Raw genomic sequence first — 121297 nt, forward strand, 5'->3', positions numbered from 1 at the left:
GCATTTCTTCGAGGCCGCGTACCCCCGCGGCCTTGCCATTGTTGCCCTCCACGATGGCCTCGGCGGCATCCACGGTGGCCTCCGCGGAAGCCTCCACGATTACCTCCGCGAATCCTTCTTCCTGAGCGGACCATCCGAAGCAGTTCTTTAGAAACAAATTAAGGCTGCTTCGACTAAGCTTGCTTCATGCTGCTCATCAAACGGCAGGGCTAGCACGCATCCACGCGCAACAATCGTCTTCGTCGTCTTTGTCACCAAGCTTGGCGTGTTTCAAGCGATACATGAGCTGAGGTGCTTTATTAATTGCACTGAAAAATTACACCATCTTCCCGTAGGGGAACCCTGAGTAGTATGCGAAGCAGCCATGGGGTCGACTCAAGGTAGTTTTATCAGCTGTATAAACTTGAACATGCAGCAGCACCAGCAACGCGCAGAACTGTTGTCGACGCCGCCGGCGTTTTGCCCGCGTTCGCGCCGAACGCGCGCGGCGTTGGTGACTGTTGCCGGAGCCTCTGGGGCGCCTACCGTCGCGCCTCTAACCTAAGCTGCTTCGCATTATCACGCGCGGAGCCGCAGGTGTTGCCATTCGTTGCGCAATCCAGAGAGGAGAGGAGCGTCGGAGAGGAGAGGAGGAATGCCGAGAGGAGAGGAGATGAGGTGAATGAGAGGACGAAGTGAATGATGATGAGTGGGCGAAGCACCGGGGGATCATTCGGGCCAAACGCTGGAAGCGTTCTCCGATAAGCCGGAAGCTGGATTCCGGAACCGGAAGCCGGCTTCCGGTTCCGGCTTCCGGAAGTGGACGCCGCACTTCGGAGCGAGGGAGGGACATAGCCCCGACCATAAGCTGCTTCGCATCTAAAACATTCCTTCACAGATTTTTTTTTTTTTAATGCGAAGCATTTCTTGGTGAACATTTGCCACTTTGACAGTATCTAGCCGCCTACGTCTTGGTCCTCTCATGGTCGTTTTGTTAACTTGGTATGTACCAAAATTGGCATAGTATGAGAAGAGTGTATGACGAACATAAATGATAGGTCATGGCATGAATGTCATGGCATGCGTGTCATGTAGTTCATGAAACAGCCGCATACGTCTGGGTGCTGTCATGGTCGTTTCGTTAACTTGATGTGTACCAAAATCAGCATTTTCCGCGTAACAGAACGATGTTTTCCCGTATATTCAAATTACAATCCGACGCTATCATGCCTGTAGATTGTGGTTAAGTCAGACTTTAAGATTTTTTCCTTGCGCATTTTACTTTGAGAAATTCAGTTAGTTCACCAGCGCCTCTGCGCCACGCGGAGGGCCTGCGTGGTTCGGCATGATTTTCCTGGCCGCGGACGCCGCACGCCGGCACCGACGCCGGATTTTCTGCGACACGAGGCACCTTGAACACTATCGCGTTAAAAACTATACAAGTGTTTTCTTTCTCTGTTTTGATTGGTTAAACTGATAATTCGAATGCGCTCAGCATAGCAGCGACAAGCGCGCTGTTCGCTAAAGTTGCCTAAACGAAATGCATTTGATGATGAAATTTCCATTGCGGTTATGAAGGGGTTATAGCGAGAGTCACTTAGGTCCTTCGGAAACGTGGATTTGTAGCACTCGGTGTACTGGTCGCACTCTTCGCGGTCACAATGGTCATCCTGTATTATTTTTACTGGTAGTCCGTGCTGACCAAGGCGCCATATACTTTGGTGATGGTTGAATGTGTTGCAGCGATTACTTTCGTTCAACTGGCAGAGCTATCAAAATAGTGTCGCTGCGCACGGCTTAAGCAAAAAAACAATGGCCGTTTATGAACTAGGGGTCCAGGTATTTAAAACAAATTCGACTAGTGTGGTTTCGAATCGAGGCATTCGTATTGTGAATTTGAATATTTGATTATGGTGACTGCTGGCAATTATTTGATCCCGTCTGCTCCTTTGATAAGAGCCCTATCATACCAGGTCATGATCGTGTTCAAGTGCCTGTTGAAAAGGAAGCAGTAACTACGGTGACGCTGCATTCTATTTACTCAGATCAAATTGCAGAAGTTTTTCTGTGTGTTGAGTCAAATATAATTATTTTCTACCGTCCTCTCTCTGTGCTTTTTCTTTCCTACATGAATAATATTGTACTGCGCATCCTTATAGTTGTTGCTCAGTTGAGATCAAATACCTGCAAAAACTTGCCGGCGACGCGGTTCTATTCATTCCCCGCGAGGCTTTATGAACGGGAGCAATGGCAGCCATGAATCGCCGCCGTTGAGGGGAGGGGGATTTCTGGTTCTCTCTTTCTTTTGTCATCTCGGTGTTTTGTCACACTCGATCAAGTTTACGTGGGTAAACGAGGAAGTTGATCATGGCGTATCCATGTTTTGTTCGGTTTGTCAGCAGTGGAGTACGCGGGTTAAAGGCATATCGCTTAGGTTCCAAATCCCACTGGCCACTTCTCTTTGCCGCTTCTTCACAGTGTTGCTCCAACTATAGGGTACAGAACATTACGAGTGCATCGTGTTCTATGTTAAAGCTGCTGAGGCTTGCAAGGACTGATATTGTTGGTTTTATACAGCCCGGTAAATTCATCGCACCACTTATCACGAGTTTCATGTGCCCAGAGTTACTAGAGAAAATATTTATGACGTGGTTAATTTTAAGCAACTTGTAGCCTTGTTGGATTCATGTAGCTATGGCCTGCGTCTTCTCTGGACCCCAATAAATTTATTTCACTCACTCACCACTTATCACGCAGTTCGTGTTTTTGGATCTATTTTATGCGCAGATTCACGCATGCTGAACTGCTAGTTGCTTCACGCAGAACTGCTGTCGATTTGTTTAAGCACGAGGTATTCGCTTCGCCTCGTTTGTGAGGGGCTCCACATTTTTATCGGAGTAATTACAGTCAAGTGCTTCTCGGCGGCGTGGTTAGCAGCACGCGCCCGCCATTGCCGCTTGCCATTATTCAAAATTAAATTGCTTCAAAATTAAATCTGTCCGTCACGCAAGACAATGAATGGCTCATAACCCCGTAAACGCGCCCTCCCCATTACGACGACAGAAGTGACATTCTACGCTGGGATGATGAGCGGCAACGGAGCCAGCTGTGGAAGACGACGACGCTCGAGCCAATGCTGATAGTTTTCTGTGGACAGGCGACTAACAGATGCTTTTTCGTTTCGCCTAGTCATATAAAGCTTCGCTTTAAAAATTTGTCGTTTTTGTGAAGTCGTTACACCGTAATGCTTTCTGAGCAGATCTACCACGCACAGTGGTTTGTTAGCTTCACGGCTGAGTGGCTTTTTGCGAATACATTTTCTACTCAATCGAAGTTTCTATCTTTGCGGAGTAGGAGTACAATGCCTACGCCACAAAGGACAAAGCTCGGCCTTGCAGCAAGCGCGCAAGACCGGGTTTCATGTGCCCATAAGTTATTAGAGACAATATATTGTTTATGATGTGGTTAATCTTATGCAGCTTGTAGCCTTGTTGTTGGATTCATGTAGCTATGGCCTCGCTCCCAGACCGCCCGCGATTTACAGATAAGGTCCGACTATATCATAACTTTATTAGCAGCAATTAATAACTCCTATATTCCTGGTCAAAGTATGCAAGAGGCGTCATTGCTTGCTCAGTAAAATAAGGAAACTTTCTTGTCGTTTGCGGTTTCGCTACGAAACAAGAAAGAAACATATTTAGGCGCTGAATTTTTATTGAACGATTTTTTTAAACGGTAAAAAAATATGGTCACGTTGTCCGGGCGCAAAAAGCGCGGCAACGTCTATGTACATGGAAGCAGGGCAGTGAAGGCTGCGGAAGACCCGTCACACTGTGCTGCGACTTCGATGACTTGCGCAGTTCCAAGCGTCTCGACTGAACACGAATTGCGTTTCTTCTCGTGCCTGGTCGCACGCCGGCACTGCACTTTGAAGCCGAACACGCTTCTCGAAGACAGCACATTCACGCGACGTACGAAACTGCCGATTCATTTCGCGGACGGAGCGTCACGTGGTCTTGCGCGCTGCGTTGAGCCACGCCACTCTCGCTCCGCGGAATGATTCAGCGATGTTGCACGTCGTGCGAGTCCACCTTTAACCAACGTCACTCTGCGAGGAACGGTGCGGCTGCACGCGCTAGGGGTAGTTCTTCGTGGTCGTTTCCGAGCATCGAATGCCTTCGTTCTTGAGTCGCTGGATCATCGGCCCGTAGATCTCCTGTGCGAACGGAAGCACCATGCCCTTGGCTTGGATCTCGCCTGCGAAGGAGTGTCACGTGATGTGGTCAGCGCCGTGCGCAGGAACGTTATGGTCAGGTAAGCATGTTACTACTCCCTGTGCTGTGCCTCCAGAGCAGGACGGAAAACATGCATGCAGTACAGTGCCTATCTATGGTCAGGGTGTACTTTGGAGCCATGAGATTAGGGCACACAATTTGAACGGACACCCGAGCGATAGTTTTCCTCATTCGGTTCACGAGTTCAGAGAGTATGGTAACTAGCTACATATCTCTTGGAACACGTGCTTTGGCATATGTTCAGCAGCAATGGGAACTGTCGTTGTAAAGCGGTGTCGCAGTGTGCGTAAACTGGTCTACGCCGACATTCGCGAAGGAGCACGAACGGCAAGACGGAGGAACAGACGACGCGGGTGCATAGCACCTGTTCAACCAACGCCTCCTTGATAGCAGGCCTGTATATTCTGCTTTATGACGTCATGCAAATTTCCATTGCCAAAGCTCGGCGTGACGAAAGCGGTGACGTCAAAATCTCCGCGGCTTACTCGGGAGCATCCCCATTCGATTCTATGGCAGTCAGGCAAGGTAGCATGACGAGCATGACGTCATGGATCGAAGTGCACCGGCCTTGTGCTATCTAGGAGGCGTTGGTTCAGCGCACCTGTCGTCTGCCTTCTCGTTTTCGGTATGAAGGAGCAGAACAGTCGGCAATACATTACTGTGGAACGTATGGCTACAGAAGCAGCCCCCAGATTTTGGTCTGTCTGGCTGTTGCCCATTTCTGCCTTCACTGCAGTTCGTTAAAGCGCGGCGTGCAACAAAGTGCAGCGTACAGCAAGTGGGCAGTCAGCGTACCAACGACATGACTTGAAGTCTCGTTAAGTGAGGAGATGATACGGAAGAATGCAAGCGAGAAATTTCAACGCCACTTATGTACGCTGTGCCACCAAGCTAGAATCGTAGAAGAGTCTGTTGCTGGGCCTGTCGGTGCATACTTGTAGAAACGATGGAACCCAGCCTTCAGGACACAAACACCAGGTGTCCGTCTACTTCTCTCCTGGTGTTTGTGCCCTGAAGGCTGGGTTCGATCGTTTCTACAAGCTAGAATCGCCAGGGCAGTCAGTAGTGGGACCGGCCTAACAGGCGAGTCAGCACTACAGTCTGTCACGCTTCGCGAACTGCTACTGACGACCTCGCTCACCCTGCAAAATCATCTTGGCAGCGATGGCAGCTGGATAGCCGACGGTCTTCGCCATTGCAGAGTAGCCGTTGGGGTCGCCGTAGGTGACCATGTCCACGTGCCTCATTTCCTGCACAGCAGTCACGCTGACGGTATAGACTTTCGCAAGTTTTACACACTCTTAATAAAAACGCTGAACGATGTTATAAAAAAAGGATGTTATAAACTCGACGTATACTACTTTGATCCTATAATCCGCCTGAGGCAGCTTACCATCTCAGATGCGTGATAAGCAACAAAAATAAATGGTTCGTGCATAAAAGTGACGGTGGCGTCTGAGCAGTCCTGACGCTACGACCAGGCTGAAGAAAGTGCCGTGGCTAGCGATATTTTATCTGTATTTGCGTAGCACAGGATCTTCGAAGAATATTAAGGTAGTCCGCAACATAATGGAGGACGCGAACATATCGTTCTAAAGATATTGTTCACCGTTTCGTCTACATTAGCCTTCGCCTAAGTCTCGTAAACAGCGTTCATTCGCTTCGATGACGCTGTAGCGCCGATACTTGCCTTCTTTTCGTCGTGCCACTGGATCCCGATGTCGTGCCTCATGATGACTATATCCCGCTCGCCAGGTTCTGCGACAGAGGGCCAGACTTGAAACGCTTCAAACACGTGCGCTTACATCCAACCAATTCACCACACGGCAACACAGGACGCCAATTCTTACCGTATGCAAGCCTGTTGGACAGGTGGAAGATGAGCGTGTCCAGGGGAGTGTTTTTCTTCTCGACCGGTATGTCGTCGAGGAGGCCCAGACTGTAAATAAATTGCGTTTAGCACAGGATGCGACATCACTTAAATATTAAAGCTGTCAATCAAAGCAGTTAAGTACTTTACAAACTTTAAACATCACCCTCATGCTCGCCTTTAACACCCTCACGAGTTTTCACATATTCTCTCCGTCATTCTCCGTCGTAACATTTGACGAAAGATTAAATACAACAGTTACAATACTCTTTTTGGTGCAGCAACCAAATCTAGCCAGAATTCGCAAATACAAAATCACACGCACTTAAGTCAGCATGATGCTATTCTCAAATACAAAGTAGTGCTCTTGAAGCCGTTGTAGCGATACAATGGGGTGGAGAGGCATGGGGAACTCAGTTCACAAAGCCAACAAGAAACGTAGTTAGACAAGGACAGAAGACCGAAGACGCGAAACCGAACTCCTTGGGTGCTTGTCCCTACAAAGTCAACTTGGGCAAGCTAAGCTAGTATGACTTGGTATGACTCATGGTAACAGAAGGACGAACACAGGCGGCGTACGTACTCTTCAATGGCTTTCGTCCTAAACTCGCACTTGTCCACCCTGTCGTAGATGAGATTCTTGATGTTGGAGGTGAGCAGGTTGTCCGGCTGGCCCATCAGCGTCGTCATGAACAGGCGCTGTGCAAACGAGACTAGAAGTGCTGGATGAAACATGGCAAGTGTATAAGGAAGCAAATGCGTGCACAAAAGAAACGACATACGAGCCTAAATATCAAGCGACAACTAAACGGCGAAGTATGCGATCGCACGGATGTAGTGCCGCTTGGCAAAAAATCCGATGCATACCCAGGTGATCTCCGGTCCCCTCGGGTGCAGGCTGGGGTGAGGATCGGTGCCCAGAAGTCCGAGAAGCTGAAGCCCTTTCATGGCGCTTGAGAATCCCTGGCAGAAAGACCGCGACACGTTAGAGGTAACCCGAGTGAATATTGACCAATCAATTGGCTGTGCCGCTTTGGTACACTTCGCAAAACCCATTCAAGACCATAATGACAGATAGCTGCGCCACTTTCAGTTCTCTGAACCAGCTGCTTGCGACCTCACCGAACGTGGCGACAGACTTCCAATTGCGATTTGTTAATTTTAAGAAGCATCGCATTTCGGTCTAATATAACATGTTACTAACAGTTTTTGTACGCTATCTGTGCCGCAATGCGACAACTGTCGATGAAAGGATTGCGACACTGACCCGCGCGACGCCATTGCAATGAACGTGCAAGTTCAGAGGTCGCCACACGTGTAGTGTCATTAGGGAGCCTACATGCAAGCGCTGTTTGCATGCAGGCTCCCTAAGTGTCGTTCTTGTTGATGACCTCGCGCATCGCTGCCGTAGGCAATCAGCGCTGCTCACCTTGTATCTGAGCGTACCGCGAAGCACGGTGTGGGCGTTGTTGATTCCGTAGGTGCTCTTGTAGACGAGCGAGTCTCTGTTCGGGTATCCCTCAAGGTTGAAGCCCGGCAGGAAGGGAACGCGATGGGCGTTGTCCAGCAGACTACCGGGTGGTATTTCCACCTCCTGCATGGAAACAAGCGTTGCGTTGTTTATAAACGCGTTGACGCAGTCGTGAGAGGTGCTATATGCTTAACTGCGTTGGCGAAACTCGCCGACAGGTTTGCTGAATCTATAAGAGCGTGCTTGTCACGGCGTAGCAAGCCTAGGTCTAGAATGTCCGACCTTATTCAGAAGATGCTGCTAGGTGAGATTTCTATGGACACGATCTTATATGCGAATCGATAAACGTGGCGCCCAGATGGAATACATTCGAAAGGTTACTACTGCAACTGGCTGACATCCGCCAGTATTCCAATCTCGGCGTTCATGCAGGTAGATTCTGGATTTAACTCCGAATCCTGCGTCTGAGATGAGGAAGATAGGAAATATCGAAAATTCGATTTAAATTGCAGTCGCTTACCTTGCCGTTTTCGAGATATCGAGCCGGTCCCATGCAGTTGACAAAGGCACTTCGTGGATTCCAGCTGTGACGAGTATATGAAGAGGCCGAAATTAGGCGCCGACTTTTTCTCATTTAAGTTTATTTTTACTAGCTACTTCCTAAGCGTGTGCGAATATTTGAATTTTCGGATACGTATCGTATACTTTTGTTTCGGATTGAGGAATGCCATCCAATAGACTGCTGTTATATTTCACAATTTCCTACTATGACCAAACAAACAGTTGCACTTCAATTATCGGAGCTTGCCGGCGCTGGAAAAAGGTTTAGGCACAGTATACAACGGGCGCTCGATCCGCGCCGATAGACCCTATAGGGTCTATCGGCGCGGATCGAGCGCCCGTTGTATACTGTGCTGACCTTTTACATTTTGTTCATTGAAATGCTGTTCAACCAGATTTCCAAAAGGCCTCGAATCTATTACAAAATTTAAAAAAAAAAGACATGTACAGTTTCTCTCCCCGCCCCGCCCGCATCCCCCCCCCCCCCCTCTCATCCTAAAAAAGTTAACTCTCTTGCTTACTGTCATATGAAAAATATTTTCTGTTGCGCTCGATATTCGAAGCCAGTATTTTTCACTACTCGAAAGTACTCACGTGCTACTGATTCCACCCTTACTTGGTGTAGCGATGAAAAACATGTCAACAACGGTTTTATCTGATCGAGTTTGGCTTTTGACTACTCAGCGTATACAGCCTCAATTTACCGATGCATTAAATAAAGGAGACATCACGACATTAAGCGTCCGCAAACGTTTCTGACAAAGCTCACCTGATCTTGTATCGAAGCGGGTTGTTGGCGTGTTCCGGCGCCGGCAGCCCACCACAGTAGGACACGAAGGATACGACCTGCAGAAACGACAGTGCACCGTCAACGCTGTCCGAGTCATAAGCTACGTTCACATGAACCCGACATAGGCGGATCGAGTTGGCTTGTCTGGCTGTAAACTGGTCGTCGGGCTCAATTGAACCCCGCCGAATCGCGCCGAGCGTGCGTCGAGGCGAGTTATGTCAACCCGTCTTTGCAGGATGTGTAGACCTGCCCAACTCGCTTGGCGGATGCAGGTAAACGCGGTCGGGTCAGACTGGATCAGCTCGTTTCTGATTCGACCCGGTCGCGTCGATTTCGTGTGAACGAAGCCTCATCCTCGAGGTACAATGACCTGTCTGGTGCTTAACAATACGCAAATAATGTGCGCGTCGACCTACCTTGCCACCCTTCCTGCGTACTTCGTCGAAGCACTCCATGGCCAGAAGGTGATCGATGCCAGGGTCGAGACCGACTTCGTTCATAACCGTGATGTTCGCGTCAGCGGCTCTGAAAGTTTGGTTACAGAAAATAATTTTGATGAACATCACTTCGTTGGCACAATTCCGAGGCATGTATAGCTGCCCCGTCCCGAGAGAAAGTTAAGTAAACGGCACTTACGCGCTGTGCAGTTCTTTCATCTCCGGGGTGAGGTAGCTGGCGGTCACCATGTTTGTCTTGTGCGCGATGCAGTATTGCGCTATCGTAGGGTGCAGCGGGTAAGGCAGCAAGCTGTTAAAATAAGTACAGTTTCACAGCTCCGCACTTTTTGTGCAAGATCTCGGGAATGCTACATTAAATAACACCTTGAACACTGAGATACCTCCACCTTTATGGTCCGACTACAAAACACTGACTGTCCACGCAATGTTAGCTGAGTTGCGTAACGGCAATCACAGGAAATGTATATTTGCGATCACATATTTCCCCTAATCACATGCTACGGAAGAAATTTCGATGTAACGAAGCTTTGCAAGCTGATGCAATTGACAGGGCGGGCACTGAGCACAAGAAAATGCTGTATGGTTAAGGCAACGAGCTAGGCTGGTTAAATGCTTCCATTGGATTAAATATTTACAACCATGAAGATGGAACATGAAATAGACCGGACGGGCTGAGGATGACAGCCGAGTTCGGCTACTATATAACAGACAAATGAGCGCCAACACTGACGATTCTACTTTATGTAGAAAGAAAGAAAAAACTGAACGAAGGACTTGGGCTACAACGTAGAATCATTTTATGAAAACTGCGGTAACCTCAGCGGACTCACGTTTGCACAGTCCTCCGGAAAACACTGATTTCAATTTTCTAAACAGCAACCTCACCGGAAATGATTACGGACCGCCTGGTATGGCGGCTGAAAAAGAACTGCTGTCCGAAAGCCCGTGCACATACGGCAGCTGCGGACGCAGCCTGGGGGCGTGGTGTACCTGACCACTAAATCGGCGTCCTTGATGAGGTTCTGTATCGCGTCCGGTGTCTTCGTCACGTCGATGACCACGGACTCGGTGTTCGGTGACTTGATGGCCAGAGCCTCGCCTTCCTTCTGGAATGCCGTTCCTGAAAGAGTACGAGAACGGGGTAGTGAAAAGGAGAATCAATTGATCATTAAATCCTTGACCTTGATGAAAACGAAGTTTATTTGAAGGCGCAGGTCGGGGTGTAAGATAAAGCCCCGCTACTCTGCGCAGTGATGAAGGGAAGAAACAGGACTGGCGAAAAGAACAGAGGTTAGGAACAGGAACAAAAGAACAGCCGGGAATTTAAACCTGTGCTGTTAAAATTAACGAAGCCCACGATTGGCTCTTAGCTGACATAATGTCCGACTAAGGGCTCAAAAGAGGCTATAGCCTCTGAATGGAGGGACCGACGCTTATTCTCACGTACATTGGAGCATATATACAGTATGTGCTCGACTGCTTTGCACCGTTCGCACAAATGTGTCACAAGTCCACGCGCCAGACGGGTACTGTACGCATGGTATGGGTACTGTAAGCATGTACAGAAATAGCGTATAGGGACGACACCCAAGCTTAATCTCTGCAAGAAGCTCGCATGACTACTTTGGATGCCATACAGCATACAGAATCAATTTTGTAGGCATTGAGGCAGCCTTCTTACAGTTGCGAAAGATGCCAAATGAAACGTTCTGAGGCGACAACAACGAAGCAGAACACGGCGGAAGACTGACAGCCGGAGGGTCTCCAGAGATTTTCCTATCAGATATATACATATTTTCATTTTCTTACTACCATCTGATTTTAGGCCTATCACCTACAGCAGAAACAACTGGCGCCTTTTTGAGGGCATCATCGTCATCGAGAGTAGTGCAAACTGTCGCTGCTTCGAACTTTAGGCTTAACTTCGTTTTCCCTCCCGAAGCCTACCGAAATTGCCCTCGCGCATGAGTCGTTCGCGATTACGTTTCCGTATTCTAACAGAGAGTTAAGTGCCGTACCGATGACGACGTGCACGGAGTCGTCCCTCGTCAGGTACTCGACCAGAGGCGCAGACACGTAGCCCGCGCCGAGCACCAGCACCTTCTTCATCTTCGCAGCCGTGGCACTCTGCGCCTTCTTCATAGACCTGCGCAGTGGAACGGGGGCGCGCTTTACAACGCCAGCGATACCACGGATAACAGCATCCCTCTTGAGAAGGCAGGCCACTCCGATAAACCTCGCGCAGAATGGCGGCGTTTTTTTTTTTTTTTTAAGGCAACGCAAAAAAGAACGAAACAACCTCAAAAGGGTGAATAATAAGGCTGTGCGAATATTCATAATTTCGAGTACGAATCCAATAAGCCTGTATAAAGATCGGGAATTTGATATTCGATCTCTTTGGTCATATCGGGAATATGCGGCCATAGGGATCGATGAAAGGTTTTTGCCACCTTTTCTCTACAAGTTTGTTTTCATACCGCGAGAAGCAGGACGATATTCGGCAGCAAATTCGGTATTCGAAGGACATGTGTATGTGTGTATATATATTCCATAATTTGACAATTTGAACGTCCCTAGTCAAAATCTTTTTGCCGTTCCATGCTTCCTCAAAGAGTGGCACGCTTTACTGCCGACGACGTGTACGTTTCAGGAGTTTGTGGAAGTGCGTGCCATCACACTTAACCTGTGCTTTCTGAGAGCTCGCTGCGCGCTGACGGAATCCGAAAAGTAAACCATCGCAAGGTGTTCTCAAGCCCCCGATAGGGCCCACGTGACCCTACTGCGCCGTCATTTCATCCGCATTCAATGTTGAAGCCGCTGTCGACACAGCCTGCCTCCTAGAAGAGGCACGCGGTGAACACGTGCTCATGTGCTATGTATGTGGTACAGCCGGCCAAATCTTTAGCCGACTAGCACGAGCACCGACTTGCTGTGCGCCAGCACCTTACAATAGCAACAACCTAACAGATGACTATACGATCTTCACGAGCTTTGTGAGCATGAGTTAACCTCGACCGTTTTGCAAGTTCGTTCAATCGTAACGCGCTGTAAAGCAGAAAAAAGAAACAGCATTTACATGAGCTAGCTAAAGATTTGCCGGCTATACGTGACTCCTGGGCTAAAACTGACCTCGATGTGTTGCGCAGATCCTCTATGTACTCGTAGCTGGGCGTCAATTTTCCGTTGCTGGCGATGACAGCCTGTGTACAAAAAAAAAAAAAAAAAGACGCACGTGCATCAGAATTTTGGCAGACAACATTTGCAACCGTCAAGTATGCCTAGACGCTACGCACCCCTTCGACGACAGGCGACATTCGGTGTTGAGACAGGGGCTTTGTCGCGTCGGAGGCAATCTGGAAGAAAGTCACGTATTGGGCTTCGAGTCATCGCCTTAAAGAAGGTTCAGTCTCGCAGAGGGGTCAAAGTTGCAGGGTTTCCCAGCTGGATAGCACATTAGGTGTATTATGGTCTATTTTAAAGTGTTACTTCCGCCTTATAATGGCGTGGAATTAGTCTGTCTGCAGTTTGTAAGAACAGCAAGATCGCATCAGTAAGCCGACGGAGGCAACACTCTACCCCCCCCCCCCCCCCCAAAAAAAAAAATAGATTAACCTGCCTGCGAGAATTACGAATCGGCTAAATTAATATCACATTTGTATCAATTGGCAAAGTACGAGGATTCAGCTGCCGCTGATATCGTGCTTTAGCCAGCGAAGTACCACTAACGCGAAATGTGCCTTCAAGCAAGCTTGCGAGAAGTTTGTGCACGCTCAACTTTCTCAGATATCAGTGCGCCGACTGGCAGCAGTGCTTACGATGTCGTTGATGTAGGGCATGAGCAGCTTCCCGAAGTAGTCGGTCGCTTCCAGAGGCAGCTGTGTCGGCATGTTGTCAATGGAGCACACGAGAACGCCGGGGCCCGCGAAGCTGAAAGATGCAGGAAACAAGATGGCACCTTAGCCAAAACTGGACGTTTCATCTAGTCGAGAATCTAGCCGCAGCTAACTACCATACAGCATTGTGGAAGGCGTGCAAGGATGTTTCAGCCATACCAGAGACGTATTTAATAAATGCCGAAAGTGGCCAAAAAACCGGAGGATATTTTGCTACTTGTTGCTAGGTTAGTTGGCTTCTACTTATTACGGTGTAATAAGATGCAAAACAAATTGAAGTAGCACAGATTAACCTTGTATTCCAATTATTCCGCCCGACACTTTTCTGTCCTGTTTAGGGAGGGGGGGGGGGGGGTATATGTAAGTGTACACCTAGTGTACATGTCCATTTAGTCTGCTGCTGAAGTGCTGATTGGCTATGAGGGCCTATTGCTTCTGACATGTACCCCAGCCCAGCCAATCATCACTTCAGCAGTAGAGGAAATGAGCATGTCCACTAGTTGGACATTTACAGAATACCCCCCTGGTCTTACTACAATTTGTCTCAAGTCCTCGTACACCATCACAAGTACCGAAGGACATGCAGGTTTCAGGTTCTGCTTGCACGCCAGCTGAATCGAATTGCAGAAGCATCTGACGAGCTACGTCCAAAGCTACTCGTTCATGAGAGACATGCAGATCTCAAGTGCAGCGCCCGCCGATGGAGAGGCCATCAATGAGAACATTCGTGCTTAGGAACCGCTGTCCTACGCTACGCAGTTTACTACGCATGTGACAGCTAAGTGCTCACCAACTCTTAGGCTGGAGGCTGAAAAACAAAACAAATAAAATTTGAAATGAATAGCTTACTAAAAGGTGGTGTTAATAGTAACAAAATAATATAATAGAGTAATAATAATATAATATATATTAATAAAGAACTAATGTCATAGCAGTTGTACAGGGCAGGCAGTTCACGCGGTCAGAGCATCGCCGCCGTCAGATTTTCAAGCATAAGTACATGATGCTCAGAAGACTATATCCCGTCGTCGTAACATGTCTGCCACTGTTTCCCAAAGCCAGGATGCTACCGCAAGAGTGCGGTATTACAGCGGTGTGCTAGAACTCGCGTATAAAGCACAACGCTCAGCTATCGCACCGCACTCATCAAGAATTATTTCCGCAGAGACGGTAGTCAAAGGCTGCAACATTGTAACGATCCACATTCTTTTCACCGTATGGCATTGTCTCCGACGCCGCCACACCAACGTCACCACCGAGAGTCCGCCATGGGCGGCAATGCAAAATGAAATGGATTTTTACAAAGCACGGCAACAAAATAGGACCGCAGCAAATGAACTGCATTGCTTATGGCAACGAAAGGAGGCGCTGTGCTGAGGAAGCGAGAGTCCGCATGCCGAACCAGCGCTTACCTCTCGGTGTTCTTGTGCTGGTCGGCGTCGTAGAGACAGAAAGGCGCGTCGATGGTGGTGCACTCGTTCATGAACTCAATGGAGCCACCGGGGTCGGCGCTGATGTCGCATATGGCGAGCAGCCGGTGAGGCAGAGACGGTCCGCCGGCGCTGCTCGGGAGCCACGGAGTGTTGGTGGGCTGCAGGAGCCGCTTGGCGTCCGGAATGGTCAGCAACTTGGGAGAGTTGACCGCCCAGTAGATGCCGTTCACGATCACCGACGCGTATGGCGCGATCTGCGGGGGCAAGAGACAGCGACAACAACAATAAAAAAAATTTGTCGGACGCTTAAGCTTCGCCTTTATGAGTGGACCGTGATAGCATTCAAAAATCCCTGACTGCTTCTCACGCTTCCCGGCAACTGCAGCTTATGTAACCGTAATGTTTACCGGGAAACGCTGGCGGCGAACTCTGTGCACGAAAGCGAGCTTTCTGGTAGAAACACGGCCTCTAACGAGGGCCGATCTCCTGTTATTGTTTCGCACTTTTAATATTTCTGTCTGAGAAGATATAACATAAAAGGCTTGCGCTGTCGTTCTGTTTCACGACATTTGTTTGCGGGCTGTAATTCTCAAAATTCCGAGGAATAACTTTGTAGAAAATGTAAGGCAAAATATGAGCAATTTTAGTGATAGAAGAACTTTAGCGCCATATAGAATATATGCGGCAGTTTCCGCTCGCGGGCGCCAAGGCCGGCTACGGCGCCGACACTGGATTTTCTGCGAAACGAGACCCTTAACGCTATCGCGTTAAGACGTTGTTCGCACACTGGCGCTACCCTAGGTGGGAGGGCACTGTGAGCAATGATGTGGCATGGTTTGCCAAATCCTAAGAGCCTTCTGCTGTTCACGAGACATGTTTATGACTTGTGCAAGCGTACATATAACACTGCCGCCAGTGAAGTGAGTCGACCCAACTCCTCGTTTTCTTTTTTACTTTGCGTAGCTTTCTATGAAACTATAGAAGTGACGTTAAACGACGCGCATGCAACACCATGGATTGGACAGCGAACGAGTGTAGCTGGTATTTCAGTCGAGGTAAAAAGAAAGAAGTGGACCTTGGGCGGACAATCCCCGAGAGTGGGTATGTGCCACTACCACCATGACTCGACATCTATAGTTAATGGAAGGGCTAGATCAGCTTCGTTGCTTTCTTGGCAGAACTCGATGCTGGGCTAACTCTCTTCGGTAGGTGCGCATCACACTTAGGGAGAAATCCAACAATACAAAACAAGTAACCTTTGAGTAACAATAGACGTCAAGAGAAGGAACGCACGTAAAGTCGAGTAGAGCAGGAGATGAAGTGGTGCGACGAGATTAGGAAATTTGCTGGCATAAGACGCAGTCGGCTGACGCAAAAGAAGGGTGATTAGGAGATCGCTGGGAGAAGGAGAGGAGAACTTTAGTGAGAGAAAGGTGAAGAGGTCGGCATGAGGGGGTTGTGGTATGGGGAAAGGGGTGATCCTTTCCCCACACACAAAAGAAGGGAGCACAGCTTGGCACCTGGCCGTCCTGTGTCATGCGATTAGCCTGCTACTCCATGCAAGGAAAGAAGAACGACAGGAGAAAGACAGGTTATGAAGATGAAGATGGCATCAAGCAATAGTTGCTGCACAGTCTATACGTTTGCTGTGAAACTCGGACTAGAAGAAGAGGCCGAGTACTAACACTGACTACGGGCAATGGTACCAAAATAAGGGCAACAGGTAAAGCACATACAATTTCATGATAAGTTACAAAAAACGAAGTAGCTATATACAATATTCCAGAGCCGGCGATTTGAGGCTTCACCGACGGTGATTGGGTGTGTACGATCCGTAAACAGCTTAGTCATAGCTGCAGTGCCAAATTCACACGGGACACGAGAGGACAGCACAGGACAAACGCTGCGCAGTTTTGTTACACAAAGCCATGCACTGTAAAATTGAGACGTTACGAGAAGCCTCCATGTGGTCGCATCTGTTGAAGGAATGTCCCGTTCTGCTAAATTCAAGACCCGTCGCCGACGATGTCTTGGACGTCACAGTTGCACTAAAATCTGTATAGTCCTTTTTTTTTTTCGCAACTAAACCGAAGATACGTAGGATGAGAATGTTTCGCAGATTACTGTGCGCATACGGCTAAATCTATATACGTAGTATTCACCCGAACGCTGTATAAAAAGAACGAGCATATATCATTCTGACGATACCAAAATCCCATAGTGGGTTGAACCATAAAACTAGGCACCAACCAACCAACTGCGCAAATGCTCGCGCTGCCTTTTCATCGCGAGCGAGAAAGCGTCTGGGACAGGAAATCGTGCTGTTCGAAGCTGCAGTCATGGCGCAGGAACGACCGAGGATACCCGCAAACGTCCTCTGGGAGGTGCTGGACGATGCACTGATGCATGTCGTCCGGATACTGACGGCAGTCAGCTGCTGCATGCTGCTCGTCATCGTCACGATCAACCAGAGCCCGCACGTCCTGGACAGCGGAGGCGCCACGCTGCCTTACACGCCGCTGCCTGACACTGACCAGCAGGTGTCTTTCACGCGAGCCACGAACGCCGCGGCCAACGCGTTACTGCTGCTCGGAGTGGTCATCACGATGACGGTGCTCATGGTGACGCTTTACTACTACCGATACTACACCGTCATCGGAGCCTGGATCACCCTCGCCTGCGCCATGATCCTGATCATGTCGCCCGTCACCTACATCGACATTTTCTTCAACAAGTACAACGTGCCGGCCGACATCTTCTCGGTCGGCTTCTTCGTCTACAACTTCATGGGGCTCGGTCTGGTCGTGATACTGTCCAAGGGCCCGCTCCTGCTGCAGCAGTTCTACCTGATCGTAGAATCTGCCTTCATGTCGATCATTCTGCTCAAGTTCCTGCCCGCCTGGACCCTGTGGATCGTGCTGTGCCTCATACCCATCTGGGACCTGGTCGCCGTGCTGGCCGTCGTCGGGCCACTGAGGATCCTCGTCGAGACGGCTAAGGAGAGGAAGGAGGGCCTGCAGCCGGGACTGGTCTTCTCCACCATGGTCGTTGGCACGTTCCCAGGAATGGCGACGCGGCCGAGAGCCGATTCGGCGAAAAAGCGACGCTCCCACGGTCGCAGGGCGTCCGAGCGGCGACAGTCCAACATCCCCGACCTTCGCGATCCGGCTTCGCCAGGGCCTTTGGACGCCGGGCCTCCCGATGTCGTGCCACTAGACCGCAGGATGTCCTCCCGCAGGCCGTCGGACGCTGGCTCCAGCGCGCGGGAGTCCTACGATCTCGCCGAAGACCAGGCGGAACAGGCTTTGTCGCCACCCGAAGTGGCGAAAGTGCCGCCAGCTCAAGGGCGACAGGGCCAAGTCAAGAAGCCGTCGGCGGACTTATCGTCGAAGGATGATGATTCCAGTTCGGAAAGCGGCTCCGACGACCAGGAGAGCCAGGGCATCAAGATGGGGCTCGGCGACTTCGTATTCTACAGCGTCCTGGTGGGCAAGGTGGCGACGTTCGGCGACTGGACCATCGTGTGCGCCTGCTTTGTCGGCATCCTGGTCGGCATATGCGTCACGTTGTTCATGTTGGCCATCATGCAGACTGCGCTGCCGGCGCTTCCCGTTTCGCTGGCATTCGGCCTTACTTTCGTCGGCTTCCACGAGATCATTCAGAACTTTATGAACGAACTGTTCGTCACGCAAGGGTTCATATGAGGCCACGACCCTCGTCCACACGCCGCACAGGACACGACACACCGAGCAGGAAAGGTGTGTTATGCGAAATAAACAAAATGGTCATCCCAACTGTTGGTCTGGAGAGAAAGTCAGACCACCAAAAACTAAGCGTCCTTGACCTGTAATATGATGGCCAATTTAAATTGATAAATCGAATGCTCTAGCGCAGCAGATATGAGCGCCGTGTTTGCACTGCATCGCGTTTTAGAGACTAATGAAGGAATTGTATTGGCGATCATATTTCAACCGCGGATACGAAAATGGTCATAACGAACTTGACTTACGTCCTTGGAAAAGGTGGAGTAATAGCGCTCGGGGAACTGGTCGCACTCTTCGGGATCATAGTGGTCATCCTCGATCCTTCGGTAATGGTCGTCCCTGCTCACCACGGCGCCGTAGACCTTGGTGATGGCTGAAAGAGGTGGCAGGAATTAGTGTTTTGGCTTCCCCATGCAGATCCATCAGGCGATGCCAGGGTTAAAAATGGAAACTCTTGTCAATTAGGGGTCCGCGAATACAGGAAACTTTGAACACGAATCAGATACTTGTTCTCCGAATCGAAGTATTCGATCGAGATTTGAATCGTTTGCACATTTTGTTATGATCACTGTGGGGCTGAAATTATTCAGTATTTTCCGCCTTTACAGGAGCCAAATCATACTACCACCTCGCCGCTTCAGGTTCTTGGTTGTCTGAAAGCCAACCAGAAATTGTTGTGAAGCTCGCTTCGAATTTACATGCTATGCAACCGAACGGAATTTCAAATGGCGTTGCGTGTATTGGAGCTAAATAAGATTCATGTCCTATACTGTCTTCTGTCTCCTGCTGCTTATCTTTTTTTTACTTAGTTATAGAAGACAAATACTAGACATTCTATTGGACGGCAATGTTATTCGGGTATTCGCACTGCAGTGAAAAAAAAAAAAAAACTTCGCTGTTCGAACACCCGCGCTAAGAAATTTGTTGACTTACTGCCTTGCTCGCACACTTCACGTAGGTCTCTCGGATCGACCCACTCGCAGGGAAGGGATTCGAAGATATCTTGCGCACCCTGAAACGGAAAAGAGCGACAACCCTGTCACTGACGGCATGTTATTTCTAGGGCCACTTACAGTTATTTGGCAGTAAATGTCACGGCACAAATGCAGGTCAAGGTTGTCGAGTTTCGCGCCACACTACAGCGCTCGTATGTCAGTTTGATGTCACGCATTTCGAATACGTGACAAGGGTAATTTCGAATACGCGACAAGCGCAAGACAGGGGTAATTGGAGATCACAGGGAGAGGCCTTCGTCCTGCAGTGGACATAAATATGGGCTGATGATGATTTCGAATTATCTCAGCGCATCTTGGCCGTTTATGTGCATAATAGGTTCTCAAATCTTACTATTAGAGTGTTCGTAAGGTTCCGCTCACAGGCTGACCATGTTATTCCATACGCCCGATTAACCGACACAGCTCGGTCTGACTTTTTTTTTTTTTCAGTGCATTGAAGTTTCTGACAAACGGTGCACGAGTGAACAGAGCAACATGACAAACCTGCAGCGGTGGCTTAGCGGCTATGAAGTTTCGCTGCTAATTCCTCTACTTCTTAGAAGCGCTGGGAAGTCCGAAAAAAAAAAAGGAATTACGAGGTTTTACGTGCCAAAACCATCATCTGATTATGTGGCACGCCGTAGCAGGGGGGGGGGGGGGGGGGGGGGGGAACGACACCGGTTTAATTTGGGCCACCTGAGTTTTTATTTTAAAACTAAATCTAAGTACAAGATGTTTTCTGCATTTCGCCCCCATCGAAATGCGGCCGCTGTGGCCGGGATTTGATCCAGCGACCTCGTGCTTAGCAGCTCAACACCATATAACCACACAGCAACCACGGCGGGTTGGAAATAACGAACGACGCCGCACTCATTCTGACATGCACGCAAGGTAACAAAACGAGGAATAAGCAAGCTTACCTGCGAGACGTTTCCGGATCCGGTGAAGACGAACGTGAGCGGCCCGATGGACCGGGGCATCATGGCGAGCGCAATCTCGTAGCCGGCATCGCGCACGGCTTGCTTGGCCATGCCGCTGTTGCGGTAGTTGTGGGCCGGGCCAATGTGCTGCGCCATGGAAAGAATCGCGGCATGAATTTCACGAATGTGCGCGTGAAACGCCGTGGACACACACACTGGACACGGAAAAATTTTAACACATTAGTTTTACCACGCAAGTCTTGAGTGAGACCCGCGTTGTTGGATTTACATTAGGGGACGCAAGCCGCTTGCGTCCCCTCATCTAAACCACTCTGTTATTGGCAGAATCAAAACAGCGCGTACACTGAGCAGAGAAACGAGGAGAGGAAGAACGTAAACTTTATTTCCGAATCAATAAGATTCAAGTGCGGCGTCTTTTTAGTGGGTCTGGGCTCCCGCCGCGCACGCGGTTCCGAGACCTTGTCTCGAAGTGGCTTCCTCGGCTCGCTGGACGGCCCAGAGTTGTGTTGCCAGTGCGGTCTTCCAGCTGAGCTGAGCAGTGCGGTCTTCCAGCGCGAGCGGAGGCTGGCGGTGAAAGATAGAGGAGTCGGCACTGTCCGAATAGTCTATTAAGTCCCGACTCTCCCATTAACATGTGACTAAGCGTGGCAACCTCGCCACACGATCTGCATCTGTTTGTATAGTGTATATGTCTGGAACAAGCGAGGAGAACAAGCGACAAATATATCGCCTGTCGGTAACGCGGTTGATGTTCCCCTCTGTTCTGTCTACGCGTTGTTTTGCCGTACAGACCTGTACCAGGCAGCGGGTGCACGAAGAGTCCATAGCTTAACGTCGCGTTAGGCTTATCAAAATTAATTGCGGTCACTCACTGCCTGCATTTAAGTCCAGAAATTACGTTCAAGCAAATCTGGTTTCAACAATGCGACAGAGCTGACCAGTCGATAGATTCGTGCGACACTCTCAGGTGTACGACTAGCTTTTCGGCCAGATGAATCTTCATTCTCCTTGCGGGTTCCCGCAGAATTGTGTTACTGGTCGGTTGGCTATTGAACAATGCTGAACTAGTCAGTTCCTTAATTAAGTATTTCGCGGTACATGTTACAATTGTGAGGCCGAAAGTAAAGAAGCCACACCCAGTCCGCAGATACACCGAGGATACTGAAATACTCGTCCTCAAAATGCGAATCGGTTTTCCATGCAGTCAAGTCTGTGGACAACCTACTTCGCGCGCCTTGGGACTGGAAACTCAGGACGCCACTGTGTTGGCGTCTAAGTTGACATAACCGGTCCAGCTACAATGCAGCACCGAAACTCGCCGCCTGCAACGCGTGGAGGCTAAATATGCTCTATCCGGTTGCTTACCGACAGGTTTCACGCACTTGAATGTTACGCAGCATTGTCTTGAGAAACTGTTGAGGGGACTTCCACGACCGTCCTTTTGTGCGGCGACGATTAAAACCAACGCCGTGCTCCATGTCAAATGTCAGTCGAAGAGTCCGGAATTCTCGCTTTGAAACATAATTTTCAATGATTATAAAGTAACCTTGCGTATGCCCAAATCGAATGGACAACTTCTTCGAGGCGTTCTTTTTAACCAGTAATCCGACAGCTTTCTTTGACTGTTTCGCCCATTTTTGTGGTCGCTGGCGGTCAGAAGTTGTTGGTCGGAGGTTTATGGTTGTAACCTAGGTGTCGACACAAAGGGCGCGCGTGCTCGCGTTGCGCCGCCTCACAGCTCTTTGAGAAGCACGTACCGTCTACCTATACTACTGCTAGAGATCCGCTAATTAGTGGCCGTTTGACCATGGGGTCAGTGATGAGTCATCACTAAGAACATCCAGCAAACACACCCCTAAGGGCGCTACAATTCACGTATTAAGCTTCGCTATCTTTCATGTATACCAGTTGCTCAAACTGGCATTCATCTGCAAATTACTTTCGTATGGCACCGACTGAAATTCCACCCTTAAGTTCAAGCCGCGTCATTCGAAAAGTGATTAGTTTTTTTTTTTTTTCTTTTTTCAAGGCTTGGCGAGCGAGTGCACCAACAAACATGTAAACATGTACTCCGACGTCAACGATCGACGACGCGCGGCAATTTGAGCTGTGCGCATCTCGTCTCGCAGCTGGCTTTGAAACGTACGCAGACCTTTGAAATGGGACAGCAGTCGGCATGTCGTTTCACTTCACTTTTCTCCCGCGACATCTGCGTAGCTTCGGAAGTAACGACTCAGCTGTGGACGACCTTTACAACCGCGCCCTATTGCAATCTGACCTTCCGGATGCCCAACACACTCAAGACGATGTTTGAGCATACAGGCTGCGCGCTATATGCTCGAACCGTGTAACAAACTAGTATTTACGTAAATGGTTATTTTTCAAACTCTCGCTAATCCTCATACTGCAGCTTCTCTACTTGTCAAGCTATTTTTGTTGATGCGGTACTTTTCTGTAAGACTTAGCTTGGCGCAGGGTAACCTATAGTGTCTTCCTTCAACTTAAAATCTAGAGAAAAGCCGTCAAGATTCCTGGAAAGACAGCTCCCAAATAGAAAACAAAATTGGAAAACTAGAGCGCAGGACTGAAGAAGCACGAAGAGGACACAAAGTGCTTATTCACAAGCCGCCGTCATCCAAAAAATTTTTTTCAAGGCTGAATTTTGTAATGTTTGTGTCATCTAGTCGTTTCTGCGCTAGTTTTCCAATATACGAAATACCAACTAACCTAACTGCACATATTAATGCAATGAAAAAATTCACTCGTAAATAAAGTTCATTGCCTGCCTGCCTGCATCCCAGCCCTGCGAAAGTGGATATGCAGCGAAGCTGTTACAAAACCACCACTACAACTGCTGAGGGGGTACGCAGTGCTTTATTGATGGTTTGGACGCTTGTGTTGAGCTTGTTCTTTATTGAAACATACGCTGTTCTATGTATGTCCGGGTGATTTCAATGAATGCATGCACTGTTCGCTTTACTTTGCTGAGCGCTTGTAGCCTCTTGCATTACGAGGGGGATGAGCCACTGCATTTGCGCTTGCTTAGGGAGGTATGAGACATTGCTAATGATAATTTTTGTTGACAGACACGGACACCGAAAAATGCCGACCACCGAAAGGGTAACAGCTTCGCTGTAAAAACATCGTCCAGGTCCAGACATTCTAACCCTGCACGACAGCAGTATTGTTTGTAAATGCACTGCAGCGTCACTAAATATGATTGAAAGAAACTGAAAAAATACTAAAACGTGCCCGCTATAAGCGCAAGCACGCTTAGGGACTCGGCGCCTACCATGAACGGCGTGTGATGACCCAGGGCGAGCAGTCGCAGGCCGAGTCCGTGAAGGATGTTGATCATGCCGGCCTTTCCGGCGTACTTGCCGAAGGCCACCACGCGCGACCCGTTCTCGTCACACATGCGCTCGTAGTCGATGAGGCGGATGTTTCGCTCCAGGATGACGTCCAGCATGGGCATGTTGGCCTCCTGTGCCTTGATGGTGTGCGAGAAGAACACGTACGTCTTGTTCGGGTGCAGCTGGTCGATGGGCACCTGCTTGACGCCGATGATGACCGGCACGTCGCTGATGTCCTCGCGAACCTCCGCGCCGGCGTTGACGTAAGCCTGCGATGCGAGGAAGTAACCGGACGACGGTTCTGTTTGTTGAAGGATGTTTGTTTAAGAGGAAGCTTAATTGAGCAAAGTGTCAGCCCCGATCCCCCCCCCCCCTCCCTCTTTTAAACACACGCGAAAATAAATGCTCCCGTATATACAGAAATGCTGTACCGAAATGAATCAAATGTCTCGCATTTGGGAGAGGAAATTAGACCCTGAATGATGGCAGCTCAGTATTGATGTAGGACCTCAAGTGCTTTACGATATTTGCCAGGAATTTATGGAAAACTAAGACGTCCAGTTTCCAACTTCGCAATTTCACACCGAAAGCATTAGGTGGTTCTGCAAACAGCATCAATTAGAGCGTCAAAGCGGATCAATGTAGGTGCATAATGTTGAAGAAGCGCACACACGATTTTTCTCATTTGTTCCATATTAAAATGCGACTGGAGTCGAACTCGGGACATTGTTGGACGAAACGCGCGTTTACAAAACCGATTTAATGGTTTATTGCATAATAGAGCGTGCCAAATTACTATACCATACGGAAAAAATACAACATATAGAACACACGGTCATACGACAAATTCTCTTTGGCAGAACGGATCCAGATGAGGGGCTGCGGATAATCGGATTACCCGTATAGATAACACGACAATGCATCGGGACTAGAGCTCTTAAGTAATTTTCAAGTGTTGATAGGAAATCAGTGCAAAACCGGGCTTACCTGAATCGGGTAGGCCCTCCTGTTGGAAGGCTGCACGTAGACCTTGACGCCATTCTTGGCGAGCGCTCGCACGTGGTGGGGTGCCAGGGGGGCACGACGTTCCCAGAGCGACGCATCTTCGCGCCGGATGGCGATTGTCTGCGGACAGCCCGTGAGCACAGTTAAATACTGATGTATACAAATGCGTGCAGCTGGTCGATGAAACGTCATCGCACGTTTCGAGCTGCTACGGAGATGCTACGGAGATGCTACGGAGGCGCTATGTATATGCCGGTGCGAGTCCGTACTACACTTTGTGCAGCGGATATACCCCGTGCGCTCAGACACATACGCCAACGCGTTTCGAACACAAAGGCCGACGTCACATAACTGTTCGACAAATTAAACAGTGCCATATTGAAAGAATTACGGCTTGGAGATTAAAGAAAGCGGATTTTTTAGCGCACGCATATAGGAGGCTATAATTCTATGTCATGTAAGCAGGGTTGGTTGGGCCGGTCTGCGGTTTTTCCTTGGCGCTTATGTAAAAACGGACAACAATAATAATGCACAAGGTTATAGGCGAATCACTATAGCCGAAACAGTTTTTCGTTTTGCTTCTAAAGAAAATATTGGTGGGCAAGTAATTTTGCAGAAAAGCTGGGCGTAAAAGTGCGCACAAAAATAATTGGAACACGCTGCGAATTGGAATATGCGGACAACTACGCTCTGATTTAAGAAACAAGATCAAGTGGTGCGAACTGGCCATGAGCACCGGACTTTGCGCATGCGTCATCTAATTTATAGCTTCTCCTCGAGGCTGCTAGAAGGCACTGAGATGCGGTTAGGCCACAGCTCCCGTGTTAGTTACTTTCGTCCGCACTACATGCGCAAGCCGCAAGAAACGCCAGCAAAGCAGCGTGAACAAACAGCGGCTAAAACAGCACCAATTCTTTCCCTAGGTTAAGTGCCGATCTAAGGCTAAACTCTCATGGGAAGAAGGCTATGGTTCGAGAAGCTATGCGCAAGAAAAAAAAATGTTATCTGCTTTATTCCTTGCTAATTCAAGGAATACAACGACAGACTATAGTATAGTAGAGTATCCAATGAAAGAATGTGGCGCGTTTCCCGTACAAGTAGTGATCACCTAATGGGCTATCTTGCGAAAACTTGCACTTCGCTTAGGCTATACAGGAACAGAGGAAGCAAATTCTAAGAAAGCACGTGTGCTACTCACCTTGTACCTCGCAGAGCGCAGCTCAGAGGAGCAGCGAGATAGGACGGCCTTCAGGCAGGGCAGCCGGTGACCCTTCAGCATATGCAGCATTTTATCTGCGCGTAACCAGCAGAGGGGCGTCGAGTCTTCGATTAGGACAAAGTCGAACAGCGAACCACGCGAACGTTGGTCAGCGCCCAAACGAAACAGAAATCCGACCTATTCGTGACGCGAAATTTTCACTTCACTCGACACGAAATTGCACAGTTCACTTCGAACACAGACACACATAGGAGCCGGTATTCAAGCACATCTGGAAGAAAAGTAGCGGGCAAGACCTCGAGGGTGCCACCCCTGATTTCACTATAGCCAAGGCGGGTGGCCGATGAGAGTAACGATGGCCAGCTAACAACACAGACAGGAACAGCCAGCAGCGCAGGAAACCCAGAACTTGGAATACTTCCACTTGAATGGGAGCGAAACGCACCCTTCGCTTTACGGCCCTCACAAAACGCACACGCCAGATGCACGAACCTTGAAAGAAAGCACACCGTGTAATGGCTAAAAAGGCTCCGTCCCGATTTCACTGCAGTTAGTGCCGGGAACTGACGAACATGATCTCGTCCCTTCGGCGTATCCCCTAGGCCGACAGTGGAAAGGCAGCGAACACCATATGCCGCCCTATGCGAATACTCTCTCCCCTCCCTCCCCCCCCCCCCCAAAAAAAAAATGAAGCAACGCGTGACGTCACAATACGCGGCGGTCCATTCTCCCGCCTATCGCTCAGCGGCCGCGTCGGTATACTATGGTACTTTATGGTATACATGCGTGCAGCGCCGAGGAGCCCGAGACGTCGCTCTCCACGAAATCATATCGCCTTCGCGGATTGATAAAGGACTGCAGCGTATCAATACGCGCACGCGCGTTTGCAGATTTTGACGAGAAAAAAAAAAAAAAAAAGGAAGTCGTCTTCTCCGCCTGTCCGCGTTCGTGACATATGGCGGTCGGAATGCGGCATTATGCGCATTATCTCTGCGCGTTTTCACCTCTTTATGAGCTGTCACTCCGAATGATATGATTGAGAGGGCTAAAGAGAAAGAGAGGATGCAAAACAGAGGCGCACACAACACAGGCTATTTTGCGCATGTTCTTCGGTAAGATTTCCCTTGCTATACATAACGCGAGTGTGACGCTGCAGATGCGTCTAATGAAGTGCTGACTGCTTCGAGCGCGCGACTTTTTCGGTGTTCGGAGGTTCTGAACTCGCCCCACGTAATCGGTCGGGCGGCGTGATCGGGGAACCGACAAAGACGCGGCTCGTACGTCAGCACGTCACGGCGTTCCTCGCTGTGACGTCAGGACGTCACTGCCGGCCTGCTTATAAACTTTGATTGAATAATGCGTTCAAACAAACAAAACCTTCAAGAGTCTTCAATACATCTCGTTCACGCTTGGGCGTGAACCAAATGTATTGGCGATAGCCGTTGTATTCCAGGTGAGCCCACGGTCAACGCCTCCTAGATAGCACAAGACCTGTGCACTTCGATCCATGACGTCACGCTACCTTGCCCGACTGGCATAGAATCTCATGAGGATGCTCCGGAGTGAGCCGCGGTGATTTTTACGTCACCGATTTCGTCACGCTGGGCTTGACAGTGGAAATTTCGGTCCAAATACCATGACGTCATAAAGCAGAGTGCACAGGCCTGCTATTTAGGAGGCGTTGCCACGGCTCGCGAAGACGACCACTCCGGCTTCCACTATGTGTTCCGAAAAATGCGCAGATTGTAGACATCGCAGTGTGCCCGTTGCGAAGCTGGAAAGTCCCACGTGCGAGTTACCGTAGCTTAAAAAAAATGGCACGAAATCACTTTGCATCAGCCGCGGTGGCTCAGTCTTGGTGACCTGCTGCCGAGCAGGAGTTTACGGGTTCGACTCCCGCCGCCGGCGTCCGCAGTTAGAAGTGGTGGCGGAATGCAAAAAAAAAAAAGAAAAAAAAACACGTGTACGGGGGCTTGTGTGCACGCGTAAATAACCGCAGGTGCTCGAAACTAATTCGGAGCCCTCAACTATGCCACGTCTTTCATAGCCTTGGTGTTGCTTCGGGACGTTAAAGAGCCACTATAGAGCAACACAGAATCACTGCAGAATTCTTTCTGTACTGTTATTGAATGCTTACACATTATTTTAATACTCTCAATTTCGTTAATATGGCGAAAAAATCTAATCATTACTGGGAAAAGATGAGTGCCCAATTTTCATGAACTTTGCGCCGTAACCTCAGCGCAACCAGCACGTCAGAGTGACGTCACCGATTTCAGTGTATTTTTTTCGCTTTTTGGGCTTCTTTTGGCGCACGAAATATTATGGAAGGTTGCTGGTACGCGTTCATAGGATCAATCCAATATAATATATATATTTTTTTTTGCTTAGAATAGTAGACTAGTGCGAACCAGCTCAGTTCAACCTCTACTGCCTTTCCTGCAAATATAATCTCCCTCGTATGTCCCGACAAACCGTTAACAATACCCAAGTAGACGCTGTCAAAAATTGATGACGTCATCAGAAGATGACGTCACGGTAAGCATGGAGCAAAACTTGAGGGCGGCGTCGGCACCCACCTTTCGTCGTTGCGTCTTTCCTGATTTACCAAGACTCGTCTCACGGTAAGAGCGGCCGTTTTCCTATTGCATATACGTAGTTTACTATCACAGCTTAACTCGGTATTCCTATTTAGTATTCCTTTTAAGCTCAACTAATCAATCAGAAAACATGTTTACGTGAAACTTGCTTTAATATTGCGCTCTCCCTCCTCAGTCTCACCTACTCCCCTCCCCCGCCGACGTGTTCCATCGGTGTAAATGTAGGTCGTCAGCCTAAGTACTGCTGCACAGAACTTGGGGGATACGACATTCGGCAGTAAATGTACTGCGGCGGGGAGTAGGTGATACGGGCGCACGATAAGCCGCAGTCGTGGCGCGAGCTTAGCGTACGTGTCACGGGGGTGTCGTCAGGAGGGGTCGGTAAGATTGCGCCGCGCGGCCCCGATATCGCACGAGTGGCGGGCGTGTTCGATAAGCGTACAAGCGTAGGCGCACGGAGAATCGACCTGAAGTGCCGCCGCAAGATATCTCACCACTGGCATCGCTCATTATGGTCACAAGCGTTGGCTACTTGGACGCCACGGCGTGCGAGATTCGAGAGAGTGTTTCGACGAAGATTATTAAATGTTCCCGTAGACAGGGCCTCAGGAGGGGCTAGCATCCTTTGGAACCACTTTCCTGTTACCATCGCTGCCATGAGTGACACTGTCGCCTTTGAAAAATTCTGTCGATGGTAACGGGTGATTACCACTCCTCTGTGCAATGCCGTCTTGGCGTGGAGAGTGCGAAAAATACATAAATTACTCTGAGAATGTATAAATAAAATGGGGGGGGGGGGGGGGGGGAGGATGAGGAGCGCTAGTGATACGCGGTAGGGATTGCGTGCACAGATAGTGGCGTGGCCCTTATCAAACGACTCTTGCCAGCTTCTAGTCTGCAACGACTCCTCCTTTTCAAATCTTTTTATCTGAGGCCGCGACAGTGTAGCAAACCGATTTCGTTTCGCAAGCAATCATCGCAATCGCGCGCCTTCAACACGCAAGAGCGCACTAAAGACACAGTGGCATGATCGCCGAGACATCTCAACGGCTTAAGAGACATGAACGGCCGTTTAAGTTCAAGTGAAAAAAAAAAAAAAAAAACATTATGCCGATTCAATGTACAGTCGTCATCAATATGAAAGAGAACAGCGAATATTTTTTTAAACCAAAATACCCATGGGTTCAAACCTGGGAACTTGGTACATAACAATAAAGTTTCCTGTTGAACTTTTTATAACATTGAATACTTTTATGGAGGGCATGTGTGTTTAGCCGCTAAGGGCGTTTGAAAAATATTAGGTGTTCCCTTTCATACTGATGACCACTGCACGTGTTCGAATCGATGTGAAGCAAAGTTTTCGTCAATTGGTTAAATGCTATAAAACTAAATGCGGGGCTTCCAACTGTGCTTAGTATTATGGTCGTAAGGTAGAAAGACGGGCGAGTTGGAAAGAATGCGCACTTATTGGTCAGCGCCAGAACAACCGTGGACACAGAGGTAGAGGGACACGGGTCGAGCGCTGCCTAGCAACTGAAATTTACTGAACAAACGCTTGAAAAAGAAAACTCGAAAAAACCAACAGCCTGCGTGCGCAGGAACTATAAATCACGTGGAAGTATTTACTAAGCAAGTGCGTTTCGCAATCTAACAAAACGATAGATGGTTCAATAAATTTCAGCTGTTAGACAGCGCTCGTCCTGTGTCGTTGGCAAGCAGAAAGGCTATCTGTGATTAACGCATTCAGGAAACTAGATGATCGTCCTCTGAGTGAACAGACTACACTAGAACACCGTCCCCACCGATCATCGGCTCAGAAGGCAGTGAAGGCACTTTTGTGCTTTCTGAGAGCGTCTGGTTTGTATACGAGCGCCTTTGACTCTGTAGGACGGTTCGCGCACGTCTCCATACATTCCCATCCTCTCTCTCTCTCCCTTCTTTCTCTTCCCCTTCTCCCTTCCCCCAGCGTAGGGTAGCCAACTCTTGGCTGGTTAACATCCCTGCCTTCGTTATGCCCCCCTTCTTCTCTCTCTCTCTCTCTCTCACGCAATGTATATGTTTGGGAAACGCACAGGTCACAACTTAAAACTGGTGCACTCGACTGGTTCCATACCGCCCGCCGACTCGCTTTGCAGCGAAGCGGAGCCTTCTCGACATTGAAGCCAGAGAAAGCCTGCCCCAGCCGAACGTGCAGCCGCTACCAGAGCCAATGGAGTTTCTCTGACCAGAGCTGAGTAGCCACGTGACTGAAAGATTCTGTCGAATCTTGGTCGCGCTCATAGCTCGAAGGTACAGAGCGCCTCCGAGCGCTCTGAAATTGAGCGCTGCGCTCTGGGTGTACCAGGCGAATGTGTTCGGAGCGCTCGCTTTCGGTGAGCCAAATGTAATCCGCACCTCTAGAGCGCTTTAGAGCGCTCGAAAGGGACCAGTCGAATGTACCATTAGCGACATGCAGGGCTGGGCAAAGATACTTTGCACTTGTATCATGATACGATACGAGATACTCTGGAAACAAGTATTTGAGATACAGATACAAGATACTATCGCAATTATTGTATCCGATACGATACTTTCCATTTGTATCATGAGATATTTCGATACATTCGCAACTTTCTTATTATAGATCTATATAATGTAGCAGAAAACGCGTATGCACAGACATTTTTGCTTGCAAATTCCTGAACTCCAACCAACCTTGTCTCACTTGAATTAGATGTCTGTTATAGTATCTCAAAATTTTGTCTCTCTTGCTCAAAGTATAATATTTTCACTCCGAAACAATTCATTGGGGTTTCTTTAGCTGCTTAACATGAAAGCCCTTTATACGCTGCGCTGTCAACGGTTTTTGCTTGTCGCTATTGTAACTGATGCGAGTCGCTGCTTTGCTTGCCGACCACTTGCGACAGCAGTGTCTTGTATCTTAAGATACACGATATATTCTTTAATGTATCGGAAATACACATACGTATACTTATACACGTCTTGCCAGACTTATCATGATACAGATACAAGATACCAAAAGAGTATCTAAGGTACATGTATCTTCGATACTGCCCAGCACTGGTGACAAGCAATGTTTGTGTTTGTGGACCACACCGTTCACAAGCTATGCCGAAATACAGACAGCGGTTTACGCTAATGCGTACTGAGACGTTGACGCAATCGTGTCACGAACTCGATGCTTGACGTCTGTCACGCGAAAAGAGCAGCAAGTAGGATGACGTCAAGGACAGCGGCAAGATTGACAGTCATTCGCCCGTTTCATCCCAGCTTGCGTGGCCAAATGGAAGCCTACATTTAATTTCATTATTACGTCATGCTACATGGCATCCCAAGCGAATAATAATAAAATAAGAAGAAAATAAATAAAAAGAAGCTTGCGCGCTCGCATGCGTTTTTCGCGCGAACATGCTCTCGAGCACACGTGCTGTAGGCAGTATACGAGAGAAGTATGCGTGAGATTAATAATAATAATAATAATAAAAGATTGTGACCTATTGTTAGCTAAGTCCACGAGTGTTCGCTATAAAAGCTTCGTTCTACCAGCATGCTGCTTCATTTTCTTTTAAAAGTTTCGTAAAAGAGAGAGAGATAACGTTGATAGCCGAAGTAAAAAATATGCGCCCCCAACTTTTGGTATATTTCAAAAATTCTTTCATTTGTGCACAGAAAATCTCACCGAAATTGGTTCATGGGATAACGGAACTAAACGATAGGAACTCCCGAGTCAACGAACCTGCAAAGCTATCGCTGCGATGATGCCTACGACCTATTATAGAGCGACGTCGAAAGACGGCCACCACTGCTGCGACATAGACGCTGAGATTAGCAAGAGCAGACCTAACCAGTTCAGTTGGACCCCCAGCAAATAGGTAGCCCAATTGACTGAACCTTAGCAGAAGCAACTTGCAATCCCGCCGCCTGCTTCTCTCTGGGAGCGTCGCACTATCACAATTACTGACGCCGAACGAAATGAACGCAACGAAGGAGAGGATACGGTAATTTGCCGCCGCTGGTATTCGGAAAATTCCGACTGCCTTGAATAGACTGGGCGACAGGCCGTTTACAGAAGCCGACAGGCCATTTATTGGGAGCCCGGTCTCACAGTTCATAAGCCCAGAAAGCCATTCGAGCTCTTTTTCAGTACCTGAAGGCGACATAATTGTGTGCCCGACTGTAGACGTGCTGCACCTCGCTTAGTGCATGTGAAAGTGCGATCAAGGCCGGTATTTTGTAGCGATGCCTTTCCGATGCTAATGCCTTTTCGCGCTTTTCGCGCTTGATCAGTGGTCAGAGCGACGGTCCGCTCATGTTATCAACGGGATCAGCCGGCCGTGAGCGGTGGATGATATAAGACTAGTATAGAATAAAGCATAACGCATCGCTACAAAATACCGGCCCAACACTCGTGTCTTCTCTCTCTTTCACTTCCCCCTCCCCCTCCCCACGTGTAGGGTAGCAAACTGGACCAACTCTGGTTAACTCCCTACTTTTCCTTCCTCCTACTTTCTCTCTCTCTCTCCGGCCGCCGTGCTTCAGTGGCCATTGCATCCTGCTGCTTAGTTCAAGGTCGCAGGTTTGATTTCCGGCTGCATATCAATTGGTTGGGTGGGTGAGTTGGAGGGGGGGGGGGCAGAATTTAATAACCCTCGTCTACTGTGATTTTGGGGCGCACGTTAACCCCTCAAAGCCTAACGTTGTCTTTTTGATACGCCGAGTTTTATATCTGAAATTTCTGATTTAAGCGCCGGATATTTGACGTAAATCCATTGTAGCGTTTTTTTTTTAAATTTTGGACAGTGAAGAAAACAAGTTACCAATTAAATGTTTACTATACTAGTAAAGTTCGTAAGATTGGGCGAGTTGGTATTCCATGTCTTATACGTAATGGCGCATGAAAAGGGACGAGGCACGGATGGCCGACGCGGACACAGCGCTACATAGCACTGTGTCCGCGTCGTCCATCCGCGCCTCGTCGCTTTTCATGCGCTATTACGTATAAGACATAGTAAAGTTCGTACTATAATATAGTATAATAATAATAATAATAATAATAATAATAATAATAATAATAATAATCTTTATTACAGTGCGCTATCATATACGAAAGCGGGCCTGCCGAAGCCAAATGAGAGAGAGAGAGGGAATAAACATCTTTATTACGTAAGGCTTGAGGCGCAATACCCCTCAAATGGCATGCCATTGTGTTTTAATGCGACAGCGTTAAGGGCCCCGTGTCGCAGAAAATCCGTCGTCGCGGTGCCGGCGTCAGTGGCGGAGAAAATCATCCCGAACCACCCCGACCGCGCAGACCCTCCGCGTGGCGCAAGGTGTTAGTGCAGGAAAAACATTATCCCGAACCACCCCTACCGCGCAGGCCATCCGCGGGGCACAAGGTGTTAGTGAACAAAAATGAATTTCTCACAGTGAAATCCGTCAGAAAAATGGTAAAGTACGACTTAACCACAACCTTCAGGCATGGTTGCGTCGGACTGTTATTTGAATGTACGAGAAAACATAATTACGTTACGAGGAACCTCAAACACCAACCTATTTTGCCAGCATTTCTACCATACCAACAGCGGCGCGCTCGGGTACGCCACTTGTGAAAATCTTATCCAGATGGCGCTCACATCCTCGGCAGGTCAAATTGGTACTTGGCCTGCCTAATGCGTTTTGGACACGCGCGCGCGTCGGGGCAAGAGCAAAAAATAAAATAATAAAAAAGGTCCTAGGGCCTTCACAATTTATTATAAGACGACTTATATTGCCCCTGGAAAAACGTCTTCCAGCAATGCATTTCTGTTTAAAAGTGAAGCCGACTTTAAGGTGAACGGAGTAAGCTTGGTCTTTGTAAGCTGGCTTTCCCACGTTCGGTGTTGCAGTGAAGTCTACGCAAAGAAAAATGCGATGCGAACGGGTCCCGATAACGCTATCGCGTTCCCCTCTTAAACGCGAGGCTTAAGCGTCCTCCAATTTTTTTTTCGTACGAATGCATGCTCCACGGCCAGAAATAAAGATCAACAAGTCATTTTAATTTTTCGTGACGCGGAACGGTGTGTGGGCTTTGCGGGGTTAGAAAAGCACAGTGCGGTGAAAATTTAACCCCCCCCCCCCTTTTTTTTCTCTCTCTCTCTCTCTTTGTGGCGTCTCTCACAACAGCTGGTTTAGAACGTCTAATCCTTTAATTAAATTTTTATTCGCCACCTAGGGGTCAAACTAAAGAAGACACTGCAGAGGCAACCGCGCAGGGCATCAGCAGCTCCACTAAGCAAACAAGAAAGTGCAAATCGACTGGGAGCGTGTCTGGATTCCCTCGCCAACGCCGCCACGCCGCTTCTCCACACAACGAGACAGCATTTCCGGTTCCCCAGCCTTCCGCATTTCGCTTTCCTTCTATGCTCTTTTTTGGGAGTTTGTTTGGCGTTTCCCTCCCGCGTGGCTTAATGGTTTTATCTTTCTTTCTTTCTTTCTTTACTTAGCTCTCTGCTTTTGCTTTGCTGTCGCCGCTACAGGTATGGCGAGAGGGAGGGGAGGAGAGCTGCCAGCCAGGCTGAATGGAAAATTCCCACTGACTGGCGGAGGTTGCTGTTGGCCTCGTCGACGGTCAAGGACTTGCGCTTGCACCGGTACACATTATTTAATTGGATATGCTGTCTTTTTTTTTTTTAATGCTGTCGCTGCGTTCTGTAGGCTGCACTGTACTTTTTCTAATACGCTAAGGTATTGCAAAAGGGGCAACGTATATGAACTCATGCAATGTTTCTGAGACGATATATATATATATATATATATATATATATATATATATATATGTGTGTGTGTGTGTGTGTGTGTGTGTGTGTGTGTGTGTGTGTGTGTGTGTGTGTGTGTGTGTGTGTGTGTGTGTGTGTGTGTGTGTGTGTGTGTGTGTGTGTGTGTGTGTGTGTGTGTGTGTGTGTGTGTGGGTAGGCAGGTAGGTAGAAGCGCACAAGAGATAAAGAAATTATAGCAGTGCCGGGTGCAATGTCTCAGTATCCTGTAGCTTGGTTCGATGTCGCCAACAGCGTCGATTATGGACGAAATTAAAATGTAAACTAAACTAAACTGCATGCAACCAAATGCAATATTCGTCAGTTCTTCGTCGTCTTTTCTTTTTCCATCACTAAACTGGTACGTTCGCACCTTGCGGACTATGCTGTACATATGAAAAAACTAAAAAACTTACAAAAAAAGGGAAACAATCTTACCGCAATGCCTGCGTGAAGGGTCGTGTCCTTAAGATTGAAACTAAGTTATACTCATGCCCGCTTTCTCTCTATTTTTTTTTTTTTTTCCTGCTGCAACCGTTCGTCTAGGTAAGGTAAACGAGTCGGGTGTGCGACGTTATCTTTGAAACGTGCTACATAACACCGAGCGGAGTTGTGAGCGGCGCCATAAAAACTGCCGCCGCAACGCCCGTGCACCTGTACAACCAGTTTACCACGCAGTACCGTGCGCTTTTTTTTTTTCTTTTTTTTACTGCGCCACGCAGCAAATTCCTATAGGCACCGAGATTGAAAAGAGTCACGCTCGGTGCACAATTTAAATAATTCTCATCGGCAAAATGAGACAGATAGAGAGGAAATATTTTCCATAAGGCATGTCGAAGAACTGGAGATGATGTCTGCAAAGATTCACAGTCGCGGGATAACTGGCGTCGTCAAAATTAACCGCTAAAATTTCTGTCGTGTAACGCTGCATGTCTGGATGTGTCGCTTGCGAAAGGTGTTACGAGCGATGTAGGAACTAGAAATTGGTGTAGTATTTATTACACCGACCACAAATCATATCGTCAAAAGTACACTGCGTCCGTGAAATATGAATATGTTTCTTTGCTTGGAGCGTTTGAATTAACGGAGCGAAAACGGTTATGCCTCGTCAACTGCTCTGCTGAGCGGGTAAAATAAAGACACACAATGTGTCTACGTCTGGCTTATCATTATTGTTACTAGCGCAGTTTGTCAATCTACCATGACAGGAAGTTGGTGCGCACTATTCAGCAAGCAATCATAACATCAACGTTGACAGAAGGTTCGCGGTCATAATGCGAGCACAATTTTTGAAGGTGTTATTTCACTTAGAGCACGAAAATTCCGGGAAAGGACATTTCTACGTAAGTCCCGGCCAAGCAACAAAACATAACAGTTCCTCTTGTTCACTAGGAAAACTCACCGGTTTAGTTGCTTAATTACGAGACGACGCGACGAAGACAAATACGACTGTAAATTCACACAAAAAGACAGACGCATTAAGAAATCGCAGTATACTGACCGTATAACTTGTATCAAGGGTCAGTTGCAGAGTGTCGGGCACAGGCATTACGCGCGCTCAAAGATAACACTGCAGTGCTCGCGTTGTTTGCACTGAGATTTTCTGTCGCGGCAGTGAGGGTTCCGTGTTGCTCGTGCTCTTCGTATCGCAGCAGGTGGCCTGCATTTTTAAGCGAAGCTTTATAGGCTCACAAGTGGCGGCGGTGGTGGTGGTGGTCGTGTCACGCTGAAAAGTGGGCCGATCCTGGCGGTAATGCCGAAAGGGTCCAAGCTCAATGGCACATACCAGGGACAAAAAAGATAGAAAGTAAGAGAGAGAGAGAAAGAGAGAGAAAGAAAGAGAAAGAAAGAAAAAGAGAGAAGGAAAAAGAAAGTCACCACGAAGGTCAGATACACACACGGCAAGCGTCGCTTACCCCCATTTTCTCGACAGGGGAAGGGCTGGTTTTTCTCGTTACACACACACACACACACTTTATATATATATATATATATATATATATATATATATATATATATATGGAACTCTGGCGCTGCCATATGGTTCAGCCACCATGGGGTAGATGGGCAGCACGCGGATTTGTCTCATCTTCGTGCGTGGGGGCGTCAGACGTTCTTGCGACTTCGTTTATCACGCTTTATCCGGGACTAAATTGAACTACATTTCAAAGCAATTTGCGCTTTTATTAATGTAGAAAGTAAAGCACCACACGGAAGTTTTTCGCGGTAATGATTTGTACCAGTCCTACAAAATTTCAAAATGGCTGTGTGCTTTCAAAGTATACAATACGTATGAAATAGCTAATTTATAGTTACCACACACTATATGCCGTGCCTGGAATATTTTTCAATGTTCAAGCGTGGTCTGTTTTGTGGACGCAATTAAGCTGACTGAATGTCTCAACATTATCAGTAGACTGTGGTACTGACAGCCTTTAATGAATGAACTTGAAGCTACAATAAGCGTGGTAAAACTGAATCTGTGCTTAAGGGGACAGGAGGGTCAAAAAACGGCGATTTTCATTAAAAAAACAGGTTTTGTGTTTTTAGTTGTTTCAGCAACATTGATCTCTTCTATTTCACATATGAAGAAATCAGAGCCAGAAATGATCGGGAAAAGTATAATAAACTCGATTAAAGCCCTCGAGGTGGCAAGAAAAGGCACAGATAAGACACATTTCTAAGCGCGCGATGCGTCAAACCGCGGTTTCACACGCCATTGGGCTCGTGCAAGGTGGTAGGCCAAAGCTTTTTCTCTCCAAGGTTAGCTTTGCCACATCACAATCTCCCTGAGAAGTAATAATGATAATTAACAGAAGTAAACAACTGTTAAAACTTTCAATCGCATTTTTCTCAACTTCATATTTTGGGCAAAAGAAGGTGTTTGTGCACAACATTTTATGTACTTATAGTGGTCCGATCAAGACCACACTTGATGGGCGTAATTTTTAGGATATGTAGAATGCACTTATCTAGGATTTAATGCAATCAAGTAATTTTCTAAGGGTGAAAATTTTTAATGTACTCGGGCACCAGCCACTGAATATGAAGCACCAGATACGAAATTCTCTTAAAATGTTGCCTGTAAAGGGAATCACATTATCTTGCTTATTAGCACTCAGTGGAGTGTTAGGGACAAGAAAAATAATTTTGCACTGCTCTATCATGCTAACTGCTAAGTCCAGCAGCTGCACAAACATGCACTGTTTCTCACTTATGCATGGTACTTAGGACATGAAAGCATCGAGATATCCTAAAACTAAAAGTAGATTTCGAATGAAGAGATCAAGCTCTATAAGTGGTAAAATTTTCATTCGCCCAGCATTATTATTTAAAAAGAAATGTTTCTGAGGAGCATCTCCCCTTAAACGGCCAAAACATTAGAGAAGACCTTGCCCCGTTTCACTTTTGTCCGTCAATTTTTTATGAAACTTGATCCGTCTTCCTTCCGTCCAAATGTTGATCGATCCCCATTAACGAGCTTCGCGCCACTTCGCATATGTACAAAGAACCATCTTCAAGCCGTTGACTAAAGCGGTGTATATATGCAAATTGCGCTACCTATTGCGCGCGCGGAGGTCTGTGTCACGAGTGTTGTAGGAAGCCAAGCCTGTTTCGCCGCTGAACTGGATCCTTTTACGTCAGGCACATCTACCCCTTGCGTGAGAAATGTCAGCTCCTTCACTTCTGCGTTGGTTCTTTTCAACGCTTCGAGCGCTGTTACGCAAACGCTACGCATGACTCTCTTGGACGGAGGCCAAGACGTGGCGTGAGATGGCCGATGCGTGTCTAGGGGTTTCCTCCAACCGGCGTTCAATCAGGTTTCAAAGTAAGCGTAGTACTAGCACCAAGCACAGCTGAATTCGTATCCTGTTCGGGGCATCCTGAGAGAGACAGCTCGAAAACACGATACACATGTAGGGCCGAGAAGAAGACGTATATGTTACGACGTTTCTGGTCAAGAACACAATAATAACGACTCGCGTAAATTTTGTATGTAACCGTTCGGAGTCTTTCTCGTAAACGAATGTGCAGCCTCTGGAAACAGCAAACGAGAATTTGAGTTTACAGACAGATAGAGTAATGATTGAAATGATGATGATGAAATAAATAAATTAAACAACACAAAAGGAGAGACGGATACACGGAGTGCTTTTGCGATCTGTGTGTACGCATATGTGCCTCATTTGTGTTGCGTGGTTATTGCTCCATCAGTCGCGAATCTGCACTGCCAACTCACCCAATTTCTAGAATTATAAGATTGGAGAAACGCTAGGTATAGCGCGGTTATCAAATCCGGTGGTCAATAGTACGCCAACGCTGGCCGCCTCTCTCAAAATGTAGAAATCGTTCGATTTGAAAAGCTTCATGCACTATCGGCAAGTATTGCACTCAAGCTCCCTTTCTTCTGACTTACACTAAGTCTCTTCCGTAGTTCACCTCACGCACACTGCAAGACGAAAGCCTTTCTGGGCAATCTCCAGTATTGCATCGACCGACTCCTTATCTTATGCTTGCAAACTTCCTAGTTTTATCACTCTATATAGTCATCTGCAATCTCTGACCGTGTTTTCCTTCCATCGACAATCATTCCGTTGCTTTAGTAGAGCGCCGGTTATTTCTAACACCCTTTTGTTATCTAGTCAGACACTCACACTTCAATTTCCTCTTCATCCCCGCCCTACATACATTTTCGTCCTAACTTGTCTTACTTTTGTACTAACTCGCCTAAGATACGTTGGTGCGCTAGTCGTCTTAATGTCATCACGACTGGATGAAAAACTGTAGACGTTCGTTACATTTCTCGTGCTTAAAATCAAAATTACATTCTGGGTTCAGGACAAGAGGTACGCCGCTAAGCAGACGAGGACGAAGAGCCCGTATATGCCGTTTGTGTCTCACTTTATTGTTTTACTTTCCACAACAAGAAAACAAAAATATTAACTTCAAATTGTAAGATATTACAGCATGGAAATTGATATTAACGATTAGAATTCATTTAATATCTTATTCTTAAATAAGGAAATTCTATTTAAGTATTGTTCCTTTTTCTACCCACTGCCGCCCGATTCATGGCCAATCCCCCGTAGTGGGTTGTGCTATATCTGTAGGCACCAAGCCAAACCAAACTTCGTTCTCGTCTGCTTAGCGCCGGACTTTTTGTCCTGAAGTCATGAACCAACTGGCTCAGCAACAAGTGTTGTTAAATTCTGGGGTTAAACGCGCCGAAACCCCAATCTGGGGGGATTCCGGATTAATTTTGACCACCCGGGGGTGTTTTGACTTGCACATAAAGCTAGGTACACGAGCGCTCTTGAATTTCGCCCCCATCGAAATGCGGACGCCGCGGCCGGGATCGAAGCCGCGTCTTCAAGTCTTTTAAAGCTCAGCAGATCAACGCCATAGCCACTGGCCAGCCGCGCGGGGCTTTCTCGAGCTTGTGCTGATTGTTTTCATATATTCTCATATTCTCTACCCTTTCTGCCAGTGCGTAGTTGTGTCCGCGGTAGCCGTAATAGAACGCGTTCGTAACACGAAACGGAGTTTATTTCCGAGGGACTTGTGCGCATCGCGGTCCGAAGTCGGCTCTGTTGTTCTGTGAGCCGACGGAGACAGAGGGGCTGGAAGGCTGCGATGTTGGCGGCTGGTGCGAGAGGAACAAAGAGGTGTCTCGTAGACAGCAGTTTCGTAGACGTAGCAGTATACAACCGGAGAGTTCAGCTAGTTAGCCTCTGTACCCTTCATTCCATCTCCGTCTCTCTCTTGGTGGAGCAGAAGGGGCCACTTTACTTACTCCTCACTGTGCGCTATTTCAGGGCTCAATCAGTTTAAAAAAAAATCACAGGGTCTCTTACGTTATCCCTAAGACGACTTGAAGGCGAAAGCCCAAGTGCCGATGCATTAAAGGACGGACGCATGACGTACACATCCCCCTTAGTTCGCTTTGTCTACTTCGCTTAGTCATCCCTCTTAATTCGCTTACTTATCCTCTTAATTCGGTTAATCGGCCATCTTAATTCGCTTAGTCATCCATCTTAATGTCATCCATCTTAATTCGCCTAGTCATCCACTTAATTCGCTTTATCATCCATCTTTATCATCAATCTTGCTTGCTTGCTTACGGGGGTATGAGTGCTTGCGGGGATATGAGCCATTGATAATGATAGTTTTTGAACCTTTCGTGTCGTCGAGGCGTTTTCGCTCAAGGGCTTTGAAGGCCTACACAACGATGAGACATATAAGGCTTTCGCCTTAATAAATATCCGCCACATGAAAACAGACTTGCCCTAAAATGACCTTTAGGCTGCATGTCAAACGAACGTCAGTGCAGCGCGGCCTGTCACAGGAGCAAGGAATCGGTACTACGTTCATCTGATAACAATGGTGCTACGCTCACGTTCACAGCAGGATGCGAGAAAGGATAACAGTGTTTTGTAATGAGTACAGTGGTACGCGTTGCAATTCGTTTTAGCATGTCATTTACATGCGAATACGCTCTGAATCGAGGTGGGAAGTTGAGGGTGCGAGAAACCGTGAACGTTGCCTTGAGGTGTGTGCAGCCTTGTCCTCCGCGACGTGTTATACCTAGATTACGGTATCAGAGCTATAACGACAGATTTCGCAGGCCGCCAGATTCAAGGAGCAGACCTTGAACAGTTCGAAGTAATGCAGTGCAGTGAAGTTGTTTATTGAGCGTAAGGTAAACGTGTTTAGACAGCGTTTCTAGAGATATATTAAGGATGTAAAAAAACGCTGTTTACGAAAGAAAGGAGAAAAAAACGCTGACATAATTTTTGACCCTTCTATTTAAAGAAATAACGGCGGAACAAACTATCTGAATGTATGGCACATTGTGCGTCAGCGTAGCTTCTATTCATGTATGCGAGACAAAGACATTGACGACGTTTTAAATCATGAGTATAGTGAGACAGTTTTAAGGAGAGCGCTGCTATAGATCAAGCTGCATTGACCGACAATGGTTTGTTGAACTTACTGCACTGTGTCATCTGCGTCTCCCTCTAGTACTTGGCTGCTGGGACTAAAATTCTGCGTTTATCGACAAAGTTTACATCTCGTTCTAAAGAAACCAAAGAGTCAAGGACGAAAATGTATAGAACATTTTCTATACAGAAACGGCTCAAACATGTGAAAATTTGTTCAATTTCTACGCGTTATATAACGTGCTTACATGACTCTGCAGATGTGCACGTGATAATCAAAAAAGGGAGTTCACCCTTCATTTTACGTGTTAATAAAAAGCAGATTTTTTTTGTCTTTTTTTTAAGCGAAGTTTTCTTTGCGATCTCTCCCACACTTTGTTCAGTGCTGCTGCTTTGGGTTGACGAATAGCTTCGCACAGTACAGCAGCCGCCGTATAACGAAGGAGCCTATATATAAAGTCATTTGTGCGACCCCTACGGATGTGCAGGTGGCCGGCATCTGTTCCCTACGGGCCCGATTACGCAATGGAATAACAAAGGGTGTACCGAACTATCCTTATTGCAACAAAAATGCGCCTGTGATTTATTTGCCTAGTTCCCCGGGGTTTGGCACGTCTGCTGGTTCGGTTTCTCACAGGGTAAAGCGGGCCGGTCCTGCAGATAGGGCAATAGTAATCTGGGACTGATGCTGGAGACAGTCTAATGAATAGTGGCAAATCAGTTCTGCGGAAACCCGTATAGGTGGATGAAAGTTAATGGAAAAGAAAAATGCTCATCAACCCACTTGTAGAAGGAAGCTACAAAGGAAATCCATACGGGTTTCTCGGAAAGAAAAGTTCGCAGTTCCTCCTCAGGGACAATTCTGTAAGTGTCCACCTAATGGACATTTCGTCTGCTACATGTCCATTTCGTCTGCTGCTGAAGTTCTGATGGGCTGGGCTAGGGCACGTGTCAGAAGGAGACAGGCGCTCCCAGCCAATCAGCACATAAACAGCAGACGAAATGGACACCTCCACTAGGTGGACACATAGAGAACACCCCTCCCCTGGTCCGAGATGCACCAGACGAATGCGGGCGAACTTTTTCATCAACTGCCAACTTTCTTTCTGCGAAACCCAGTTTCTATTGCAGCTTCGTGTTACAGGTGGGTGGAGGAAATTTTTTTTTCCTTTCATCTAATGAAAACTGGGTCAATTGATTCAGAAGACTGCAATCTTTGATCGCGTGAGTCACGTGGGAGTCACGTGGTGGGAGTTTTCGCGTATCGCTCATTTGACGGACAGGCACGAACGAAATCACTGTGCTGCAAAACTCGTTGCAGAAGATGGAACAGTTTCATAGCATTTAATTATCCGTCTCGTGATAGCGTCGCTTCCCATATATAATTTTCTTTCGCCAGATAAATGCAAATTGAGTAGTGAAGGAATATTAACCAGGCTAAGCCTATAGTGTTGCAGTTTAGTGGACGGGGGCAAGCGGCTCGCGCGCAGCACTTCGCTAAAACTCGCTAGCGTGGTCGCACTGCTCGAGCGCTGTCTCTCCCCGTTATCGCCAAGGTCATTGCGGCGAGGTTGAAGGCCTGGCTTTCTTTCCTGTCGCAGTATACGCGCGGTGGTCGAGTGAGATTGCGCGTAAGAATCCACGCACGTCTCACTTGCGCACTCGTCTCGCTTGCAAAAAGGTGAACCGGAGAGCGCTCTGTTAAAGAGACGAGCGGCTGTCTTCACGAATGTGAAGTGGGCTAGGCCGGCCTTAATTTAGCTTTCCGCAAACACACATGCACACTGACGCACGTGAATAAACCTTTTTACTTTTTTTCTTCGCAAGTAGTGACCAGAAAAGGCGAAAAAAAAAAAAGAGGGGAGGGGGTATGTCGCTGCTGTTCAGGTTTGCGTCGTGATTGCTTTATTTTGCATAGGCTTACCCTAATTACCCTAATTAACGCCTGCAGGACTGCAGAACGTTGGCTTGGTACGTCATAACAGACGCGAAAGCGAAAGACAGCATGCGAATTCTGGCAGTTATTTCCGGACAACATCACAGTAACACCATATACGTTTCCACAACGTCTGGTCCAGGCTAATTAACTGTCGCGCTTATCAATAAAACAAGATTTCATCGCAATATAAAACAATAATAAAGGGTCCACCTAACGACCTTTCGTGGGCTTTTCCTGCGCAGAAAGCACCCAAATGACGAACATGTATATACTGTAATATCAGTGACGTCATGGCAGTCTCAGTTCGGGCGCAAAATGATATATATATATATATATATATATATATATATATATATATATATATATTTTTTTTTCTTTTTTTTTCAGCTACTATAAGGCAGCCCTTCTACCGCCGAGACAACTTTGAAATGGTTCTTGTGAGTGACGAGAAGGCTTCGCGAACCAAGTTCTGTTCCGTTTGATATATGGGATGTGCACGCAGCCATCCGTCATAATGACTTTCGCTTACCTATCTTAGAAGCAGGAATGTACTTTAAGCTTTGCATTCACTGTTGGCTAAGTGGAGGTGTGTCGACTTTGTGCCCGCGTGAATCAATAGCATTTTTTTTTTTTTTTTGCGCATGCACGCAGGAGGCGAAGCTGTTTACAATGCATAGGCGACATTGACGTCAGTTCGTTATTGTTCTTCGACAACCTTCGGCGAACGACAGCTGTCAAAGCACTTGCTTCTCTGTTTTAGTCGATCGCTGCCGACGTCAACAGCTTTATCCTGAAGTCGCATCGTAAGTTAGTCTTCTTCTGCTCTCGTCGTCAATATAAGTCCTTATTGAGCATCGATGAGTGCTCCCTTACCGTTAGCCAACACGTAACAAATTGCCCTTTGTTCTAGTGCGTGAACCCGGCCTTGGGGCTGTAATGAGGACGAAGGGTGATCATTGCTTTGGAAACATTTTACTGCTGACAAGAAGCCAATAAAAACAGCAATGCCTATATCTCCGTTCTTATTTGAATGAATGGACCAAATTGTTTCGTATCATAAGTCCTAGGTGTCTTTGTAAATTACCAGCTTTGTTCGAGCATCGAGTTACGTTTATTCATTTTTTTTTTTTTCAGCCGGAGGCGGAATACTTGCCAGACAACATTGTCGTATACTACGCTTACAGATTACTTGTAGGTCATGCCCCTCACCGTCGCTGCTTTTCTGTACTTGAGATGATCGGGTATTTCAAGGGCTACTTTCAGTTTTTAAATAAAGTGTGCGACGCCGAACGTGAATGGAAATCATTCAAGGGTTGGTACGGAGGACGGAAGAATCGTATTTCACGTCGATGTGATGTTCCATCGCTTAGGTGATGCGGGAGTGATGTCAGCTAAAATTGTACACTCTGGCTTTGAATTTGCATGTGCATTGTTTTCTGTGAAACAGGGGAAAATGTATAAGGAAGAAAGAAAGTCGAATTTTCTTTCGGCGGCAGGCGAAGGAAAAAGGAGGGGTTGACTTGTCCTACCCGCTTGGCAAGATGCATGTAAAAGATATGGCCTGTCGACTTAGTCTAGTTGCTATGGCGTTGCGCTGCTGAGCTCGAGGTCGCGAGTTCGTGCCGGCTGCATTTCGATGGGGATGAAATGCATGAACGCTCGTGTACTAGATTTAGGTTCACGGTAAAGAAGGCCGGGTGGTCAAAATTAATCCCGAGTCCCTCACTAGTACCTCATAACCAGGTCGTGGTGTTGACACGTGAAACCCCAGAACTTAATTTGAATGAATTAATTAATTCTGGGGTGCTACGTGCCAAAGCCAGGATTTGATTATGAGGCACGCCGTAGTGAGGGACTCCGGATTAATTTTGACCACCAGGGGATCTTTAACGTGCCCACCCCAATGCACGGGACACGGGGGTTTTTTGCGTTTCGCCCCCATCGAAATGCGGCGGCGATTCGATCCCTGGACCTCGTGCTTTGCAGCGCAACAGTAGCCGCTAAACCACCGCGGCTGGTGAGAATTTAATTTTGCTTTGGATGTATAAGCGATCGGGTCGGCCTGCGTCAGCGCGGCTTCCGACTCTAGCCACTCGCTACCGAGTCTTTTGCAAACGAAGCTTCTGCCCCGGTTTCGTCGTGTTGAGTCCGTGGAACTGTTGCTGCTGTAAGAAGCCTCGAGCGTCTGTATACTAGAGTTAACTTTCTCTAGACCTTTCGTGTTTTGCAGCTATAATAAGGTCGGAGGTACGACGTTGAGTGTGACATTGGCACGGCTGAATTTTTCGCTATCTCTTGAAGCCCATAGTACAACGTACGCTTCGCCACATGGCGAATCGGTTATCTATAGAACTCGCGCTATGGCCCGCACACACACACACATACAAAAAAAAAAAAAAAAAGCTGACGTGGAAATCAGTTGGCCATCTCACCCTTGGCGGCGAACAAGAGAGAGAATAAACTTTTATTTAGAGCAGAGAACAAGAAAAAAAAAAAAAAAAACATGCGCAGGTGCGTTTCGGCTCTTACGCAATGACGTAAGTAGAACCAATTCGGTTGCCTATTTCCAGAGAACGAGACTTTCTACAAGATGTGATAAAGGCGCTATCGTCTGTTCCCGCATTTAACAAAGAAGAAAAGAAGCGTCCAGCCCATCTTAATTATACAGAAAATAATTACTGGAGACCAACCGCTGTGAATCCCCGTCTCTCCTTCAGCGGATCCATTCTGTGCTCCAACAGCGTACAGAACAGAAGGTGGCTCTTAGAGACTGTATGCTGTCTAGCAAACAGAATCTGGTGGCACAGAGGCGGCTAAGGAGATTCTCTGATGCGTACTGAAGTTTCACACGACGCTTAGCGTGGTACTCAAGTATCGACGCTTAGTGGTTACACTGAGCTTTCCCATAGAATATAATGTACATACATTGGCATCGAATGGGTGTAGTGTACAGCTTTTAAGCGTATGCTATGATTTCTGTAGGGTTAATCACTCTTTCTGACGCCAAAGATGCACATAAACGTACTTGTAATAGTACACAGAAGTTTACGGAAGATGAGATTTGCCCAAAGAAATGAAGAAAAAGTTGCATTTCCCCGAAGCATGGGGCCATGGCCTCAAATTCAAAGTGTCAATCTATAGTAGCTTTAGTACAAGGTGATCGATTGAATTAGAAGCGCTGTGTCTTAACAGAGCAGAAATTCACACTTGTCGTGGAATCTGCGTTCCTTAAAGTTTTGCAGCCGACTGTGCGGTGCTCACCAATAGTAGTGTTTCTTAATATTATACTTCGTGCGGCTGATATCGTATGCGCAGCCATGTTTCTATACTTCTTTCTGGGGTTTTACGTGCCAAAACCAGTTCTGATTATGAGGCATGCCGTAGTGGAGGGCTCCGGATTAATTTTGACAGCCTGGGGTTCTTTAACGTGCACTACAACGCAAGCGCACGGGCGTTTTGCATTTCGCCTCCATCGAAATGCGGCCGCCGCGGCCAGGATTCGATCCCGCGATATCGTGCTCAGAAGCGCAACGCCTTAGCTGACTGAGCCACCGCAGCGGGTATGTTTCTATACTTCATGTTTGGAAAGTAACAGGGCTGAACGGACAAGGCCTTAGGCTAGGGAGAACACCACGCAGCGCCAGTGTCGTGTTCTTCTTTGCCCAAGTCCTTGTCCATTTAGTGCTGTTACTTTCCAAAACATGTATTACGACCAACTCGGCCAAGTTTCGCTCCTAGTATGTTTCTATAAGTCAGAAAAAGAAAACAAAACAAAGAAATGAACAGGCGGACGTCGCATCAGCAGCCACGCGCTGTATAATAAGTAATTCGACGAGCACCATGCAAGTCGTTCCGACTCACCTGTTTACAGACGAGCCAGGAGTACTCGCTTGAAGCCCAGTTGTCGCGGTGGACGGCCTCGTGTTCGGACCAGTAGTCGCAGCGCCGTACTTCGCCGAACAAGGTCGGAAGCATCCACTTTTTCACGCGTCGTGCCGCGAAAACGCCCTCCGGGGCCGTCAGAACTGGGGCGCACCGGCTGAACTCACCGAGCGAAGGACGGACAACCGGAACGGCCTGTGTCACCCTTAGACGTAACGGCGAGACCTCTCTTCTTGACAAGCAGAACAACAGAGGGATACCCTTAGCGGGAGTAGCCCTTAGGTGGTCCCAAGTCCGCGTTCAGACGGCGTTCGAAGGTGACTCGACTTGTCTGCGGTCTTGAAAGAAGCCTTGCAACCGGTGAGACTTGTTTACCTTCGTGCTCGGGGTGCGCCTCTTGAGTTAATTGATTCCTTTCTCCACTTGCCTACGGCCTACGGGGACAAACCTTGAACGACCCTGGTGCACTTGAGGAGGTCGCAGTGCTGTAACTATAGCAGACTTGTTCAGCGGTTCTTGAAGATGCACTGCAGGCCAACTACACCTTTAGTGGTTCTTCCGGTGTGCTATAAGGCGCGCTTTGAAGAAGCTTTTTCTTCTGTACCGCTTAAGGCAGGTCGTTGTCCCGACGATACTCCTGTAATCCTTGATCCACGGAACGCCGGAGCTTGTCGGTGTGGATTTCCCGTCAGCCGGCAGCCAGCTTTACTGGCTATACCCGCAACCGCTCCTGCAGGAAAGAACAAAGAACAAGTGAGCTTGAAAACACACACACACACACACACACACACACACACACACACACACACACACACACACACACACACACACACACACACACACACACACACACACACACACACACACACACACACACCGGCGTGAGCGAGAGACGTGAAGAAAAGAAAAAGAGAACTGATATTCTACAACGAGTGGAGAAAGGGGCTCGCGGCAATTTTCAGTCGACCTCGAAAGTTGCCATAGAGGAAAACGCGAGCAGGCCGGACGGAGGCAGGAAGTTGCGCGCTCGCCAGTCAATCGGAAGCTCCAGATCTCAGTTCCGCCAAGCAGCTCCCCCCTCCACAAGTCGCCTCTTGCGTAATGTGCTAAGACCGCGTACGACTGGTGGATACGAAAAGAGCGAGCGAGCAAGGGCACGTTTTACATTCCGCGTACGCAGACGAGGAGTTAAAAAAAAAAAGAACAAAAGAACATGAGGCAGATGCGCACACGAAATGCAGGATGCACTCCGTTGCAACTGCACGCACAGCCCATTGTTAAATCAATCCACGCGAATGATGGCCAACCGTGCGACGAGTGAACTGCTAAACAATCTAGTAAGGTCACGCCACACTTTCCGTTCCTTTACTGACGTACGTTACACCGACGAGCCAAAATACACGAGTAACACGTGCAGAGGAGCATCAACTCCACAAAACACGTTAGCACACATTTGAAAACTGTTGCTCATCACGTGCGGACAAGGCACAACGCCTAGAGGACGGGAATCGAGCAAGGGCACGCACTTTCTCCTTTTCCCCTTCGCGTACGTGCTGGTTCGGAGAAACACGTGCATCTCAGCCCTGCGCCCTCGCACTAGGCAAAACGTCTCGACGTAAAAGAGCGAACGTAAAGGATTCAAGCCAAGGCCGAGAGGACAACCGCCTCCCTCCCTCGGAAGGCGAACGCACCGTCGTAGTCGTAGTCGCCCGGGAAGCGAGCCGATGAAGGTTACACTGCCGGCGCCGTGTCGTGGTCGTACGATCGTATCCTTCCCCGTCCTCCGCTGCTTCGCCGGCGCGGACGGAAGGCTCGACGAGACGCAGCGAAACAGCGTACAACCCGCGCTGCAGGCGCGCGCGTGTGTGTGTGTGCGCGCGATCGCGTATCTTCTACAGCTAGCCCGGCCGCGCCGCCGTCGCTTCGACGGCTTCTGCCTGCCACGTTGGATTCACTTCTCTTCGTTTCCTATCCACGTTTGCCGCATTTTTTTTTGCTACTTTTGTTCGTTGAGAGCGATCCACAGGTGCTCGTCGAGGGAGAGAGAACCAGTCGAAGGGCGCTGAGAAGAGGAGGAAGAGTGTTCCCGAGAGAAAGAAGAGGAAAGAGAAGACAGAGAGGTCGGCGAGCGAGTGAGGTGGCCGGCTGGCATGCTGCAGAAGGGGCCGCAGCCTGCTTCCTCTCCCGGTCTGCATGCCTGCCTGTCTGCGCGCTCGCGGCCGTTTTGTGTTGGGTGTCAGCGGGTTGTTGTGCGGCTATTTGGTACGTCGAACCCCAAGCACGGATAATGCACTACACCCGCCGTGCTCGTGTCTGAGTCGTGCCGCCGCACGTCCCTCTCGTGGTTTCATTTTTCGACGCTGTCTGGCATCTGTCTGGCCGCCGAGCAGAGCTGGTCTAGGCGCGTTCCCAGACGATGCACCCAGATTGTGTACCAGCACTGTGATACCGTACCTCTGAAGCTCACTTGGAGCTCATATGCCACGAAAATTTGTGCGAGCATCGCGTATGGCACAATGCTGAAATCTGGTGCTACACCTTGACGGCGTGCTGCCTTTATGCATGAACTTTTAATTTTTTTAAAATTTATTATTACTGAATATACTTATCTGTCCTCGTAGTTATATGTTTATGCCTCTCCCTGCATCCCAAACCCTCCCAGAGACGAGCAAGTTGCCAGGATATTCAGTGTCAAGCCACTGGAGGGCACGCTACATTTGCATAACAACTTGGTCCTCTAATGACGCAACGTTATCAGTTGGCGGAGAAGCGCCGCCTGGGCGTTGGCAGTGCAACGAAGGCGCTTAGCTAGTCTTCAGAAATTGGTAGCGCAAACTAAGGTTTGTGGTCTGCTGCTGGTCTTCCTCTTGTCATGTCTTGTCCAGACAAAACCTCTTGTCTTGTCATCCTGTTCCGTTACGGCCATTTTTGCACCATGAAATTTATCAGAACTTGGTATGCTGAATCTTTCGTTCCTTTAGAATGCAACATAGTCTATTCATAAGCAGTTACTTAGTACATGGCCTCCTAGATAGAGCGGCGCGTTCTACCTCGCAGCGCCCGATCTCAGAGTCCATGCCTAATATCAAGCAGATGCTGCCGAAATTCGTGGTCCCGTACGTGGGGTGCCATAGTGTTCGAACTTCACTGCGGTGTCACCACCTTCCTTTCGTTTCCGCGTGTTTTATAGCTTTCACAACTTCCGATTATGATTGAGACTCACCTGTATCGTATTCAAGAAGCGTACAGCTTGCCAATGACCACTCGATCAAAGCCAACTTGTACGTCTTGATTGAGCTGCCATGGCAATTACTAATCCGTCTGAACATAATGGACGTACACCCGCCGTCAGACATAAACGCAACAATAAAGACAGGTCTGTATAGCCGCATAACTTTAACAAATGCGGCCCGTAAACAGCAAACATATAATGTTTTGTAAGGAGTACGCGTTAGGCTAGCACATTCAAGGCACCCCAACTAGAATTATACACTACCCTGCGCAAAAGAAGCAAAAAAAAAAAAAAAAAAGAGCTCTTCAGGCATGTTCGGGTTAAATATGACGGAGACTGTATGCGTCCCTGGTGTCCCTTTAAGCTAAGCTGCAATTAAGCGCACACTTTCTAAGAAAAACTTGCAGTTACCCGCAATACCCAACAGGCATGGTGGCTTGAGTCTTTTCTTTCCAGTTTTCAGGATGGCTTCGCATTCTCAGCCGAGTCGAAAGAAAGGCTTTGCGCTTTGGGTTCTTTCTCGCGTCCCAAGGCTTCGTCAGCGCCGAACGTAAACACAGCAGACCACGTGCATGGTGTCTGCCAAGAGTACCGCGACACAAACATGTACGCGAATTCCTTCAGAGGCAATCATAACCATTGCCGCCTCCGCCAGCGCCCATAAAAGCAGGCGCCGCCGCTGTGAAAGTGCCTGGCCTTGCGAGCTAGAACCACGATTACGTAGCCGTATCCGTGACACAGATTTGTGTTCGCTTTAATTGCCCCCCCCCCCTCCTTTCGCCTGTTTATCCAAGGAATGTCTCCGGGAAAGCGTACAGGGCCTCGCGCCTCTGTGTGTACATCTCGATGTCGCATATGTGCACATGTGTTCCTTCCCCTGTTTCCTTGTCCTTTGTTAATTTTTTTTTCTTCTTGACGGCGTGAAAAGTGGGCTTAGCGACTGCCTGGTGTTGTTGTTTGTTACGGTCAAGGATACCTGGGCGTTGTTATTAAAAGTTACGGTCAAGGATACCTGTGTGCGCGACCGAGACTTGGAGGACAACAAAGAAACGTTAACGGAAGTTCAGGAGCGCGCCGCGAGTGATGGAACGGGAGGCGTGATATTGAGAAACAGAGAGATGGCAGTGGGGATCAGACAACAAAAACAGGCGCGGGATAATCTGTTTGCAATGAAGATAAATTACTGAAGCATGGGCAGCTATGCAAACTTGTAAAACGTTCTCGGGAAAGTGGAGATGTGAAGTAATAAAGGAGTAATCGAGCGAGAGATATGGCTGGAGCCCAAGTCTTGACAAGGGCAGTGTTCTTCGTCAGGCGAAGACAAGCGACGAAGACAAGAACATTATGGTGGCAAAATTAACGGAACTCACTCAGACTCACTCACAACTTATATTTTCTGCTTGGGGATTCACTCGGACCCTTCTCTTGGTATTTAAAGTTACCATTGTCATTGAGGCATTTAACGTGAAAAAAAGACGACCATAAATGCATTATCACCACTTCGATTGGCTTCACAACGAAATGGAGCATCGCTCGGATGCTGAGGAGGCTTCTGTGTTTCCCATGCTTTGATGCTGAACTCAATAAGTTATAGAGTCCACAGAATCCTTGTCATTGTATCCTCGCCCATCTTTATCTCAAGGCTGAGCGCATCGTAACTTGTTCCTCTTACTCAGTTCTTGTTTATGTGAATTTGCTTTGGGCTGAACAGAGTATTCAAGTAAGCGTTCGGCGCCTATTCGAGCTGTTGTGAGCTGTTTTACACGCCTTGACCGATGCTCACCAGTCAGGACAATAAAAAAAAAACATCGGTCATCTATAAAGACTGAAAACATCGCATCACCACTGAGGTTTCTTTCTTTCTTTCTTTCTTTCTTTCTTTCTTTCTTTCTTTCTTTCTTTCTTTCTTTCTTTCTTTCTTTCTTTGGCAACTTATTTTGATGCTCACAGATGGCGCGAGAATTAATTGGTCAGCAGTCGAGATAAGTAAGAGACGATTAGAGTATTGGTGAAAGAAAAGCAGGCAAGAGAATGATAGGGCCAGAGTCATAGCAAGTGTTGGTAATGGTACAGTATAGTGACAGAGGTATCAAATACGATATTCGAGATCGCGATCAGATAGGCGAAACGCTAGATAGCGATATATGTAGTAAAACTTGATTAAATCAAGTAGGCTAGGTGACTATTTGTCCCCGCCCCGTTTCAAAGGGGATACCAATAAACATCATCATAAGCATGATGACGATTATGATGATAATAATAATAAGAAGAATAACAACAAATTTTGGCCTGACTATTGTGGCCGCTTTTCGAACGCGTACGGCATCGAGTGAGGAATTGTGGGGAACCCCGAATCAGTGGATCGAGTAATAGCATTTAAATTAGTATCGAACCGCGCCGAGAATTAGTGTGGTTCGTGTTTCAGCTGATAATAAGCGACAGTGCGGAGAGTAGTAATGGACGTCCGACCAAAGTTACACCGAAGCCGTGCCGTACGACGTATCAATCCGACATTCAACACCGGAGTTGAGAGGAATAAACAAAGGAAAGTAAGTTCGCGGTCCAAGGCATTCTGTGCCAAGCTGAAGTGACACGTGCAAAGAGCTGGCTCTTGTATGCCTTAGCAAATAAAATATAAAAACAGATGAATTTCTAATTTTTTTTCTCTTTTCCACAAAAACTAACATTGTTTCCGCGTAGGGAAAAATAAATTAGACAAAAAAACGCTCTTCAAACCATTTCTGTGTTACCGCTTTTGAGATGGCACTATTATAGCTCCCGATACTATTAAATTAATTTAGTGCTAACTCAAGCGTTTCTTCCATTTTTATTTCGGAAAAAAGAGGAGGACCTTTCATCTGAGATAGCTTCAAGCATGGCGTGTGACATTTTTTATTTTATAATTTATATTGTACGTAATGATTACGCTTTTGTGTCGAAGTTAGAATATGAATAATTTACATTTCATCTGCCTTTTTCTTGCTGTTCACCATATATAACTTTTCGCTTTTTTATCTTGCTGCAACAGATAATTAGTCAATAGCCTCTTTTAAAAATTTGTGTAATCATTAACGTTTACAACGTGAAGTGCAGACAAGAGGATTAAAGAGAATGCCATGGGGTTTGCTTCTATCCGTTTTTTTTTTTTTTTTCATGTTAGTCATACACTTCGTTAAAAAGAGGAAAAAATCAGGCAAGCTTGCGCTCGGTCGCGCAAAGCTTAGGCACAGCGAAGCTTACTGGCTGCTACTGCTAGGTATGAACTTGGTTGCCTGCTAGGTCTTGGTTTAACTTAACTACGCGTGTAGGAAGGTATTCTCGAGCGATCATTTTCAGAGGTACCTTCCCTTTCGCGACATTTCGCGTGACTAGCGATGGACGCGTGGGCGCCTACGAGCGACAGCGTTTCTGGCATGCCACAAACGCAGGCAGGCTAACCAAGGCTGGCACAGTGCCAAGAACGCTGCTGCTTGCCGACGCCGAATGCGTTGGAGGCTAGCCGCTCGATAGCAATCGGCCAGCTTCGCTGTGTCTTGAGCTTTTCGTGGCCTAGTGCAAGCTTTCGCCTTTTTTTTTTCTCCTGGCTCAGCGCGACGCGGTGAGAAGAGAGGCAGGGGTCGGGAAAGCAGGGAGCTGGCGACACGCGGTCTTCTCCTCCTCCTCCGCCGGGTTGCCATGGCTACCACGGCTACGCACTACAAATTACGGCTGGCTTAAACAGCTTCGCTGCTAAAACACTTTTTGCTATGTTTTATTCTCACTACACTTTTATTGTACTGACTTTTCATGTATCGCATAAGCAACATTTCATTTATATTCTGCGGTATTACATGTCAACACCCCGAAATGATTACGATGCACGCCGTAGTGGGCGCCGGATTATTTTCGACCACTTGGATTTCTTTATTAACGCGCACCTAAATCTAAGTACACGGATGTTTTTGCATTTCGCCCCCGTGTTAAACATAAATGTCGTCCAAACCACCATCCTGTCGAAAAAAGGCACCTGCTTTTTGCACGGGTGGTATCTCTAAAGGAACTTTGTTTTTTTAAGCGTGGAGGTACGAATGATACACGTGTCACGCGCTTTTCTTTTCTCTTCTCTTTTTTGAGGAGCTTTTCCACCATTCTGTTGAAACGGACGAGTGGGAGACAGGAAGAAAGGCGCGATAACATTCTAGTGCACGAGCCACGGGAATGTTCATGTGTGTATGTGATCACAGTGCATATCATAATTCTCACCCAGCGCCTGGGATAGCATTCCAGGCTAAGATCTCCAGCATATCATTAAGGCTTGTATGTCTCGCTCTCTCTACAGGAATGTTCAACTTCTCCACTTTAGACACGCGTGTTTAGAAAACGCATAGCCTGCCACGTGCGAAATAAAAACGGAAGTTGTGTTCAGCGATGTTCTGTTATTAATTGAAAGAGAACTGCTGTTTTACTGGTATATAAATAGATGAACGAACGTGTCATGGGAGCTGCGGGAGGTTCGTACTAAGTACCGGCGTCCACTTCCGACACGTGTGGGTGGCCGCATGCAGGAAACACTAAATAGGTCCGACTACTAAAGAATCCTCGGGTACCACTCTTTTTAACTGTTAATACTGAGTGATTCAGCGTGTAGATCCACTAAAGAGAGAATAAAGGGCAACGCTGAATAAGTGTACTGTTAAAGTATTCTCTCAAAAGTCTGTTTGCAGTAATACTGCGGAAAAATGGAGGATCCTTTTTCTGAATTTCGCGCCAATACCAGCGCTCCGGCGCGCCTGTATTACGTCACGAATAAGTGCTCTTGTCGTCGTCCTTTCTGTATGTTCCTGCCCCTTTTGAGATCTTTTTTCCTGTATGACACATTACACCCTCGCGGTTGACCATGCTTGTACGGATGTCAAACTGTAGGTTTACTCGATTTCTCGGCACTCTGTGCAGTAGTAGTTCGAAGGGAGTGCAACACTTTATAGTCCATTACGTGGTAGCACAGTGCAAGCTGCCTGCAACGCGCTCTTCGATTTGACTTTGTGTCAAGGTCAGTTGAGTTCAACGATAGCGGCGAGCACAGTCTGCGATCGTCGGAAATCTGATCTGTGGATCAAGGGCGTCGGCTTTTACGCATGACTCGTCAAGGGTTCCAGCGTAATCGCTGGTGCTCGCGTACTTTACAGAAAGTACAACACTATTCACGTAGCGCGTGCAATCTGATTACAGAAGGTCCGGCGAGAACAAAGACAACAGACAGAATCAACGATAGCATTCGAGTAAGTTCCAAATCATGCAGGCAATAACTTTACGCTGTTAGCTGGCGAAATGTGGCCCCCGGGGATAAGGATAAACAAGTATCCGTGTCATTATATTTGATTAGTGGTGCGTGGATGGAAATTTTGAATTCTCGGGTTTTAGTTGTAAAAACCACGATTTGATTATGAGGTACGCCATATTGGGGGGACTCCGGACTAATTTTGACCACCAGGTGGATCTTTGACGTATCCCAATGCATGGGACACGGGCGTTTTTGCATTACGCCTCCGTCGAAGTGCGGACGCCGAGGCCGGGATTCGATCCCGCGACCCAGTGCTTAGCAGCGCTACACACCATAGCCACTAAGATATACCCCGGCGGGTGGATGGAAATGTCTCCCAGTTTTGTTTCAACAGTCACCCTATAGCTGGCGTAAACACAATTGTCAGGTAACGTTGGTAAACGTCTGCAACGTGCTGAATATTCCTTTCGTTCGAACTGCCTTCTCTCGATGTGCGTTTTCTGGTGGAAAAGTGTCATTCGTGGACGCCTAATTTTCAGGTATTTGGGTTCATTTGGAGCGTTGTTCTAGACACTGTCAAATTGCACCATATTGTCGAATTCTGCAATGGCAGCGCTTCGAGCCAATCAGAGAGGCTGTAACAGCCCCGTGAGTCACTCACAACTGGCAAGATGGCGAATTTTACAATATGGCGGAATTTGGCAATATGCAGAATACCACCCCTAGTGAAGGAAGAGTTAGCGAAACTTGCTAAAGTCGAGTATGTGGTTCATTGGAATGTGTAGTCCTTGCTTACGCTTAAACAATCTACGAGACCCGAAGAGATGCTGTATAAACTTGTGACGTCACGGAAAGTTGTTGTGTTGTGGAGGCTTCAAAGTGACGCCGAAACACGTTTTCTTTATTTTTAGCTCATTTTTAAGCAAAACACCACAAAGCCCAAGCAACATTCCACATGAATGAAAAGTAGAACAATTTGCTCATCTTTATTTCTGACCATGTATATTCATGCAAAACGATCAATAAGATGTCTTTACTACTTATACATTAGTTAGATAAAAATAATGAACTAATAACACGTTTCCTTGAACTACCCAAATCTGAAAACTTGTTCCAGCATATAAAAAAAAACGCGACTAGGGTCTTTGCGTTAACTTTCCCATACTTGTAAATTCGTAAGTTTGGAACTTAGCTGTCAATTGAGCGTTAAAAAAATTATACGTTGGGCTACGTAGGGTTAACAAGCATCCCATCGGCAAAAATGACCTTTTGTACAGGTCACGTTCAGAAAATCATGCACAACAGTTTTGGACATTGCCCCTTCCGCCATCTGTCAAATGATTGATTAATGTGGTTTATTACGCAAGGGCCAGATGTGGCCAAAGAGCGCCAAGGCGATGGTAATGGCTTGTCAGTGGTGCATGAATAGTGAGTTATGAGGTGTGGATAAAACACTAGATGAGACGTGGCTGTAAAGGGGCCTAAAATAGTCACTGTAAAGTGCGTAAAATCTACATGTGATAAGGTTATGACAATGGTTAATCTGTCAAACTTCACTGCAATGTACCAGTGTAACTCAATGAGCAGCATTCTATAAAAAAAAAACAAAGTGATAGGTATTTCAAAAGATCGGATAGTCGTAACTACCCAGCTGCGTTACAGCAGCGTTTAAAAGAGGTATAAAACACCGCAGTGGCGCACCGACGGGGGGGGGGGGGGGGGGGGTTCGGGGGTTGTAACCCCCCCCCCCCCCCCCCTGAGGCCGACTTAACCCCCCTCTTTTGTTTAACCCCTTTTCTTTCCTTGCGCATTTGAGTACTGCAACTAAGATGTAAGACGCGCAATCGTCTGCACACTCACAAAAAGCGCATTTTTTGACAATTTCCCGTGAAGAAATTGAAATTAGTGCTATTTAGATGGTATTGGCAAACTGTCAACCCCCCCCCCCCCCCCCCCCCCCCCCCTGGCAGAGATCCTGGGTACGCTACTGAAACACCGCTATAACGCAGCAGGGAAGTTAGGACTAAGTGCCATAAATGCGTTTGTTATTAGAAGAGAGTACCTTTTCTACGTTGTTAGCTGGAAGTTGTTGAGATTGAGCCGCTCTTTCTGGGATATTATTATTATTATTATTATTATTATTATTATTATTATTATTATTATTATTATTATTATTATTATTATTATTATTATTATTATTTTAATGCTGCCCACTGAGTTTATCTGGTGCATTGTGGTGAAGCTCGACATATGGTCGAATTCTTGGGTAAGGCGGGAGCGTAAGCTAGTCTAACACAGCTTAACTCACTACTGCTCTCTAGTGTTTCCGTAAATACATTAACTTAACTGACCATCATCAGCAAAATCTTTATTGTGTGTGATTTTCTTACGAGCGCTTTAGCACAGCGGTCTCATTGGCAACTAAAGTAACGCGAAAGCGCGAGAACAGGTTACGAAACCTGGAAGAATCGGACCGTCTGACGTTTAGAACGAAAGACTGAAAAAGAAATTATTGGATGAATGAGGGTGAACACGGCCATGTAACGACACGAATGCAGCTGTGTTTAAATAATTCATCTGCGAAGGGTGGCGGGAGTAGCAACCTTTATCGGGCAGACGGGAAAGAGGTAATAAATCCTCTTCGTAGGGACGATAAATAATCCGGACGACAGTTTTCTTTCTCCGTTGATTCTAGTCCTGTCGTAGTAGGAGATAATTCTTCGTAAAGAAATAAAACAAAAAAGTGTACGAAACATCCTGTGCTAAAGCTGCATGTGTCTGCCTGGCAGTAGGTGTGTAGACGCAGCTTTCACAGACGTTTAACGGCCGGTGGCGCAGGTGTAGCATTTTTTTTTTTTTTTTTGCAGCGATGACAAAAATGCGCGCGCTTGTTTAATTATTTGCTCTGCGTGGGCTGAATGAGGCTGCATTCGAGATATCAGGATCCCTTATCTCGAAACTTTGAGTGATCTCGTCGATGCCGATATCGTCCACCATCGCGGCGCCGACGCTTAACAAGCTTTACCGTGTTTGCAAGAATGTAAAGCTCTAAAAAGTGCTTTTTTTGTCAAGTGACATGACTACAAAGCAATAGATGTGCTTAATTTTCTTGATGTAATGGCATTTAAAGCTTACCTGCTGCGGTAGCACTGTGGTAAAATTAAGGTCGCGGACCACATTTCTACGGGGGCGCAATGCAATAACGATCGTGTAATTAGACTTAGGTGTACGTTAAAGAAACCCAGGTTGTCAACATTAATCCAGAATCCCGCACCAGGCGTGCCCATAATGCAGATAGTGGTTTTGGCACGTAATACCCCAGAAGTTGAAAGCACTTGCTTCCTGCTACTGCGCTTATCTTAGCATGTGCGTGTGCTTACGGCGCTGTTAGAGATGAAATTTATTTAAAACAAAAATAACGACTAAACCTACCGAAATACAACGAGAGCATTGAAAAGAAACATTCATGATTCCTCGCCATAACCGCAAGCCTGGATAAGATGATATCCGGTGGTAAAACAAAGGTTTCCTTTACGCGTAAATTCTGCGCGAAACGCGAATGAACTTGGCCGGTAGTTTCCAAACGGATGTGCCAAAGCCGGTGCTATAGTTTCTGGACAGTTGTGGCGTATTTGAATGATCGTTCTGGAGTGCTCGGGTACTGCTACGTAGAAAAGTCATGAAAGAGGGCTTTAAAGCTATGTTGCAAGAGGAAAAGTAGTCCGGTAACTTTAACCTGACTAAGTTATTGCTATTGGGGGCGGTCTATGCTTCACTCTTAACCTTTGTAACCTTCATCTTAACCTTTGTAGCGTTGCCGGAGTGCTCTGTAACGACTATTCAAATATTCCTGCAGCAGGCGGGAGCCCAGGAGTGCACATGGGTTACAGTACCGCTATTGTAACACGTTTCCTTAATTAACTTGACAAAAAAAGCTAATTCGTAATCTTTAGGCAATGATACGGTAAGGAACGCACTATTTCTGTTGCCTGCTAGTTCGAGTAATGTTAGGTCGAAAAAAAAAAAATAGCGCGAACCGCTTACTCTTTGTGTGACTCATCTTAACTAGTACTTTTGTCTTCGCTGGAAGGCCGGACACTTTCCAGTGATATTATCAAGCTGTCGCTCGTATAATATTATCGGGCAGCAGCCATTTAGTCACCTAGCTGATAAGCCGGCGCCAGCTGAATATTTCATAACACAGCATAGTTGTGGGGTGGCAGGAGCGTATGTAAGTACATGCACTCACGGCCGGTGTCAACGTCACACTCTACGCTGTTTGCGCCGCTCCAATTAGGCGTTCCAGTTGCCTTGCGGTCCGAATGGAGACACGATGGCAGCCTTGTTACACTTGTGTCACTTTTTCGAGGGCATGTGCTCATTCGCACACGGTGCCTAAAACAAGTGAACAGGGTGCAGAGCACAATATAAGCAGAAGAGAGAGAGAGAGAGAGAGAGAAAAAACAATAAATTTATGCTGATCCGACGCACTGGGGGAATCGATGTAAGCGAAGCTTTCTGTTCTGTTTGCGTCGATGGACGATAATTGGCGGTGATGTTGAAGGCGAATGCTTATGCTTTTTAGCGTTTAGCGCAGTACGAGAGCGGTGGGGAGACGTTAAATGCTAGCTTGCGTGCACCACTTGCGTTTCTATACGCAGTACACAGGACGCATAGCGAGACGTGTTGGCCTGCCAGAAGGTTAGCACCATGGAGAAAGGAAACAATCTTGTGTTTTCTGTCAAAAAGCTGCATACCACACTAAAACTACGTGATTTATTTTTGTCGGTTTACTTCGCAATTTGTTAGTTTCTTTTTCAAAACTTGTAAAAACACTTGCGGATAAACTTTTTTCTCTTTCGTTTTTTTACAACTATACATTACTTGTATGTATAATATACAGTTTTTTGTGTGTTTTATTCCTAGGAAGTAGATATGTATTAAATTTTGTAGCTGCTAATATATCTGTATTGACTGTGAGCCCGCGCTAGCACTTGGCTGCAGGGCCAACAGTTTTTTTGTGCAAATTCATGTATGAATGACAAATGAAATGAAGAAAAAATTGACAGGCCCTATATCGAAATTGCGCCTGCTACAGTCACTAGAATTTCGATTTCGCTCTCAATCGCAATAAATGTTATTCAGATTGGTCAGGCTTTGTCCCGCATTTTTGTACTTTTTTATTTATTCGGAGGCTTGCCCTAAGGCATATGTACCATTTTTTTTTTTTTAGGGTTGAAGCGCTATCATATGGATACGACGCATGATTGAATCTGGCGGCACGATGTTGAACTGATTCAGAAAACAGCCTGTTCTCATCCCAGGTGTAACACTATAGCAAACATCGTGACGACGACGATGTGAGGACAACCAGATGAAAATCCTGCGCTTGTGTAGTTCAAACCCTGCTCAAGTCCTGCGCTTAATGCAGTTCCAATCCTGCTCAAATTCTGCGCTTGTGTAGTTCAAATTCAGCGCTAATGCAGCTCCACTAACGTGAAACTTGGGGAAGTGCGAAGCAGTGATGCGCCGGTGTTTCCCTTATGCTACCTGGTCCTCACCATTGGTTTGAACTACACAAGCGCAGGATTGGAGCAGGATTGGAGTTACATTAAGCGCGGGATTCAAATTCTGTCCTTGTGTAGTTGAAATTCAGCGCTAATCCAGCTCCACTAACGTGGTACCTGGGGAAGTGCGAAGCAGTGATGCGCCGCTGTTTCCCTTATGTTAAATTCTTTCGCTATTCTTGCACAAATGAGGAGGAATCGAGCACTTGTGGGGTGGTGGCACCCTCTCTTGCGCTGCGCTGGTACCGGACTGGCGTTTAGGAAGCGATTTTCACAAGTTTCTGCTAATTCCCGCATATCTCTATAGCTCATACCCGCATATGCAATGCGGGTATGCGGCACACGTGATTTTATTATCGCTAATTGTGACGTAACTGACGAGCATGTGATGATATTGATGTCACTACCTGTCAGTCACGTTAGTCATTCATTCGTACCCATCCATGCCAATTTTAGCATATACCAAGTGAACGAGACGCGAGTTTTCGACAGATCTTGTTTTTGTGCGTGAGCACGACGACATGACATCACATTAGACACCGACAGCCCGGGCCTTTAAAGTGCTTCGCACTTAAAAACTGGAGACGCCCTACCCAGTTCGCACGCTAGGAGAAAAGTGTGGAGGAAGTTACGTGGTATTTTGGGCAATAGCGGCCATGTTGTCGGGGCACAATGGCGACTTTGTTATGGCTGTGTGCGCTCACACGTGGCAAAGGCGTCGTGTGAGCAGGTTTGCGTTAGTCTCCGTATTTTATTCATCTGTGTTGTCTAAACAGATCGTGCTCTCGCGGCTGTTGCTGTGGCCAGGCGGGACTGGAGGAACTAAAACGCGTGAAATGAACGCGCATACAACGCTGTACGCAATGTACCGCGCCACGGCAATGGCCACGGACGAAGAAATATCTGCGGGAAATTTTGCCCTTTTCGGCGGAACCATGCTAACGTGCCGTCAACCGCTGTGTTTCAGAATCTGTATACAATGAACGACTTGCATGGTCAGTGACAGTCGTAGAGTATTCCTGCTTTTCACAGCGGACAACGCACTTGCGGAGCGTAGAACGTTATTCAAGAATGCACAATCTTGGCTTTACAACTTAGTATTCGGCAACAATTTGATTTTGCGCGTATTAAGAACACAAGTCGCACAACTGTTGCTTGTTTCTCGCAGTACTCGCGACAGCGCGAACTCGTTAGAGCAGAGCGTGCTTGATTTTGCTGCCTTACTCACCTGTAGTGTTTTTTGACCTAGAAGCGCAGGGAAGTGAAGGCTGGCGGATGCTCTGCGAGAGTGATCAAGGCTCCACAGAAAGTACGCCTGCGAGCACATCACACAGCTTATGCATGGGCACGTAGGCCGGGTCTACGCACGTACTGTTCGGCATCGTGCGCCGTCTACCACAATCATTTGGTTCCGTGAAGCTTCACTTACCTTCACTTCAAATTCCCTTCATTGTGAACAAGGCCCCCGCGTAGCGGGGCCGAAACGTCTTTTGCTTTCAACGATTTCTCGGCGCTCGATATTTCCCGCCATATGTTAATAGAGTCATTGTTTCACCTAACCTGGTAGTTTCATTCATTTTATTCTTTTCAAGTGAATGCGAATATACTCGGCAAGAACCCTACCAGCGTGCATTGGGGTCACGCGTTAAAGATCCCCTGGTGGTGAAAATTAATCCGGATTCACCCACTACGGCGTGCCTCATAATCAAATCGTGGTTATGGCGCGTAAAACCCCTGAATTGCAACCCTACCAGCAACCGATCGACCAACCCAGGCGAAACCATTAAATTATTTAATGATATAATATAATTATAGGGTTTTACGTGCCAAAACCACGATCTGATTATAAGGCACGCTGTAGTGGGGGACTCCGGAAATTTGGACTACCTGGGGTTCTTTAACGTGCTGCTAAATCGAAGTACACGGGTGTTTTCGCATTTCGCCCGCATCGAAATGCGGCCGCCGTGGCCGGGATTCGATCCCGCAACCTCGCGCTTAGAAGCCAACCATGGAATTGTTAGCAATGGAAGCTTCGCTTTACAACGCAAAAGAGGAAAGCGAGCTATGCAGCAAGATAGCGAGGAATGCGTAGCTAGAAATTGGCATTTCCCCTCTCCTGCATGCTTCGTTCTTTAGGATTATCTTCGGGGCGAACAACATGTTTTTCGACAGTATAAGTGCGAGCCGGCAGCCCGAAACCTTGGCGAGGTCTGGAGATACGGTGGCTGGAATATTGACCAATACTCGAAAGGGAAGGTAACAGGGTAGACATCTTATCGCGCCCACCTGATAAGGACAGAGGGTCGTTCGACGTGATCGTCCGAGCAAGCTCCGCGGATTGACACGGGCTTAAGCGGTGGCCAGAAAAGCCACCGGGCGCTTACGTGGTTTTCTCGATTACTCGAAAAACAAGTAGTGACTGCCGCACGACCCATGCGTTTCTTTTGTCGAACCAAGCGATACACCTGACGTCTTAATAGTATGCACAGAGTGATAGAAGAAAATGGAAAAGCAGGGTGTAGTCAGTCCGCCAGCATAGTAGTTTAACTAGCGTGGGAATAATAGGTGTTGTGTAAGTTTGTCTAAACGTTGTTCTCCCATGGCTTCGAACGCTGCTCGTGTTGCTGCTGCATGTCCTACGCTTAATTTCAATTTAACCAAGCGATGCAGTTTATAGAAATAGCCAAAAAAATTCTGCGGTCTTGCGTGAGAAAACTGCGATCTTATTATGAGGCAAGCCGTAGTGGGGGACTTAGGATTAATTTTGATCACCTGGGGTTCCTTAACGTGCACCCAATGCACGATACACGGGCGTTCTTGTATTTTGCTCTCATCGAAATGCGGCCGCCGCGGTCGATCCAGAGCCGTTGGGCTTATAGCAACGCAACGCTGAAAGATACAGGACTGGGTTTATAAGTTTTGGGGTGGCTAGTATAGTGCTTGTGTATAAACGAAATATAATCCCGAACACGCTACCGCGGCCCTGCAAGCACGTCGATTACGTGGGCTTATGCATTTCGCACCAGGTGCATGCCATACCGATTGTCGGCCGTACGGAGATATTAACGAAGTCTAAAAGTCACAAAGAAAATGGGAAATCATCCCAGAATATGTCTGCAGGACAGATCACCTGCGTACCGTGCGTCTTCTCACCCCGCGTTGCGATCAGCCAAGAAGAAACAAAGGAAATAAAAAAAGAGAGAGAGAGAACTCTAATCGGTGCTGAAAAGCATAATCGATGACATCAGCTGGCCCACCGACGCTTTGTTGCCCACGTGATGTTTCCGCCTTTGTACACCCTTTTTTAAAGCGATCGCATTATAGGGCGACTTCACCCACTTTTGAGGTATTTAACAGAAAACTCGCAGGGTGTATACCGCACGCGATCGCGTCACAGTGTTCTCGGAATCGCAAAAGAGATTCGCGGTGTAGAAACGTCACTTCGATAAACGATAGCGTACGCAAGGTAGCCCGTGACGCAAGCACGCACATCTGCCGAGACGTCACAATCATTGCAATCTTAGTGTGCTATCGCATACTTAGAGAGTTAGCAGCGCTAAATTCAGGACTAGTTTTCGCTAAAAGTAACAGTTATGAGTTGCACTTCGTGTCACGTGTCCTTATATACCTCCCAGTCTGTGTAAGCGTTTTTGCAAGTCTGCAACCTTAAGTTATATTGAGACAAGTAGCTCAGCACTCAGATTTTCTTAGTTCTTTGGAAAGTTCCTTCTCTCTTGCAGCTGTCTTAAGGGGTTTTACTGTGCACCGTTGCGGGTCAACGCTCAGGAGCTCCCGCCGTGAAGTGACGTCATCAGTTAGAGGGGCGCATTGAAGTTGACGTGTGTACCTTTCGATCGGCCAAGCCGCGGGATTCCTTCTTCGCACGTACACGACGGTTCTTTAACGACAAATGACGCGTAAGAGAGAGAGAGAGAAGAAAGACAATATGTAGAAGTGTGTTTCTGTCTTGCGCCACTGTAGCACCAGAACCTGACTCACTTCTGCATACGCCAAGTGCAATAACGATATGCAATATTCTCATCGCCGAGTGTGAATCTTCGTTCTCTGGCAGTTTACTCACAGCGACTTGGCGCACGATTCAAGTTCCTTGTGACATTGTTCACCCGTTTTAACGCAAAAGTACAACTCTGTGACGCAACGAAAGGCTTCAACGAAAAAAAAACTAACTGCAGAGAAAGGCAATTTATCTTGCGGCGTAGTGCGGTTATGGCACTTCGCGACGACCACGCGTCAGTCCAGACAAATTTAAAAAAAAGTATGTTGTGCCTTTTTTGTTACCCTTGATTGCTCCTTATCTACAGCAGCGCAGACAACGATTTGCCATAATTCCAGCATTCTGCAAAGGCTTCTCTTTGAAGCAATAGTAAAGCAATGCATGCGTTTACGCATTAGGTTGTCATTTCAAAATGGATGAAATGACGACGTTTCCTGTGAAAGGCAGAATCGACATGACGCTCGCACAACACTTTTGTACACCGCATGTTTCTAGTCAATCAAAACTGACACGCCACCAATCCCAAACGACGCGGCCGTCTAAGTTGCGAGAGGACTCTGTTTTAGTATGCCATAACACTACGCGTCGGCAAGCGCTACGTCGAAGCCTGAACACGTGAAAGCAGTAAATGCATAGGAACGTATGCGAGAGTTCGCGAGATATCTGGGTCAGTGACGTACACAAGCCTCAGCTACATGCTCATTCCCCTCCTCTCTTACCCTTCCCCTCTTTCCGAGTGAATACTAGTCGTGTCATAATCGAGCAATAAACACCTCGGCTGCCACTCGAGGAACTGAGTGTGGCTGCCATATCTCGGCTTTGTGACCACCATGCTGTTCGCTTTGTGGTAAATTCCGCAGCGCTGATGCAACGTTTACAAGTGCTTTGTCTGCCTCCTAGAAACGACCTTTTATCAGCCATAGATAGCGGGGTTTATTAATCAGGAATTTATCAATCTTTTTATTCGTTAAACTGGCATGCCCACAATGCCTCGCCGTCCTACTATACCGCACGACAAAGGCGTATCTCAGAGCTATCCAATTGCTTATGTCATTAGCCGGCTTTACACTCACAGCGCTCTTAATTTCATCACTAAATGTAATTTTTTGGCGCCCTAGACTCCGTTCTCCGTCCTTCTGTATTTGTTCCATCCTTTAACCGAATCTGCTACGATATCTTAATGGTTACCTGTTCAAGGAATTGTATTGTTTACCTCGATCTTAACCTGTTTTGCACTTAATTACATACAGTTGTCTATCTGTCTCTCCCTTAAAAAAAAACATTTCGCAGTCACTTTAGCATACGCCAAAGAGGGTGAAGGCGAAAAGCACGTGCACTCAAGAGACATTCATTAAATTACTTCATTCGAATGCGTTGTTACTTCTTATTACTTCCTTTTTCCGACCAAAGGTCACGTGCTCGAGTGGCTTAATTGAGCCTATCCTGAATTAACTGTGCCTCAAATAACATCACCCTAATCATCACCAAAGGTCGTGTGTTTGAGTGTCTTAATTAACTCTATCTTAATTACCGCGATGACGACGGTGACCCGCGCACCATCAAAATTGTTGCACGAGCATTGCTAGCTTGACCCGCGCACCATCAGAATGGTTGCGTGAGCGTTTGCATATAGGCAAGACACGATGCAGAGGTGGTTACTACACCGAGACGTCATCGTGTACGATTTCACTTCGACGACACGGTTTTCGCTCAAGGACGTTGAAAGTTCGTCGCAACGATGAGACATATAAGGCTTCCGCCTTAATAAATTTAGGCAGGTTATAGATTGTCTATACGTATTGCCTACGTCTATGCAGTTCCTTGTAGACTGTTCTGGCCTCTTACTAGACTCATCATTTCGCCTCTATAATGCCTGCATATTGTCTATAGACAGTTTTGCGAACGCCTTGGCAGCACTGAACCTGCGCACCAAAACAATAAACTTTCGGTTGTCTGTTCTATCCGTCTAATATGAAAAAAAAAAATAACGCAAAAAAGCGCATGTTCAAGTTGGTTCATAGTATACCGGACATATTTGTAAGTTTTCAAATAAACGTAATGTGTCACGTGCCTGAAATGCAAATATGCATACTTTTTTTCTATAATTTAAGGCGAAATTGATTTGAAAAATTGAGGTTAGCTGCAGAAGAAGATTGTTACTGCTGACTTCTAATCTGGTGCAGTATAGAAGCTCACCATTGTCGTTCTCGTCGGTGGCCTATTCTGTGGGCAAGACCGGAGGTTTTGTAAACAGCAAAGTGGTCTATAAGCAAAAGTCGCTAGCAGTTTTATTCGTTCACTTGTTCTACTGTGATCCATAGATCTACGATCTCGTTGTTTGTATAAATTAAGCGGGCACTATAGTGGGCAAAAAGGCTAAGGCATTAATTAATTGCCGCAGGCTCTTAATATAAACGCTATAGACTTCATAATCTGGAAAGTTGGACGAGTTGGTGTGACTAATCATCATGCTGCGTGAGGGTGAAGCAGCACAATAAAACAGGACAAGGCGGAAAGAACACAACACACTTCCTCGGAGCAAGCTTCCTGAAACCGTTGTAAACATCGAACCGAATTCTCAGTTTTATATGTGTGTTCAAGCTCTATAGCGCTGCTTTTACCTGATCCCGCACTTCTTTTATACGGGTATGATACCTCGATACTAGCGATTTTTTGTATTTGTTTACCTGCTTATAAAGCCTTATTCGCTTTGTGTGACACTGTGTTTTGTATTTACATCTACAGATGTGTGTAGGATACCCCCCCGCTATAATGATCTTGGAGATAATGCGAGTCTATGTAATAAATAAATAAACACGACCCTTGCGTATATAAATAGGGATATAAATATGCAGTGTTTCTTGTGGAATAATGTAGTTGCGAGTGCAGCGATTGTCGTGTTTCTATGTGTTCTCTCTGTTTTGTCCTGTTCTAATGCGCTTTTTCACCCACACGGTATGATGCTATAGACTTCGCAGAAATAACTTTCTTTCATGTTTGAAATCCTCATTGCGCATATAGGCTCGACTGATTCCTGCTCTCGTTATCGCTCAGACTAATATCCGTGCCACACGGGCAAAGTAAAGTGAACTTTGAGCGAGTGCACTTCGCGGCTAGTGTCATTCGCAGGCTGCCACACGGGAACGCTTAGTGACACTCACTGCAGAGTGCACTCGCCGGCGAGTGTGTTCGGCGCACTCACTTCGCAGCGGCGAAGTGTGTAGCCTCGTTGGCAATGCTTGGAAGATACATAAAGTGACATTGGAAGAAGAGTGAGGAGCAATTTTAATAAGATTGTTTTAAATTTCTAACGTTACAAGATAATAAAATGCGCCCCACCACACACACACAAAAAAAGAAAAACAAGAACAGCAAAAGAACTACTCTCGCTCTCGGGCTGTTCACGATCACGCCGAATAATGACTGTGCACTTGTTTGGCGGATCGAGTCGTTTTGCCTGTTGCTGGTCAAGTTGCTGTCGTTGCCAGCGCTTATAAAGGTGGATTGTAAATGTTGTTTTTAACAATAGTAAACTGTTTTCGTGCACACATTTTTATATTAGTAAACATGCTTTCCCGTCTGACTCCCGGTTGCCATGAACATCAATTTGAAAGAACACTTTTCTTTCTCGTGTAGCAGCGCACCGCCAAACTGACACTCAGCGCGCTGAAGTGCACTCGCTCAAAGTGCACTTAACTTTGCCCGTGTGGCACGGGTATAAGAGAAGGTGCCAACAGCGGGCGTTCGCACTTGATAAGCGCGCGTGACGTCATTATGGGAGCCACGTCGACGTCTTTCACCTCATAGAACACTGGAAACGTGAAAGCCCTTCCATTAGACGCGAGCGGAATGCTACGGTGGGGGCACAAGGGTTCCTTCTTTCTTTTTTTTCTCTCTCTCTTTTTTTTTCGAGGAGGCCTGCCTTACATCATAGAACAGTGGAGAAGCCAAGGTATTTTCTATCCTAACCTCCATAGCAACCTATTTATAACTGAACAGAAGCCATATAACTTCCTGCTCGATGCAGGGTTGCATTCATATCTATAAGCTTCTTTCTGGTTTTGTTTTTTTTTTTTTACTATGGCCTACAACAAAATAATAATTGGTAAAACACACATGAAAAGGTTTTTAATAAAGACGACCATAATAAAGATAACGCCGCCACGATGGCGAGTTCAATCAAAATCTAACTTCTGTTCACGTCGCTACATAAGCGCGGGATACACTTTGTTTCTCTCCGTGGGTGATCCCTATCTGCCGAGATCGGGTGGACCTCCCGATTCACATAAAGAAAAGCTTTTAATGTGAATCCACCTCCATATCTCGCGCATCAGTTGCACACCCAATCGGTTTTGTTGTGTTGTGTATAATGTCTGGAATTCCAAGTAGTAAAATTTGATTTGATAATCCATAGCGCGTACGTCTGTTCTGCAGTCCCCAAGCTGAAATATAAGTTGCGTTTAGGTCACAGTCCGCTTGCACTCTGTAGCAAGCGTCATTATTTGTCAGTTGTGGAAATGATGTCAGAGGTCATCGTAATGTACAAACTGTCGTAAAAAATGCAAACGCCAGTCAGCCGCCGGCTGGCTCTTACTTTATTGCGACAGGATGTACTGTTAGCATAAACTGAAACACGACCCAGTTGAGAATGACAAGAACGCGTTGATGCGATTCCACGTTTTTATAGAATTGCAACCGGCACCTGATTCAGGCTCTGGATACATTTGGGACACAGAAACAGAAACATCTCTGCTTTGTGTGTGTGTGTGTGTGTGTGGGGGGGGGGGGGGGGGGGGGGTGCAGTCAACCGGAGATAATCTCTGGTTAACCTCCCTGTCTTTAATTTGCCTTTCTCTCTCTCTATCTTTAGAATTACACCGCGCTTACAAATCCGCTACACAGTTCGAAAGGACTGAAGGTGGCGCTACGCAGTTTATATGGGTTCATTCTGGTGCAAATGTGCCGCAGAAAGTAAGCGAAGTCGGTTAAAAACAAGCAGCAGTGATGCGAGTCGTTATTCGATTTTCTTTACTTTCGTGGCAAATGAACCGCTACACAGTGACTGCACGTCGCAGGAAAAAGTGATCAATAAAGCATTCTGAATCTAAATTACGCGTAACAAGCGTTCCTTTCTGTTCGCGTTTCAATGTACGCCGATGGTACGTGTGGCGTTGATCTGCGCTGCTGCGCATGATGGTTACGCGGTGAACCGCGGTAGAACAGCTGTCTCGGGGATTTTCCACCCCCCGAACAAATGCTAAGAGGTCTTGAACCGAGCGATCTACCGTCCTAGCCTGGTTATCTTTAGTGTGTTCATTTATAGTTCATTTATAGGTACTCTGAAGAGGATTTTAAAGTGAATTACTATTGGTAAATTACACTTTAGAAACACCACAAATGTACGTATATTACACAGCATGCGTAGTCCTGGTAGGGCCGGAGAAGACGCAGAAATTATATGTATGCACGCACGCTTATCTACAGAATGCAGATTGCAACATAAAAGAACACACACACACACACACACACACACACACACACACACACACACACACACACACACACACACACACACACACACACACACACACGCACGCACACACACACACACACACGCACACGCACACGCACACACACACACACACGCACGCACGCACACACACTTGATGAAGGCCGGACCGCGGCCGAAACGTCGAAGTTCAATGCGTTTGCTTTTCTACATGCGCCTGCACTTCTTTTAATATATATATATATATATATATATATTAACTAAAAGAAGTTCTACGAATAAATACATATATACAAGCTTTAATGACGTATTGATGGAGATGTTAGCCTGGCTGTTCGCCTGACATGCTACTCCAGGTGCTGGGTGATGATTATGATACATACAGCAAAAAAAGGAATACTGATGGCGATACCAATCTAAATTTAGATTACGCAGTAGCTCCCCATGCCGTAATGAATTTTAACAAACGACTGCTCGGTACAATGTTTATCGATGAGCGAATATTACTTTGCATTCTGAAGGAACAGGCGACTCAACTCCGCTAACTTTGTGGCCTGTTCCTGCACACAAGTCGTCGAAACGCGAGAAAATCATTTTTTTCTTCAAAACTATGACGTCACACTGGCGCTACGTTTCGAGCTCGAAATACAAAGATTCATTGAAACTTCGGCGTTCATTGCCTCCGATAGTAGACGATAGTAGACGATAGTAGAAATAAGAGAAAGACTCGTGATACAATACTCGTCTAGAAGGAGCTGTTGTCGATATATTATTTTCTCTATTATTTGTTTTAAACCGTTGCGTCGTTTGGGGAATTGAGAGAGAAGGAGCAGTCGGCCGATTTTTGTTGTTTAATAACTGCAGATAAGTGAGATGGTGAACCACAATAAAGCCGGCTATCCCAAGGCACAGTTAAGTAACGGAAACTGCACATTTCCCCATATATACGCGCACGCATACCACAAGCACACAAGCGTGCTAAGTATACGTGAACATAAAAAAAACGTAAGTGTACAAAAGACAAGCAATGGAAAATAAGCGTCCCATATGCACCCGCGTTAAGTAAAAGAAGTTCATGTCCGTCTACAGGTATCGACATCTCCTTGAACACGCATGAAAGGGAAAATTGTCATCGATCCGATTGCAGCACGAAGCTATACCCACACAGGTTTCTCGGAACGAGAGCTTCGAGTTGATTAATTAATTCGGTCTCTGCCGCTCTGCGACCTGCCCTGCTTATAATATGTTTTTATCATCATCATCATCATCATCATCATCATCATCATCATCATCATCATAATCATCGTTATGCCGGCTATCTTACATGGTAGAACGACCGCCACGGAAGGGCATTCATTGTTCCCTGTTTGATCCGAGGACAACAGACAGACAGGCGAACAAAGAACTTTATTAAGGTCCTGAGGAGCCAGCCATTGGATCCCCAGAGAGAGGCCCCTGGCTAGCTGTTGGCAAGAACGAACTTTTCTTCATATACGACGTTTTCTTTCTGATGAACCCGTATAGGTTTTCTTTTTACCTACCTGGCTACAATCGGGTGGGAGACGGTATTCCCTTTCATGACCCTTTCTTCATCTTGCCGGCTTCCGCAGAATTGATTTGCCTTGAGCATTCACCAAAAAAAAAAATGGAGGACGCTTAAGCTTCGCCTTTAAGAGTGGAACGTGATAGCATTCAAACGTCGCTGGCTGCTTATCAGGCGCTTTTCTTGTATATTCAAATTACAATTCGACGCTATCACGTCTGTAGGTTGTGGTTAAGTCGTACTTTATTATTTTTCTGCCGGATTTTACTTTGAGAAATTCAATTTTTCTTCACTAACGTCTTGCGCTACGCAAGGGCCTGCCCGGTCGGGGTGGTTCGGGATGATGTGGTTCGGCATGATTATTTCCGCCAGCTACGCCGGCGCTTACGACGACACCGACGCGACGGCGACACGGGTCCCTTAACGTTATCGCATTAAAAAAAATACTCCCCCAGTTTTAGCTGCTTTGATATTGCGTCATATAGCGTCCATATTTTAAACATGGCACTCACCTGCAGCGGCGCGACCCCGACAGGGCCGCGATGAACGACCACCGCGCCTGCCGCGAGACGACGATCCGTGCCGCCGTGATCTTTGTGCCGGCAGAGCGCGCGTATGCAGTCGCGAGAGCTTGCAGTGTGAGATCCTGTAAGGCGAGCACACCCACCCGGCTGCGCGTTGGACACCGTTCTGATGTTCCGGACGAAGCGGTCCGATAACCTCCTCCTCGGAAATTCCTCCGCGTGGCTCCCAGACATATACACAATTGCCTCGTCTCGAGAGCACGGACGGCGCGTTATCTGGTTCGTGCTTCCATTTCTGCTTTCTCCTCAGGATTTGAAGAGATGCAACACTCCATTTTTTTTTTGTCTACTGTTTCAGTAGGGAGTACGGGGGCGTTTAAGGGCGATAACGACGTTGTGGAAACGATATCTCCATTTTCTGTCTAAACCGCGTTCAGATCTCGCGAGAATACGTGGTAACTATTTGATACACAGGTTGTCAAAAATGTAGACACAAATATAAAGAAAGAAAGAAAGAAAGAAAGAAAGAAAGAAAGAAAGAAAGAAAGAAAGAAAGAAAGAACGAAAGAAAGAAAGAAAGAGAGAAAGAAAGAAAGAAAGAAAGAAAGAAAGAAAGAAAGAAAGAAGCAAGGAAGGAAAGACACTAATAAGTTGTCTAGGTCCGGTGCACGTGATAATCTGTCATGCGATATCATTCGCAATGGGAATGCATTCGCGCAACGTTGTCGTAAGCATGCCAACGTGGTCTTTATGTCGTCATGGTCGTCATAACATAGTCGTCATGCCATAGTATTCGTGCCGTCGTCATCGTCGCACCCTGGAGTGCCTTAGGGGAATTATGGAAAAAAGGATACCCGCAAAATGGGAGGTGCTAGTCACTGAACGCTATCCAATTAGGAAAAAAATAAAAGTCATTCACGCCCACAGTTCAAATACAATCACAGAACTGACTGTTATTTTACGATATACTTTTTTCATGTCATTCTGGTAGTGCATTGCTATTAACTGGCATTCAGTGTTAATCAGTATGCAATACTCGGTTTATAGCGTCAGTCGGCCCTTAATCGTGTCTGAGCCCAGAACACACGTTTACGAGTGTAACTGAATTCCCCTATCATCTTATTTGCATTTTATTGCGATAACAATTATATGGACACTCCAGGCGCATTTCTGTCGTTGGCGTCGCCGTCCTCGTCGCCGTGAGGTTCCGTATAAAGTGCCTCGAGCGGCCAGTCGCGCGGCAATTTTGCGTGTATTCGCGGGCTTCTTTCACGCACGGAAAAACACTTTTATGTAGCACGTATTGAGCAACAGAAAGCTGTATCGGGAGTTTTTCATGTTGCTCTACTGTTTCATTGACACTTTTAATCTAATTTTAATATTGCAGAAGTTGATTAATTAATTAAGACTAATTATCGAATTAGGCGGAATGCAAAAAAATATTCTGAGTATCTCTAAGCGACCACAAACAGCATTACCGTGGTTCTGTTGAGCTAGGTGGCATTTGCATATTTATAGAGTTAGGCTAAAGTTACGTGGGACACCCTGTATATATATATATATATATAGCAGCAGCTCTGCGCGTGGCCTCGTTGGTGCTGCTACAATTTCTTTCTCTCTCTCGCTCTCATTTTCTCTTTCTCTCTCTCCCGAGCATAGCGTGCGCCGCGCGCATGCTCTCCTTCCCTCTCCTTAACGTCCCATGTCAAGGCAACATGTGCACGGCACGGAGAGGAGGCAAAGCACACGCCGCTCCGCGAGGTGGTTGCTAGGCAACCCAGGTATGTCTCCTTATAATGGCGTTTACATGAACGCAACTGACGCGTTGTATCGCACTTTTAGCGCATCGCATTCATGTAAACGGTGCCAATGCGCTAGGCAGGCGAATCACATTGATGCGACATGACAAGGTAATTAATATGAATGCCATTTCGATTTTATTATTAGAACTACACAGATCATAGGGATGACCATACAAGGTTCTTAAGATAGGCTCAATTTTTTTCGCCTAAAATGAAATAATGCAAGATGTTTTTGCAGTAATAGATTCATCCGTTCTGCATTGTTTTTCTTCGAAAGCACCTTTAAAATGGACCAATTTTCTCTACTGTTGCAATTTTGGCGTTTTTCGGGGTTTCATTACATTAATAAAGGCGTAACTTAGCTCTGTATACTTTAAGTAAATTTGCGAGAAACTTTTTAAAATCTGCCAAAAATATATTCTGCTTCATCACCTGAACTGAAATAGCCCCACAAAGCCACTAATTTCGGGGTCAGTAAGAGGCGCTTGCTCGTAAAGCAAAGTATGATAATTTTTCAAAAAGATAAACTGTGGGCGACATAAATCTAGGTTTTCTTGGAACATTTGTTCTAATGGTGCAAAATTACCAAAAAACGTTTGGGTGGTTTAGAATGTTTCAGTTTTTCGAGTGATAGATCTTCAAACTTGTGAAAAATGCAAGTCGCGAAAATGCTGTTCTCCACCTTCAGTGAAATAAATTTCTGTCTTATGTCTCGCCAAACATAGACTGATTCCTTTCTACAGATATATTTGCCCACAACACAAAATTTTTCCTGACAACAAAAATTTGTCTCCCCCCGTCCGAAGTCTGTCCCATCGGAACACAACCTTTGACGCACCCATATCAACTTTTCGGCATGCATTCAGAATTATAGCGACATCATCATCATCAGCCTATATTTATGTCCCCTGCAGGACGAAGGCCTCTCCCTGCGATCGTCAATTAACCCTGTCTTGCGTCTAGCTGACTCCAACTTGTGCCTGCAAATTTCCTAACTTCATCACCCCATCTAGTTTTCTGCCGTCCTCGACTGCGCTTTCCTTCTCTTGGTATCGATTCTGTAACCATAATGGTCCACCGGTGATCTACCCTGCGCATTACATGGCCTGCCCAGCTCCATTTTTTTCTCTTAATGTCAATTAGAATGTCGGCTATCCCCGTTTGCTCTCTGATCCACACCGCTCTCTTCCTGTATAGCGACATGGGTATGTCACGTGTAAATACCCCTCAGGATAGAACGTGTGTGATACATTGAATTAGCCAAAATCCCTTTAGTATGTAATTTTAACCAGGACGCGCCGCGGTAGCTTAGTGGCTGCAGGTAGCGTTGCGCTGCTGAGCTTTAGGTCGGGGGTTCGATCCCTGTCGTGGCAGCCGCGTTTCGATGAAAGCGAAATTCAAAAACGCTCGTGTAGTTGTGTTTAGGTGCACGTTAAAGAACCACAGGTGGTCAAAATTAATCGGCAGCACCCCACAAAGGCATGCCTCATAATCAGATAGCGGTTCTGGCTCGTAAAACCGCAGAACATAAATTAATCTTACCAGTGCAGTCGAGTGGCTACACACCTCACCCAAACAGTCACTGGAGAAGTTAAGACTCCAAGAATGCTAAGTGATAGTTAAGGTGTCTAGAAACTTCCGAAATATGGCGACTTTCCCTCTAAGTTAACGACACCGCGAAGTGTCAGGTACGTCAGAGAGGAGAAGGAAAGTCGCCCCCCCCCCCCCCCCTACCCCACGCCCTGCCGTTTTTTCTTTAAACCATTTCCTCAAGCGAAACCGTGCTCTCTCTATCTCCTTTCTCTCTATTTTCATCCCTATACCCCCCATCCCCCAGTGCAGGGTAGCAAACCGGACGTGCGTCTGGCTAACCTCCCTGCCTTTCCTCTCCTCTATCTCTCTCTCTCTCTCTGGAAAAGGGAATCAATGGTAGTGATTGGACGCTAGTATTACAGGGCAGCGTTAAAGTAGTTCTAAAACATAGGTACACGTACCGGGAAATGGTGCAGAAAAAAAAGTCTTGTGTACAACTCGCGTTCAGCTGGTGTGACTGCAGTGTACAACTTAGTTCAGCGAATCAAAGATTCACCTGCAGTGTTTAATTATTATTATTATTATTACTATTATTTTTACCCTGCATGAGAAACTTCTTTCGAGAAGTATCCTCAGTGGCCGCTTCATCGAGTCACACTTCCAACTGGGTCACTATGACTTTCCTTATCTCGCAAGAAGGCAGGGTAGTTGGTAGGAAACTGCATGATTAATCACGTAATGACGTCGAAAAATGCCTCCGCTTGTGTAGTGCGAAATTGGGGCGGTGTGGATGACACAAAATTGCTCGCTTCTCTGCCTGTGATGGCAAGACCTTCCTCCCGCTTAGAAAGAAAAAAGCTTTGCCGCTTGTCTTCGCACTGCATTTCCTGCTGCATCTAATTGCGAAAACAGCTTGTACGACCACGTCATAATGTACGCCAAACAATGTCGGAGTGGCAGATGACTAACGTAATTACTAAATGCACATAATGGCTCTGCCGCCGTGAAATCCTGCAGAGCGGGATCTTGAGTTGCAGGCTCTCGTTGCCAGGTTGAGGGGACGTCTTTCGCGTAATTCAAATTCAATAATGTCTACGGATTACAACGCACGCACATCTGTAGAAATAGTGACTTATTTAAGATATGGCTTTAGGTTGTTCGTTTTTTTTTTTCGTTTTTTCATTAATACCGGTCAATATCAAGATTGTTTTCTTTTTTCCTGTAGTGCTCAAGCCAAGTTCACTTTTCATGTGCAGAAAGATTCATTTTTGCAACCTGAAGCAGCTCCTTAGCTAGTCCTCTGGTGTGGGCATGTCGTCAGACAGAGAAGCATAAAAAACAAGATTTGAGGCTCATTGTCATCGTGATCATCATGATCGTCAACAACATCTTACTATATCGCTCGGTGTGCTGGCTAACGCTTATATGTGACCTCGTGTAATATGTAATATGTGTAATATATGGGGAAATATTATGATACCAACACTAGTAGAACCCCAACAGTGAACAAGCAACACGACAACGGTGTACTATTAAAACAACAGCGAAATAGGAGAGTGCTGATCTCACCAACAGCGTCACACACAGTCAACGTACGAGGTACTTTAGCCGCCACCTCGACCGACGCCAGCGTCATACTGTCCGACTCCAAGCACGCCATCTCCAATTTCGCCCGAGGTCTCGTCTCGCCTACCACCCTACGGCTCCTTCGTCCACTCCTACTGGAAGACGAACCGCGTCACATGGAACTGATCTGGGTCCCCGCCCACTCGGGCCACCCCGGCAACGAGTCGGCTCACCAACACGCTCGAAGATTCATCGACCGAGCGGTGGGCCCCTCCGCGTCGGACGCCTCGGTGCCGGAGCCCCTTGTCACCTACCACGACATTACCAGCACTATCGCCTCGAACGGTACGCCTACCCACCCCCACATGGCAGTCTTCCCAAGCGGTCCGAGATCGCCTGGCGCCGCCTCCAGACCCGCACCTTTCCGTGCCCCTTAGTGTATTCGCACATCCACCCTGGTGTCATCGATCCACGCTGCTGCCTGTGCGGCGACGTTGCTTCATTAGGCCACATCCTCTGGGGCTGCCCGGAAGATCCCCCGCCCGTCGACCTCGTCTCGCCACCCCCCACCAACGAACAATGGAAGGCCCTTCTCTCCAGCACCGACCAGGACATCCAGACACGGGTCCTGGCACGAGCTGAAGCCGCCATCATGAAACACAGCCTGGCAGCCTACGTAGCTTAGCCTCCCTTACCCCTTACCCCTTCTAATAATAAAGTTGACACTCACTCACCAGTGTTGGAGTTTTCATTGCGTTTATTGGCTCGGATAAAACAACCGTTACAAAAACACTTTCAATAAACAACATGTATATATAGACGTGAAAAACTGTAAAAATATTTATCGCACAACGCGTTGCGCTATCAGTATGTACAAAACAGTCGCGCGTGAGTTTCCACGGCGTTGAATACCATAACGAGGGTGGTTAAAATTTCCACTTTGATAAACGCAGATCGAATGAACTACGCTGTGTTGTCATCGCTGATAAGAGAGTCAAAGGACGCCGCTGATAATTAATGCCCAAGCGGGTATCGTCAACGTAATGGGTATGTGCATGACAGGAAAAGGGCGCAATGTTGGTGAATCATGACTGGAGATAAAGCTGTAGATAAGGTTAAAAAAAAGGACAAAACAATGAAAAGGGATGGTGATCGGCTAGAACTTCAGTTAAAACGAAAACAGCTCAACTGCTGATATTTAAGGAGGAAAGATCGAAGTATTGCCGATTGTGGTCGATTTGAGTGAGAGAGAAAAGACTACCATAATGTGTGTGTTTGTGAAGTGCGAACGTTTGACGTAGACAAGTTCGCGCTTCACACAAAAATTATGCCACACCAGCTAGACCAATCTGCTACGCTACTATCATAAATTTTGTAGGATGGGGTTGCGTTGGCTGTTCTAACTGTTCTGGTAGATTTTTTTAAAATAATAAAATGCACAGCTGTGCGAATTCCTTTCAGCTGCATAATGTTGTCTCCGGTCGGTCGCTGATACGGGCGAACACGTGATAATTTGACAGTGGCGTGTTTCACCACAAAACACGATTGTTTTTCTATTTTTATCAACTGTGACCAAACAATTAATGCAAAGATAAAGATAGCGAGATGCTTCAATCACGTTTTGGCCTTTCGCGGACACGCCGAGATCTCTGCCGCGTGACTTGATATACCCATCACAAGCTTGGTGTCAAACGCTGACTACACATTCACCCGTACAACGATTAAGTGTGATAAGCCATATAAAACAGCACTCAAGGCACATACGGTCGACCTAATCACGCAATCTTGTCAATGCGGAATAGTATAGATACAGTGTACGTAAATACGAAATTCTGAACAATGGCTCACACTTCTACTTAGAAAACAAATTTCGCCGCATGCACTTTTATCACAAAAATAGATTCTTTTACAGATACGTGTATAGCATGTTCCCATGTATGTTCTCACAAAACATTTACATCTCTGCGTAGCAGCAGAATTTACCGTAACAGTGCGTTGTAAACGTGTTTTGCTTGGGGATTTAAGCTCTGTCCGGTGTTGGAAGAAGGGAGGGGCTTGTCATAACATGCGTGTGCAAAATTATTGCCGGTCATGTAGATGAAAAATACTACGACGACGCGCAGAGTGCATGCCAGGTTATCTTGATAAAATTTACCACGCCAGAATAGACTCGCTTTGACAAAGATAATTTATGAAAGAATCAATAATTTGGCCAAGTTGTGCCTAATACAAAACCGCGATTACCTGTCCGTTAAAAAAGGCAAAGTTAAATAGCGGCGCTATGGATAATGATACACACCATATAATTATTTCTTTCTCTTTTTTTCTTTTTGTTCAATGGCATAAAAAATCTCTTCCAAGGACAATGGCGGCACGTAATTGCAACTTTGTCCGCTATGTGGCTACACTTTGTGTTGTTAATCCTGTGTATTCCTATATATGTGCAGGCTTCTGGAGAAACAAACCTACTAAGAGACGGGCTTAGGGGTAACTCATACATGGCCCAAAGTATTATGGGCGTCGATGCGAGAGCATCTGGTTGTCATCAAGACATAACAGAAGCCGAGCTCAACATTTCCGTCGCGACTCGTTAACTGGCACAATCTATTTTTCTTTGTTTCTGGAGAAGGAGGGACATAATCAGCGCTTATGAAAGCGGCAGTAAATTGCGCATAGCCGCCTACTGCGCCGACAAATACGATGCAATATCATGAAAAGGTGACAGGTTAAGAAGAGAGAGAACGTGTGTGTGTGCGTGGCGACTGTTGCATTAACAAGAGAGGAAGGTATAAGTACCGGCTTAAATGGGCTGGCTCTATAGCACTGAAAGTCTGCTTAGACGCATCATTCACAGTTTATTTTGTTCAACGTCGTGTTTGGGTTCAGCACATGCTTATTTCGTCAAGATGTAAACCATGACTTCCCGTCTCCTGCATGCGGCTTTGCGGTGCCGAGAAGCTATCGTCGCATGCAGCGATAGGAATGGTCACGCCGTCTGTCACTATTACTAAACGAGACACCGGACGCGAGATTTCTTCTGGACGAAACGCACAAGCATGCACTGAGACACAGTTGTAAACCAAATTCACTGCGAAAGTCTAGGTATGTAACGCGTGTGATTTGAGCGGGGGTGAGCCAGCGGTATGCAGGGAACGACCAATTATATAAACCTCTCCATTAGCTGGGCAACATTCGGTACAACGTGCAAGCCCGGGCTCGATCGACTTGTGTGGCCCAGTGCACAATGGCGGATGTTTCCAGACAGCGTTCCACCGTGGACTATAAGCAAAATGGCGCGTGCTCAGCTGCTGCCGAAGGTAGCGAACCAGGACCAGTGCGACGGCGGCCAGCAGCATGGCACCGGAGGTTTTGGCGATGCAGCCGCTGCAGCGGTACGCGTTGAAGTCCCTGCACTCGTAGTCGAGCTCCCTGGTCTGCTGGTAGAGGATGTTGTCGATGACCGCACTGCCGGCGTCTCGACACTGGTCGTGCAGCACCACCTTGATGCATTCCCGGTAGGCTAGCGTGGCGCTGGGAGCGTATGAAGAGTGAATCACGAGGATGAAAAAGAGAAAAAGAGATGCTCTAGTAAGTACAACGCATGTACGACAGTAAAGCCAGTTTTAGCTGACCGATAGTGCATAACTTTTAAAAAGACATTTACGGCCTTATTTCACCTGTTTCAAAAGGTAAAAGCAGCTATTGTCGCGATGAGTGCTGTCAACGTCTGTTAACGAAGTCCAACGTTCGCATATTCATAGCTTATGCTATCTTTGATCAGAGCTGGAGTATTAATAAGGTCCTTTCTAGGTTCGCATGCACTACGAAGAATACATTTTAGCCGTACCGTGCAGGTGTCCTTCGCACTGGGAAGGACGAGATGGCCTTTGTTTTACTAACCGTTCTATTTCAAATATCTACCGAACCCTCCCGAGCGTAGATACATGAATCATTTCTCGAAGGATGCGACCTCCGCATATTTTACGATGAACGTGTTATCGAAAAGAATGTGCGTTACTGCTCCAAATATAAGGGCCACTGTAACGGCGACAAGTGGGAGAGAGAGAGAGATGGAGGGTGAAGCTCGGGAGCACAACTAGGCGTGCTTCCGGTTTGCTACTTTACATGGTGGAGATGAGTTATAATAGTACTGACACACTAATTTCGGAGTTGTAGAATCTATACCACACACTGCTCGCACGTAAAAAGATTACACTTGGTAAATATGAAGCCTGGGACTAAATACGGTTTCACCATCGACAGTGTCGTGACGTTATCGTGAAATTGCTGATGTTGCTTAGCAACAAGGCTGGGTGTGATGACTTTCATCATCATAAAAACGAATAAACAAGAGTGCTGTGCTCGTTTCTTATAGCTGCGCTAGCGTGTATCAGCAGCCGTCTTTTACAATATAAGCTATACAAATTCTGTTAAGTTTCTATTGACCTTCTGAAACATTCAATACACTTTCTGTAGAAATGCCACTGACGTCATAAATGTTTTTTCCCGATAGTTTAATGTTTTTAGCGATCGACGGAACTGAGCGATCAAGTGTATAGTGACATCATGACGCCCCTCCATATCCTCAGCACCGAACGAAAGTGGTTCGTAGGTGCAAGCATTATAGTAAATTAATTAGGCCGCTGTAACGTTTGCAAGTAATTTTTGGTGGACTTAGAGCTCTCGGACCTTGAATCAGCGCAAGAAGGAAAAAGAGTAAACGACAAGAAAAAAATGTCATGACAGTACTCCTCTACGGGGGCAAAACATGATGGAAGAAACGAACTAGGAGGACGCATTGCGCAACACGGCTGAAGCCAAACGAGTCGGCCCCACACGTGATCGTTACGGCAGAGCGCGCGGTAGTTGTTCTAATACACCTGCTCTGCAGGCAGAGCTACGGCAGAGCAGCAGACAAGTGCGCATGACCAAACAATATTGACCAATACGCCGAGTGCCAGAGGTGAAGTGTCGGGCCCACTTATCCGGGGGAAAAAGTTCACCGATGATTACGATACTCCCTAATGCGAAATTCTGGCGCAGCTCTATACATGTTTTCATTCCGCGATATATTGACTGACGCTGATATTCTGGCTCGTGCGGCACGTTGCAAACGCAGCGAAGTGTGGCGCGACTGCCTAGCTAATCGGGAGATCGCGAGAGATAGCGCGTGGTTGACGCGTGGGCTGCGATTACACAGAACCCGCCGCAGACAGACCTCTGCTCATGCAGCGCTTTGTTTTCATATACGGTATCGGTGGCGTCATCGGCGAACAGACGATGCGCGCTACGCTATCACCATCTCGTAGCCATCGTCGCCGCGGAGACCCGTCTTGCGCGGCACTACGTTTTTCTTCTCTAGCTTTGGCCTCCTCCGATTTCCGCGTCATGGTACCGCTGCACCCTCCTCGTCTGCTCTCCGCCTCGCGCTTTCTTCGCTATCGCCGTATTTCATCCCCCGCGGCACTACGCGTTAGCTCTTTCATCCTTCGGTATGCTCGTTCGCTCGGTTACGCCGAGGACGCCGACGCTCGCCGCCGCGCTCTAAAAGCGAAAGGAATTGCTTCACGGAGAGTACCCTGGTTAAAGCTGGCAGCGGGACGCAGTGCTTGCGCCCAGCTATTTCCTTCTTCCATGGGGCATAAAGAGGACTTGTTAACCGACGGGGTGGTGTAGGATATGTAGGTCATGCGAGCGGATTTAACGCTCCGGCCAGCGTGTATGATGAGGACAATCCGTGACTCACCAGCAAGTTTCCTTTACCCGGTCGTCCGAGTGGTATCTTCTGGCATTGTACTGTCGCCTCTGGTGTTCCCTGGAGCAGTCTTGGATGTACTCGCTGGCACGAAGCATGCAGTATGAATCTGTTGCAGGTGAAGAAACAAGTTGCATGCGTGTTGAAGAACGAGGTCAAAGTAAAACCTTCGAGACACATATCTAAGGACGGTCCGTGATGCATGTACATGTACCTGCTTTTGGGTAAAAGATACCTGTTTGACAGTTCTGCGAGCTACGCAGGTTGCAGTTAATAAACGTGGTGGTTTAATAAACGTGGCTTACAGCGGTGCAACAGGAGGATGATTTTGGGTATTTTTAAGCAAGATAATGAATTAGTGGGCCTTGCGAAATCAGCTGAAGTAAACTAGAATCTAGCACGAATTGGTGAAAGTAAGCTGGAATGTAGCACGAATTGGTGAAAGAACACAATAGCGGTCACAGGTTCTGTCGAAGTTAGTTTCTTTTTTGCATACATCAAGGCAGAATATATGCAGACACGGTAGTATAGTGGCACAAAGCGTGGTATATAAAAAAAGCACGGATATGTAAGGAAGCAATCAAGGTGATGTAGTGTGCAAAGCTCATGAAATAAAATGCGTTTCCTTTTTTTTCTTTGCTACGATGCGAGCTAAAATGGAAGCTATGTGGATGGCATCTGGATTCACTTACACCACCTGAGATTCTTTATATTCTCTAATGTGCACATGAATCTACGTGTACATGTACCTTATCATGCGCCACCATTGGAAGTGGCCTCCGTGACTCGGAATACAGCACACGACCTCGACAGCTATGGGTAGCCAGTTTTGAGAGGCTGTTACTCAAACGAGGATGACGCACTTTGGTGTGGGTTATTAAAGAAAGAGGGCACGTGACAATCCGAAGTAGAACACTGAAATTTTTCGCTTCTCCTGATTCACCATGGCGGGTACATTTCGCTCGAACAATGCGGTCATCATGGTACCGCTGCACCCTCTTCGTCTGCTCTCCGCCTCGCGCTCTCTTCGCTATCGCCGTATTTCATCCCCATAAACATTTTATTTTACTCTTCAAACATAAATGAACGCCGTTTTTCTCACTGTGAAACAAAAGCAACTAGAGTGAGTGCACATAGTAGTGAAAGTTGACGAACACTGTTAGAAAGAATGTGCACTCTTTTTTGTGGCTTATCCTGTCCCGAAACGAAAATCGTCATCTATCTTGCACGCCTTTCGTTTCTTTAGCGCTGCGCGCCCGATACTTACAGGTCATGAAGGGCATGCGCGTATCAGCATGACTTGTTGCTCGGCGCGTCAGAAGATCTTAATGACAACTCGCAGGACGCAATCACATGCACATGCTATTGCATGTACATGTACTTGCGCCCTTCAGGCTGTCATTAAGCGAATAAGCATGACATAGCCTTCTTGACAAGAAAGTTGCGCAGCGCAAAGTGTTGATGAAAGAAAACGCGTGCAAGGTAGATGACGATCATTGTTTGGGGACAAGATAGGCTCAAAAAGGTGTAATTTTTTTTTCAGAGTGCAGTGACGTTTGCGGAAGTGACGGTCATATAAAGTAGCGTGTGCTCTACATTTCTACAAAGGGTGTCATCGTGAAGTTTCGCACTAAAAATAGCAGATGGAGGTCTGGTGGTAGCGTCTGCGCGCGTCGGCAGCACAGCTGTTCATCCAGCATGAGAATATTGGGCAGTACAAATGAATTTGCGTGAGCTTGGTCCTTCTGGCTTAAAATGTTATCGGCGGTTCTTATGTTAATTTTATTCAAGCTAATTTTGTTATATTGAATTCGATAAACAGGTCTCGTTTAACCTTCGCTGTTTGTACTATTAAATGGTGGTTCTTCGGAAGATTACAAACAAATGTAGTTGCTTTAAAAAATGCAGCAAATAATTATCCCTGGTGAGCATTTCTCACGAAAGACAATCTAGACTTGGCAACGCGGATATGCAAATGTATCGTGGTGTTTAACACCGGAAATTGCGCAATGAAATGAAGTCATTGTCAGTGTAAAACACCTAAACACCTATAGGTGCAACAGCAGAACTTAACTGGCTCTAAAGAAGCTACTATGGCACCCGGGCGAACCGCGAATAACAATATATTGAACGTTCTTGGTCAGTGAATCCATGCCAAATCGTAAGCGATCCGTGTACTACATGCGATTCCAATGGTAGATGAACGATTTCAGCTCCCTATCTCCCTCTAGCTATTATAATCTTAGAGCGAAACAGTATGGGACTTTACAACGCAAGGAAAAGACGGTGCGACAATCGAACAAACCGAGCGACAGAGTGCGTGAGCTACAGCTGCTCGCACAAAAAAAGCAAATAGGAAGTGGTGGTGGTGGTAGTGGTGCAGTTGTGTGGTGTGTGTAAACGTGAGCGTACCCTCGTTGGAAGACGCCCTAGACGAGGGCGAGGAAGCGGAAACGGCCGAGAAATTGTATCGGTGCAGTGGGGCCAGTGGCTGCGGGGGGCTCGTGGAGGAGGTCCCCAGGTACCGAGGAGGGTAGTAGGCCGGGGCTGGGACGGGTCAAGGGGTCACAGGTCATGCACATGCGGGCACCGTGCAAGCATGCAGGCGCTAATCCAGAGTTTAAGATTAGGAGACGCAAGCTGTTTGCGTACGCAAGAACTAGGCGCATGCGCAGTACTGTGGCCCCATGTTCTTGCGTAGTTAAGTAGGGTCTGCGCATGCGCAGTATCGTAGTCCGTAGTTCCTGCGTACGCAAGCCGCCTGCGTCCCCTAATTTAAAGCTCTCTAATATTGGCAAGCTTTAGCGTAGCGGAGACGGGCCCCCCTCCCAGACGCATACCGGAGTATAGAAAGCTACATGTTGTGAGGCTGGTGGTCAAACGTGATGCGTTTTAGTACAGTGGTTCGTATGACGGTTGTGCCGCTATCGACACGTTTGCGCCAGCAAGTAAGCGAAACGGGGTCGGCCATCGCAAAAAAGGGTCTCGCACGCTTTGTTTGAACACACCGCCACAAAATGTTCGCCATCGGTACTCTCGCTCTCTCACACGTCTTTCTGTATTCCGGTATACGTGTCTCTGCTACGCTAAAATTTTGCAGTTGAGAAAGCCTAGTGGGCTGATTTAAAAGCAAATAAAACAACAAAGAGAACATGCCCCGTACCCCCCATATCTAATATCTATATCCAATAATACCAACGTGATTGCGTAGAACGGGACGATCAAACGAAAATGTGGGATAATTGAATATAGAGATTATAGAATTAGGCAGTTCTTTTAACTGCATTTTGTGCATTAATTTGAACTTACTCGAAGACGCTGCCTACTGAGATTATATCACACGCTTTATAAAGGTCCAGCACTGTCACTTTGGGACATCTCGTAAGTTAGTGAAAGCTCCCCGTAGTTTACTTGATTTATTGCGACTGAAAATTAGCGGTCACTACACAACAAAAGGTAGGTAGGTGCCACTTAACGCAGACATTGAGACTTGTTCAATAAATTTTAGCGTCAAGTGCGTGAGCAGGTGGAGTCTTTATCTATCGCCTCAACACTGATTGCCACAGCGGTACGAGGACATCTACAGGCATCAATTTTGTCGACGCCTGATAACAAATCACAAATAGGTGCTACAAAAGCTTGCTGTGCTGAAAAAAAAAAGACAGAGAGAAAGAAACAGACGTCGTTTTTAAAGCCTAGGCACGTGCTCAATTTCTCACTGTTCACTTCTGGCTGCTCACTTTCAACATTGTGATTTGAGGTTGCAGAAATAAAAGTTACTGAAAGCGACAAAAATATGCTGCTGAATACTGGACATTGTCTTTAGAGATGAGCATCGCGTTGCTATAGATTAATTATAGCTGCAAAGTGGTATATCAGCTTCTTACGCAGTAACTCAAGCAGGCAAGAAGATGGCTAGCCATAACAAGCTCAAATATTGCAATAGCTGAACACAATTCAAAACTGCCGCTCAATTCAAGATGTCCGGAAAATGCGAAGTGCCACCGTTCTCGTGCTCTGCATCGTCGTTTAATCTTCCACACGAGCGTGTTCTACAAAGTGGAATAGGATGCTACAATAAAAAAAAAGATCATGGGACGCTGTGCAATAAAAAGAAATAAGCAAAAGCAAGCGATAAGAAGAAAATTGAAATGCCCAGATAATGTGAGACTTGAAAAATCTCTCAAATAGCACATATATTCCACGTTCACGATCTACAGTTTTCTGATGAATTCGCGTGTTGAACAGCGACATTAAGAAGCTCTCGCGTGCAGACAAGTCATTTTGGTAGCTAGGACTTCAAGCTACGGTTTAGATTTGCACTAACTGTACGTAGAGACATAAGCGTGTACCATGCCTGTTTGAAAAAGTGAAGCACCGAAGATTTCTTTTTTTTTCCTCTTTCTAAACTGAATAACTACAAATATCGAGGTCTGATATCACTGACAGGCGCTAACAATAACTACTAACAAGTGAATAACAAAACAATAAAAGAGAAAATTACAGATTATCTACAAGGGTAACGTTTCCGACATTACGCCATTCATCACATGACATGCCAAAAATTGTGCGACGATAGTTATATAAGTTCAATAACTGACTGAAATTAACTCGAGCTCCTAACTCTTCTTAGCGGGCATCAACTTATAACTGGCATTTAAATGGCAAATGGTGTTTTAACTGTTATGTTAGGTCACACGGTGTAATTGTTCAGTCATCCCACACGTGTTCTCCGTTCGTACTCTCCTAATTGATATTAATCACCATCAGCATTTCACTGGTGTTTAACTGGCGACTGGAATTTCCAATGGTATTGTAGGGCACACTTTGCAATAATTGTTGAATGAAAACCATTCAGTTATCTATACACGTGTTCGCCGTTCGCGGGGTATCCATCTATGGCCTGCCTGGTACTCGCATGTGTACCTTGCGTGTAGGGGGCGTATCCGCCAGGGGACCCCGACCGGTAGATGCTGTGCACGTCCCGGGCTTCTCCCGAACTGGCGCCGCACTGCCAGCTGAGTTCCCGCGCGCGGTCAACCAGGTAGGATGACAGCTGGCGCTCCTCCTCCACCGAACATCGACGGCCGGCCACGTCCTTGACACAACGCTTGAACGCCACGTAGCTCCTGCACGAGATACACAATTAGGGCACAGCTCGGCGCAATATGTGGAGACTCACTCGTACTTACCCATCAATATTTTTTCGGGCTATATATCTACTCACACTCATCGGCACTTATATTCAAGCTATCTACTCACACTAGTCCCATGACGCACTAGTCCCTAACACTCACCCGCGTTCATGCTGGCTTTAATTTATTCTTACCAGGACCCACTAGTGAAGTTACTCATGTTCGAACCTGCGTCCACTCAAGCTCGCTGTCACTGGTTTTCGTCGATGTTCCTGTTAACCGGCACTCGCTTCTCTTCACTCACGTCCACTCAGATTCATCGGCAATCAATCTCGTTCACACCAACTTTCACTTACACACTTCTTTACTCACTCACACCCTATGCCACGTCGTTGAAATGAGTGCGGAGCCAGTACGAATCAGTTCTCAAGAGTGAGTATGACGACCTATGCAAAGGGCCAATATCCCGTCAATCTAAAGTCACACAGAAAGGTCACTTCTCATAAGGACGGATACACAGAGCAGGCGCATAAAATGATATCATGTAGCGCAGCCTTTCTTCTTCTTTTTTTTTTTAGACATGTGACAGCTTGGCACGTCCCATGGACAACATCCAACGAGTCCGCTACAGTATCCTGCACGCTACCTAGGAGGAGCGCTTACGAGAGATGGCGCCACGGTATTTTCTCGCGCCCTACAGCCCGCCATGCGCACAGGTGTTCCCCGTGTTAATACCCCTAGAAACAACTGTGGCGAACTAAAACGGAATTCAAGGTGATGCATGGAACACATCATCTGAAAAAGATGTTTACTTCTATGTGAACCTGTTCGAAGAACGCTTGGCTACAATGCTATCATTTCACAACCGCAACTTCCTGAGCCGTCATGTTTTACTCGTTCAACGAGTGGCCGATGCGAAGGCTAAACTTTCTCAACGTGTTTTACCGCAATGACAACATCAAAAACAAAATTCTTCATATAATTCGTGGAAGCAACTTCAAAGGGCGCAGGGAACAGCAGTGGGCCAACGAGGTAGACCTCAGCCTCGAACAAACTTATCGACAAGGGCAGCCCTCTGTTATTCGAGTCTCCCTCCTAATGCGAACGTCTTGACTTACGAAGGTTGTAGTGCTTATTTGTGGGCACTTTCAGGTATGTTCAGAAGGGAGCTAATTATTTCAAGAGAAGCCGCTAGAGAGTACTGCTAATCAATTCTTGAGCTTACAGAAGCCGATAGAGAGTACTGCTAATCAATTATTGAGTTTTGGAACGACGTCTCCCGACATTCGTGAAGCGGTCTGATGGTAGTGGGGTGAGAAGAATAAAAAAGGATATTACTCGGTGAGATAAGGCCTCACAGAGAAGGAATGCTTCTGTCCTTGGAATATAAAGCGTTTCCGTGACGCACACCGCCCAAGATGAACGCCCGCTCACGGACACTCGAAGTTACAGCGCCTCCTCCTGAGATCATCGTGGTTGTGCAAATGCGAAGCCAAGCTGTCGGGATGGGCGTTGGCCACGCGCCGGCGCCACGCTCACCTGCACGAGTCGGTGACGATGGACGTCTTGCCTCCGGCCACGAAGTTGGCTTCGCACTGCTTCACGTCGTCGTACTGGAAGCAGCGGCTCACGCGCCAACCTGGGCATGGGCGGAACGTATATCGTAAACCTTCCAATAACATTGCGCGCGCACGCTGGTGAACACAGAGCACTCACTGTGCATTTACACCGTACTTATGCAAATGACAGTACTGCTGTTAGGTGACTTCAGAGGCGTTTCATTTCCATCAAATTTTTGTGCCGCTTCCATAAATAAACCAGAAGGCTGCCTAACGAAAAAAAGAGCGGGGGGGGGGGGGGGAGTGGGGAGTTCTGCACTTGAAATGAATGGCAGGATACCTTTCTACAAAAAAGACAGTAAAATACATAGAATACAGAATAAAGTGCGTTATTAACATTATGAGCTAAGGCGCTGGAAAAAAGTATAAATGAAATTTCCGTTGATTCATTCAGGAGGAATTTGCGTTCATATTTGTTCAATAGATAGTTCATTTTTTAAATTTTGTGTTATTTAAGCTTTTTAAGTTATATTGGTTAATACTGGAATTTATTTATGTTCATTGCAGGTGTTTTGCGTTGTGTGACATAGCATTTTCTGAATCACCTGATGTCGTTAATTGTGTAGTTATATTTCTTTGATGTACGTACTAACAGGAGGGCTCGTACTCAGTTTCTTGTCTGTGCGATCTCCTTCTGTATTTATGCCTTTGAATTGTATATTGTCACTTTATGAGAATAAAAAATGAAATTCCAGTCGAAATACACAATAAAAGAGACTTCAAATATTGTAAGAAAAAGAGCTGTTAGTTTCGCACAACACGTTCATAAAATTATGCCACTTCAAAAAGACAAGAAGAAAAACCCTTCATAACAAGGCACATTACCTGAAGAACACAGCTAGTGGAGATTCACGCAAGTGAGGTGCAGTTACGTGTAGCATACGTTATCTAAGGTAACAATTGCTTGCGAGGTAAAGTTACATACTAGTTTGACGATTCAGAAAAGGGACATGGCGTCTATAGTATGTGATGTGAGCGTTGCTACAAACTTCCGGAAGTCGGTACTTTCATAATAGAAGCCCATGGGTGAACTTGGAATGTTAGTGTAACGCAGACTAAGACGGGGTCACGAGACGAGCAAGCGAAAACACAGATAATGCGCTCATGCGTAGTTCGTCTCCTCGCATTGCTCGCGCTACAAGATGGCATACCAACGAACCCTCATTGCGAACCTATACGCTAAAAGATGTTTACACCCTTCGGAGCTTTGCTTGCCTTCAAACAATAATTGGCATTTGTCTCGAGTGCGTTTACTCTCTTTATACTCCCTGCGCTCGCTGCTTTCCTGTCAGGAACACCAAGTCACGTTGATATATACGCACGTGCCGTTCCTGACCTGAAAGTACCTCGAGCGCACCGTTGAAGAAAGGAAATGCGCGTGATATTGATGGCGATTGCTGTTGGGAGTCAAGATAAACTCCAAAAGGGTGTAATTTTTTTAGAGTGTAGTTGACTTAGTTGAGCATGTCGGTGTCGTCCGTGAGTGCCGTCGTGTGTTGTACACATATAAGATTTCCAGTGATGCTTCTGGCTGGCAACAACTTTCGTTATTAAAAACTAACCCAGTGTCATGCCGGATGAGTAAGCCTTGACTTATGGCCCTATTTTGGGCTCCAGGGTCGCAGCACGATAGGACAACACAAAATTGCTATGGAGTGGAAAAGCTCGCCATTTCGACCACGCTATTATTTTGCCTTAAATTGCATTCAGCTTTCATGTGCTCCCTAAATCATTATTTACCTTGCGATTGCAAGTTATACCTAATGCTTGCACTGGTTCGTGTCCTTTTGTCCGAATCCCCTTGTGTGTCATATGTGACTCTGAGATTCGCGCTCATCTGGCGCTTCACTTACGATAGCAGGTTATACCTAATTGTCTTTACTTGTTCGGGTAATCTTTTCTGAAGCCTCTTGTTTGTAATAGGTGTAATATCGCACACAAACACGAAATAAACAAGAAATTGTGCGTACAAATGCCAACATGATCACAGAGATCTCGGAGGCAACAGTCGTCATTGCCTAGTGCGCACAAGAAAGCACCGCAATACCGCGCCGCAGCAGACACAGATGATCCACCAAGGCCCGTTGTATCTGTGTCTTGCTGGCGAAAGTCCGTCAACGTGCAGCCTAAGTTGTGTTGATGAGCAGACGAATGCACATAGGCGCAAACAAAATTTTGAAAACCGATTGTGCCAAGAAAAAGTTTTTTTTTTCGCATCCTGGGCATGTGGGCTGAGATCGAGTGGTACAGACCACTTGCGCGTGTTCGACCAATGCAGTATACTGAAGCGATTCCACATTGCTGGAAGTGTTCTAGAAGAAATTCAAATTTTTTGCTGATGCCGTGGTTTCCAAACTTTTGCTCGCGAGTGTACTACAACAGCACATCGTGTAAGAGAGACCTATACTTGTTATAGTAAATCCTTTCAGACGCAGCTTCATGCAAAGACCCTCTAGTTATTATTTTTTCTTTAACACGAAAGTGTTTTATGCCGGGGTCCACCAAGACTTCACTGACGTATTTCCGTCACGGAAATACGTCATAGAACATAATACAAAGAAAGAAACCAGAAGAAAAAGTTCCACAAACATGCAAAATTTGGAAATCGAACCCACGACCTCTCGGTCCGCGACGATAGATCGCCGAGCGTTTAACCCATTGCGCCACAAACGCATTTGCAGACAGCTACACAGACGCGCCTTATATATCTAACACTCCTCCGTGTACCCGCGCTCTTGCTCGGGGCGGTGCCGCCGCCTACGAGCAGAAAAGAGAAGTACTGCATTATGACACTAACGCGCACCGACAGTGAACGCTTCGGTGGTCTCAGCACTACGACGCCTCGATGCCAGCATTCGAAGGGACGCTGGCATCAAGAAGCACTACCAACGCCACCGAGGTGGCGTTCACCGTACTCAGCACAGCGGAGCGTGGCCTCCGCAATTAGCTCTGAAAATGTTTAAGTATTTATTTTTTCAGTTACGCCATTATGTTCAAGGCAACAGGTACTCTGCCAGTTTTGCGCAAACCACGAGCAACGAGGTGCTCACCTGGATCCTAATTTCATTTTCAGGCTTTCAACAATAAAATCACATGCCTAGACAAGGTCGAAGAGGAGTGCGACACATACCTCCGTCGAGATCACACGATCGGTCCAGGAAGGACTTCGCAGACAGGATGACGTCGCCACTCTTGTCCTGCTGATCTCTGGATTGACAGTTGGCCGAGTGCCACATCAGGCAAGCCATGTTGTCCCGGGCAGATCTGCATTGCCGCGAATGCGACTTTTTCAGTACCTCAAAGGCGTTAAGATTTGGGTGCGTTAGTAAAGCTCGTTGAGGATTATCTTGAGCACCGTTGCTTACATTGTCGACACTCTGTTAGTTATGCTCTTGGTCTAAGATTGCGCTGTTCATTTGTCAAGTTTTCTCAGCAACATGAACTATGTTACTGGCAAGGTGTAAAACCTCAAGGATAAAAATAAATTATGGTAGCCATAGAATATGTTTCTCTTCCATATCCTTCTGGTGGCATTTGAATGCAGAAACAAAAGAAGTTGCTTCTGTCATTGTGTTCAATTAAGCGTAATTTAAACAAATTTATTACTTAATGTTTTTATTTGTTGCTGCTGCTGTGGCTTGCTTTGATTTCATGTATAGCCACTGCATTTCCTGTAGGAGAATAGTGGATTCCTCCTTGCCCTCGCGTCTGGTGATTTTACGTGGCACGGAAACCGTGAAACGTTTGTGTGTGTGTGTGTGTGTGTGTGTGTGTGTGTGTGTGTGTGTGTGTGTGTGTGTGTGTGTGTGTGTGTGTGTGTGTGTGTGTGTGTGTGTGTGTGTGTGTGTGTGTGTGTGTGTGTGTGTGTGTGTGTGTGAGTTAGAAGTAGGGAATATTGGAGTTGTATGAAACTTTTCGTTTCATACAACTTTTATCTTTCTCTTGTCGGATAAGTACACTGTTAGCCCTGTTATTGCATGGTTCGGTCTGTATTTTCTCAACTTCTAAAACCAACAGCTATCGTCGGGTGGTATGTGACCTAAACTTTTGTCTTTTGGCACCCATGAATGGTGTAGATGCGGGGGGTTTATTCACCTAGACATATGTATTTCCTTAGTAGCCAGGGTGGGGATAATGCCCCGATTGTATTGCAGTGCTACGCCTTATCACGATTCAAAGCCTACGTGGTCCGATCGGTGCCCCGCCTACCTTATCCGCCGGTCGTGGACGGTGGATGATAAGAAAGGAATAAAATCGAACGAAAGGAATCCTTACACAATACCAGACTTTCTTTTGAGTGCCTCCGGTGGTCCCTCACCAGGTTTATAGTCTCGTTATCCTGCCGATCATTATCTTAATCCGCACTCAACCTGAGGGTGACCAGCAGGGAAGCGCTCTTGTACAGTCAGTGCGCGTCACCCTCGCGCTCTACACAAGGGTGACGCGCACTGTACGTGCAATCCAGCATTAATGAATACGAGCCCTGAGCCTGTATTTTGTAATGTTAGTATTCATTGCCCATTCTTCTCTTCTTATCGTGAGTCTCGCCGAGTGGCTGATCCCATTGATAACGGCTACACGGCGGCGTCTAAAATTAACCATGGGGTCGTTCGAAAAAATATGACCCTTGCTTCACGGGGGCTTTTCATTGACGTGCATGATTGTCATTTCCACAAACAAAATCAAGAAGAAGAAAACAAAGCACGTGAGTGTTGCTGCACCTGCAGAGGCTGGCGATCTCCTGCCCCCTGAAGCTGCGGCTCTCCTGCCGGACTTGCCTCATCAGGTCGTCGCGACACTGAGCCGACCGCTCCAAGCTGCACGTCTGGGCCGTGGCCGGTAGGACGCCTGCGTATAGCAGATGATGACGACATGTTTGAAATGTTGATTGCTTTTTAGGTAAAAGGCAAGAAAACGACGTCACACAGATAGCCCGATGCACACAACGCGACAAATTTCCATCCTATAATGCTTCAAATGGACAGTCAAATAAATTGTGAGGCTTAACGCCCAAAACTTCGCAGTGAGTGATAAGAAGGGCTCCGGAATAATTTACGCCTCCTAGGGTTCTTTATTGTACACCTAAATCGAAGTGCACGAGTGTTCTTTTTCTTTTTTTTTTTCTTTTTCTGCATTTCGCTGCAGCTGCCGCGGCCGTGAATTGAACACACGACCCCGTACTTAGCCACGCAAAATTATATGGACAGTAAATGCAAAGTTGTAGTTAAGCTAGATCGACAGAATACTCTTAAGGATTACTAATGAGTCTAGAATGATCAGAGGCACCGAGAAATTCAACCTATTAGTAACCACGAGTTAAAACCAACAGAAATTGGAGCCAAGTAAGCGATGCGATGGCAGGGTCGCGGTCGTAATGTTAGAACAAGACGCTACCAGGGGCGTGTTTTCAGCGCCTCCTGTAATACATACATGTCTTATAATACACACTACAGTATATAGCACACACCACCAGCACACATTGAGAGCCTAATGAGAACACCTCGAGGGCCAGCGTGGAAAGCACCATCCAGTATATACTCAAAGCAGCGACCTCTTAAAATAAAGAGCCGAGCAGGGCAGACAGTTTAGCACAATAATGGAAAAGGGCAGATCGCAGTAAGGCTGCGAATCAGACACAAGAACGACTTTTAAACAGACACTGAGTTAACACAAAGGAAAATCAAAGAAATATAAATGTGAATGTCGCTCGGAGGCAGTCCGCTAGATTGTTGTATATGAAATCAAATAAAAAAAATGTCACAGTTTCGCCCTAAGGGCGAAGCAATGAATGCGATAGCAACACAGCAATGTCATACGAAGTAAGGTGAGCGGCTTTGGTAGCAACAACACGCAGAACTGTTGTCGACGCCATCGGCGTTTTGCCCGCGTTAGCTCAAAATGCGTGCGGCGTTGGTGACTGTTGCTGGAGCCTCTGATATAAATAGGCACTTGGTGCCGCAGCTAAACGTCGCCTCCCTTCCCTCCCCCTCCCCCACGGCCTCTCGCGCGTCTGAAGAAGGCGCGTTTGCTCTACATATATGGTGATTGTAAAGGCGAAAAGAGACGCCTACTTCTGCAGCCCTTAAGCGAGCACGGCGCAGAACGCGCGTTTGTTCTCCGCCGCGCGTTCACTCCCCGTGAAAGACGCGCCCCTCGCGCCCTTTCACTCGCACATACAGCGTTCGGCGCGCGGCGACGATTTCATCTCCAAATGACGTCATACGGAACCTCACGGCGACGGCGACGGCGACGCCGACGGCAGAAATCTGCTTTTGAGTGTCCATATAATTGCTATCGCAATAAAAATGTCGCAGTTTCACCCGAAAGGCGAAGCATGAATTGCGATAGCAAATTAGTAGAGAGCTATACGAATTAAGGATAGTAGTTTTATCAGCTGTATAAACTTGGACATGCAGCAGCACCAGCAATGCGCAGAACTGTTGTCGACGCTGTCGGCGTTTTGCCCGCGTTCGCACCGAACGCGCGCGGCCTTTTTATATAAATACGCATTTGGTGCCGCAGCTAAACGTCGCCTCCCCTCCCTCCCGTCCACGGAGGAAGATTATTTAGGAGTAGAAACTCCCGTCAGCGCGGGCGCTCGCGTGCGACCAGATAACGTCACATTATTATGCGCCGACGGGGGCGCATGCAGTGGCGGCGCCTTGCGGCACGTCATGCAAGCAGCAGCGAAAAAAAAAAAAAAAGAGCAGCAGCCCGGCGGATCGGTGGTGCCGCTCGGGCGCGTTCTCTTCGGCGGCGCCCGTGTCTCCCGCGCTCAAAGTAGACGACACAGGCGTTCGGCGTTCGCTTCAGCGTGCACGCCGTAGCGTTGTTTTTGTGGGCATTTAAGTGAAACAGTAACTGTTCTTGTCGGTGTCTGTTCGAGGGCCGTAATACTAACAGCGCTGATACGTGCAGTGTACCCTTGCTCGGAAATTGCTAGCCTAAGATGGGATGCAGGTGGGATGCGTGAGTGCCCTCAGTAGAAGTTGTGAGGCGCGCGGCCGAACGGGAGCAACGCGCGCGGCCGCGAACGAGAGAAACACATGTGACCGGTTGCCTTGGCAACCAAGACGGCGGTAATTTCTTTCTCAGCCGCCAGGTGCCGCCAGCATGATAGTGGCTCCGCGGGCTTGTGACATTATCTGGTCGCCGCAACTGGCGGAGTTTCCACTCCTAAAGGTTTCTTGCTCCGTGCTCCCGTCCCCCCACAGATTTCGCGCGACGGAAAAAGTTGCGTTTGCTTTCTATATATGGAAAGGAGGAAAGAGTCTGCAGCCCTTCAGGGAGCACGGCGCTGAGCCGTGCTCCCTCAAGGGCTGCAGAAGATAGCGCCAACCTTTCCCTTTCCCTCAAGAACCACTTATCATCACGGCGCAGAACCCGCGTTTGCTCTTCGACGTGCGTTCGCTCCCCGTGAAAGCGCGCGTCCCTCGCCCCCTTTCACTCGCACATACAGCGTCCGGAGCGCGGCGACGATTTCATCGCCGTTGACGTCATACGGAACCTCATGGCGACGGCGACGGCAGAAATCCGCTTTGGAGTGTCTATATAATTGCTATCGCAATAATAAACGTCTTCAATTAAATATTGCCCCAGAGCCTGCAGTCGGCTCAATATCCACAACATAGGATCCAGGCCAGATTCCACGATGTAGAGAAGAAGCGAGTCATGGTGAGGACCGTACACTCATGCTCCGAGACCGCCCGGGTCAATTTAACAGCACACATCTAGGTCCTTATTCGCACGCACGCACACATGCCACACGCTCGCACACATGATGTTGGACGTATTTTTAGTGAAGCGAGAGGCCAATGGCAAACAGCTCTTGCTAGTGAAAGCTTTGTAAACTCAGTCCCTGTTCGTTGCGACACAACTGAGATTCAGGTGCTTTCATTTCCTTGCTAGTTGGGCTATAGTTGATGCCGATTGACTCAATTCAAGCCAACTGAATACATGAATACACAAAGGCAGTAAAGAACAAGCATTCTGTACTCGATGACAAGAGCACTGTGACCGTGGCCAAATGCCTCACAAACCCAGAAAGCGAGCGCGCAGCGCCGCAGTTCCTGGAGTCGGCAGACATCATTGCGCCACTGTAGTTTCGATGTGCGTCTCCGAACGGAGCGACACCCTCGGTAAAGCACAGGCTTTGGCTAGTTAGTGCTCCATTGACTTAGTGGTGTAGCACACAATTGAACAAAGGACGGAGGACGAACTGCACGGACGACCGAGAACTTCCAATTGACTTCATTGGTCACATGTGCACTCATAAATATAGAAACCCAAAGGGGGAAAAACACACATAAACAAAACTAAAAAGACGGACCAAGGGAAACAAAACTTCCTTTGTACTTTCTTTATTTATTTTCATCCCTTAACCGTCTCGTCCTTGCATAGTGTAGCAAACAGGAAGTGCGTCTGGCACGCCTCCCTGTCTTTACTTCCCTTTTCCATCTCTCTCCTTTTCTCTATACTTTCCCAACATCCTAACAAGTGTCGAGCTCTGCAAACGCTAACAGAGTACAGCTATTGGCGGAAATCACGTGCGTTTACATTAGCGTAGACACTAATGCAAACCCGCTTTCGTCTACACTTTTGTGCTTACACGCCTTTCTACGAAGGCCAGCAGAGCAAAAACTTCTGTGACTCCTAGGACTCTCTCTGTCCTTTTTTGAATACATCTTGGCTGTTTATTTATTTCTTCCCCCGTTTTGCAGTGGCAGGCAGCCGTCGGTTTATTTCGCTACTCGCTGCCTACTAGCAGAAGTAGCCCGCTACTCCACGATCATTAGCGCGCAAGTGCCAGTGAAATCTGAAAAAGGAAAGGTCCAGAATTTCGAAATACGCTCCATTGTACCTGACTGCCCAGAGCACGAAATAAACGCGCACAGCAGGAAAACGTACAAGCATGCTGGCAACTGCTTGGGTTGTTTTACAAGCGCGTGCTTTATGAGTGCAGCTTGGTTCCGTAAGTACACTCGATGGTTACCATATGCACCTTGCTAGCGATCGTAAAGGCGACGAGTTTTTCCATGGCCGTTCGTTGCACTGCTACTGCGGAAGTTGCCAACGCTGTACGCGTGGAACGTTATGTCCTTTACTGTTCCTGTGTCTCGTTGCCTTCATGCAGCGCGTGCTATATCGATTTTATTCTTTCTTCTTAGGCACGTTTTTTGTTGTGTTACGTTTCCTGAAGCAAACCTGCTTGTGATGCTGCGATATGGCAAACCGACAGACAAATCCGGCATGCTCAGCCCTGTCGACATCACGATAATCACAGTACGACGCCTTCGATGTTAGAGGACTAACAGACCTAACACACTATCAGATTTAAAGTCAGCGGGTCTTCAACAGAAGTCTATACAGGGGTTATGAGCACAAGTGCTGGGCTGTTCTGAGGAAACAAGATTGTCTACTCTGTGCAGCCTAGAAGCAGATATTAGGTCCCTGTAAATGAAACAAACTGATACTGATTTCTTTTCAGAACAAACAATAATATAATTTAATGATTTTATTTAAGGCAGTCCCGTTATTGCGGAAGCTCGGATATAGCGAATGCATCCAGCATGGCTGCGATACTGTTGTAAGAGGCTCAACTGCATTATGTCTGTTTTACCCCAACGGAATGCACAAAAACAAACAATGAAGCTAGAGAAATCACATAGAAAATAATCGTTACGTTACATGAAATTTACAAATAATGAGGAAAATGGAAATTAAGGTGGACGAAAAGACTGCTTGCTGCAGGTGTGAGTCGAACCCACGTTTTCCGCATTATACACGCGCGGTGATTTAACAAGTTAAGCTACCGCGCCGGCCATTATCTCTTCCACTATATTGGGTATTTGTGAATGTGTACGAGGTTAACCTTGGGAGTGTTAGCCAGCGCCACTCGCGGCCATGGCGGCGGATGCGAGACATCCTTGCAACCACAAGCGTCACGCAGTATACGTTAGCTCGCGAGCAGGCATCTGGCCAATAAACCCATGCATGTGAGCTGAAGCCATCAAGGCTGCCTGTGTCGAGGCCCTCCCTGTTTACGGCAGGATTTCCGCCGCTGTCTATAGCTTTAATTGGTAACGCAACGCACGCCTGTTACGAAACAGGTGAGCTCGGTTTTCACCTCCAGCAAGTGATTTTTTCTTTTTCTCCACTTTCATTTCAATTTACCCCACTATTTCTATACAAATGCTCGTGTACTTAGATTTAAATTCACGTTAAATAACCCCAGGTGGTCCAAATTATTCCGGAGTCCCCCACTACGGCGTGCCTCATAATCAGATCGTGATTTTGGCACGTAAAAACCCCGTAATTTTATTTTTTCTTTCATTTAAACGTAAGGATTAATTTCTACTTTGCTTTCTCTGGCATCATTGTCTGTTTTCTGCACATGTTTTGTAGCTACCAAGAAAATCGAGTTCTGCGGATCTATTTACTCTTCTCGCTAATTGCCACAGCGAAATAATTTGCAAACCTTACCATTGCCGAGACCAGTGTCCTGGAGCCGCTATATTGTAGTGATATCCTCGGTTCAATTACATATTCAACTCTTATCATCCCCCGCTCACGGCCGACTGATTCCAGTGATAACGCGGGCGGAGCGCTCCGTTGCTCTGACCATTGACCAAGCGCGAAAAGCGCAATAAGGAATCGCATCGGAAAACGCATCGCTACAATATCGCAGCACTGGCTACGACTTCACTGGTTATGACACTATTTCTAACCATAACCACTTTTTTTTTAATTATTGGCATCGACCCCCTTCGAATTATTTTCCTTTCTTTCTTTTATTCATTTGCGTTCTTTGTTAAGTCTTCCACTGGAAGCGACAACTTTCTCTGCCGGTGGTAGTTGCCAGCCTTCTCCTCGCTTTCCCTTTCACTCAAGTGCATATGTTTTCAACCCAAATAATATTAATAGTGTAGCGAAGAGAGACGCTAGTGGGTCCGGCTCTAGTGGGACCAGACGCTAGTGGGTCCGGCTAGTGGGACCAGACGCTAGTGGGTCCAGCGCTCTCGCTCTTCAACGGCGTTCGTGCTCGGAAGCTGTGTCCTCGTTTGACTAATAAACCCTTTTACAATAGTAATCATTTTTCTTCCAGTACCGAAACTAGCGGGAGTGAAGCGGGTCGTCGCTGGCCAGCGACGAGTCGTTTCACTTTCTCGATTTTAAAACACCGCTCTAAAAAATTCAAAACGAGGGACAGATCCGGCTGGCGAACTTCCCAGCGCGAAGCAGCGTTGATGTCCAAGGCCGCGTGTAAGCGGAAGCGTCCACGCGGATGCGAGACAATTCCATTGTTTTCTTTTTCTTCGAGGACGGAGTTGGACGGCGGGGTCGAGGACTTTTCGAACGCATATGCAGCAACGGTCTTTGCGACAGCTTTGTGTCACCATATACTATATAGGCATTCCCGCAGAGTTGGACGTTAAGCCTAACTATACGGGCCGTACGCACAAAGAGTGTCTGAACAGTGGCCGTTAGTTGAGTGAGACGCCCTTATAGCCCAACGCATGTATAATTAGGGCTCGGCCTCGCGCGCTGAGTGCCGGCGACCCGCCTTCTTCCCGTCGCCGACGACGGTTCCGAGTTCCGCGCAGCAAGCGGTCCTCTGACGTCGCCGGCGATGACTTTGCGCGTTCGAGGACCCTTCGGCGGTGGCGCGCGTGGCCGGGTCACGTCTCGCACCGCTGGTCGCGCGACTACTGTAGGAAGGTCGCCGCCCAATCGTTCGTCCGTCCGGTCGGCCGGCCGGCCAGCCCGCCGTCGCTCGCGCAACAAGCACTTTCACTGCGCGCGCGTAGGCCGCCCGCTACGACGCTGCTCACGCCTGCTTGAGTGCGTTCGGGCGCCGTGCGCGCCTGTGAGTGTTTGCGTTGTGGCGTTGTGAGTGTTCAATTGTGTTTGCGCGTTGCGTGCGTGCGTGCGTGCGTGCGTGTGTGTGTGTGTGTGCGTGTGTGTGTGTGTGTGTGTGTGTGTGTGTGTGTGTGTGTGTGTGTGTGTGTGTGTGTGTGTGTGTGTGTGTGTGTGTGTGTGTGTGTGTGTGTGTGTTTGCAAGTGTTGCAACCACAGAACAGTTTATACTGCACGAGTATTTACTGTCTGCACAACATATGTATACAACGTCTCCTATCTGTGTATACAGATCATACTCCGTGATTGTTATACCGTTATAAACAGTAGACGCACGCAGTCTGGGATCGAATGTCGTTGTCGTATCGGGAAAGGGTGCGAGACACACCAGAGAGGGGCAATGCATGTTTCCAAGCGCCATCTATGCAGCCGCGTGCAATCGCGAAGGAGCATGACGGAAAGAGGAAGACGCGTTACATCGTGGCTGTGCGCGTATATACCTTGTAAGTGCTATCTTTACGGCATGCACTGTTTTCGTCGCACTTAACGCGGCCAGCTTGTGCGAGTGTCGAGGTAACCCGGAACACCACAACCACCACGCCGCCGAAATGTGTCTCCTGCATGCCATTCTTTTTTATACTCAGGCTACCACATATATGCAAAAGAGGATCGTGATTTGAGCGTCTTTTCGTACCCGTTGCACTGCACGTTCGGTCCTTGAAAACAAGCTTGCGTGTTATTCAATTGTATCTCAACAGAATGTCTACCGAGGTCAACAGACATTAAAAAGAACCGCAACAGCCTTTTTGTAACAACTTTTATAAGGGGGTTATCCGTTACAGCTAAATTTTATGTGCGAAATTCTTTACTTGCCAGTGAGGGAAAAACAAAAACAATAGACAAGCAAGCAAACAAACAAAAGCCAAACAGGAATCCCAAATGAGGTTTCGCTGTCCATACGGACACCTTGTTAACTCGAGCAGCCGTTTAGCGTTTGTCTGGAAACGTTAATTTTCGCATCGTTTACAACCTGTAAATGTCATGTGCGGCCTCTTGAAGCGAGTCCTTTTGGCGGTTAACTGTATGAACCACTTTTCAATGGCATCGTGTAAAAGAATTGCTTAGAATAGCTTCCTGCTACACTAGTTGCTGTACTATACTTTGAGGTTCCTGTTAATTAGCGACATAAAACACGACAAGCGTCAAATAAAAAACAGGTCAGGTGCTTGGCCTCTGTGACAGACTTTTTTTTTAATTTATAGCTCTTAATAACATGACCGTCAACCGTGGCAAATGATTTCGCGCTCAGGGAAGTGCGTTCAAGATCGCTCAATGTCGGGGCTAAAGTACTTTCACTTTCGCGTAACGTGACGTCGTCCGCAACACGTCGCTCGATCGACGATCATCCTGTCAATCAACGCACTCGATAACTACGAGACGTGAAAATAACGCTGAGGGGATGTGTCCTACGGCACCGATGTCAGATTCTGCACGAGGCGTAACTTGGGCTAGTTAGTTACAATGGCATACTGAACAAACAGCGCAGACATAATGAATGTACGAGACAACGACGTGTTGCAGCGCCCGTGTTTTCGTCTTCTGTTGTCCAGTACGTTAGATTATTGAGAAACAAAGCATCCTTTGTCAGATTATTGTGAAACAAAGCAACCGATATTATTGATGTGTCCTTGCTGAGTGACACATGATTCCATGCTAATGCCAGCTTAAATGCCAGCTAATGCTAGCCTAAAAGAAGTGCAGGCGCACGTAGAAAAGCAAAAACATTTAATTTTGACGTTTCGGCCGGGGTCCGGCCTTCATCAAGAGTGTGATTGCAAACACACAGAGCTCAATTTATACAGTTCCTCTGTAAGGGAAAAAGAAAAATAAGAAAAAAAAAAACCCAAGCACACGGTACCTGGTCTATGACCACAAACACGTGCACATTTAGTGACGTCATGCATGCCAACACGTACATTGACTCATGTCAAACTCAACGGAAATAGGAGAGAGAGAAATCAACGTGACTACAAACGTGCGCGTGCATACAATGGCGAGAGAGAGGGAAAAAAACTGGTACTTGGTTTATGACCACAAGCACGCGTACATCTAGTGACGTCATGCGTACCAACACGCACATCCACTCATGCCAAACTCAAAATGAAACAGGAGAGAGAGAGAGAGAGAAATCAACGTGACTATACCAACTCGCGCAAGTTTGTAGTCACGCTGACTTCTCTCTCTCTCTCTCTCTCTCTCTCCTATTGCCCTGACGGCGTAAAAAAAAAAAGGAAAAAAAAAACCATTGATGGCGCAAAAATTATCTCCCAACATTCAACAGCGTTTAATACTGCCTTTGAAATGTACAAACTTAATCAAAATTGGTTGAGTGCATGTCGAGGAAAGCAATTTCTGTCTTGCCATGTGTTTAGACCGAAGCTCCCTAACTAAAGCTTCCTCTTAAAATCTATCTCTATAGACTCTCAATTTCAGCATTACATTTTCATTCCACGTCTGTCCTGAAGCTCATCAGTTCCATTCCCTTTTGCATATATCGCAACGTGCAGTAGACAATCAGAACGCCTCCCGATTCCCGTTACGAACCGTAACTAGCCCTAATTAGATTACTCACAATTATCTTGTCGTCTGTGTGCAACCATAACTCATCCTCCGATAAAGACACCGTGACGTCACGTCGCTTCAACTACTCACGGGGCTATTAACCAGCGCAACCGCGCTTTCTCTTTTGTAATTCGAACAATACAGTCATTACCGCGTGTCGTCGCCATCAATCAGGCCTGTTGTTCAGCAACGGCCTCGCGACACGTGCATACGTGACTCGGACGTCTCAATTAGAGGGGACGTCACGACGCTGACGTCACGCCGTATATACAGCCGAACCAATTTCCTGCGGCGAATTCCGCGCCCCTGATGCAGGACTGAGTCGTCCAAACGCACTCGCCGAAAGTCGGTGACGACATTTTGGCTCATTCAATATTCCTTTTCTCTCTCTCTCTCTCTTTAAGTCCAGCGAAATGGCTACCCCTCGGTACTCGTTACGGTTTCCTCTGAAGCATACATTTTGAAGAGAAACGCGAGCCTAAAATACGGAGAACCGTACTGACTACCGCAATTCCTTCTCTTCGCTTTTTTTTTTTTTTTTTTGCATTTTGCTTCGTTAGTGAGTTCAGGACGCGGATAAGAGCGGCACCTTGGCCTTGAATCGGTCGTGTATGTATATAGCGTTCCGCGGCCGGAGGTGGCCCTCGCAAACAAACGCCGGAAAGGAATTATTTGTGGAGCCGCCGTCATTACTCCGTTGGTCACATCCTCGAACACGCCGACAGCCGCTTCTATGTAACATCGGGTCCTCGACGTTTTCGCGGGGGCCCGGCTTCCGCTCGTTTATTTTTCGGCTTTATTCGCGCTTCCTCCAAGCGCCACCGGCTTTTTTCCTGCCGTTGTGCACCGATATATATACAGGGTGTCCCACGTAACTTGCGGCAAAGCTCAAAATTTTCGAGTGCCACATAGCTAGACAGAACCAAGGCAATGTTGTTTGCCGTCGCTTGGAACAAGTCAGCCTATCTTTATATATATATATATATATATATATATATATATATATATATATATATATAGGGTGTTTCAGCGAACTCTTTCAAAAATCCCTAAAGGTTGCCTATGGCAGATAGCACAATTCTAGTTCATGAGCTGGTCTAATTGAAGAGGCGGACATTACTTGCCCAAGAAATTGCAATGCATAATCGAATAATTAACAGAAATTCACTAATCAAGTTTCTAACTAATCGCCTGATGGCCCATATTGTAATTTACAAATTGTAGCCATGGAGTTCGCAAGGTGGATCCACTTGGAACAAATTCTCGGGATGACACCAGTTTCGAGATATTAATTCCCGAACTTTGCGGAGAAATGCATTGGCGTTCCAGTTAGGTTCTTAACAAAACGTCGCTTTATGCATTGAAGCACAAAATTAACATTTAAGTGAAACATTTAAGTGACACGCTTCAGGAAAGTTTCTCTTAACGTTGATTCCAACAAGTTCATCAAATGGACCATTATTTTTCTAGTTGAAATGCATCGAGACCGAGACGCAGAGAACGACACGGAGCAGTGAGAGGGGAAACCTACGAGGAAAAGCCTACTTGCTCAAATACTGTTTCCTGACCTATCGGGGCTCTAAGATTGTTCGCTTCCGCTTGTTAAATTACATTTCGTTGCACAACATCACGTTACGTCAAGAGCGAACGCGTAAACCTTGAAAAGGAGCACTCGCAAATGCGCAGCGAAAGAATCCACGTTAGTGCATAGGCAGGAAATGACAGCCTCGCGTGACGGTCTCGAGTCACCGTGCACACCGGCACAGCGTTCGGGGACTTGTCAACAATGGGGCAATCTTCATGTAGACACGCCCACGACCGTGTCGTGTTGGTGTAAGAGCCAGCGCTGCCGAGGATGCCGACCGCGAAACTTTCTCCTTTTGTTTGCATAAAACCAAGAGCACAGCACGACCAATGAAAGAAAGAAAGAGTAAAAGGAAGAAAGGAAGAAAAGGAAAGAAAGAAAGAAAGAAAGAAAGAAAGAAAGAAAGAAAGAAAGAAAGAAAGAAAGAAAGAAAGCGACCTATCCAAGAATGGAATAACCTTTTTGCCGATATATAACGGCAGTTAAACACCGCTTGTCATGGATATATGAATGACACATGATGCGTACAGTTTTATTTTATGTCCATGTATGCTCGAGAAGAGAAGGGAAGCGCAGTCGAGGACGGCAGAAAGTCAGGTGGGATGATGAGGTTAGCAAATTCGCAGGCGCAAGTTGGAATACGCTAGCGCAAGACAGGGGTAATTGGAGATCGCAGGGAGAGGCCTTCGTCCTGCAGTGGACATAAATATAGGCTGATGATGATGATGCTCGCAAGTAGTCATGGACGACTTCAGTGCAAAAGTCGGGCAAATGCGGGCTGGGGAACAAGCAATTGGCAACTACGGCATCTAGTTTAGGAGCACTAGAGGAAACTTGTTGGTAGAATGCGAGAGAAGGAATAGGCTCTGAATAATGAATACCTTCTTCATTAAGCACAGTAACAGGAAGTGGACCCGGAAAAGCCCTAATGGAGAAACAAGATTTGAAATAGATTTCATACTCTCTGCCGATCCCAGCATATATAGTGCAGGATATAGTGGAAGTGTTACGTAGGGTAAAGTGCAAGACCATAGGTTAGTGAGGTCTAGGATTTATGTCAATTTGAAGAGAGAAAGAGTAAAATTAGTCAAGAAGAAACAGGTCAACCTAGACGCAGTAAGGGTAAAAGCAGACGAATTCAGGCTGGTGCTCCAAAGAAATATGCAGCTTTATAATGTTCAGAAAGATGAAGATAACATAGAAGTAATGAATGAAACCGTAACTAGGCTGATTTCAGAAGCAGCAGTTGGAAGTGGGGAGGTAAGGCACCAAGGCAACCAGTAGGTAAGCTCTCTCAAGTAACAAAGGACCTCATATAGAAATGACAAAGCATGATCAAGAAGAAGAAATTAAGGGATATTCGAAATTACAACGTAGGGAACTATTGAAGAATAAGTAAAAAATGGCTTCAGCGTGAAATCAATCAGAAGAAAACTTGGCATAGGACAAGGCATCTTGTATCCACTGCAAGATAAGCAGGGTAATGTCATCAGCAATTTCGATGGTATCGTAAAATCAGCAGAAGGATTTTATACTGACCTGCGCAGTACCCAGAGCCGCCACGCTACCTTCATTCGAAGTAGGGATGAACAGCATACAGAGATCGGTTAATTGGTTGAAAAGAGAGAGAGAGCAAGCGAGAGAGGAAAGGCAGGGAGATTAACCAGAAGTCAGTTTCCGGTTTGCTACCCTACACTGGGGTGGGGGATAAAGGGGTTGGAGAGAGTGCAAAGAGACAGAGAGAAAAAAACAGAAAAAAAAACACAGGCATTGGTAACAAAGGAGGCGTTCCAATCACAGACGTTCACACAGGCCAGTGGACTTCAGGAACCGCAGGAGCGCTTGCACGGCCTTCTGATGCGATGTTGAGTCGCGTCGTTGAAAAACTTTATTGAACATATACAGATCGAGGCTCCTTCTATAACTAGCGATGAAGTTAGAAGGGCTTTGCAAGACATGACCCGGGGAAAAGCTGCTGTAGAAGATGGAATGCCAGTCGATTTTATCAAAGATGGAGGAGATATCATGCTTGAAAAGCTTGCGGCCCTTTATACGCAATGCCTTCGCGACTTCAAGTGTACCGGAGAGCTGGGAGAATGCCAACATTATACTAATCCATAAGAAGGACGGCCTTAAAGAACTGAATAATTATAGGCCATTTAGCTTGCTTTTAGTATTTCATAAAATATTCACCAAGATGGAAGGAAGAAAGGAAAGAGTGGAGAAGGAAAGAGGGAGGTTAACCATTTTAGCACAACCGGTTTGCTACCCTACACATGGGAGCGGGATGGGGGGAAATGAAAGATGGGGAGGAGAAAAATTTCCTATAGAGTCAGGGCAACATTTGGCTTCAATCAACCAAGAGAGCAGGCTGGCTTCAGGAAGGGATATTCTAAATGGATCACATCCATATCATCAATCAGTTAACTGTAAAATCTGCGGAATACAATAAACCTCTCTATATGGCGTTCATAGATTATGAAAGGGCATTTGATTCCGTAGAGATACCAGCATTCATAGAGGCCTTGCATGATCAAGGAGTACAAGAAGCATACGTGAACTATCTTGATAAATATCTACAAATATTCCACTGCTACCTTGGCTCTCCACAAGAAAAGTAGAAAATTACATATCAAGAAAGGGGTCAGGCAAGGACACACAATCTCTCCAATGATATTCACTGTATGCTTAGAAGAATTATTCGAGCTATTAGACTGGGAAGGCTTAGGAGTGAGGATCAACGGAGAATATCTCAGCAACCTTACGTTTGCAGATGACATTGTCCTATTCAGCAACACTGGGGACGAATTACAACAAATGATTGAGGACCTTAGGCGAGAAAGTGGAAGAGTGGGGCTGAAGATTAATATGCAGAAGACAAAGATAATGTTCAGCAGCCTGGCAAGGGAACGAGAATTCAGGATCATCAGTCAGCCTCTAGAGTCTGTACAGAAGTACGCTTATCTAGGTCGTTTACTCACAGGGCACCCTGATCATGAGAATGAAGTTCGCAGAATAATAAAAATGGGTTGAAGTGCATACGGCAGGCATTACCAAATCCTGACTGGGAGCTTACCAGTGTCGTTGAAAAGAAAATTGCACAATCATTGCATTCTACCGGTGCTAGCATATCGGGCAGAAACTTGGAGGTTAACAAAGAAGCTCGACAACAGGTTAAGGACCACACAAAAAGCGATGGAACGAAAAAAATTAGGTCTAATGTTAAGAGACAGGAAGAGAGCGGTGTGGATCAGAGAACAAACGGGGATAGCCGATATTCTAGTTGACATTAAGCGGAAGAAGTGGAGCTGGGCAGGCCATGTAATGCGCAGGATGGATAACCGGTGGACCATTAGGGTTACAGAATGGATACCAAGAGAAGGGAAGCGCAGTCGAGGACGGCAGAACACTAGGTGAGACGAGGAAATTATGAAATTTGCAGACGCAAGTTGGAGTCAGCTAGCGCAAGGCAGGGGTATTTGAGATCGCAGGGAGAGGCCTTCGGCCTGCAGTGGACATAAAAAAAGGAGCAGCTTCGCCCGAAGGGCGAAACATCGATTACGATAGCAAATCGGTAGACAGCTATACAAAGTAAGGATAGTAGCTTTACCGACCGTATAAACTTGTAAATATTCGCTTACTAACTAAATTAACAAGCATGGTGTCACGCGTGCACAAGCAAACATGAACATATCTCCCTGGATGACCGCGCACACTCGCTATCAAAACGCTGGAGTGAGGAAGCGCGGCGGCATTAGCGAACGAATGGACCTTCGTGCTGCCTCTCGCTTCAACGCGAACCAAGCGGCGAGAACACAACGCACACGAAGCTTTCAGAACTCGGCGCACTCTGTCCCCATTGCAGATCGCTTTTAAGATAGGGCCCGCGCGGCCAAGCCATACCCAGCGGCCACTAAAGGGGCTTTAGCGGCCACCGGAGTAGAGCGCCCCCCCCCCTCTCTCCCCCTCACCCCTTGGTGCCTAGCGCGCGACGAAGACGGCGCGTTACTTCCCAGCTTTCCTCCCTTGCGCGCGCAGGATTGAGCCACCATCGTGGGTTCACCCTCGCATGTTTCACTCGCACATACAGGATACCGCGCACGGCGACGATGTTATCGCACTTGGACTTTATACAGAACGTCACGGCGACGCCGACGGCGAGAATGCGCCTGGAGTGTCCGTATAATTGCTATCGCAATAAAATAGACTGATGATGATGACGGGCGCAAGGAAATGTCAACTTCCTTTTCCCATCACAGAAGCTTTGTGTAATTTGGTATGGCCGGCAAGCTCGTCTTAATCACCGCGTTTTGCAGCATAGCCAAGGCATAGCCCCATGGAAATGCGGCCGCCGTAGCTAGTATTTCATCCCGCGCTCTTAGGCCTAGCAGCGCAACGCCAAAGCCACTACGCCACCACGGCCGGTGTTTTAAAATTCATTAAGCGCAGGTGCATATACGGTGGTTCTCTTGGAGGAGTGGTTGAATTTCAGCTCTCAAGTCGAATGCAGTCTAATTCTCGGCACGAGTCGCATCCTCCTGGTCAGGTGATGGTTCTGCTCCTATCCGCTCCGCTGAACACGACAATAGTGCACGTATTCATTTAAGTCATTAGTTAAGCGCCCAAAACTTCTCAGCGGTATACAAGGGAGACCTTAGTGGGGGTCTCGGTTGAAGGTTTTTGCCGCTTTGGGTTCCTTAATGTGCAAATAAAGATAGCTTAGCATTTTAACATTCTACCCTCCTTCTCAGCGTGGTCACTAGGACCGGTAATTCAGCAGTGACCTCATGATAAGAAGCAGAGCGCTGTAGCGCACTGAGACAGTGGTGTGTTAATCGCAGAACCAGAAAGCTTTCATAGTGTCAGTCATTCTCGCCAGCCAGGTCAGCGATAACTGTAGGGACAAATTGAGTGTTCAAACTTTTCACGAGGACTGTGCTTGGTATGAGAACCAGTAAAGCTAGTGACATTACAGCGTGGAAAGCCTGTCGAATGTGGTGCTTGTGCGACAGAGTATACTTCCTCCTTTGAATATATTCGGATTCTTGTAGCTTGCCCACAATGATACAGCCACAGAAGGCACAATGAAAAACGCACACCGATACAACCCGTTCGATATTTCTTTATATATATATATAAATATATGATGGTTGGGAAATGTCGGCGACATTAATTCCGCGTCAGCTACTCATTTCACATACAATAGAAATAATGAAAGCCACAGACATGTATGTATTACCATAAAATCGCACTCAAACGTAAGGTAAGCTTCTATAAATAAGTCAGACGCTCAGTCTTAAAGCAATGCCACTGAACAATAAAATGCGTAAGAAAAGAACACAGAAACGCGGAATAAGTTCACACAAATTGCACATGAATCCAGGCAGAGAATGGAACAGTCTACTCAATATTTTACTGTGGTTCTGCCTTTGTGAGTGCGGTACAATTATTTTAAGATGACAAACCAACAAACCCACATGGTCACTCTTATCGTTTTGAATATGTCAATTCGGCCACCCCTTGAATAGTCTGCAGCATGGCAGACGATTCGAAGTCATACAAGAAGCAGTTTGCTGAGAATATTTTTTTTTTCTTTCTACGGAGCTGAACGGCCCACAATGCTGTTTGGGCCGTATCAAAGAACGGCTTTAAAGCCAGAAGGTGAGCCAGTCAGTTGTCTAAGTAACGCAGCGCGATTTACAATGGTAAGAAAGGTTAGGGAAAGAATCAGAAAGACAGGAAAGACGCTAAACTTCGACATGTTTCATAGACGGCATCCTAATTTGTCTAAAAGCTATAGACGCCACCTGGTGGCGTAAAGCCTGGTGGAGAGCGTAACGTTCGAAGCTGCACACTGGCATCTCTCTTGCAAGTGACCACCACCTTTCTGTGATTTGTTCTCCAAAAGTCACGTCGGCGCAATAATAAGCGCCGTCGTGGAGTGCTCTATAATTGGAGTGCGCAGTGTCCGTATAATTGTGATACTGACACTGCAAGCAAATTTTGCTATCGTCGTCGCCGTTGGCGTCGCCGTGAGGTTCTGTATATATTCAGGTAATGTGCTATATGCTATGTGCCGTGTAATGCTATAAGATATGCAGGTATATGAGGGTTATAGAATAGAATAGAAATAAACTTTATTTGTCCGACGGTTATGGCTGCAAGGTATTGTATGACTAACACCATTGATGACTAACGTTGCTCATACCAGGTCTAACATTTCTGACAAAATAATTCCTCTGAATTCTGAGAATGGCAACCCACAAACAAATTTCATGAAACAAAACACCGACAGCACGTGCCATCAGCTTAAATCTTCACAGACTTAAATATTAAAAGTGCGAAACAACAACAGAGTTGAAACCTGAAAATCACGTAATTTCATTGGCACGGCTTTGCACGGCCACCGGGATCGGCCCAGGAAAAATGTTTAAAACATAGCCGATACGGAAAAGTGGTGGTAAAGTAGCTAAGAAAGACTTTGGCTTTAATTATTAAACATAAATGAAATTGTCGGATAGCAGGATTCAAACGGAGGACCCCCAGCACAACAGCTTGTTTTTACTTTGTCATATTACGTTTAGCTTCAATTCATACTGCCACTACAGCTGCGCACCTTACACTTCGTATAATACTCTAACATGTTGTTATCGCAGTCATTGCTTCGCCCTTATGGCGAAACTGAGATAGTTTTAGACCACCGAGGGCTTGTTAATTTCCACCGGAATCACGGTAAGTTTGCGTTTTCGCATTGCACCGTTCAAAGAAAGAAGAAAGAAAGAAAGAAAGAAAGAAAGAAAGAAAGAAAGAAGAAAGAAAGAAGAAAGAAAGAAAAAGAAAGAAAGAAAGAAAGAAAGAAAGAAAGAAAAAGAAAGAAAGAAGAAAGAAAGAAAGAAAGAAGAGAAGAAGAAAGAAACGCGGCCACCGCGTCTAGAAACCGAACCGGATATATTGTGCTCAGCAGCGGAACGCCACAATGTCCACGGTCATACGAACGTACTCTTTAGAACTACCGGATTTTATCGAATATGATACGTTTTGAGCACAGCATATAGATTCCACGACGTCTCAGCATTTGAGTGGTGCATTTTATGCTGCATGGTTCCTCCACTACGGTGCGCCTCATAACCGGATCGTAGTTTTGTCACGTAAAACCCCAGAACTTAATTTTTAATTATCGTAGATCAAAGCAGAATTTTATTTTCGAGCAAAAATTATGGACCTATATCTTGCTTACTTTGACCATTAACGAGACGGAATACAGAGGGGCCCGAGTTTTGTTAATCACAAACATATAAAGTCAACGGATAAAAAATTAATTGTTGCTCAATAAAGTTGAAGTTGAGAAAAACGCACGTAGTTACCACTACAACCAAATTGAGTACAAGTGCCTCATTGAGGTTAAATGACTCGTGCTTCATCGTCTCATTAAAAGCAATTTATTAATTGCATTAACGGGAGTCAAACGTCGAAGAACAGTTATGGGCTGTCCAACGGGCCCGCGACGCGGCGGAGAGGCTCGGCCTTTCTGTCCCGACGTGGGAGCGGCCCGCTGCGCGCTAGCACGCGCCCTAAAGGGCACTAATAAAGTTCTTCATCCATCCATCCATTAACGGGAGTCGAACGCGAGTCGATGGAACCTAACGTTATGTTCATGCCTTCTTTTTGCTCATACTGTTCATTGCGAACGCTTAGTTTTCAACGCTGACGACTTTTTTCCTTAGTCCTATGGCACCCCGGCGAACACGTGAACAAGAAGACTACAGCGCACATGTGCACTGTATCACGCAGTACTTTAGCCAAGATTGCATTCTTATTACATGGCAAGTTAGGAGCAACAGATCAGTCCTTTGGTTGGGTCCGTCAAAGTAGAAATTCGTTCACTCAGGTTTCTTATTTTTCACGTTTGAAATTATGTGCGTCTAGAAATTGTAGGCGCCACTGGAATGGCTAACACTTCAAGTATTTGAAGACCTTTGAAATATATGTCGTCGCTGCTCTTTACACCGTAGCTTGTCTATTAAAATGACAGGCTTTGCATTTAGATGCAATCTAATATTCTTGCAGCGTATTGCATTCGAACGCTATAGACCCTGTCTCCTCGTCAACATTTGACATATTTATTACACCTATCGCGGAAAAGGAGTGTGCGACGGTACTCACAGCTGGTGACAATGATGCACACTGCAGCGATAGTTGTCCATACCGTTGATCGAGCCATGTTTTGGGGCGTTGAAGGTGAAGAAGACCTCTTGGGCTTTGCAGTACTGGAAGATGTAAGTAGCTTTCCAGGTATTCTTGCCAGTGATTTTGGGCAACCGGGCACCACGTGCTGGTAGCTTCGTGTACAAGCGAAGAGAATCACGTGCTGTTGATAAATCTCTTAAAAATTAGGGGACACGACTTCTTGAGATCGATGAACAAAAGCTTTTTGAAGGGCGGCTTGCTGTCCAGCGCCTAATATATATCGAGGAAAGTTGGGCACTGCAGACCAGTCTTTCACGAGCGCAAAGTCTGATTCACCTGGAAACCGCGATTTATCCTGCAGTCATCAACTCCGCACAAATTCTTGAGCGGTGTTTCAGCTTCGCCACCTCTTATGTGCTTGAAGCAACATAATCGACACTCTTACAAAACTTGAAGACTGTCCTTTCGAGTTACTTGGCTGTCCTCAGGAAGCTTTCCGGACACCCTCGCAAAGACGACTTCACTGAAGACTCTGTCCTGGAAAGTAGGTAGCAATGCCGATTTCCAACAGCCTCTTGCGACAGGCTGCACAGCTTGGTTCGAATACTACACTAAGCACACCCCACGAGAAAGAAGCGTTTGGTTCGCCGCTACGCCCGACTCGAACTCCAGTACAGCCTCGGTGGTGATTATACTGCCGCGCAGGTCCTTCGGCTGCCGTCCGCCGCCGGCTCCGCTGACGTCCAATTGTTTCGAGCGCCAAGCGTGTTCTTCGGGCTGGCGCGGCCACTTACTTCACCACCATCACCGTCGAGGCGAGGGTGAGTCTCGCTACGAGCCGGTAACGGTTCCGACCTCCTCCTCTCCGCGCATGCGCTGTCCTCACCCCTTGGTTACGCATGGGCGCTGGTCCACGCAACGCGCCGCGGGCGACTGTGGGTGGGGTGCCAGCGACGCCCTCACCGTTGGAGACTGGGGCCGATGCCTGACGGTGGAAGCGTCTTCTCGCAGCAGTGGCCCCATGCGTCCTGTTTGGGACACCGTTTCGGGGACACGTGCTCTCGTCTCACTCCCCTCTCTTGTCTTTCTAACCTGCTCTTCACTAATGGTTACGATACATTTCGCAAGCTCCCTATAACTATCTCTGTCTCTTTTTAATTGGGTTGCGCCTTGTCGCTTCATGACCTCTTCTTGTACTCGAGACCCGCAAGTTCGATGGTTTCCCTAGGCTTCCTTTGAAATGCCCCGTGCTGCTATTTTTGCTCGCCGAGGGGACCCTTGTTGATGACACGCTCCACTGCTCGAAATGATGTAGCATGTTAGATACTTGGTAGCAAATGCAGTGCCTAAAGGAGACTGAAATAAACAAGGGTCTCGTCTGTCCGGACTTCTAGAGGGGTACAGAGAACCAAAAATAATACAATAAAGATGAACACCCGCTCCTACAGGGAGCTTCTGGATAGCCAGCGACCTTCAGTGCAGTGTCCTCATGCATAGTCAATGCAACGTCGGCAAAATTTTCTGTCAAAGGAATCTTAAGTTCCGCGACTAGAGTTCTCGACGACCTCTCCCAGTGACGGAGCACTTGGCTGAGTTGCGCGAAAAACTTTATAATAATTCCAAAACGCTTCTTTCTTTCTATCTCTCCCTTTCAATTTGCCTGCAGACATGCGTTTGCAAGAAAGGCATAGCACGAAGTAGACGCAAACTCCACAGCCCGTCCTTGCTGCCCATGCCCTCGCGTAAGTCAAGTCGCCAGTTTCCAAGCAGGCGCTACTGCGCCTCTCCCACTTCAGCCCACCCTTCCTAAAAGACCTATTAGAATTCTCTGCAAGGGTCCGCTGCCGCTTTCGCCGGGCTGTCAGAGAGCTCGAAAAGCGGATGAGACTGACTTGAGCCTACCCACGTTGAAGGTAACCCTGTCCCTGAAACAAACAGAAAGAAAACAAGAGGATGGAGCGAAAGTAAAATGCTATAGAGGAAGAAGAAAGACAATACGAGAGAGGCGCAGGGAGCGAGCTCTCCGTTTTTATCTCTGTCGTCGACTGTCGCCTCCGCACCGCGCGCGAAAGCGAAGCGTAGCCTCCTCTTCTTACTAAGAAGTACGGCTTGGCCGAGGTCCGGCCTTGAAGGTGTGTCTTTGCAAGCCGCCGGCCGCTTTTACTTTCAGGCTGCTGGCTTCGTCTTACGCACTTGCGTCGCATTCCTTATTGCTTTTATTATTCTTCTTCTTGTTTTACTTCTTTTTTGCACGCGTTGATTTGGTTTTCATATTTTACCATTGGGACTGCCCACACTCCCGCCGCTTCTCGTGCTGTGGCGCGAGAAAACGCGCAGGGTGTCCAAGCGAAGAAGCTTCGCGCGTCTACGGTGCGAATTCGCAACCGCAAAAATGCGGCGGGTTGCGAAACTTCGCTGACCATAGGAAAAAGAAAAAGAACCAAATGAAAGAGAGGAGAAAGGCGGGTGCCCGCGTGTGTAATAGCGGCAACAGCGGAACACGCCTGAATGCCTTTATTCAATCCGCGTGCCGGTCTGTTGGGACGCGCCTGTGAATCGCTTCTCCGTGCGGGGGATGCGTACACCATGCCGGAGTTGTTTTTCTCTGCTTTCGCTGGAGAATGGAAGGGGGGGGGGGGGGGGGGGGGGGGGCAATAGCAGCTCGACACGACGGCGGATATACGCGCCGAACGGTCACGCTCGTGTGATTCGGACACTTGTGTCACGCGAAGGACGAGTACTTGCGACTGATTCGCGTCAAAGACGCGGCACAAAGGAATTCCAGCACACGCCTTTTTCGACGCTCTTGTGCGTAGCAAGGGCTGAAAGAAATCTTCCCCGATGTTTTTCGGCGGTTTTCCGGGCTTTACGCTTCTATCAGCGGTAGCTTACAGCGACAGTAAACAACAAACTTGGCAAGGCACTGGTAATTACCACGAAAGGAGCGATGGAACAGCAACAAAAAGGTTGACAGTTTCGCCATAAGGGCGAAGCAATGAATGCGATGGTTTCGCACTTTTAAAATTTAAGTCAGAGAAAATTTAAGATAAAAGGCATGCTTTGTCGGTGTTTTGTATCGTGACATTTGTTTGTGGGCTGCCCTTCTCAAAATTCTAAGAAATAATTTTGTCAGGAATGCAATACCTGGTATGAGCAACTTTAGAGATAGAGTGGTGTGGCAATGTAACCCGCATATACCGCATGTTTGCTACCCTTCACTAGGATTAAGGGAAATGGAGAATAGAAAGAGGGAAAGAGGTAGAGCGTGGATTACTACGTATACGTGAGACGATGTACAGGGTTGGGCATTAAGCACGTAGTCTAGCTCAGTACAGCCGATGTTAATTCGACCTCGGTTAATTCGGCCTTTTGCTTAATTTGAATGTACTGAAAAGTCCCCTCGGAAACCATATATTGCTATGGTAGAAAAACTGTTTTAGTTAGAATGCGAAATCACGCCGCTTCGGTTAGTTCTTGCCAACCGGCGTTCCCTCATGCGCGCCGGGGTTGCTAAGGCAAGAAAGCAAGAGAAAATAAGCGGACGGTGCTACTTGACTTTCACTGAATTCTACTTTGCTGTTCTAAACTTTCAGAACTTCACTTGTCCTCGCATTCCAACGCCGATACAGTGTTCGGTTTCATCATAGACTGTTTCGAGCAGTTATCTTTTTTTTTAATTTGATCGTTTTGGCCCCATTTGTTAATTCAGCCTCTCGGATAATTCGACCAGATCTTGCAATCCCGCAAATGTCGAACTAATGGAAGTCGACTGTTTAACGAAACGGGCGCCAAAGGACGGAATACACGGTCGAGGACTCTAGGTCGTGTGGTGAAGCTCAGGAAGTTTTCACGCACAAGGATGGAGTCAGCTCACGTAAGGATTGGAGTAGGCTGGGAGAGACATTTGTGCTTGCAGTGGACTCGAAATTGCATGACGATTATGACAGCGAGAGATGCTGCGAGATCTTGACTCTCCCGCGAGTGTTTAGAGTATACTTGTCATTGATAACAATCGCAGCGCACTCCATAGATGCAATTTTGCATCAGTATATGCAAGCATGGGGGTGAGTAATCAACGTTGAATAGGAACGTCAATGGTATTTCGCAAAGAATATTGAATCCGCATTTTTCTAATAGGCATATAGGCAGGCATATAGTTTCTAGCGAATGGTTGTTCGGGGCGTTCTAACTCCGATTATGTAAGTGCAACATACCCCTTAAGTTTTCAATTAAATGTGTATTTAGCGATAGGTATTGTGTAATGATCGTATTGTGGATTATCACATAAATTCTTATCGCGGCCATGATTATGAATATTCGTCAGAAAAAATTAATTTGACTCCAATCCCTTGTTTTTTATGGTCAGAGGCAGTCATCGCTGGGGAAACACATGGTATGCTGATGTGCTCGCTTTCTTTTTCTCCACTCCACATTGTTCTATAGAACGGCTTGTGCCATTATGACAATCGGTCGAATTATTTCGACGGGCGTGCCAGCTAATATACGGTTTTTTGAATAAGCAAGATCACTTACAACACATCGCACGAATTTCAATGTGCCTTTCATTTTCGGTTTACACCAGGTGCGACTTGCACAAAGCAGTTAAAAAGAAAACCTCGTGCGAATGACAGTAAGTTGACGTGCAATAAGCTGTTGAATGACTAATTGGGTGACGCTTGACCAAACCTTTTCTTTTTCTTTGTCACTTTGACAGGGTGCGGTGCGGCAAACTATTCTCACTTTGACAAGGCTCTTTAATTATGCGTAAATTTACTCACGGATAAAATGCTTCGCGCAAGCTATCTGTACATGCGAGCATTCGAACTTGCTTCGACGGATTTAATTTCACACCTGAATTTTCAAGTGAGTGAATGTTTAGTAAATTAGAAGAGCGCAAAGAGTGAAAACATAGGTGTTCCCGCACTTGGCCCTCGTGAGTAGCAGTGACGTCATAGTGACTGTATCCGCTCGAGGATAAAGAAGGAATACATTTTGCTCCAGAGCAAACATTCAGCCATATTTTATTTCGTGATTTTCGAACTTCAGTGCCAGTTATATAAATGTCTATGTAATATATATATATATATTGTGTGTGTGTGTGTGTGTGTGTGTGTGTGTGTGTGTGTGTTGGTGTGTGTGTGTGTGTGTGTGTGTTGTGTGTGTGTGTGGTGTGTGTGTGTGTGTGTGTGTGTGTTGGGTGTGTGGTGTGTGTGTGTGTGTCGATATGTTGTTTATATATTTAAGGTTATTTGATATGGTATATGCTATGATTGAAGTGTGTAGGATCAGTGCTGTAAGAATGATATTTTTTTTTTGTACAACTTCTTTTGCATGCTTAGTTCTGTACTCATTTTTGTTGTTGTATAGAGATATTTGAGCGTTTGCATTTGCTGTATGACATGTATAGTGGGGCTCAGGTTTTCTTTAAGCGAATTTGTCGCTTTTTGCCTGGGCCATCCCGCATCATCCTGATGTAAACAAATAAACAAATCAAATCAAATCAAGTCTCGGAATCTTTCCTGCACGAAAATGGTCAAAATACACAAGATAATGCTTTGAAATTTGTGGCATCACGCTTACGTGTCCTATTTGGAGTTTGATGGTAGTGAAGTTCAAGAAAACGAAATTCGGCGGTCGTTTCCTTCAGTAGAAAGGAAAACGTTTCCCGCCGAGTGGACAAGAGAGTAGCGTTCCGAAGGAATATTTTACCAATACAAACTGTCTTTTCTCTATTTTTATTCGTGGGATTTGCGTCGAAGCAAATGCAGGAAAAAGGGAAACAATGAATAGAGCACATCAAATAAACG

General features: G+C 46.8%; 2 protein-coding genes across 5 annotated transcripts; both read right to left on the reverse strand.

Annotated features, from left to right (window-relative positions):
* Nucleotides 1-3716: 3716 nt before the first annotated feature.
* Nucleotides 3717-73994, reverse strand: LOC119465726 (alpha-aminoadipic semialdehyde synthase, mitochondrial). 3 transcript variants are annotated; one of them, XM_049657683.1, is made up of 25 exons: nucleotides 73819-73994; nucleotides 48160-48910; nucleotides 26007-26101; nucleotides 24791-24928; nucleotides 23743-24072; nucleotides 20430-20576; nucleotides 19448-19526; nucleotides 18760-18887; nucleotides 14730-15004; nucleotides 13240-13351; nucleotides 12718-12777; nucleotides 12554-12624; nucleotides 11443-11570; nucleotides 10310-10544; nucleotides 9603-9713; nucleotides 9383-9491; nucleotides 8946-9022; nucleotides 8136-8199; nucleotides 7574-7738; nucleotides 7012-7107; nucleotides 6728-6843; nucleotides 6125-6213; nucleotides 5965-6032; nucleotides 5416-5524; nucleotides 3717-4236 (listed from the first exon to the last, which is right to left on the reverse strand). In XM_049657683.1, the coding sequence occupies exons 3-25, from the start codon at nucleotides 26094-26096 to the stop codon at nucleotides 4115-4117; spliced, it is 2919 nt and encodes a 972-aa protein (XP_049513640.1). In that variant the 5' UTR covers nucleotides 26097-26101; nucleotides 48160-48910; nucleotides 73819-73994; the 3' UTR covers nucleotides 3717-4114. The 3 variants fall into 3 exon arrangements, with proteins under 3 accessions (XP_049513640.1, XP_049513639.1, XP_037582124.1); XM_049657682.1 differs by lacking the exon at nucleotides 73819-73994 and adding an exon at nucleotides 49872-50113; XM_037726196.2 differs by lacking the exon at nucleotides 73819-73994 and adding an exon at nucleotides 49872-50112 and having other exon boundaries at nucleotides 10415-10544.
* A 5476-nt stretch (nucleotides 73995-79470) lies between these two features.
* Nucleotides 79471-116546, reverse strand: LOC119465727 (uncharacterized). 2 transcript variants are annotated; one of them, XM_037726199.2, is made up of 8 exons: nucleotides 115467-116546; nucleotides 95962-96088; nucleotides 94371-94504; nucleotides 91161-91260; nucleotides 89413-89615; nucleotides 86899-87033; nucleotides 84478-84595; nucleotides 79471-82262 (listed from the first exon to the last, which is right to left on the reverse strand). In XM_037726199.2, the coding sequence occupies exons 1-8, from the start codon at nucleotides 115522-115524 to the stop codon at nucleotides 81830-81832; spliced, it is 1308 nt and encodes a 435-aa protein (XP_037582127.1). In that variant the 5' UTR covers nucleotides 115525-116546; the 3' UTR covers nucleotides 79471-81829. The 2 variants fall into 2 exon arrangements, with proteins under 2 accessions (XP_037582127.1, XP_037582128.1); XM_037726200.2 differs by lacking the exon at nucleotides 86899-87033 and having other exon boundaries at nucleotides 115467-116535.
* Between the last annotated feature and the right edge of the window lie 4751 nt (nucleotides 116547-121297).

This window comes from Dermacentor silvarum, chromosome 10 (assembly GCF_013339745.2).
Source record: "Dermacentor silvarum isolate Dsil-2018 chromosome 10, BIME_Dsil_1.4, whole genome shotgun sequence".
In the NCBI taxonomy this organism is placed as follows: Eukaryota; Metazoa; Arthropoda; class Arachnida; order Ixodida; family Ixodidae; genus Dermacentor; species Dermacentor silvarum.

Coding starts and splice junctions, on each gene's coding strand:
- LOC119465726 (XM_049657683.1), bottom strand. CDS start 26,096: ATGCTGCATATGCTGAAGGGTCACCGGCTGCCCTGCCTGAAGGCCGTC. Junction 20,577..23,742: donor GTCATCACACGCCGTTCATG/GTAGGCGCCGAG, acceptor TCCATGGCGCAG/CACATTGGCCCGGCCCACAA. Junction 5,525..5,964: donor AGTGGCACGACGAAAAGAAG/GCAAGTATCGGC, acceptor ACTGCTGTGCAG/GAAATGAGGCACGTGGACAT.
- LOC119465727 (XM_037726199.2), bottom strand. CDS start 115,524: ATGGCTCGATCAACGGTATGGACAACTATCGCTGCAGTGTGCATCATT. Junction 84,596..86,898: donor TAGGGCGTCTTCCAACGAGG/GTACGCTCACGT, acceptor CACCTGCAACAG/ATTCATACTGCATGCTTCGT. Junction 82,263..84,477: donor CGGGTAAAGGAAACTTGCTG/GTGAGTCACGGA, acceptor ATACGCTCCCAG/CGCCACGCTAGCCTACCGGG.